The sequence below is a fragment of the Embiotoca jacksoni genome, unplaced genomic scaffold (genome assembly GCF_022577435.1).
Source record: "Embiotoca jacksoni isolate LCO1_2020_lvr unplaced genomic scaffold, fEmbJac1.0.p SCAF_23, whole genome shotgun sequence".
NCBI classification, from domain to species: Eukaryota; Metazoa; Chordata; class Actinopteri; family Embiotocidae; genus Embiotoca; species Embiotoca jacksoni.
In genome coordinates this window covers 5756817-5883798 of record NW_027185374.1, presented here as the reverse complement: position 1 = coordinate 5883798, position 126982 = coordinate 5756817, and the positions used below count along the sequence as shown (strand labels likewise).

General features: G+C 40.9%; 8 protein-coding genes across 12 annotated transcripts; 2 read left to right on the top strand and 6 right to left on the bottom strand.

Moving 5' to 3' along the window:
* Positions 1 to 23241: 23241 nt before the first annotated feature.
* On the top strand, positions 23242 to 26184 carry LOC138203528 (CCN family member 2-like). Its single transcript, XM_069158476.1, is given in 6 exon segments — positions 23242 to 23517; positions 23726 to 23942; positions 24058 to 24309; positions 24425 to 24636; positions 24767 to 25000; positions 25002 to 26184. Coding segments are annotated over 6 exon segments (1041 nt in total). The 5' UTR covers positions 23242 to 23454; the 3' UTR covers positions 25065 to 26184.
* Positions 26185 to 27927: 1743 nt separating this feature from the next.
* chga (chromogranin A) lies at positions 27928 to 35380 on the bottom strand. Its single transcript, XM_069158475.1, has 8 exons — positions 35100 to 35380; positions 34773 to 34822; positions 33625 to 33718; positions 31574 to 31642; positions 31378 to 31458; positions 30543 to 30839; positions 29271 to 29710; positions 27928 to 28714 (listed from the first exon to the last, which is right to left on the bottom strand). The coding sequence occupies exons 1-8, from the start codon at positions 35143 to 35145 to the stop codon at positions 28631 to 28633; spliced, it is 1161 nt and encodes a 386-aa protein (XP_069014576.1). The 5' UTR covers positions 35146 to 35380; the 3' UTR covers positions 27928 to 28630.
* Positions 35381 to 39269: 3889 nt separating this feature from the next.
* LOC138203713 (phospholipase B1, membrane-associated) lies at positions 39270 to 45425 on the bottom strand. The gene is made up of 16 exons (XM_069158727.1): positions 45336 to 45425; positions 44928 to 44992; positions 44303 to 44393; positions 44137 to 44195; positions 43762 to 43829; positions 43526 to 43569; positions 43300 to 43420; positions 43120 to 43171; positions 42963 to 43043; positions 42824 to 42889; positions 42642 to 42733; positions 42016 to 42097; positions 41751 to 41852; positions 41415 to 41510; positions 41084 to 41155; positions 39270 to 39862 (listed from the first exon to the last, which is right to left on the bottom strand). The coding sequence occupies exons 1-16, from the start codon at positions 45391 to 45393 to the stop codon at positions 39725 to 39727; spliced, it is 1287 nt and encodes a 428-aa protein (XP_069014828.1). The 5' UTR covers positions 45394 to 45425; the 3' UTR covers positions 39270 to 39724.
* A 243-nt stretch (positions 45426 to 45668) lies between these two features.
* sel1l (SEL1L adaptor subunit of SYVN1 ubiquitin ligase) lies at positions 45669 to 57060 on the bottom strand. The gene is made up of 21 exons (XM_069158474.1): positions 56542 to 57060; positions 56346 to 56383; positions 55638 to 55833; positions 54278 to 54445; positions 53663 to 53768; positions 53060 to 53222; positions 52699 to 52752; positions 52528 to 52587; positions 52354 to 52435; positions 52052 to 52206; positions 51425 to 51481; positions 51271 to 51339; positions 50837 to 50914; positions 50620 to 50682; positions 50323 to 50410; positions 49983 to 50131; positions 49540 to 49705; positions 49366 to 49440; positions 48302 to 48474; positions 48027 to 48155; positions 45669 to 47865 (listed from the first exon to the last, which is right to left on the bottom strand). The coding sequence occupies exons 1-21, from the start codon at positions 56609 to 56611 to the stop codon at positions 47563 to 47565; spliced, it is 2442 nt and encodes an 813-aa protein (XP_069014575.1). The 5' UTR covers positions 56612 to 57060; the 3' UTR covers positions 45669 to 47562.
* A 2906-nt stretch (positions 57061 to 59966) lies between these two features.
* On the bottom strand, positions 59967 to 77293 carry arhgap18 (Rho GTPase activating protein 18). Of its 4 annotated transcripts, none has more exons than XM_069158469.1 (18): positions 76933 to 77293; positions 69596 to 69842; positions 68984 to 69122; positions 68169 to 68251; positions 67836 to 67988; positions 67171 to 67234; positions 66467 to 66585; positions 65427 to 65498; positions 65193 to 65286; positions 64756 to 64847; positions 64426 to 64503; positions 64114 to 64273; positions 63844 to 63926; positions 63553 to 63759; positions 63194 to 63328; positions 62203 to 62327; positions 62005 to 62060; positions 59967 to 61809 (listed from the first exon to the last, which is right to left on the bottom strand). In XM_069158469.1, exons 1-18 carry the CDS (start codon positions 77067 to 77069, stop codon positions 61718 to 61720), a joined length of 2136 nt encoding a protein of 711 aa, XP_069014570.1. In that variant the 5' UTR covers positions 77070 to 77293; the 3' UTR covers positions 59967 to 61717. The 4 variants fall into 4 exon arrangements, with proteins under 4 accessions (XP_069014570.1, XP_069014572.1, XP_069014571.1 ...); XM_069158471.1 differs by having other exon boundaries at positions 69596 to 69695; XM_069158470.1 differs by having other exon boundaries at positions 62203 to 62324; positions 76933 to 77292.
* A 2468-nt stretch (positions 77294 to 79761) lies between these two features.
* fkbp6 (FKBP prolyl isomerase 6) lies at positions 79762 to 84312 on the bottom strand. Of its 2 annotated transcripts, XM_069158468.1 has the most exons (10): positions 84222 to 84312; positions 83438 to 83681; positions 83221 to 83338; positions 83041 to 83130; positions 82638 to 82840; positions 82254 to 82373; positions 81956 to 82153; positions 81608 to 81717; positions 80479 to 80567; positions 79762 to 80042 (listed from the first exon to the last, which is right to left on the bottom strand). In XM_069158468.1, exons 3-9 carry the CDS (start codon positions 83315 to 83317, stop codon positions 80486 to 80488), a joined length of 900 nt encoding a protein of 299 aa, XP_069014569.1. In that variant the 5' UTR covers positions 83318 to 83338; positions 83438 to 83681; positions 84222 to 84312; the 3' UTR covers positions 79762 to 80042; positions 80479 to 80485. The 2 variants fall into 2 exon arrangements, with proteins under 2 accessions (XP_069014569.1, XP_069014568.1); XM_069158467.1 differs by lacking the exon at positions 84222 to 84312 and having other exon boundaries at positions 83438 to 84215.
* Positions 84313 to 86242: 1930 nt separating this feature from the next.
* tmem244 (transmembrane protein 244) lies at positions 86243 to 91724 on the bottom strand. The gene is made up of 6 exons (XM_069158755.1): positions 91632 to 91724; positions 88633 to 88718; positions 88458 to 88534; positions 86938 to 87063; positions 86601 to 86645; positions 86243 to 86340 (listed from the first exon to the last, which is right to left on the bottom strand). Exons 1-6 carry the CDS (start codon positions 91722 to 91724, stop codon positions 86243 to 86245), a joined length of 525 nt encoding a protein of 174 aa, XP_069014856.1.
* A 4269-nt stretch (positions 91725 to 95993) lies between these two features.
* Positions 95994 to 115528, top strand: tmem200a (transmembrane protein 200A). Its single transcript, XM_069158466.1, has 5 exons — positions 95994 to 96799; positions 108519 to 108656; positions 108883 to 109100; positions 109190 to 109353; positions 109888 to 115528. Exons 2-5 carry the CDS (start codon positions 108526 to 108528, stop codon positions 110974 to 110976), a joined length of 1602 nt encoding a protein of 533 aa, XP_069014567.1. The 5' UTR covers positions 95994 to 96799; positions 108519 to 108525; the 3' UTR covers positions 110977 to 115528.
* The last annotated feature ends 11454 nt before the right edge of the window (positions 115529 to 126982 follow it).

Genomic DNA, 126982 nt, shown 5'->3' with positions numbered 1-126982 from the left:
TAAACTTCCTTTCACCCCAAGACAAACAACTGACATCAAATGAGAGCAGACACGGTTTTTTATTTTTTTTTTTATTTTTTTTTTTTTAACTCTAACAGCCTCTCATATTTAAGACTGCAGCGGGTAACCTTATATGCTGGTGGTAGATGTCTACAGAACTTCAATAACCAGAGGGCATATGCTGGGCAGTCAGTAAACACCGCAGCATGCTCATATTTACTAAAGACCCTGATCTGATCTTCTAAAGGCAGAAGAAAGTCAAAAGAACTTTCCTTTTTAGTGTCTCTTTCCTTTCTCTTAGATCTTCCCCACAGAGCGTTTCAGCATCTTTTAGCCATTTGTTTTGGTTCAGTCTCATGGGTCCCATAAACTTTGTTTCCATCTGCAGCGGGCAGCTGTTGTCGGTAAAAGAGCTCTGATAATCCTACTGTACTTTTCCCACAAAGCACAAAACTGCAGGAAGACAAGGGTGGTGACCAGCTGCTTAGCAAAGTGGAGCATTTGCCAAAAAAGCAAGATACTTGCCTGAAGCTGCTGTGAGTTGGTAGTGAGTGAAACACAACTAAAAGGAGTTAATGTTGAAATGACATTTTACAGTTTGCCAGAAGTGAGACTAATTAACAGTGATGCTAATGTTGCACCTTGTCTGATAGGTATTTAAGCAACTGGCAAACACACTACCCACTTTAAAATGTGCCAATATGTCTGTGTTGCATTCGCAGCTGCAGGAGGTCAAAAACTAACGACACAGGTGGCAAGAGGATGAAACAAAAGGGCAAACTTTACTTATGGGATGTTGGTAGAATACAATTAAAAACTAAAGGTGCCAACAAAAAGGCAAAAACAACCTGGAAAAAAAGCCAGTCATACACGAGGAAGTAAAACCAAGTGCTCGCAGGAAACATCCATACGAACTGGCACAGAGGGGGCCTTCGATGTCTCCCCATAGACGAAGGCCACGACTTAACGGGATGCGTGCTCTGAAGGATGCAGCCACTGAGTTGCGATATAGCTACAGAATACACGAGGAGAGGACAGACAATGAGACACGGGTAGAACAAATCAAAGCGGGGCAGGTAATCCCATCGAAATAACACACACAGGCAGGTTGCAGTACAAAATAGAACGGAAACACGACAAGTGGAAACAAAGGGCCGGAACATATTTGCTGCTGTTGTCATACAGAAATGCTGCTTTATGGCTCTCATTGAGCCTGACATTTCTTGCGCTGCAAAATATCTTCCTGGCCTGCGTCTTCCACATCTGTGCATAACCCAGATTCTTTTTTATTTTCATGACTACGGGTTGGTTCAGGAGTGAAAACCGTTCTCATTTTGCAACTGAACACATTCCTCTCCTTCCTCCAATCTCAGTTCTCCTGTACTTTGTTTCCAATCTTCTAACTTTTCTTACAGTGTACCCCCGTGATTTAACTGGAAACCCTAAAACGGAGTGGTATCTTATTTGAGTGAGATGACATCACCGGGCAATTCATCATCCAGCAGACGTCTCTGATTTACCGACGTTCAAGTCAAGTTGACAGCGCGCTGATTTACTCTTTCGTAACAGCGGGAAAGTAAAGGAGGCGGTCATCAACCTCCCCATTAAACAGTTTCTATACATCTTGTGTGAACAAGTTAAATACCATCCTGGTTTGTTCAGCTCAAATCATCTCCCATATATGTAGGAAGGCTGTTTGTACAGAGGAACGTAACCAGGAGAAAAAACGCTGCGAGACAAACTATGGTGAGTTTGTGTTACACAACAGACGTCATAACCTCCAGCTGCCTCGCCGCTGGTGGGAATGAAGGACGGAGGTGATTGAGAAGTGGATGTGTGTCTCCTAGGTGGCCACGGTGTTGTGCTGGAAGGATGTGGGCACTGGTCAGACCACACACACACATACACACAAACACAGATACACATAAGCACACGAGCAGCAAGGCCTCGGCAAACTCCAGCTCCTGTTATTGTTATGCAGCGGCAAGATTTAACTCCATGGTGGACCATAGGAATTAGAGTCTGGATCAGTACGCTGGTAGCTATTTGATTCCTCGGTTTCTATAATGGTGGGTAATAAATTGTGGGTACATGTCATGGTGAGAGTGGAGGAATTTGGCTCTGGGTTAGATGTTCCTGTTGAACCACAGTTAGACTTTAGAGAATCTGGATGAAGCAGGAAAAACATGCCAGCAGCATAAGCTAAACGGCCTTGTATCCACTGCATAATTTTAGGCCGTATGGGAACCAAATCCACATAATTCTCTGTTTGTTGTCTTTCTGTGTTGTTAGCTACGTGCACTCCAACTCATTTGGCTTTTTGGGCGGAGAGCAAACCATAAAATGTAACTGTAGTGGAAAAGTATTATATGTAGCATTCAACATTCCTGACCAAATAAGCAACAGCCAAAGTTTGGAAGTCTGGAAAGTTTTTGCATTATTCATTACTAGTCTAACTTGAGAGTGCTGCCTATTTAAACAAACAACCCCAATTATTCTAATTGCAGTGTTTTAATGTGACTGGTGCACAAACAGAGATGGCATCACCTTTTTCCTACTCCGAGGCTGGTAAACTTGAAATAGATTTAGTTTTCGTTTGTCTATCTCCTATCTTATTGCCAGACAACTCCAGGAATGCACACACATGATTTACAGATCTTTGCTGAGTGAATAATACCTGTTAATCACCGGCTCTGAACGGTGTTTGACGTCAGAGGTGGACAAAACTAACAGAACAGGAGGTGTGAAGAGTGTGTGCGTGAGGCGTGTTTGAGCAGGCAGTTGGGGGCCGTCGGGGTCAAAGGTTAAGAGGGGTTAACGGACGGGGCGTCGGTGGTGGTCGGGTGAAAGGTGCTCAGCAAACACAGCTTGCTGTCACAAACACAGCCGCAACTCGGTGGGAAGAGACTGAGCGACGATGAGTGTGTGCGAGACGGAGAGGGAGGAAGGCGGGGAAGGATTGACTGAGAGCACACGAGAGTAAACGCGTGAAGGAGGGAAGCCCTCGCTTCACTCACAGTGTTGTGATATGTTCGTCATGTTTTCACACCAGGGGGATTGTCAGACGGTTTGTTTCCACCTCACTGTCTGGTATTTACCGTCAGCTGTCGAGAAGTCGCCGAGTGTCCTGCAGCTGCTTCATGAGACCAGCTGAGACGAGATGAAATGGAATTCAATAAAACGGCTAATTTATGAGGCAATACCGTATCATATCGAACCATACCATACATGATGCGAAACAATGCTTGACGATACAACGTGATACGATACACTTTGCTATGATGTGAAACAACGCAATAAGATATACAGCGATACGATGCAATATAATACAATGCGACGTGATGCTGTATGATCCAATACAACACGATATGATGACGGGTAAGATTATGTGTTCAATAGAAATTGACTTTACTGGCAGGATGAGATGCGCTTTATTGATGAAATGAAATGCAGTCTGATGTGATGGAAACTGTGCAGTTAGTCTGAAACTAGACACATTACATGAGACCAAATCTGACAAGATGAGATTAAATGCTGAACAGGTAATATCGAGATGAAATAAAGTGTGACTATAAGGGACGAGATTAACTAAACTGAGGTGAGGAAACAAACAATGAGATCACAATGAGTTCACAGGAATTTTACTGAGTATGTAAAATGCAGTAGTGAGGACACGTGAGATGAAATGAATTTAGTTTACTGATTAGAGGAAGCAATTAATTAGAGGAAAGAATTTATGATTAAATATGAATAAATATGAGATGATAGGTTCGAAAAATTTAGTTTAGATTACTTTACATTAAATAAACTTTACTGGTGAGATGAGATTAATCTAATTGATGAAATTAGATGTAATTAGACGGGATTAATTAAAGTCATAAAGTGAAATCTATATAAAATGCGGCAAATTGAGATTTACTGAAGAGATGAAAAAAAATCAAAGCAGAAAAGATTAAATGGATTAAGAAGCAACAAAAGGGCTTCACCAATGAGATGTGAAAAAAAATGAGAATTTGTGAGGCAAGATAACAAAATAATAGATGATGAGATGAAAAGATGTGAGACTAGATTCGTTGAAATGAAAATAACTTTACTGATGAATTTAATAATAAGGCATGATAAATGTGACTATGAGATGAGATGTGATAAGATAAGAGAAGATGACCTTTGTTAATGAGGGTAAAAAACAAGAAAACCTGTATATCTATTAGGAACCCTCGCAGCCACTAACGAGAGAGTTAACCAAAGAATAGCTGAATAAGATAATTGATTTTGTGAAGCCTGTATTTATTTTTTCTTTGATTTTCTCTGCGAGTTCAAGCAGCTGTTTAATTTAACCAAAGAGACACAACAAGCTAAACAGGATCAAGTCAGACTTGAGCTAAATCCATCCCCATGTTTCTCTTCTGACCGGTTCAATCCGACCCTCAAAGGCACAAATCTGCCACCACATCAAACGTTTTCTTTTTAGATCTCAGTATAGACTTTTGCTTTTTACCTTAATTTATCCTGGGAATATTTGCCAAGCACACATGCTCTCTTTCATCAACACCCTACTTCACACGTACAGAGTTACACACATTCATTCCTGGGCAGCTGCCCAGTGCAACCACAGTCTTCTACTGTTGGTCCAGTGGGCAGCTCCACCGGAGCAATTTACATGCTCAAGGGCATTTCTATGGTGTTAGCTGACAGAGAGGGGAGTGGGAGCATTCACTTCGCTGAGCTGCATTTTGCTTGGCAAATCTGGGATCCATCTCAATCATCTCATCAGTCCGCTTATCCAAACTTCAGGCCTGCACATATTGTAACTAGACACTTGGTGTAATGACAGACATAAGCTGCATTCAGTGAAAGGACTCTTGGAAAGCTTTGCCAACAAATCAACAAATTAGATACCGGCCTATATGGACTGTTTTATAGTTATTCTGTGAGCCATATTTGGATTCTTGTCCAGCAGCAGATTTAGACCTTATTGTAACAGTTGTCAATGACATTTCTTGTACCAAACCCAAGTGCCCAAGTACCACTTCCCACTGCAGATACCAACAATTAGATCATTATCGCTCAATAAAATTCACAAATTCAACCATACATTTGACTCAGAAAGGCTAAATAACACAAAACTACTACTTCAGAGAATCTATTGCTTGAGAAGGTGCCACTCAGCAGCTCAACTGCCAACTCCTCGTCAGCAGTGAGAGGTTCAACTGATCTGCCACGTCCAGCATTGTCACCTCCCTAATAATAATAATAATAATGATAACAATAGTAATAATAATGACAATAACACAATATAGTGGCAATGAAATTAATGTTTATTTATTTTACGCCATTCAAACTGAAAAGGCTACCAGCTGATTTGACAACAAGGCGATGTCACACACATGCCATCAACAAGCCAATGAAGGGCAAGTGTAGGGACGCGGGGGACGTGCGTACCTACGTAGGGACGTAGGTATATCATGCAAAGTTCTTAAATGTGCTCACAAAATTGCAATGTGAAACCAACAGTAACCGGATCAAATGTATGCGATGTAAAAAAAAAAACTAAAAAAAACCATTCAGGTGTAAGAACACCCGAAAATGACAGAAGTGCCATTATATCATTTCTAAATGAACTGCCGGACAGCACGGACGGTCATCCTCAGTGTTTTGACTGAGGCTCAGTGTTCCAGGCAAACGGCTCAGCGCTCACCTTTTCATAAGAGCTCTCCCTTCATGCGGCAAACGTGTTGCTCTGCTCGGACCAGTCTGAACTGCCCCTCGCTAGGACGCGGCCGCTTCAGCATCAAACGATATTTTTAATCAAGTGGTCAAAAGCTATTGCACAAACATTCTAAAGTAGCTTAGGTCAACAGTGTCCCAGAGCCTGTTCTGTTAGCTGGAATGCTCCTGTATGCTGCGAACAGGCCTCTCTTTGTGTTTCAGTCCAGCGGCCTCACGCCACACCGCACCGCTCTGGAATCCTGTTTGTTTTCTTTCAAATTTCTCAACCTACTTCACTCCGATGTGGAAGCGCAGTGTGCTGCGTGTGTGTATGTGCTTAAAGGTGTGCGCTAAGTGTGCATCTGTGTTTGCACCAGTGCAGCAACAGTGTGGCTCATTGAGCATGTGCTCATTTCAAGCCGCTGCCAAAGTTCACATGCTTTAAAGTAGAACATACCGGGGAGTGAAAATATTATAAAACTTTGAGCCTGTGCAAATCCAGCCAGACCCAGTGTAGGTTGTTAATGTGAAGAGTAACAGATAGATGCCTATTGGACTTAACTCGGCTTTCTGTAGCCAACAGGCCTGGTTATTAATTCGCATCATCGAACTACTTTTTTCCAACAAGGACTCGCCCTGGTAATGTTTTGTGCGTCTGATCGAGATACCGGCGTCCCTGAAGACTTGGTGAAGTACACGATGACGTTCATCAGCAGTAGGTACCGAGACAAGACTAAAAAAACAAACTGAACAAACTGAACAAACTGAACTTTAGCTTGTTGTTCTGCATTTTTGTACTCCCACACGTTCATTTCTAGTCAATCCACTTATCTAACCAGTAATCTGCAATTATCCACAATACAGAGGGCTTGTTAACGCCCTCCATGCTGACTGGACAAGCACCTCAGGCCTCCCCTCTCCCTCTTTAAGTCCTCCTCCCCCTTTATCCTCATTTCTACTGTTGGCTGACCAAACCAGAGGAATTAATTATCCCGGAAACCTTGCAGGACAGTGTGAGCCAAGCAGGGCAAGGCTATTCTTCTTTCCTGGGCTTCCTGATAATGAAACCTTGGCAAAAAACTGGCCTGTCATTACTTCAACTAATGACCACTGTTCTCTTGCCATATGAACTGTAACCTCCTGACCAGCTTGGATCTGCTTGTGAAGAGATTTTGCTGATCAAATGAAAATGTCAGGCACATCACCATCCTGCTTCTACTGCTGAAGACACAATTCAACCTTTGTCAGGGAAACTTTACAAAAGATGTGTGTTAAAAGCATCTTTGTGTCATTATGAACAAGGATATTCTTCTTTTATTACTTTTCTGAAGGAATTTTACAGCAAAGAGACAAAATTAAGTGTAAATGAGACATTTCAACAGTTGCCCGGTCAGCTCAGTTTTAATTAGATAAACATTATTTCTGTAAATAACTGTAGTGCATAAGCAGAATTATATATGCCCACTTTATTCTGTGCAGGGGGAGAGAGCCTACCCCAACTCACACTGGGCAAGAGGTGTGGTACAACCTAGACAGGTCACCAGTCTGGCACATCGTTTATAGGCAGACAAGCGTTCACATTCACACCTACAGGCAATTAAGAGGTGGCAATTTACATAACATGCACAACTGTGTAGAGGGAACCTGTGCAGACGCGGGCACAACTCAGAAACTCATAGAAGTCTCAAGCATAGGCCGCTCATAAAGTGACAAGGACATGTTTATACAGTGTGCATGAAATGAATATAATACTGAACAAGAGTTTAGTCGTGAATGTATCAAATGGATAGCTTTGAAAATTTCTGGAAACTTAAACCAGAAAAAAAACTGTGCTGACTGCGTGGGTTGTGTAGCAAGTGTGTGGTCAAGAAAGAGAACACACGTGTGTGACGGTGAGGCTGATGACCGGACACCGGAGCAGAGTATAAAGTTAGCAGTATAGATGTGCAGCGCAAGTACAATTTAAACCATTTGTCTGTGATTAGTATTTCAACTCCTCAAGACTGCATAGTTTTCAGTCTAATGACTACCCGCCCCTTTTCCCACTCATCAACATTTTTACAGTAATTACTCCTTCCACAAATCTTGGGAAAGGCCCAGGTATGTTCAAGAAACTTATGAGACACACAATTCCTCAGAAAATTATGGTGGATGGTATCATGCACATTCAAAGCTCTTGATAATGCTGTTATCTCAGTGTATTTCTGAGCATCCATCTTTCTCCTGTCATCAAAACATCTCTCTCTAATGTGTTTGACTCCGTTTCAAATCCTGCACTCCTTCATTTCCAGTAACCTGAGGAAATGCCTTCTCTGGGCTGTCCCACTAAATGCCACATATAGGCGGCCCCCTTCTAATACTGCAGGGTAAGCTGCTCTGAAAAGCACCTCCAAAATACTCTGCAGGGCGGTGTGTCCTGAATGTCCCGCACCTGCATAAACACACCGAGCCAGGAGAGCGGCCTGCGGCCATGCCAGGCACGCTAAAAAACACGTCCAAAAGGCAGGAGAATAATATACCTGGGAACAGTTACCGTGAGAAGCAAAGGTAATGCAGAATACAGTAACCCGCAAAAGCTCGCACTCAAAAGGAGGCCGGGTAAGAAAGGTACAACCTTCAGTTTAAACATGTTTAATGAAAGTCAGTAGGCCAAGCAAGGTTTAAGTTCTTCAAGCACAGACAAAACATATCCAGTAACCAAATACAGAACACTATATATAGATATAGATATGTTATATAAAACAAAGAACTAGTAAAATATTATTGTATCAGTCATAATAAAAAAAAAGAGAAACCACATGGCTGGGTTGCGGAGACAAAAAAAAAAAAATTCAAATCCTATTGGGTGAGAGCAAACACTCAGAAACTGCAGGGATAATTAAGTAAAGTGAGTGTATAAAGGTTATATGAAAAATGTGTTGGGGGACCGGTGAAAGTGACAAATGAGCTCCTTAGACAGGCCGCATATTGACACACTGCCACCGAAGACTGACCTGTCAGTCTGGGACAAGGCTTCATATTCACACAGCATCCCACAGCACCTCGTAGTTACGTAACTGTTGCACCCTTCAATCATTCTACTGTAAGTGAGACCTCACTGTACAAGGCCATACTGTACAAGCTGCACTGCTTTATAGCACGAGAGGCTCGGTTTGAGCCAGTGGGCCTCTATGATTAATCCGGGAGCACTCTAAATTGTAGAAATGCCCTTAAGAAGTGATTTAGTCTGAGTATAAGTCCTGCTTCCTGGGTTTAGAAATATTAAACGTGGCTAACAAAAATGTGTTGACCCCTTGGTTTCTGGATAAAGATCACGGGGCTGAAAAGATTACAGTGATCTCAGAAAGAGGAGGTGGATTTTTTTTTTTGGACTCACCACCTAAGTTGTTGATTGAATCTTAATCTTTAATTCTTAATCAATAGGAGTACTGGTTTGTTTAACATTAGAGTACAAAGCGCTGTAACTTAGAACAGCTGGACTGTGTAATAATCATGAGAAAGCATTAGAAAGCAGACAATCTAAGTACGTGTTGCTTACTGAATGTCAGGTGGTCTCAGGACTGTGGACTGTTAAATAAAACCCATTGTTTCACAACACGTGACAGCAGATGGCGAACCCCGAGGATCAACTCCAGACCTCAAACAGTTTAAAAGGAAGTTGTTGGCACTTTAGCTTCAGTTGCTCTCGCGAGAACACTCGTTTTTAGACCCTTGATTTTCAATAAATCTACACTGCATCGACCCCAAAGTCTCTGTGTTTGATTTTGAAATACTGCAAGTGGTGTGAAGGAACCGGGTCATTAGGCCACAGGCAAGAAATCCCCCCCACATGTGACACAATGCACTGTGGTCACAAAATACCTACAAATATCTATAAATGATGTCTGTAGTCATATCTACAAAATGCATTGACATCAGTTGTTCCAGGACTTATTTTTTTTCACAGCAGTAGCTCAGTAGTTGTTACATCACAGCATGAAATTGCAAGTTTCACAAACAAGCAAACAGACTGCAAAACAAGTAGACAGAGGTTGCAATTGACTTAAATGCTGTGGCATTACACCCCCCCCACACACCACCCCCCCCACACACACACACACACGAGAGAAGGAGGGCAGCCTGCTCACCAACATGTCAGAGCAGGAAGACGTCTCTGTTGTTGTGGTTCACGTTGTCCCGCTCACCAAGGGTCAAATATATTTCCGGTCTTCACAAACAGTTTTTGAACGTCCCGCGCGTGGAACTGCTTTTCTGAGCCAGACGATGCCATCTATTGCGTAATAGTGTCCAGCAAGCACTCACGTGTTTGTATCAACCGACTGCCCTCGGGTGCTGCCCTCCTGAGCAAAAATGTCTGCCGGCATGAAAACGCACGGTCCGTGGTCGTTAACGATTATATTGTTCCTACCATTGGCGCGTGAAAAGCATCATTAGCACTACGTACTTCACGGTACAGGACGCCTCGGCCTGCGCCTGGTTCCACCGCAGCTTGGGTGTTCCTGGTCATCCTGCTGCAGGTCAAATGGTGCGTGCGCCTGCTCTTCATCATCCCAAATTAATCCTCGCAGTAGTCATTGAAGCAAACACGCTCGAGGTCCTCACTGTTGTTCTGCTCCACTGTGTTGTCCTATAAATCAACAAGGATTAGCAGGTTTGTTCATCAAGAGCAGGCGAGCTCGCAGCATCAGACAAATACATAACTTACTTTTCCCATTGACAAAACTCTGGCTAGATTTACCGTTTGGATTTTATGCTTTATTTTGTACTTGCAAAAAAAAAAAAAAAAAAAAAAAAATCAACTAAGATTATTCTTTTCCAAAATTATATTAGAAATTTCCAAAACGACTTCAATATATATTCATGTTCATGTTTTTTTATATATAGCCTATATATTTTTATTTTCATAACAAAACCCTTGGGGTTTCTCGGTTGCTACGGCACCTCTGGTTTGCTGCTGATTATCTGTGGATGGATGTGACAAGATACCAGAGTCATCGTTTCTTCCTGCGTCATCTTCTCCTGCTTCTGATATAACATATGAGATATAAGAGAAGAATAAATACAGTTTGAGAAATAGCTGATGATGCAGGAGACATGATAATGATGATAATGTTTTTTTTTTATTGGACCAAGAATGATGAATATGACAAAGTGATAATGCTTTCAGCAGAAATTACAGTACAATGATGCCATCTTGCATTTTGGCTCTTGATTAGGAACACTGTCATTGTATCATTGCTCAAACTGGAGATGCACTAAAAGGGAAAATGGGTTCTATTTGAGCTCAAATTATAATTAATATATTGGCATATTTTACCAAATGTAATTCTTGGCAACAACGCAAATAAATGTGCTTCAGGAAGTTCAAAATGATTTATCTAAAACGATGGAAGTTGTGCCAAGTTGTTCACCATTAAGGTCAATAGCAACTCCCCACCATGTTTTACTTAACACTCATTTGCTACCACACTCTTTTAAAACTTGTGCGTATGTGACCGGATTCGTTCCTGGTGAGAGTGGAAAACATGTTTCTTGCTGCCTGTGTCTAGGTAGGAGAAACATGTGAAACTCGGGTTGTCTGCTGCCGGTTTGACAGCAAGCTGAGTGATAACTGCTTCCTGCGTCATCACTTCCTCCTCACTTTGCTGTGGAATTCATCTTCCACGGTTCCAGCTGGGGAATAGTCCGTGTTGTTGTGAAGAGGATGATGGGAGGATACTTTTTTTCCACTGCCAGTTTGCAGTGGGCAGGTATGCTGCAAGGTAAAGCACATTCAGTCAGTTTTGGACACAGTTGGATTATTTATTTGGGGATGTCAGGCTGTCCTCTGAGTTTGTGCATTAATGCAGTAACTTTTTCTTACCTATTTTTGAACCTGATAATTGCAACAGACTACAAAAAAATAGTCATTGAAATCTCCTTCCTTGACTGAATTGTCAGATTTTGGAGAAATGCTTTGTTCCATGTCTCTTGGTAATCATTTGAGAACCACATTAAAACATAATCGGCGACTGTGGGAGATACTTTGAGGACAGGGGAGAGAAAGTGTCAGTAATAACAGATTACCTTCCAGTTAGTAGTCAGGCAAGAGGGCCTGATTGCCACCAGACGGACAGACAAACAGACAGACACTGGGCGAGGGTGTAGGCTACAGTCTGACCTTGCAGCTCGCAGACAGATGGGGAGAGGCCTTTTCGTTCCAGACTCACAGACAGACAGGGAGGGGTGCCGTTAGCCACTGTGCAGAAAATGCATATCTGGAAACAATTATCGCAGATGGGAACCCTAGCCAGGCTGATTCTGAGGAACAGCACAATTCTATCAGGAGCTTATTGGGAACAGTTTGCTCTGCTTTGTTCACCAGATTTCACCAGTCACTAAATAGCATTTGATTATTCCAACAACATCGTACGAAACAGCTCTTCACTTTTCTCACAGCTCATAGTGTTGTTTTATAATCCTTTATTTCATCGAGAACACGTTTGTGTTTGCATTGACAGCTTAGCAGAAGGGGAAAGACCTCGAAAAGCAATATTTGCACAGCCGTTTATGAATAAGAAGTCCTCCTTGAACTAAACTTTCACCTTTTGTCCATTCACATTAGTCATCTGAAAACGGTGCTGCGTTCTGCAGCACTCAGCACTAACAACACCATCAAAGGACAAATCTATTGTTGACTTTGAATGTTCTTTCACTCCAAACACCTCACAGATGCTGTTTTTTTCCCGCTGATGCCAGAGGGTCCGACCAGGTTTCACTGGTAAAGCCAGAAGCACAGCAGTGATGAGAGGCACTCATCACACACTTCTCTAATAAGAGTGCTTGCGGCTTCAACATAGTTCTCTTAGATTGAAGAGACTTTTTGTGTGTGTGTGTGTGTTGGTCTTTGTGCCAGGATAGGAAGCTGAATCTCTGGGCTGGTGTCTCTGTAAAAAATGCACACAAAACACTTTGTAGTTTGAACTTTAGGACTTTAAGTCATTGGTCATGCAGCTGAGAGTCATACCTTTGACTACCGTTTTGTATTACATAAGGACAGCAGGCAGTGTTTACAGAGGCACAGGACAAAGTAATAATAGACAAGTGTCCTGTACTCTGACAGCCTCTTGTTTCGTTCCTATCTTCAACTATTAGATGTCACCTTAAAGGGGTACGCCGCTGATTTTATACATGAAGGTCAGTTTTCATGGAGAGTACTAACCAGCCTGAGAAAAGTCATTACTCAGTAGTGTTCAGCCTGTGTTTATGCTGTCTTCTGTGGCTCTGGAGGGGTTTTGTTAAGTCTTAGAGAATAATCCTGATCATGCCATCAGGGTTTTCTCAGCTTGGGTTTGGAGTCTACAAATTTATAACAGGAAGGGTACATTACAAACTAAGGCCGTGGAGTCAGAGAGTCATGGCTGCTGACAAGGCAGGGAGGGTCCAAGAACAATAAATAAGTTGCCTTACATAAAATATAGGATCCAACACTTTTAGAGGCTTGAATGATACCTATGAGTCACTTCAGCCTCTGCTGTATCACTTTCTGCCACTTTAAAAAGTCTGGCTCATGTGAGTCCCACAACTTTCTTAAAGTACAGTAGTGAATGAGTTGGGTACCTCTCCTTTATATAGGTCTATGCTGTCGCTGTTCTGGAGCTTTTGTTCAGCAGATTTACCCAGCAGTCTTGGATTTTGAGTTTTGTGCAACATATATAATTATAAGACAAATTACATAACAAATGAGTGAATGAAGATCATGTGATATGATTCAAAGTAGACCTGCAATAATTAGTCAAGTAATTAATCAACACAGAATTGAGTGGCAACCACAGAATTTGGATAAATGATTAATTATTTCAGTCATTTGCAATCAAAATGCCAAACATGTGACATCCTGCTCATATATGAACATTTGGTGGTTTCACTTCTCTTAATAATATAGTTAAATGAAAAGGTTTGGGGCTATTACAACAAAAAAATTAGACAACTGTCTCTCTTTACATTTCTTCTGTATTTTTTGATGCTCTAGAGACTAAACAATGAATCGATTAATTATAAAAGTTACAAAAGACTCATTGTAAAAATGATAGTTGACTCCAACAGAATGAATCTTGTGGTACTTGTATCATATGCCAAGCATAAACGTTTGACCTCAGATTTATCAGCAACCATTGTGACTACAACAGGTCTAAAACTAGCTCGTTAAAGCTGGAAGGGAATTCTTTAATAACACATTACATATTCTCATCTTTTAGTTATTGCAGCAATTTCTGAATCCTCTTTCCACTTCAGTAAATAAGGTTCCATATTAATTTGTAAGTTTATTCACATGTGAGGCAAATAAGCAGTTACAAACTGGTAAACAGCTTTTAAATAATTCATATGTTTGATTGAGGTGCTGTAAATGGAGATTTGTGTTACTGACAGGCATCTGCTAAATTATTAGAAACTTGTCAACAAGCTGTGTAGGAGCTCCAGTCTTTTTCTAACTGTGAACGCACAAACTGTAAAAGCAACCACTAAGCTTTATATGAATATGTATGAGAGCACAGTTCTCCCGCTGACAACCAGTAAATAACCATCCCGTAAAACAAGAGACTAAACACACACTCTCAAAAACCAGTTTGACATCTCAGGCACCCTCAGTGTGAGCAAAAAAAAAAATAAATCCCAAGGATTTCAATGAAAGCCTTTAAAAAGTTTAATGATAGAAAAACATTGGGAGTTTATTTGATGTTGAGGAATGTTAAGGTAACATCTTGACCTGGATCGCTGCACATCACGGAGTGAAACACCTGCCTGGGAAGCAGAAACCCACAAAGCAAAATGTTGTTTTTTTTCTCTGCTTGAAGTAACATTTACCTTGGCAGTGAATGAGACAAAGCAGCAGCGTGTGATTAAAGCCAATGTTTTTATTCAAGGCTTTTACAGGAAGCTAATTAGCTGAGGTATGCAGTCGTGTGCCAAGCTAATAGGGGGAAACTGCCATTCCTGCAGGGAAACAGTGGCCTCAGAAAGCTACAGAATATGTATTTACGTTCATAGCCTCCTCTGTGCGAGCCGCAGGACTTTCAATTCAAACTATTCACAACATGGATTTCTTGTTTTTTTCAAATCGAAAAAAAAAAGTCAGGATGTGGTCAAGCTCACTGGACCGCATGAGGAGTTATTAGTCCTTTTGCAAATGAATGGTAGAAGTCAGTTTTAATTAAAAAAAAAAAAAAAAAAAAAAAAAAAAAAAAAATAGCACCTGCACACAAACAGTAACTGATTCTGGTGCAGCAGAAACACACTATCACAGACAGGTCAGTTTTAAAAAAATGGCAAGGTGAAGCACATTGAGCAGAGCAGCTTGATGGTTGTGAAAAAACAAACACAAAGCATGAACGAGGAACCTGAAACAACCCTGAAATAATGACAGTAAAGAATCCCTAAATGCATTCAAATATGGCGAGCTAATGAAAAAAAAAAGAATGGCTTCTTCCATTGCAATTTACATCGCAACAGAGTGGATGGCCAAACTGCTTCTCAATGCGCCATCTGTTGGTAAACAATATTAAATCTGCTACGTTCACACAGGCAAAAACGCAGGAATGCGACCAAATATAAGCACTTCATTTGATTTTAGTTGCTGCAGTACACAGCTGACTGTTCACAGCTTTGCACAGCATCTTGACCTATAATTGTTGTCATGTGATTGGTTGAGGGCTGCCATCTTTTGATTTCTTTCATAGGGTCATAACAGTTTTCATCCTACTACTTCTCATTTTTGATTTTCCTTTTTTCCTTAAGGCTTCTCACTGTGTCCGTTAGGTATTAAAGCCGATCCTCTTAGCTTAGCTTAGCATCGACTGGAACTCTGGACAAATAGGAAACAGCCTGTGTCTCTATGGGTACTATACAGTAAATAAGATTTAATTTGTTTACTCTGTTGACAAAAAGAAAGGCATGATATTATTGTAGTGGAATGGGCAAGACGACTGTGACATGATGACAGAAATAGTTACATCATGTAACTTCCTCTAATACCAGAAATTGTTGCTTTACATTTATTTATAGGGAATAAACAAATAAGATCTAATAGTGTGTGTAAATTATTTTGAGAATGGAGGCCTGGTAGGTCTTTTATTAGTTTTAACTGAGCAAGAAGCAAATGTGTGTTTTTCAAAATGTTGAACTATTCCTTTAAATGAAGCTCTTCAACACACTGCCACTCTGAATGAGCTCCAGCTAAGGGCTTCTGTTGTAGTTGTAACACTGTGTGTGGCCTGACCTATGCTATATTTAGAGACCATCATCTGCAAAGGGCAGACCATCTGGAGGGTTGTAGAAACTTGACCCAGAGCGTTCGGGTTATTTCAAGTATCTTCAGATTTGAAAAGTTTATTCGAATTCATTGCATGACTTCATGATGTTGAAGAACTGCCTCAATAGAAAGGATTGAAGGTAGGTTGCCAAAAGTCTGCTCGGTTTTATCTAACCATCAAGGTTCAATGTAAGGTCCAGAGGACAAAGCATCCGGTGAAAACCAAGCGGAGAGTCTGGTATGATGTCTAAGAATAGAAACCCTGTCGACCTCCAGCTGAGAGGTCACGGAAACAGAACAGAGGCTTTCCTGGACCCACATGTAGTTGTGTTTAGGCACAGACCATCTGACTTCCACATCCTCGTGTGTGGCAGTAAATCTGCAGCTGAGATGAGTTTCTGTTGTTTGTTGAAAGAGTTACAGCCTGAAATTCTCATCATCGTCTCTAGCCTAAACAATTTCCAGGACATAGGATTTAAAGGCATTTTCCACTGTCTCTCTCTCTCTGCCTTTGACAATTCAGCCACCCATCAGTCCCAATTGTTATATCTGTGTAAATGTTCCCAGGCACTCTGTCTATTGTTAGTTTCCACCTGCAAGCTTCTTTTACAGCCAGTCAAAAATGCTTTGTCTAAAGGAGATGAAAGTGATACGTCTTCCCTTTCCCTTCTATTTAACTAAATGATTTATAGGAGAAAATTTGACCAAAAAATGCAATCCTTCTTTTAACTATGTCCCTCTGGCATCAAACAGTCAATGCATTATACCTCGGCCCATTACCCCAAGTAATCCTAAACCCAACTATTTTGTGCAGGCGCTGCCTGAAAAAGATTGGGTCTCATGCATGTTTCCAAGCTGAACATTTTCCACCACTCTGGGCTTTAAATAGACACCGTTTCCATCTTGACAGTTCATCTGCCCACCAACCCCATTGTTAAATCTCAACAAATCATCAGCAGGCTCCAGATCCATTATTAGTTTCCACTGCTTGTCTCCTCATAGACAGGCTTCAAAAAGTTTCCATCAGTTTCCAACCCTTTGATCTGTCAGTAATTGATCCGTCCTTCCACCATTGTTAAATGTCAACAGATCACTCTCCAATACGTTTAAACATTTTACCGATGAGTGTTTTTGCAGACGGGCTTCGAGCACCACTTTACTTTCCCTGCATGTCTTTATTAGCCTGTTTGCTTTGCTGATGAAACACACATATCGCAGCTGAAACAGGAATGTTGCACTTATTCTACTTTCTTTTGTTGCCTTGTTCTACAAGTGGCTGCATAGTGCTCAAAAAATATGTGCACTGTGCTTTCTGAAATTAAAAGGTTAATAAATATAACCGTTTTTTCACTCCTGTTTTACAACCATGTTGTTTTCAACTTTTCCAGTCTCACTGTCTCTGTACAGGCAGCCAAACAGTTCAAAGGAGCAGAAATATGTAGGCAGGAAAATCATTTTGAGATCTTGGTTTCATGTTCAGTTTACACAGTGGTATATAGATGGTTTGTTTGAAGGCAAAAGCCATGGAACATTCCTCAAATAGTCTGCCAGCTACCACTAATGGAATTCAGTTTAATGGACAGCTGAGTGCAGGTAACACAACTAAAACTTCAAATGTGGACTCGGTTTGGAAAAACACACTGGGTATGTACATATATACATATATATTCAGGAAGTTACCATAACGTTGAATCAGTGGAAATACATTAGCATTTACTGCAGAAGTGTTGTCCTAACAAGATGTACCTAATAAATTGGCAGAATGCACAAATAAAGTCTACTAAGTACTTCTGCAAGGCTTGGATAAATGCATCCACTAAACCTCACACATTTTTTAAACAGGCATGAAATGGAAAGTACACCGAAGCAAATTAAAGACAGATGCTTTTCGAAGCACTGCGTGTACTGAAAATGTTCACCGTGAAATTAAAGTCTGTATCTGACCAGGTGTGGAACAAAAACGCAGCCTCAGAACAAAATGTTTGGTGTGACTTTCAATTTTGATGTTTATCTTCCTGTTTGGCTTTGAGAGTGCCGGGAAGGTATGACTGCAGCGCTCCTGAATACAGGTAGTGTGTGGGAACCATGGAAACGGTGAGAAGATGCAGCACAGGACACAGAGGCCTGCTCTGTGACGTCACCATCAGGTATGACATCATCGACCATGGTGTGATTGAACACACACACACACACACACACACACACACACACACACACACACACACACACACACACGGATGTTAAAGAAAACTAGGAATAATTTCCACTTTCCATGCCTGAAGGAGAGACTAAAATGTCGTTTACTCGAACATGACGTAGTCATATAAAAATGTAGCCTGGTCAGACACAGAGTGTGTCATCCAGATCCTAAAGTTGGAAAACCTCCCAGCTGACTGTGGCCTTGTGATGTCACACTACGAAAGGAGCACTAGCGTAATGAGGCTATAACTGGCAGGCAGCAACTTGCATATATCTGGACCAGGATAGGCGGCAGGCCTTGACCTGGAATTGTTTCGAAAGTCACATGACCTCAGATGTCTGTATGAACTCAGAGTTAAATAAGGAACCTCACTCTATCAGTTTATTCTCTTTGGAAATCTAGGAAGGCTGAGGGTCATTGTGATTTAGAAAAATTCCCAAAACAATGAAAGAGAACATAAGCATGTAAATTCCATTGTTATATATGGTATATGGTGTCAGCTCTATTATTCAGACTGATGCAGAGTCTTCGCTCTGTTGAGATGAAGCCTGCAAGTCTGATCCCAGAAACTATTTAATACTTATACAGTTTCAGAGTTTCCTCATCTATCACCTATTTTCCCTACATTTACACTTTTACATATGTATAAAAAAGTGTGCAAGACTAGTGCAATGACAATTCAAGTGCATATAGGTATTGTTACGGCCACACACAAAAAATAAATACTTAAGACCACCGACGTATAAAGACGACGCAATACCTGTGGAGCAATAAATTAATTTCAATCCCCAAAGACAGATAAGCTAAACTAACAAACAAAAAAATCTTAGAACAGACCAACCAGGCCTTCATCTTCTAAATGAAGAATAAAACACAAATGAAAACAAATTGTTAGAAAGATATTTGTCAATGAGATAAGGCTTCTTCTCCTCCAACCTGCCTTAAATAGTCCAGAGTGGGCATCAGAAACACCTGAGGAGAGAGGTGGGAACATTAAACAAGCATCAAAGTGGGACTTTTTTTTTTTTGATGTGCTTCCTCTAAAAACAGGTAGGACATAATTCAGGGTGAAATGATTAAATAGCAACTCTTTGTATTATCTTTAAAGCCGCTCTATTCAATATTTCTATATCAATAGTCCACATGAACAATTGTGTGTAAACTCATCAGGAATTATAACCCGACTCTGCTGTCCCTCTCAGCTCTGTGGAGCTTTGGTAGCATCTTTCAGCTCTTTGTTTTGGTTGTCTGGCTTGTAACTTTACTGTTTTAGTTCAGTGTTTCTTCATTATTTTCTGCCACTGCAGGTGGTTGTTTTCCTCAAAAAAGTTTTAAACGTGCACTACTAAACATGCCCAGCACAAAGCGGGTCAACATAGAGGAGAATTTAACAGCTAAAGAACCAGATATGTTCCTCAGCAGGTGATGGATAACAATCCACTAAGTCCAAGACGTTGACCGTATCCATTTTATAAGGTGTTGTTCACGTGTCATTTTTTTTTTTCACATAATTGTAGTTTGAACAAAATAAACTCCATTTTCTTTATTGCATTTTATAGAACTGGTGGAGGGGTCTTTCTTTCTGATGGTTTTCTTTGTGTTTGTATTAGTTGGAGATGTTATTCCTGCCAACTGGAACATAAAGACTAAAGATCCACAAGTTTCACATGGAGCAAATGAAGCCCAAGGTTACAAAAGAAATAAAGCTTGACGTAAGCCCATATCATTATATTATATAAAATTATCTAACAAGATGACTAATTCTTTTATTTCATTGTGACTGTTCAAGTCTTTGTAGGACACGAGTACAGTAGATTTTCCAAAGCATAAGAGTGTGTAAGATTTAAAGTCAGATGTTTAGCTCACAGATATGTTTTTTAACGTGGATGCCAACAAGTACAAAGCTGAACAGACTCCCCTGACATTGTATCACCACCACAGTTCCATTACTGATTATAATACACTGAAACTCTCTAAGACAAATATTTCAGTCTATACTTAGCCTTGACATATCTGAGCCTACCACACACAGAGCCATATGTTTCCTTTGGCCACCACAGCCGTCCTGTCCACACATCCAGATCTGCAAAACAGTGAGAGCACGGCCAGCCAGGCTGCTGATATTCAGCTCAGGAAACCCTGAGACTCACAAGACAAGCTGAGTGAGCATTTAATCTGACAAACAGCATCATAACAACTTCCAGAAAAATCGAAGTTTTCTAACTTGTATGTTACAATGTCCAAAACTAAATTTACCTTAAAATGGTCAGATATCAAGATTCACTTTATTATAATGAACAGACTCCTTGTTAGAGTCGGTCATTGATAATGTACTAGAGTGGTTTTATAAAACTGATAATGATAAAATTATAACATTTGATTTATCGCATCCTTTAAAAAATATTGAAATGTGTCAAATTACACAAAGCATTGAAATTACAATGGGATTTGTCTTTATATTCAGATCTCATTCCTTGAAAACATCTCAAAAACTGCCTGTGATGTGAGATAAATGGACTTAATAAACAGCCTGACAGAAACTAGATTGCTCTGCAATGAAGATAACAATGTCAGCAAAGTCGGAGTGTTGTTTTGGAGCGTGGCAGGAGTACGTTCCTCCATCAATCTGTTTCCTTGAGATATCCTGGAACTTTAGTTTGGGTCCTGAGGCTGTAATGACTAACAGCAAACACAACACACACACACACACACACACACACACACACACACACACACACACACACACACACACACACACACACACACACACACACACACACACACACACACACACACACACAGGCACACACACTTCTCTGGTCTGTTTTGAGACATACAGTGCTCCACACACACCACACTTTCACTTGAGACCTTGGTCAGATGGTCTAGCAGGAGTCCCTACTGTACTGAGCCAACATAGGGAAAGAACATATCCTTATTAGGAAAAGAGCAGACGTCCTTATATGGGGAAGCTTCCTCTGTAGTAACAGCCCAGTCTGCTGGCTTCTCACTCACATTCCTTCTGCTCCAGGTTTCTCTGGGACCTTTTCATTTCCGATTCGCTGGCTGGAGAAGGAGCAGGGCCGCCTTTCATAAGAGTCTGGCCTGATGTGTGATCCCCTTTTTCAAAAAAATACACAAACCTCCGTCTAGCCTCTTTCCTGCAATCCTCCAATTTGGGGTTTGATGGAGTAAAATAAGCCCAACCAGGGACAGAGCACACCTGGCCTTTCAAGTTTGTCATAGACTAAACCTCATTAGGCAGGTGAGAAGTCAGAGCCTTTGTTCTCCTTTTAGCTGCCCTGCAAGCCTTCAAGGGCCAGGCTGCACTTTCACTGAAGTCCACACAGGGTTTTTAATCATCATTTATCCTGACTAAGACCCAGTGAAGTCAAAACGGCCCCCGTTGAATGTGAAATAAAATCTGAAGTCTTTGTTTTCAGCAAAATCCTCTGAAAAATGTTGCCTTTTCGGCAAGTAAGAAAATCGGCCTAATGGTCAAATCAACAAACTTCCATTCCAGCAATTAGAAAAGCGGCCTAATACTTAAATCAACAAACATCCATTTCAGGAAGTCCCGTTGGGACTGAGAACATTAGCCTTTGTCCCCTTAATACCTGTCCTGCATACCATGGCTAGGTCCAGGTAACTGAGAAAACTGACCATCAGGTTCATCTGATTGGATTGAACAGCAAATATAAATGACAGAAATAGAACATATTCTTTTTACTGTTCAATATTGACTGAAGTGTCACATAATGAATCATGATATATTTGAAATCTGGATAGTAGATTATTGTAATCACCAAATATTTGCAGTGTTGAAATAAAGTACAACAAAAGTACTTATAGCCTATGTATATTTGCAATTGTTGCTACTTTAAATTTACACCTTGCACATTTCTCCGGATAATATTATATACACAGTAGTTAAAAATAGCTACAACATAACCAGCTGCAATAGCAAAATACTGTTATACATTGATTATCTGTCTAATGCTGCAATATGTCATAAAGGACCATTTTTGCAGAGGACACACTGTTACATAGCTACTTTAAGTGTAATTAGCTGATAATACAGCCTTTTATTTGTGATGGAGTATTTTTATAATGTGTTAACACTGCTGTTACTTAAGTAAAGAATCGATATAGTTCTCCAAACACTGCTAAACGAGTCTCTATCTGCAGAACAAATTCAAAGTCACAAGAGAACACAATTAAGTATTCACCATCAAAATGCTTCATTCATGTTAAACAGATCATAATTTGCCCACTATGTGTTTAAATGAGTATTACTCTGCAGTACAGCCGCTGATGTCAGCGCACAAAAATGCCACTGCAGTGTCCCAGACACAACCACAAAAGTACAGAGGACACAGTTACAAGACAGCAGTTGCCAAGTCTTTGTGCTGGAACGAACACCTTGATGGAGAACCAGCTCGAGTTAATGACTGAATGTATTTCCTTTCTCTAACCGCACGCTGCTAATTTACTAAAGTACAACCTGTCTGTGGGTCTTTGAAGCCAAAGTTGAAGAATGCTGTTTTGAGCTTAAAGTCTTAACCACCCGTTGCACATCAAGCAGTTGATTCACTCACTGTGTCTACGCTTTTTTTATGAGCTCCTACCTGTTGTTTTTTAACTGTTCTTTGTGGCTTTCCTTTTGAACTGTGCTACCCGTTACCCTTTTGGTCCTTTTTTTTTTTTTTTTTTTTTCATTATTAATATTTATAGGTACAGGCTGTCTGTTTGTGAAGTCAGTCTTCAGGAATTCCCAGTGTGGGGTCCCAGGCCTCTAACCAGACTTAACCTCCCATTCCAGATGAAAGCTGCTCTGAGAGAGACAGTGTTGTTTGGCCGAGCAGCAGAGCCTTGCCTTCAGACAGCAGGAATGTGGGATGTCTGGAGTGGGGGTCAGGAAGCGAGGAAAGAATGCCAAGCATGTCCATGTTTGTCCAGGGCTGGCTCTCCATTCAGCCCCCAGTGACGTGCTGCGAGGGCCAGCGAGTATAAAGGGAGCTCCACTCTGCAGTCAGAACTCAGATCAACTCTTCTACCGAAGCTAAACTTTAGCTTTCACCAAGAAAGACTGAAAAAAAAAAAAAAAAGAGTGTGACCGGAGCAGCAATTTGAAACACTACAACGAGACAAGAGATCAACTTGATCAGAAAAGTTTCTCCAGCTCTGAGACTAAAGGAAGATTTTCTCCACGAAAGGTTTTGGAAGAAACTAACTTTATTACTAAAAGGAAGAAATTATGTCTGCTGGACTGAAGAAAATGATTTTGCTGCCTCTGCTGTGCTTCATGCTCTCACACATGGTAAGAAATGATTTAATTGTTGTGTTGCTGCGGGCTTTACTTTTGACCATTTGGACATTACTTTGAGCCCTTAAGGTTTACAATTACCAGAACATGAGCTCTACCCTTACAAGACATTATGTTCTCAGCGTGCTGGATGTATATCTGTCTGTAACGCAGCATTGGGACATGATACTTACCCGAGCATGTTGTCTGTGTGTGTTCCCAGGCTGCAGGTCAGGAGTGCAGCGGCCAGTGTTCGTGCCCCTCCACCCCCCCTCAGTGCCCCCCGGGAGTGAGCCTGGTGCTGGACGGCTGTGGCTGCTGCCGGGTGTGTGCCAAACAGATGGGGGAGCTGTGCACTGAGAAAGATGTCTGTGATCCACACAAAAGCCTCTACTGTGACTTCGGGGCCCCCATCAACAGACGCATCGGAGTGTGCACAGGTGAGCCACTGATAGGAGAAACTGTCTGTGCCGGTTTACTCAACATCAGGACAGACACCTGTCTCAAATGTATGAATCAAATTGTGACCTTTCCTTTGCAATTTGTGCTCCACAGCTCGAGAGGGAGCCACCTGTGTGTTTAGCGGCATGGTGTACAAGAGCGGAGAGACATTCCAGAGCAGCTGCAAGTACCAGTGTACCTGTCTGGATGGAGCTGTAGGCTGCCTTCCCCTCTGCTCAATGGACATCCGGCTGCCCAGCCCAGACTGCCCCATGCCGAGACGGGTCAAGGTGCCAGGGAAGTGCTGCCAGGAGTGGGAGTGTGACTCTCCCTTCAGACACAGCTTCATGGGCTCAGCTTTGGCTGGTAAGACTCTTCTGTAGTTTTGGAGCACATGAGACTATAGTTTCTTTCTTGATCCCTAAAATGAGCTGTAATCAGGATGGTCTTTCTAATCCAGTGCTTCTTGCTGTGTTTACAGCATACAGAGAGGAGGAGACCTATGGCCCAGATCCTTCTATGATGAGGGAGAACTGCCTGGTTCAGACTACTGAATGGAGCGCCTGCTCTAAGACCTGTGGCCTTGGGATATCTACCAGGGTCACCAATGACAACCGCGATTGCCGCCTGGAAAAACAGACCCGGTTGTGTATGGTGCGACCATGCGAGTCTCAGCTGGAGCAAAGCATCAGGGTGAGTTCATATTACAGCACCACTACCACCACCACAGCACCACTCTCATGATCTCAAGTGATACAATAGCAGGACTTTATTACCAAAGAATGCCTGCTGAAGTTTTTTTTTTTTTTTTTTCTTCTTGCAGAAAGGGAAAAAGTGCATCCGTACTCCCCGTCTCTCCAAGCCCATGAAGTTCGAGATCTCCGGCTGCACCACCACCAAGTCCTACAGGCCCAAGTTCTGCGGCGTCTGCCTGGATGGTCGCTGCTGCACCCCCCACAGGACCACCACCCTGCCCATGGAGTTCAAATGTCCCGATGGACAAGTCATGAAGAAACACATGATGTTCATCAAGTCCTGTGCCTGCCACCACAACTGCCCCGGGGGAGAACGACATCTTTGAGTCCATGTATTACAAGAAGATGATGGGAGACATGGCGTGAGCCGCTGAGGGACGACCAGAGCTTATGACTTGAAAACAAACAGAACTCCATCTCATTTTGCAGCTCAGTATATATGTTTCTAATGTTCTATTGTGTCATTTTCTCATTGTTAAAGTAGCCCAGACACTAGTCTTAGTGTCTGTGTGTTTTGTATGGCTGGTGCACGTCACAGCCACATAGACTCAGACAGAGGGTTGCTTTGCAGCTCCAAGAGATTCTGCACTCTTTTTTTTTGTTTGTTTATTTTTTGACAAAGCTACTGCCAGGTTTCTGCCCAAACCCCTTGAAATTCTTCCTACAAACCCGTCCATTTTACTGTATGCATTTTTTTTTTTAGACCTTCTCTAAACTTTGACCTCCTCTCTAAATGAGGTGTCTAATAAGTCCCACCTCACACTTTGAGTCCAAGACCAGACCTGAAAACTCTAAGCAGCTGTAGAGGGAGCATGCAGACCACAGCAAGCCAGTGTTCCCCTGTCCAAACAGGTCTAAATGTGTCCTTGTGTGTGTGTGTGTGTGTGTGTGTGTGTGTGTGTGTGTGTGTGTGTGTGTGTGTGTGTGTGTGTGTGTGTGTGTGTGTGTGTGTGTATGTGTGTGTGTGTGTGTGTGTGTGTGTGTGTGTGTGTTAGCTCAGGCCTGAATGTGAGCCTTGTCTGTGTGTATGCTGTTCACTCCGCTTACCGAGTAGAGGAAAGGTCAGAGTTTCCGCCCAACATGTGGATGAGAAAGCAGGCAGCATGCAGAGTTTAGGGTTGGATATGAAACACAGTGGGCTTCACCACGGCACTGAGAAAAGAAAAAAAAAAAAAAAACATGTTGACTATTACTGATTCAGGTCAGAAGGAAGAAACCAAGTATCTATGATGATCTAACAAAAATAGAAGAGAAGACTGGAAGAATTGTAATTTCATTCCTATTTTTAAAAAAAATTGTTGATGTGTAAATTGTGTATATATTTGTACAGTTTAAGTTAATTTAAAAAGGCAATTTTGTTCTGTGCTTCAAAATGTATCAATAGTGTATTTTTTTGTCAACAGTATTTTTTACTATTTTATTGAGAAGTGTGACAAAAATGTTACATGTTTCACTTTGTAGCTGGAAATAAAATCTTATATTTTTATACAAACTGAGGTCTCTGCTAGTTCTGTCTTCAATTTTCACATATATTAACTGAGTGAGATTTAGATCCACACCCACTTACATCCAAGACTTTGGTGTCCACTTTACATCTTCTAGCTGACAGTTGAAAGTCTATGTAACAGTAACGGGTTCACATTAGATACCTGCATCATTTGTCCATGTTTAACTTTTGACATCTCAAAAGACACAAAGAAATTATGAACTCAAACATCACTGTCCCAGAGGAAATAAGCCTCACATATATCATCTCTGAAGCTGGAGTGAATTAAATAGGAAAAATTAGTCCATCATAAAGGAGATTTCCCTAGGTTTAAGCCAATTGAAATAAACCAATATTTCATGATTTTTTTTTTTCACAATATATGTCTTACATAATGTTAAATATTGCCTGTCAGGGTTTATGTTACATAATTCACTGCAATGCACTGAAAGCATGAGTTCTTATACAACAACTAGAGGAACACACAAAACTAGTGTCTATTCACCAAATGACTGATCTGAAAGAGAGTGTTTTAATTTTGATAGTTTGTGCATTGTTGCGACGCATTCTTGGATCTTTTTGTGAAATTTTTACACAAGACACAAAGAAACACATAAATCTTGGTTTCAAAGAACAAAAAGTCTCCATATCCCCAAATATCCCTCTGTGACAGGACTCACCTTGAGAAAACGAGGACTGAGACAGTTGAATATCGCCATCTGGTGTCCTTTTCCATTTCCACCTCCAGCATCAAAATGTAAAATGGAACTAAAAGCATAAATCTACAAAAACCTCAAAAGCGTCTGTCTGATTATCTGGTTGAGCAGCATAAATTTTTGTTGTACAACAATCCAAATCTAAAATATTCAGTAAACATGGTAACCACAGTTCAAGTAATGACTCATGTAGAAGTATACTGTGGTTTTCTTTAATTTATGGTCAATAACTCTAAAAATATTTTTTATGATTAATGTGCAATTCAAAACCACCCTTAAATAGTTGTGATTTTTAACAATCTTTGGCTTGCAGTTTGAGTTCCTCGAAGTGTTTCTGGCTTTGTCAGACTCACTGTATTTGCATTTGTAGCTGCCTGATTTTACATGTAGATACAGTCTTGAAATTTTCAGCAGCTTCGGTTTTCAGCTGTGCCCACAGTCGCTGTATTTGACTAAGCTGCCAAAGAAAGCAGAACTTCTGCCTTTTGGTTGCTCCTCTGCCCACATTGTGCTCTTCTTCTTTCCTATCAATCTATGCTCTGCTTCAGGGCTCTCAACACGTTACTGAGCACATAGTGGGAAAAAAAAAACAAAAAAACTGTTAATACTGATTCAAATCTACACTGGATCTTTTTTTTTCTTGATAGTAACAAAACAGAGAAAATGTCATGCTGATGCCAAAAACCAAAGATTAAAATGTGTGTTGGAACTGAATATACTGTGTCAACAGCCTGCGTGTCAAGCTGATGATTCATATAGTCAGCCCACAAACACAAACAAGAGCAAACTGCATGAATGCATCTCTGCAGTGAGATGCTCGAATCACTATGAATAAATATAGCAATTGAATTCACCTGCCTTTAACAAGTTGATTTATATTAATCTAGATGTGTTATGATGAAGTGATGCACCAGTTAAATGTTAAGATACCTGGACAGTTTTAGTTTTGTCAGTTTATCACATTAATTCTGCATTTCAAATATTTATTTAATTTTAGAGGCATTAAAAGGATTTACCAAAGTCGAGATTTCAAGATAAACTATTTCATTTATTCATTTTCTTACATAAATTCCATACAGTGTGAGATTACAACCCAGCCGTTTATCTATCTAAAAGAGTTCACTTATTGCCTTGGCTTGATTAGAGTCAACTGCATCTATGATGATAAGTAAGCATCTATGTCTTCTTTAGTTTTGTAAGTAAGTAAGCGTCCCTCCAAAGAGCTTTGTACATGTATACATGCCTTTATTGTGCACCCTCACTTTGTTGCTGTGTGTATACCTGAATCTGCTTCAACCTTTCACATGAATCAATGCGCAGCGTGAAAATAATCTGGAAAAGCAGGCGAGATATATTTGCAGAAATAGAGAGATGATTTTCAGAGAAAATGAAGCAGAACAAGCTCCTTGACTGCCAGAAGTATTTCTTTAAGAGCCTGTCTGTGTGTTCTCAGTGATATATGTGGATGCACAGTACTTTTTGTGTTGTTAGTATGCACGTCTAGCTGCAATGTGCATCTACTCTATGTGAGGGACCAAAAGTCACAAGGGAGGCTGCAGCAGTGTGGCATCCTCAGGGAAAAAAAAACAAAAACAAAAAGCAACCTTGTCACACATTCACACGCTCATTTGTGGAAACCAGGCGGCTGGGAAAGCGAAGGAGGACGAGGAGGCAGAGGAGGTTGTTGCCGTGTCAAATTACGGATGTCTCTCTCTCTGTCTCTCTGTCTCTCAGCCTCGCCGCAGATCGTGGAGTTTCTGGGCAACATTTTCAAGCTCTGACTCGATGGCTGCCAGGCTTTCGATCTCAGGCTCCTGTAGGTATAACGAGAGGACAGCATGTGAGGAAATAAAAGACACCGGCAGTGCACACAATCGTATGCAGGTGCAGCCTCTGGGCCTTGTTGTCCCAGCTATTAGCAAGGACACATTACACCCAGAATAGCCTCTTTTAACCTCACTTTAACAGCAATTGTGTTAGAGGCTATCACGGTGTAAATAGCTTGCTGCCAATGAACAGCTGCACCATTTTGTGTCTTCACAGGAGTCAAGCTGCAGGATTGTACTTCTATTTTTTTCCCTTGCAGTCAGACACAGAAAAATAACTCAGTTTTTTGGCCTTGAGTGAGAAAAGAAGTCAATTACTGAAAAAGTTTTATTCTGTAGAAACAAAGTCATCTCGGTAAATACTCTTTTGTCTGTCTTGCTGTTAGTAAGATGAAAAGATAAATATCACTCCTCGATCTGAGTGGAATCAATCGTCTCGGGTCACTCTTGGTGAAAAAAAAAAAAAAAAAAGGGAAATATTCCTTAAAACATTTTCAGCTGTTTGAAAATTGTTGTTAAAAAAAAAAAAAAAAGAAAAGTTCACCTCTGACTTTCTACTGGCGCTCCCCTCTTCCTCCAACCCTCTCCTCTCCTCTGGTGTCCTTCGAGCGATCATCTGCAGCTCCTTCTCCTCTGGACTCCTCCGAGTGGCTCTTTTCTTCTTGTCGTCCTCTTCCTCGGTGACTTCCTTCGAATGATGAGGCACTTCCTGCTGACTGCTGAGCTGCTGCGCCTCCTTTGCGTCCGCTTTCTCCTTCAGTGGCAAAGCCTTGGTCCTCTTGGACCAGCGCTTCAGGCTCTCCCTGCTCCCGCTCTTCATCTCCTCCTCCTCCTCCTCCTCCTCCTCTTGTTGTTCCTGCACTTTGCCCTTGTGTTTGCGTGACACGAGTTCAGATCTCTCGTCTTTCTCCTCATCTTCTTCATCAAACTTCTTCTCTCTTGATTTGTCTGTGGGTGGATCGCTCCTTTCATCAGACGCATCACCTGGGAATATAAAAAATAAAGGTTGATTTTTTATTCTTTTCTTACTGAAACACCTCCAGCTGACCACTGGCAAGGAATAGTCTCCAGCATCAGCAAGATTCCACTTCTTGTAATGAAATATTTCTTGCCAGCTGGCAGCATCGCACCCAGTAGTGCTAGCTATGCTTTATGGGAATTAACAGCATAGCTTGAGCAATCAGATGACTTGGCTGAAGCTCCCTTTTGTAGAATAGGTATGCATATTTCATTGCACTCAGGAAAAAAAAGAATCTTCCTGTTAGGAGGGCTGGAGATGAAGAAAAGTTACACCTTGATTGTGCTCTTGATCTGAGGATGATTTTCGAGATTACGGAAAATGACTCCAGCTGTAACCGCTTGCACCAGCTCTTTTGAATCTGAGGACATGGAGATATTCAATCATTTCTGTTGGTGTGCTGTCAGTGTACCAGCCATACTGGCCTCATTCTCCTCTGTGTGTGTGTGTGGGGGGGGGGGGGGGGGGGGGGGGGGGGGGAAGCTGCTGAAATTCATCATGTAGATGAAAGTGCTTCCATCAATCAGGCAGTCCTGTGTCGGCAGGCAGTTTCATTTACAAGGCAGTTGTTGTGCACGCTACCTACAGTATCTAAAGATTCAGCTGTCTTCCAGTGGTCGATGCGACGTCTTTTAATTTGCCGAGATGTTCTTTATTTGTTGAGTCAAAGTAAATCTGACTTGACTGGGCCTTTAAAATGTCAACCTCCACATCTGAGTATGAATGTTTCGCTTTCTTTTTGGTAATTTTAGTATCAAACAGATGAATTGCAAACAGAAGACAGAAATATGTGCTTGCCTTTTGTCTCCTTTGTGATGTTTTCCTCGTCTGAATTTGCTCGCTTCTCTGCATACTCTTCTTCCTCCCTTTTATCAGCCTCGCTCTCACTCCACTCATCCACAGACTCAGAGCTATGACTTCCTGGGCTCTCATCGTGTTCCCTCTTCACTTGCACTTGACTGTCATCCTCCTGTGACTCTCTGTCCCCCATGCTCTCCTCCTTGTCTCCTCTTCCATCTGCGTTTCCCGTCCTCTTCCTCTGGGACAGGATGGATCTTTCACCGGGGCCTCCCAAAGCTTCCAACATGGATCGATCTGCAAACAGGGAGGGGTGGGAGTTTAATTTACTTGAAGAAATTGATTTTCCAGTGACATTAAAACATGGCGCGCGCACAAAAGCACTACAGTCTGCTACAGAGTGCAGTCTGTGTTGGAACTGTCAAACGTCTTTGTTTCTTGATGGATGGAGCCGCTCAGCGTGCCAGCCATGCCACGATCCATATTTTTCTGCTTATGCCACTTTAAAATTGATCTACAGTGAGTCTGGCACTGACTTTAAAAAAAAAAAGAAAAAAAGCCAGGTGTACTGTTAGGAGGAGTGGCATCACGTGTGCCCACAGAAAAACATCAGCAGACTTAAAATTCAACTCAGCACTTTTTTTGTTTTTTTTGTTTTGCTGAAAACATAAAAACGGAAATAATAAAAGCAATAGATCATTTTGACAGCTGGTGCATTTCAACATGCTAATCGGATATTCCCTGTTGACCTGTGATAAAAAATAAACAACGCACCAGAGTGTTTGTTCAGGAAAGTTTCCCATGAATCCATGTTAGTGAAAAAAAAACAACTCACCAGCGACATCATCTGTAGTCTCGAGAGTTTTTATCGTTGGTGCATCGGCATCTCTCTGCAGCTGAACTCTTTCTTGACCACCTAAGATTAAAATCTGTTTATTTCTTCTCCAGAGTTCTTGCTTTCATTTAAATGTAAACAAGCAACTTCAGCACACAAACAAACAATGATTAGCTGCGAGTAATCGGTGACTCACCTTGAACAGCGATCTCCTGCAGCTCCTTCAGAAAGTTATGATGACGCAGGATCGTAACAAGCCTGTCATCTGCACACACACACACACACACACACACACACACACACAAACACATTCAAATTCAGGCACATAAATGGTTAAGTAACTCGCTGAAGAAAAGAAAAAAAAAGAAGCCATGAGAGGCACGAAAGCGATCCTGCAGGGGGCAAAGCGCAGGTACGTGTCTTTCCCCCTTTCCGCAAGATTCAGCGATTTGCTTCGTTGGATTCATCAGTTAATTGCCCTGAAATTTACTGCTTTCAAAGCTGCACAATTAATCATTTGGCTGAGCGAGAGAGAGAGACACCCCCCCCCCCCCCCGGTGAGTTACAGCAGCAGTGAGCACTGGACTTTCTGCTGACCCACAAATAGCACTGCATACGGTCTGCAGCAGCAGCAGTACGAAGAGACAGCTGCCGTCCCGAGCTGTGCTATTGTATCATTCTGTGATCTTTCTTTTTCCTCTTCGCTCCCTCTCTCCTCTCTTTGCATCCCTCTGGTGGTGTACAGTTTCCCTCTGTCTCTCAGCGCCCGCTCGGTAACAAACGCTCTGTGAGTAATACCCTGATTGATTTTTTTTTTTTTTTTTTTTTTTTTTTTTTTTTTTACAACAAGGACGGCATCAAGGTAATACACTGGTTTTGTGCTAGTGACCCCACTGTATGTAATACTCTGCAGCAGGTTTTTAGCAGGCAGTCGCTGCATCAATCCATTAACCTCATGAAGAGGGCATCGAGTTCTCGTGATGAAACGGCAGTGTGTGTAGTGGTTCTCTTTTAGAAATGCAGCGTTGTTCCAGCCAGAGCTGACTTGTTTTAGTCCTGGTTTCTAAACAAGTCATGATGACAGTAACAGTGATGCTAATAATGATGAATATGGTCCAAACCCCCCCCCTGCACATACACATCTTTTTTTTAATACCTATAAAGAGGGGATATTTAAACAAAACTATACCAAAGATATTGCAAGTCGGCACATGTTGGAAGTAACTGAAAGATTACTGTGAAGAATCTTGACATTATTTTATTAAAACAAAATACATTTTCAATTTTATTTTATGCAGCACCAAATAATACTATTTTCATCTCAAGGCACTTTACAAAATAAGGTTTCAGTATTATAGAAAGAAATCCAGGAATTTTCCCATGAGCATGCACTTGGCAACAGTGGGGAGGAAAAAATATTCTGGCTGATTATACCTTTAGATTATAGGAACGTATAACTAATACCTGAAACACTGTCTTCATGACATAATATAAAGGACACTCATTGTATGTCTGCAGTGGATTTAAGATATTAGGAAGAAAATCAAAGAGGATGACATCATTTTCGGTCCAAAATTATTTTTTTTAGGATAAAGACCCAAGCTAGTAGTGCTGAGTGAAACATTATTGTTGGTGTTATTATTGGAGACTTATAAATTATCTTTTACAGTAGATATAGCATGAAGACTTTCTTTCTAGGTATCACAGGGATACAGTTTTATCTGAACCATGTGACTGTTTTTAAAAATAGTAATTGAAGAAAACCATGTCAGTTTGCTTCTCTTGCTGAGATTGCCTTTGGCAAAAGTAAACATGTTAAATATAAAGATGAATGGACAATCTATTGAAGAGGTTTCTGTTGTAAAACATCTCAATCCTATTTGCAAGACTCATTGACAATTTTTACCATTTTATGCATATGATCCCATCACTGCCACATTCCTAAGAAACTAAGTATATGATTTTACATAAAAATGTATGTTCTTGTTGAGTTTCATGCATTTATGAAAAGGCCCATGTATTAAAGGGAACTGAAGACTAGCTCAGACTATAAATGCTCGTATATGTAGCATTAATCCATGTTACTGGTCCCTATAAAAACACACATTCGATGAATACAAGTAAACTAAAGACAATTCCAGTCTTACCAATGACTTTTGTTAACATTATTGAAACCGAGTTATCTTGTCAAAAATCTCATGACATGTGAATTTGCCAGTGTCATCCATCAGTCTGTCTTTTGCTTACCTGTCTTCAAAGTGACCAAACACTCCTGACTGACAGGCATGATGTAAGGCCTTGATAGAACATCTGCCAACGCTTCCACAATGCATTTCATCACCTGTGGAAACAGACAATACAGAGCCCAGCTCAAAATGTGTCATCCTGAATTTTGCCACAGGAGAGCAAAAATGCTAAGAAAATGAAAGAATTGTATCACTTTAGTTGGCAGCATCAGTGAGTCAACACTATATGCTGTTACAATCACAATGAATTAGGGATGTGATGGGAATATTTTTACAGTTTTATATATTCAAATTATTTTGCCACTCTTTGAAGACAGCTCTTGTGATAACTTTCCCACTAATTCAAAGATGTGGAACTCTTTAGATGAGAGATCAAAATATTTTTTTTTTTACTCCCGTTGTGCTTTCACTGTTGAGCCAGACCCAAATGCCTGATGATTTTTCACTCATTTTTTTTCAAAGTGTTCTGCTTCTGCTTGCCAGACCTTTGAATTACTCAATTTCTCAGTCCAATTTGACAACTCTTATCTTCATTTCACACATTGTCCACATCTCACCTTTATATTCTTTCCAGAGCCTATTCCAGAAACTACTCTCTCTGTCTCTGTCTGTCTCTCTCTCTCTCTCTCTCTCTCTCTCTCTCTCTCTCTCTCTCTCTCGGTGTCTGTCTGTCTGTCTGTCTCTCTCTATCTGTCTCTCTCTCTCTCTCTCTCTCTCTCTCTGTCTGTCTGTCTGTCTGTCTCTGTCTGTATCTGTCTGTCTGTGCATGTAAGTGTGTGTGTGTGTGTGTGTGTTTGAAATGGATCCTGCTATACCAAACCATAGAGGTCCAGGCTCTCCATTGCTCTCAAATTGGCATCTATTGATTTTTACAAAGACAAACTGAAAGGGAGAAAGTGCTTAAATGTATTAAATTGCTTGTATTTAGTATTTTCTAATCACTGCTTGCCTTTGGAGTGCAGAGGGTAAAAGGACTGGACGCACTGTAATGCATCTGTCCAATTTAGAAATTGTCCCTAAGGAGGGTTAATAGTCGTAGGTTGACTAATGGGCACTGCTTTTTCTACTGCTATAGCAGTAATAATATCAATACTAATAGAAACAACGAACAACAATAAAAAAAAAAATTTTTAAAAAAAAATCCCTTACCTTTACGTCCTCATTCTCCAGCTGACTTGAAGTCACTGGCAATGACAGAACTGCAAGAGAAGCCAGGAAAGATAAAAATGCATCTTCAACTCTTTATCTGATGTTTTTTTTTTGATTTTGTATATATTCACTGTGCTACTAAAAGCCACTAAAGGGACTAAATGTGCCAAAGGTGCAGGTGAACTCCATCTCTCGCTGCAAATGAAGATGTGTTTGCCGCTGTCCTTGGTGCTGAATCCTGGCAGTCACATCTCTTGATGCAGATTTCCCTCAACAAAACCCACATTAGATGCCATTTAACTTTAGCACGGTTTAGCGTTTCCTTACCGCAGCTGGACAGTATTGTCAAAAGGAACAGTCCTCTCCCGACCATGTTTGGAAACGTGGGCGCGTTAAGCTCTCCAGGAATAAGAAGAAAAAAAAAATAGCGAAGCTTGTGTCAGAAGGTTAAATATCCCCCTTTAAAAGAAAGGTCGGTGGATTACGGACGCATTATGAACCAAACTTAGCCACCTTTCGTATTTCTGAAGAGCTAAATTCTCCGCAGCATCGGTGAACCGACTGCCTCGGTCAGCTCTGGTCTCTCCACCAAGACCTCGCCGCAACAGCGCCCGAGTTATAAGACGAGGTGGAGAGGGGAAATGACATCATCCAGGGACAAATAATTACTCGCCTTTTGTACTTGATCGCACCTCAGCGGTTGTCAGGGCGTGTACAGGTTTAGAGTAGCTCAGGTATAGAAGCGGACTGGCTCCTGTTTCTGCGTACTGACGGTTGAGCTTTTAATGTATTTTTACTGTCGTGTTTTGCCCCCGTTAATGTGCACCTGTAACGTGAGTTTTTAAAGCTGCATTCTGCAGGAACTCTCCTTATAAAACTATGAATTAAAGATGCATAAAAGACTAAACTAAACAATGTATCACTGGAAAAGGTTTGAATCTGACAATAGAGGCTGTATTGTACGGGGTTCCATTTGTGCAAAAAAAAAAAACCGTGTTGACATGGGCACTATGTCAACTGAGTATCTGACAAAATGTTGTTGCGTCCCTTGTGCTAGTTTCCAGACGTATCCTTTGACTGTATTGTTGTGCGTGTAGTCCTGAGGTATCATCGTCTCATTCATTTGATTGTTATGAATCTCAATGTACTGTACTCTCATTGACCGGCACTAAGATGAAATCATTAAGTTGGATATTGACAGACATTTCTGACATCAAGAAACAATATGTAATCACATTGCCTACTCTGGGTTTGCTATAAGGAAAGTATAGAGATTCATAACAGTGAAAGAGAGGAAGTCCCTTCAGGATGACACGCACAACAACAGTCAGACAACACATCAAAACAACATGCACAACAACAAGAGGTGCATCGACATGACAGAAGTACAGTTCAAAATTGAAATTTTTTTTTTCACGTGTTCAATTTATATAGATATTGTGCACATGAACACAATTTTGGCCCAAACGGAACCCCACAGAGATTGTGAATAAATAAACAGATTGTGTCTCCATCTCTTCATACCGTGTTCCCACAATGGACAAAGCTGTATCAATATTTTGTATTTACTGATCATGTCTCTTGACTACCTGCATGCGTTGCTAAGTGACAATTTGTTGAAAATTATTTCTGTCATTTTGATCGTGGCAGCAGGTGGTCTGAGTAGAACAAAGATTTTCTTTAAAAGACCTTTTTCACATTTCTTAACAATTCTGCATGAATTATTCTTATCAATAATAAAACTGGGTTAAGATTAAAGCCGTGATATAAATAACTATACAGTATACATTAATAATAAACCCAGATAATATTAGTTAATAAATACCTGATATTAAGCAACAACACATTTGGCAACAGACATAACCCATTTTGTGAGCAGTCATTGGTGGATTCCTCCATGTTAGGACGATTTAAGGTGTAGCTGTAGAGCAAAAGTGCAGGTAAAACTTAGCATGAATTAATGTAGGATGTATGATGAATTATGCCCAACTTTGAGAAATGGTCACATTTAGTTGACACCAAATTGAGCATCAATTAAAGAGTGATAATTCACAATATTTAACGTGTCACCAGATTAGACAGAATCAAGGGTCTCAGAAAGAGACTCTTATACCAGATCACCTTATCTGAAAGTCCAACAGCACCTTTTCTCATCAGTGTATGGAGATCATTGTTTTAGGTTAAGATTGATCAGTCAGTCTTATCCACCATTTTGGCCGAGAGAAGCATTGCCATGAAATGTTCTTTCATTTTCAGTCATGTTTCCCAGAGGATGAACCCTCCGGACTTTGGTGATGATCTGACTTTTCATATCGCACCATCAGCAGGTCAGAGTTCTCATAATATGTGAACATCTACCAGAAGAATTGGCACAAATATTGGTGCAGACACAAATGGTTTTCAGATGACGCAACAGACGTTTAGAAATCTACTTCTGAACTTCTGTCTAAACAGCTGTTGAATGGATTGTTATAAAACTTACTTCACACATTCACCTCCCCCTCAGGAGAAATTGTAATTATAGTCATGATCCCATGATTTTTTTTAAACTTTCAAAGCACTTCCATCATGTAATTGCATCAGTTTTTTCCAATATAACAAAATACCTACAAAACAAATTACTTCCATCAGCCTATCATAGCCTACTTTGTGTTTATTATTATTAGTAAGACAACACTAACATGCAAACTAAACTAAGATTGCAAAAAAGGGTCAAAAATGATATCTGAGCAACATGTTAGCATTAACAGCCTCACAGAGCTCCTGTATGGCTGCTTATGGCACTCTATTGCAAAATCTACATGACCTGCTGGTCTTTAAATATCAAATCTACAAACTAGAGGGTGTGAACAACACAAACTTAAAGTGCATTATTAAATTAGCTGGCTTTACATGTATTTTGTACTCTCATTATAACCTAATGGTTTACTGAAATATCATTAAAAGTCCCTCCATCAAACAAAACCGGTGCAATGGATTAAGTTTACAGTATCATTACATCAGTTTATGTATTCAGAGCAGATGTATACACTATGGAACTGTTTGTTCTCTTGTACATTAGACTCCCGGATGTACTTAGGCCTGTGAGGTCATTTTCTCTTTTGTTACCGACACATTCAAAATGACAAAGAGGTATCTGAGGCGGGGGTCGGGGGTGGTGTGGGGGGTGGGGTCGGGGGTTTGGACTGTTTGCGGTTTTACATTTTGTCCTGCGACATCCATTGAGATCCCACAGATCTCATTGTGCCATCAGAGAGACAATAAAAGGCCAATCTGCGTCAGAGCCTGATCCATATTTGTCCCGCGTAAACTGGCAACGGCTTTGTTTAAACATGAAGAGGGTTTTCTTTGAATACAATACTATGGTTATTATAAAATCCAACAGCTCAGAGTTTAAAATTCAGCTCACTGAAACATCCAAGGGAGATGGACGAAAAACGGGGACAAAGGAACTATGTATATGTATTTTAGATTACAAATTCTCTGGTAAAATTCATAAAGTATCCTGTTTATACTCGAGTTCAGTGTCTTTATCTTTGAAAAAGGGGCCTCTCCCATTCAAAGTCAGTGTCTGAAAGGGTTCATTTGCGTCATGTGACGTGAGACATGTTTACCTTGATGGAAGTTTCAGAAAACCATCCCATTCTGTCGTGTACACTTCAGCCCCACCGTGCTGAGTACATACTGCATGGCTTTCTTTTCCATTCAAGGGGTAGATTACTATTTCTGAGCAAACCCAAGTAATCTGAGATGAGCTTAATAAAGCCTCCACCTGCCTTTTGTATTTATCCTAATTAAACAGAGTCAATACATTCTGTGCTGTGTGCTCTGTTTAAGCAGCATATGAACAGGAAAGACAATCTGTAGTGGATGATTATATACCACAGTTACTTATGTTGAATGGTCACATTGTGCGTGTATAGATTTTAAAAAAATGATCCCACTGGTCACCACCCAGCAGCATGTACAATACTTTTTACTTTTCCTCTTCTAGTGCTCAGTGCATAATGATGCAGATAGCGGAGGACAGACAAATGAAAGTGGGCCAGCAGCAGCCGGGAGATATGAGGAAGAGGCGAGTGACTAAATCATCTCTGGTTTGAAAAGTCAGAGTCGTCTGGGGAAATCTATGCTTGATACTACGAATGACAAATTACCATATTTAAATCTTTATGCTGACCTGATCGATCTCCTCTCACCAGAGACTCTCTGTGTGACTACGCATGCAAACTGCAGTTTTTTGTAGTCAAGCTCACTTTGGTATTATCTAAAAACGTTATCTGAATGCTGGAAGGAGTCCAGGACTCATGAGTTTGCCAGTGAACAGACAGACTGATCAAGTATCCAAGAATACACTCGCTCAGCCTCTGGGAAAAGTCAAATTAATTTAATACCTTATGTATGAATGTATAAATGTCACATGAACTATTCAAAATTGATACTTCATGCTTAGCTAATTACAACATCTGCAATATTGTATAAAGTAATACAGTGTAGTTAAAGCTGCACAAGGCAAGACTTTTATATTAAAAATACATATATGCTATTAACCTGGATCCCCAGTGTGAAAGAAACAGAGAAGATTGCGCCATCAGCACCAGTGTGGTCTAAGTAGTAAATCATCTTAGTGGAGGATTGATTAATTAAATCCCAAAAGCAAAATATAAACGTTTCTACTAAGAAGGAGCACTTTGTACAGAGAGATCTGCTCACCGACAACAACCAAAACTCTCCCCCCAGCTCCGCCTCCAACAGCCTCTTAAAAATTGAATATTCAGGTTACAGTCCACCAACACATTATTTATGGGGTTTCAGATCTTAAAAATGTGATAGTTTCCTCCATGTTCGGGTCACAGACATTCAAAGGTTCAAAACCCGCCGGGCTGTTGTATCACCTGGTCCGGTACTAACCAACACAGCAACAGTGTGCTTGTAAAACAGCAAAGTGAAGGCTACTTGAATCCAAGATGTGCGAAACCAATGAGGAGCAAGAGCAGCAGGAAGATGGCTGCCAGGGACGGAGCGTCAGACTGAAGAGGAGCCTGGCCGGACCGCGCTGCAATCGGGCGGGTGAAGATGTACGGGTGCTCCTGCAGATACGACGAACAGAATAATGATGAATTTTAAGATTTATTTCAAGCTACATGTAATGTGGGCAGTACTGCAGGTCATTTCACACAGCAGGGCGCACAGTTGCTTTTCTAATCTTTCAGACAGCTGTTCATTGCCATTCATTACGGTATTAATTTTTATTTTGGTCCAATTAACATGCGCAGTTGCACGATGAAGCAGCAGCCTGGGACTGTTTTGAGAAGCCGTCATCAAACCCGCTGCATTCATGAGGTCTGTTAAAAATACATTAGTCTCGGAGGTCCGAGTTTCCTTCAGTGCGCCAACAAAGTTTTCGGAAAAGCCATTTCCCTAAAAATGGTACAACCCCATTTCTAAAAGAGTGTGGACGACGTGTAAAATGTAAATAAAAACAGAATATGATGAATCTTATAAACAAGGTATTTGATCAGACTCTGATAAACTTAGTTTGCAAAATGGTCAAGTAGGGAGTTCTCCTGCTCCGCCTAAAACCATATCAGTGATACATGTCATGACTTTATAGGGGCACTGAATCTCCACATGAAGTTCAGTTTACTGGACATGAGGACTGTCTATAAAAGCACTTGTATAACATCTTCTGCGACTTCAGATGCAGATTTTTTTTTTTTTTTAAAGTTTTAAAAATAATAATCCCGGTGATATCTTTAGTATCCTCTAAGTTTGCAAATCATGTAAAGCCATATCTAATGGAATATAGACTAGGGGCATGTCTAGAAGCTGAAATCTTATATCAGGTTGTATCAGGGACAGAATTTCACTTTCAAAACTCCAGAAGCTGCTCTCTTCAGTTCCCAAACGTTTACGGAGTGTTGTTAAAAGAAGAGGTGATGCAACATGCCCGTCCCAACTTTTTTGAGACGCGTTCCTGGCAACAAATTCAAAATGAGCATATCTTTTTCAGAAAACAATCAAATTTCTCAGTTTCAACATGCGATACGTCGTCTTTGAACTATTTTCAAATAAATCTGGGTCTACATGATTTGCAAATTATGGCATTTTGTTTTTATTTACATTTTACACAGCATCCCTACTTTTTTTGTAAACTATGTTGTAATAAAATCTACAGAACACTGGTGTTTTATCTCGTTATGGAAATCAATCACACCGGTTTCTTGTCAGGCACGTGTCTATTTTTACTCCGCATTACATCCCGAATCATTTCAGGTTAAAGAAGCTGGTGACGTACTGACATGTCTTACCAAAGAGGGACACATGAGACTGATGGGGTCAGAGAAGCTGCTCACAATCATCTTTCCCCCCTCCGGCTGAAACTGTGAGGAGGACAAAGAGACGAGGGAACCATTCACTTGTTGCGTCACTGATTGTTTTCACTCTTGCATATCAAAGCAGAGAGGAGTATTGGCTTTGGCAGAGGTCTGCGCTCACCGAGCGGCCTTCTAGTTTGTTACATTTTATTCTTTAGTGAGCACAGATGTCACATGACATTTCTTTCAGCCTTCTGAATGTCTTGGTGACCTTTCACCTGCTGTGCCTTTACATCCAGTACAATCAGTTTAAGTAATTGTTCACCATGTTGTTCCAGAGTCCCTTGGCCAGCTCCTCATGTCCCTTTATAGTGAAGTGGAAGCAGTCGTGAGTGAAGAAGGTCATATCGATCTTCCCGTTCTGCTCGGAGAGACAAAGCATACATTTGTGTGGATTTTACTGTGCTGTTGGTGAAACGGTGACTTTTCAGCCTCTCAGCCTCCAGTTAACAAAGCCGAACGCCCTGCGGCCGCCACTACGAGGGATCCTAATGATTTAATCCTCAATGTGTTGCGAGCTTTCACACTGATTCATCTCCTGACAGCAGACACTTATGATGATGCTGATATTGTTGTTGGCCTTTGGGGTGAGATATATTACCGCGAGGCGGGGAGGATCAGCGTGTTTCAGAAAGGGCTGGAGGACGACAGCAAAGTTGTCCCTGAAGAAGCGGTCGCTGTACAGCAGCTCCTCGAGTCTCTTCTGCAGACGAGAGCAACATGAAACTCAACTGCTATTTGTTATCATTTAAATTAGAGATGCACATGTTTGTTACTATTGTGTTTAACTAAGCGGTATCTTTTTCAAAAGGTGAAGGGAGGGCACATCAACTAACAATGCAGCAAGTGAGAGGAACTAACTGCACCTGGAACTCCAGATTGACCTCCACCAGCTCCTGCAGTTCAGGTGACTTGGCTACTGGCTCTATCAGGCACGAGCAGAAAGACCTAAATTAGAGTTAAAAAAAAAAAAAAAAAGTTAACCAACCAAATTAAAAAAAATTCTGACAGAGAAATCAGGGAAAAATTGAATAAAACTGCTGTAAGAGTTTTTGATTAATTTTTAACACTAAACCTTTCATGAACACAAGCAAAAGCAAAAGGGATCAGGACCACATGTCAAGTACACATAGTGGTGTGTGCATCTGCTGCAGGAGTAGGTTACCTTAGATATCCTCGCCACGTATGTTTTAAGATGTATAAAACACTTCTTAACTTTACACATCCTCCCTCAGAATTTATGAACATATTTCCCTTTTTCAAAAGTCCAACTTCAAATAGTTGTTGTAAGTTTCAAGTTCACATTTCTGTCAGGTTTACATCAGTGATGTCACAAATTCAGGCTTGCAGATACACGTCTTAAACTCAGGAAACAAAACTACCCGATGACTGCGACAACAACTGAGTAACAATCGGCTAAACATTTTTCTGAGCGGAAGTGGAAACTTTGAGGCTCATATACAAATGCTCGCGCTCAGAAAGACTGTCTCACCGCTGGAGCAGGCACCCCGGGGTGGGCTTCTGCACCTCCCGCAGAGTCTGCATGGGCAGGATCTGAACCACGTTGACGATCATACGGGGAACCTGAAGCACAGCGCCGTAGTGAATACCAGCGTCATCCGGAACCCTCGTTGGGAGCAAATAATCGATCCGAACGTGTGTCTTTAGCTTTACCTCGTTCATGAGCATTTCCAGTGAGACGGTCATGTAGTGGATGAAGTTATCCACTGAAAAAAGAGCCTGGAAAGAACATAAGAGATTCATCAGCGGTAGAAAAGAAAACAGTCAGCATAGAGAAGAGAAGAAGACAGACCTTATCTTTGCAGTAATCACAGATGTCATTCATTCCCATGAGAATCGTCAAGAGCTTCCAGTCCTCCTCGAAGTTCAGGCCCTGCAGGAGGAGACCACAGAGGGGTCAGAGCGGGGATGTCATACCTCATTTCAGAGACAACGAGGCATCACTGTACCTCATAACCTCTCAGTGTGTCAATCAAATGTCTCGTCTGGCTGGGCAGATTGCTAGAAAAGAAAGAACAACATCTTTAAATGTCAATTATAAGTCAATCAGAGTCACAGCTCAAACATTCTTATTGGGAGAAGCGTGAATCCAAGGTTTTTCACTGCACGCCATGAAACTGAGGTCTTACAAGGTGTTGTGTCCCGTCACGGCCAGATTGAAACCCGTTTCGCTGATGTGAGCATGCATCCCATGAACCGTCTTTCCAGGAGCAGCACCAAGGAGATTGGGGTTGAATAATTTGATTATGTCTAAAACACACAATGAAAAATTAATACAAGAAAATTTTTCTCTTGACCATAATTTCTATTAGACAATGTTAAGATACAGCGGATAAATGACCAGTGACATCTTACTTGCCAAAGTTATTGCATCTTGAAATGTCCCATAGCCTCCAATGCTGCAAGCAGACAGGAAAACTATATTAACTATAACTACTCAAGTTGATTTACATTTAAAACTAATTTACCACTGTTAAATTCACATAAATTATCTTTAATAGTCTGATGAACAGAGGGAAGTTTTATAGGTTAAATGCAGGACCTTCAAAACAGAGTTATTCATGACCGGTTTCACATGCGATTTCAGTCACCTCCATGACACGTGGCGAAACTCAATGGGAATCCCGAGGACAGTGGTGGCGTTCGCTCCGATGGCTGTCTGAAAAAGAAAGACAAATCTGATCCTTTAAATTCAACTCATTGCATTCAGAGTATTTTCTTTTACATTTAAAGACGTGCTGTACCATTAAACTCCTTCTCTTGATTTTAATTCTGTGTTTTTCTTTCATTCATCCTCGTCTGTACTTTTAGTTTACGTCACAAATGTAACTGCCCTCTGCTCTGTTTGACTAAGACGGTACGACATTTAAATGAATGAAAATTCAAACCGAGGACATTTTCGGTAGATGTTCCATACACTGCATTACCAGCACACCAGAGAGAATAAAACAACACATAACACCTACTGTCAGAGAATCCCCCAGGGCAGCGATGACTTTGATATCAGCCGCCTTCACATATTCAACTAGACCAAAGAGTGAAAGGAGAGAGATGCACAGAGAGAAAGTCAACGGAGTTCCAGCTCCTGCACAGCACACTGATTTAGAGTTTCTGCGTGTGACCTTGGCAGACCTGAAGAGGGCACAGAGGGAGAGGGGCTCATGTCTGGGCACTGAAACACGGGATGTTTGAAGCTCACTGGGCGAGTTTTCTCTGGAAACTCCTGCAAAAGTGACAAGAGGGACGTCTCGCTGTCAGGTCGTCATCAATTACACTCTTTATTTTTCTGTTCAGATGTTCAGATCAAATGTTAGTCCCAACGGACTGACAAGTGGGAGTAATTTTTTCCTTTATTCGTGTGTCTTCCTCGACTTGTTTTCAGTACCTCGTACGACTGTATATCCGTTACCTCAGTGACCCCTGTTCTACTTGTCTTTTAGCCTTTCAGCTGTGCTGATTCTGCACACAGTCAAGAATGCCTGCTGGTCCATGCGGTGTGATCAGTATTCATCTAATCATAACCCGTCTCTTCATCTTAAAAGTAGGTTAAAAATTCCTGTGTATGTAGGTTTTTGTCGATTCATTTTCTCTTCTAAGAAACATGTAAATCAAAGCCTTTTGGTTACAAGTGACAACCTCACCTGTCTATTTAAATGATGAACAAAATATAAAACCAGCTGACAAAACAATGGTTCACAATGAACAGGTGTGTGACAGTAACAACACATTCATGTTCAGTGATGGGTGTAAACAGTACCTTGTTGAGGGCCTCCTTGCTGTAGTGTCGTATCCCCTCTTCATACTCCCACCACCAGTCGTTGCCTTTAAGAGAAGGATTATGGACACGGCGTACAAACTTTTCTAATGTCCTCACACAAGCCCTTTAAAATTCTCAACAATAATCAAGTTAAAAAAAAAAAAAAAAAAAAGAAGAAAAAAAAAAAAAGCACATGTCCTTTCAACGTGGTCTACTGCAAAACAGGCCCTCTATGAGCCTCTATTGTGGTGCTAGGTGCACGTATACTTCTATATAGTTGCCTATTCATAATATTATATGAACCGGAGGCGATCAGTCGAAACAAGGCCGTGTTTCAGAGGCTGTAACAATAAATATAGGCACACTGCCTCACGTGTGATCTGCCCTCCTGCTTGTTCTAGCACTTACCGTTGACAGAGCGGGACGCGAGCACACATGTTGCCACGGCGATCCAAAGCCTCTCCATAGTATGCGTATGGACCACTCAATGGGTCACCCCTACACAGCGCACAATGCGATGCTTAGTTTTTACAGCTCAGTCACTTTGTCTCGCTCCCCCCCCACCGCGAAAACCTGCAGGTCCAATGAGAACCATTCTGCCTGCTGATCACTGTCAGCAACACAATAATACAACATGTAAATTGTTTTTTTTTTTAACATAAACGGGCAACAATCCTTCGGTGTATTGGCAGCCACAACTCCATTACACTTCTTCTACGTCACAAACATTCAAAACAAGTGTTAAATATCCATATATCATTTATTAATTTCTTTATAAACGTGTCTTTGCGATGGTAAAAATGCAATCTTCTCTGCAATCTTGACCAGTGTTTCATTTTAGACCAATTGTGAGTTGTGTGGTTATCAATGTGTGAATGCAGGACACGGTTTGATCTCGTTTCCAATCGTCCCGCAAACACCACGTTCCTGCCCTCTCCGATTTCACACGCTCCATGCAGATATTGGCAGATACATTCTCAGTAATTCTTACAACAAGCACATATTGTGGAACTGAACAAATGGGACTTCAGAGGATAAACTGCATGTGGCAAAAAGTAACTCTAGTTTGAATAAATACTGTGTGGCCTAACCATGGCTTCATTTATTTTCGGTTTCAGGCTTCGGTTTGTGGCCATCTGAGCTGAAAAGTGTAGGCAGATCTCCAACTTAGACTTTTGGTAAGGGGGTGGAAATTCTCAACAGCTGAAGTTGTGTAACCAAAAAAAAAAAAAAAAAAAAAAAAAAAAGGAAAACGAAAGAAGCTTCTTCTAATGTAGAAACAATCCAGAGTTTGAGGCGGTGCTATCTTTAAGGCTGCTCCAGTTTCTGCCTCAGCTAACAGTTGGCGTAGCAAACAAAAAAGAAAAAGAAAAGACAAGCTATTGAGCTCCCTTTCAAAGACCAACAACTAAAATCAAATCAAAGCATGTTCATGGAAAAACGTCCACACCGATGTACAGTACAGCTTAAAAAACCCAACCCTGTTCTCCACTGTCGTTTACTGGACTGTATCTCCTGCACGTCAAGTTTTTCTAGCTACAGCTTCTCTTTAAAATAATTTTTTTTTTAAAGCCTGTGCTCTCTGCTTTTACTATTCTCAGAGTGAAAGATGCCTCTGTGAATTTTGAAAGAGAGGATCTGCATCGGGGAGTTTAGTGACAGCTCAGTTTTGACCGACTCCAGCAGTTTCTTCTGCGTTAAGAACCAAAAATCAACATCAACCAGCTCAGATGAAAATTATTTATACAGTCCTGCTTATCTGCCCAACAGCTTTCTTGTTCTTGTACCGTCAACAGAACATGGCTTTTGTCAATTTTTTTTTTTTTAGCACTGATGATGAATGAACTGCAGGTCTGTAAAGGTACCGACCTGACAAACTAAACGAGTGAATACAAAAACTGCAAAGCAAAAATTTATCCAAAATTTGTTCACTCTAAGTATCTGAAAAAAAAAAAAAAATTGCTAAACTGAAAGTCTGCAAACAGATCTGAGAAAACATGCAAGATCATGACGTCCTTCAGCGACTAGACCTGACCTAGAAAATTAAATTATTTTAGATCACGTTTCCACCCGTCTTCTTTTTTTTTTTTTTTTTTTTGTAAATATTTCACAAAATTAGGATTGAAACTGATCAATTGACTGTAATTTTCCTCAAAAGAAAAAAAAAAAAAAAAAAAAAGAAAATGAGAAGAAACTAATGCACACATCCGATTCCATCTTGCTAATCAGTCAAGTTCAAAATGGCTCTGATGTGGCAACAGCAAGACTAGTTCCTTGGTGAGGACACGGGGAGCTTCTGGCAGTATCCTGAGACATAGACTGACAAGTCCCGAGCCTCTATTGTCCTCTCCACACTCTGCTCTGCAGCGTTGACCATAAACACCCCCATCGTCTCGCTTCCAGCACAGAACCAGCAGATTTCAAATGGAGGAGGGGATGTTGTTGCGAGACTGAACAGTTCAGCAGCCGTTAAGTTTTGTCTTTTTTTGTTTTTCCTTTTTTTTTGTTTTTTTTTTAAAGCGTGTGGAGGGGAGCAGAGTGAGAGAGGCGCTCAGAGTAGCAGGTATTCAGCTAGCGAGCACCAGCGGAGCCTCTCGTTCTGTCTTTTACCGCCCTCACTCCGTCTGGCTTCCTCTCACTGCTGCTGCTGCTGCTGCTCCTCTTCCTCCTGGGCCGGGCCCTGGGCTGGTGTTTCCTCCTGGGCCGGTGGCTCAGCCTGGGCTTGCGGCTGTTCCGGAGGCGGGGTGGGAGGGGTTGCGGGGGCGGGGGCGGGAACGGGGGCGGGGGGTGGTGGGCGAGGTGGCACTATGATTTGGTGTTGGCGCTGTCGGTAGGCGATGACTGTGCCGAGCAGGAGGGCGATGACAGTCATGAGGTAGAGGTCCCACTCCGGGCCCAGAAGCTGGTCCAGATCCACCTGAGAAACCAGCTCATTCAGCTGAAAGAAAAGACAATGAGGGACAGGATGGAGGAGACACATGATGAATATCATCTTTTAGTTATAATGAAGTAACTTTTAAAAAACGCTGAATAACAACTCTGAGGTATCGTTTCAAAGCCAAAGCGCTCCAGCTTGAGAATTTAGGAGGAAGCACTTACATTCAGATCCTGCATGTACTGCAGAGTGTAAATCAGACCCAGCTTGCACAGAGCCAAGAAAACTGGGACCTGGGCATCCGGACTGGCTTCAGCAGCCATGTCGTAGAAACGCTTGGCTAAATGGATGTCCTGCAGAAAACACAAGGAACAAATCGGAATTACAAATCATTCAACAAAAAAACAAAATCACATTTACTGTCCTCACACATTCACAGATCGATTTGCTTAAGTGCAGACAGGTCACAAGTTGAGAGCAAGCTGACGTCCGTGCTCACCTGTTTGATACCCAGTCCTTTCTCATGCATGTAACCCAAGTTAAACATGGCCTGGGCGCTGTGCTGCTGCTCCGACGCCAGTCTGTAGTGAATGACGGCCGTCTCATAGTCCACATCTGTTCCATAGCCGTAGAAGTGATAGTCTCCGAGCTTTATCCTTGCCACAGTGTAACCTTGAAGAACAATCACGTGTGATGTTTCAATTGAAGTTTGTTTTTTTTGTGTACGGAAAGAGTCACGGTAGGAGGTTTTATTCTTGACATTGCTTTTAATACCACACAATATTTTGCGTTCCCTCTGATCCACAGAGAAAGGCTGAGCTGTATTATGACATGCATCACGTAGCACGAGTCAGTGCATCCTCACCCGTGGCTGCTCAGGCATTAAGTCTGTACCACTGCAGCCAGAGGAGCTCGTTCACTCTGCTCTCTCGCTGACTGCCGCTGAGGCTGACTGAGACACTGTAGCTGTGACTATGACTGTTGCCATGGCTTCGGTTGTTGAGGCTGTGACACATTTGTTTATAATGGCCGTAACACCAACTACCTACATTGGTGCGCGTGTACACTCAAGTGACATGGCTATCCCGAAGTCGCTGTATTCTTAATTCCTGGAAACTCATCCATCATGTCTGTGGCATAAAGACTCGTTCTTATTAATATTAATTGAAGCAGTAAAGAATAGGTCAGGTTAGACAGCTTGACAAATCCTCAGCATCACAGTTTGGCCGGTGGCTACATACTGCTGCAGCTCAGCCTGCGGAAAGAAATAATGAGCAATAAAAGCCTCATATTAAGTGTCACATCATCTCTCTTTTAAATGTAGAATCTGCAGAGCATTCCCTGAACTGGCTGTGTATTACAACCGGACTAAACCATCACACAATCATGTGAATCAGGGGAACGGGGGAAAAAAAACAAAAAAAAAAAACAAGTGGTAGTTTTGGGCAGTCAAACCAAAGTAGTTTTCTTTGTGTAAAAATAGATGGCATCCTGACAAAGACTAAAAATACATTTAGTAAACACACTCCGAAAAGATCAGGGACAGAGTGTGTGTGGACTGACCTTGTGCTGCAGCTCTTGTCCAGTGGAGCAAAGCACGCGGGTAGGTCTCATTCTCGCTGAAGATCCTTGCCCCTTCTGGTTGTTACAATCCACACAAACACAAAACCTTTCAGGGTGATTATGTCACTACAAGTGATGAATTCATTCAGGTGAAAGTCATTTCGTTTTTCTTACTCTGGTCCAGGACGAAGGCCACATTGCTCTGAGCCACCTCGTACCCCTGCTCAGCCAGCAGCAGATACTGAACCAGCGCAGCGTCCGAATCGCCCTCCTTGAAGCTGCCGTAGGCCGTCATCAGGCGTTCGGACCAGCGACCGCGCTCACACACGTTCTTGAAAAGCTGAACATAAGGTAAAGACACGCATTGTGACACACCAAACACTGTAAGGACACAAACTGTAACCATTTCTAACCATTTTCACTTGCATTATAACGAAAGAAAAACCACTGAAAGAAGACTAGAATGAATCTTAACTGCTCAAATGTGTAGATATTCAATCAAATTAGCGGCACACGGGATTTAATAGAAGAAGAATTGCTGAAAAACAGCAGAGCAACACTCTCTTCTTATTTCAATACGATACAGAAAACGGAGCAGGGGCTCGAGGGAGTCTCACCTCCACAGCGGTGTGGCAGGAGCGCATCACACCAGTACCAGTGGCATGCATCTGGGCCAAGTTGTAGAAGGCCAGGATGTGGCCAGACTGGGAGGCCAGGTTGAAAAATTTAAGTGCCTGTTTGTAATCCCGCTTCACGCCAATGCCATCTGGAGAACAAGAGGAAGAAGAACAGAAATATAATGATGGTGAAGAAAATAAAGAGAAAGAGAGAGACAGAGGGCGAGTAAACAACAGGCAACAAGAAAAAAAGGCAATGACAGGAGGCCATGAGACATTGAAGGACAGTGTATGACGCTGTTTGATAGGTGTGCATACACAACAAGCCCTCGACACTCACTGTAATACATGGTGCCCAGCTGGAGTTGTCCATCCACCCAACCCTGCTCTGCTGCCTTCTGGAAGTATTTCAGAGCCAGCTCGTAGTTCTGAAGACAAAAAAAAGACAACATTTTCAGATAGCTGCTCTGGTTTCAGCACGAGTGAAGAGCTCGCTAACAAAATAAGCCTCATACATCAAGCTACTTTGTTTATAAACCACTCATTTCAACCGAAGCTGGTGGGGTAGCAACAGAAACTGTTTCTATTTGAATATATCGTTTTAAAAGTTTTGTAACATATGTAATAGGTTCCTTACCACTGGGACACCTCTTCCATACAGGTAGGCCATGCCCAGACCACTCTGTCCCACTGGATTGCCCTGAACAATGCCAGTTAACACAAACAACATTAAAAACAAAATGAGAACATAATTCTGTTCCTGTCAAGAGTGCTGCCTGCTCTTAGGAAACAAATGCAATGATAAGCACTGATGCAAACACTAAGGAGTAAATTAAATTAAATATTCAACTTACCAAGTCAGATGCCTTCTTGAAGTACTGCAAAGCTGTCTCGTTGTTCTGAGGGATAAACTCACTGCCTTCTGAATACATCTGAAGGACAGAAAGAGTCACAGAAATTTAAAAAAAAAAAATTAAAAAAAAATGTTGTGACCCAAATACAAATGCACTGAACCCCTCCGTGAAAACAGCAATAAGAAATCACTGGCTTCATTTAATTTGGATTCAATTTAGACCATCTCTCTGCTCTGCAACTAAACGACTGTGGCCCCATCGAGTTCTCACAACACAGTATGGACGACAACGTTTACAAGCACTAATGTGAACGAGAAAAAGAAAATGCAATCAAAACCCGAGTGAATATTAGTAAGAAGAATCCAGAGAGAAAAGAGAAACACGTATTCAATCAAACAGCGGATGACACGGTACACGAACATCATCTCACCCACCTTGCCGAGGAAAGCCATAGCGTGGGTGTTCCCCGCATTTGCAGCCTGAGTGAAGTAGTCGTACGCCCTCTGTTGGACAGGAAACAGCAGGACCTCGTTTACAAGAGCAAACCACCTCAAAAATACAACTGAAACCAACTGATGAATATGTTACCTGGTGATTCTGTTCTACTCCACGTCCTCCATGCAGGTGAAGCTGACCGAGTCCCACCTATCAATGGAAACAAAAGTACCCAATTAACTTCAACATGACAATTATAAACGAGGGTCTGAAACGAAAACTACAATAACCTTCACATCCAAACAAGGAGCTATTGTGCAGCGATGTAAATGTGACATTGCAAAAAAAAAAAAAAGTATAACGTATGATCAAAAATGTTTGACAAATATTTCAGATCTCGCACAATAAAGCAAACTGTTCATCTGAGCAACTTCCGGTTCCTCATCATAAGGCAGGTGGCGAATTTGGGAAACAGAAAGAACGCTGCACACACATCAAAACTAAAAGCAAAATGCTACTAGGAATCAAGAAATTTGAAAACACCAAGTAGATTTAATTCATTCTCACAAAATTCCCATAATAAGCAACTAATAAGCAAGAGGTAAAATATGAAATTGATGAAAAAGCATTATACACTGCAATTTGTTATATATCAAATATCTTTCCTCTAAAAGTTAATAAAAAGTATCTATGCATGTGACTCGTGTATAATACCACTACTGAAGTAGAGTATAATAAAAAAAAAAAAAAAAGGTATTTTGTTGCCGAGTTGAATTTGACCTGAGCTTGGACGTCTCCTTTCTCAGCTAGAAACTGGTAGTATTGGATGAGATCCTCCTCCAACATGCCGCTGGTGGATCCCGGGTTCTCCACCTCATCCAGCAGCCTGATCCGCTGCACGGCCGAGCCTCCCGTCAGGGACACGTCGCTGGCCACTGGAGGTGATGATGCAGAGAAGAGGGTGCAACAAAACAGATTTAAGAGAGAACATTTTAAATGAGGCCATTTACCCCCAGAAGAAGAAGAAGAAGAATACAACATTGCACCTAAATATGATATTACAAATTGCAGTAAACACTTACCCTGATTTGCAACGAGCCTATAGTGCGTTAGTGCTGACTCACAGCTTTGGGGAACGCCAACACCTCCCCAGTATCTGTATCCCTAATCAAACAACAGAAGGAGGAAATCTCTTTTTTATTGTACTATAGAAATAAAACGACGAGCATTACTTCACTGACAGACAATCAACTAACCAGAATCATATGAGCTATCAAGTTTCCACCCAGTGCACCAAAGGTGTAGTAAACCAGCGCCTGAAAAACACAATGTTAATACAATGTGAGCCACTTACAGAGATTAAATAACATAAGTAATTTACAATAAAAGCATTTACAGTTTGATATAGAGTACAGTGGAAAAAGTACCTTTGCTTGACTCGAGTTAACTCCCAGCCCTGCTGCGTACAGAAAGCCAAGAGCCTGTGGAAAAGTAAACAAAGCAGAGTGAACAGTGAATTCTCTGAACACAAATAGGAGTTTTTCCCCTCGTAGCTTATGTGGGAATTGTTGAATTGTTGGGTTTCTCTCTATAATATTGCAAAGTTCTGCTGTAATGACTTTAATGCGTTAAGTGCCATGAAATAACCTGTGTTGTGATTTGACCCTATATAAATAAATTGAATTGAATTAAATAGAAATATTCCACATATTCAATAAGAAATAAGGAAAATATGGCTTTCAACACTTTTCTCACATGGCATATTAAAAAGGCCGAGTGAGATCTTACCATCTGAGCTTTAGGCGAGCCCTCCATGGCGAGCTTCTCAAACATTTCTTTGGCCTTGGTGACGTTTTGGTTCATGTAGTCTCCAAACAGCATCGCGTACGCCACCTTCTCCATGGCTTTCTGGTGGCCTTTCTCGGCCACTTTCATCAGCTTTTCATATAATCTTAGAGGGTGGTTGGAGAAGCACAGGTGGCACAGGTGGAGTTGGAATAATAAATGCATAATAAAAAAAAATACGTGTGTGCGTAACAAACACATGACATGTAAAGCAAACAAGGATGTGCCGAGCGAAGTCACATGACCACTGGCATTAATGATCATTAATGTGGTTGGATTTATCCCCTTCCCTCATTTTCACTTTGATTCCGTCTTTCTGAGATGAAATGGTCATTTACGTTTCATCTTTTTAGGTTTTAAGATTTGAATCTAATCATCAAAGTCAGGGTAAAAAAAACAGGAGGTTTATCTATGTTTATAAAAGACAAACCATAACATGCATATCTGTGTATATATATTTACAAATCCAAATGCTTTTGACAACAACACCTTCTTAAAGACAGATCATAAAAGCAGGTTGATAGCAGGAACGGAAAAGAAACTCACTCTTTTTTCTGAGTCTTCCTGGAGGTGATGTTAAGCATGTGCAAGACGGTCTGATACTGCTCCTCAGCCTCCTCAGCCTGCAGCCTCTGCTGCGCCTGCTCCTCCGCTGAAGGAAAGAGAGGAGAGGTCAACATGACCATTTAAATGAAATAAAGGCTTTTCATAAGGTCGGCAGTACCTGGGGGGGTCAAACTAACAACGGAAATGAAACCATGATGTTTTCAGGCTAGTTTCCATATTACGTTTCAGTAGCTGGCGAGTTTTACGAAAGGCTTTTATTAAAACGAACAAACAATAAACTGTAAAAAAAAAAAAAAAAAAAAAAAAAAAATCTGCAAGAAATTATTTGTATTGGTTGGCTTTTTCAGTAAAACTGTAAGCCAAATATCTTTTGTATTATTGTTTATTTTTTTATGAAAAAATTTAATTCATGAATTTACTTGAAAGCGCATAAAATATGCACTATAAAACAACATGCTAATTATTCCATACTTTTAATCTTTAGCTGGGAATCCAAAATCCCCTATATTTCCGTTTGGGCTTAAAAAAAAATTAACATTTGCTTTGGAAAAGTGTTTTTTTGATGAAATTCTAGGTAATAAGTTGGAAACTTACTCTCACAGAAACCCCATTTCTTATTCTGGTCATAGTCGTAGGTTGTGGCGCACCACAGGCGTCCGTCTCCCCGTCCGTCAGTGGTACAGTCCAAGTACTCCTTCGATTGGAAGAGGAAGGGGAAGATGCAGGGCTCTCCATGGGCTGTACCTCCATTCACCACAGGAACTGTCCAAAGACAAATTGTAATATACAATCGATCAAACAAAAATTAATAACAGTAAAAATAGCTTTTCTATGGCACACACACACACACAGATGGATGTACAAGCCATGAATAAATTGCTTATTTCAATAAATCTCCGTCTTGATACAAGATCAGCGTTACACTTGTGCACAGAGCCAGCAGGAAAATTACAAACAATCCCCGAGTAAAATGATGTAACCGACTGCAAGAGGAGCCACAGGTGCAGGACGCCGTTAATTTCTCATGGGGTTTAACCGTTTATCCACGACAGAACTGCCCTGAAACCACAAGCGCCTTTGCTCGGAGTCAGCAAAACTGAAAACAGGTTCAGATGTCAAGGCTCAAAAAAAGCTTTTAAAAATAAGACAAGGAGGTCTGTATTGTCAAAGATGAGGTGGAAACCTGAAGGCAGAGGCTGACATGTCAGTGGAGCCACCGGCAGACTGTGACTGCCACAGGGCAGAGTACTGCTGCTACGAGCTGCAGTCGCTTACAAAAGAGCTCACGCATTTTTGTGAGTTCGGACTTGATGTCCTTGAAATATGTCACTGAAATGTCCCACTGCTTAACACACTTGAAGGGCTTCGCTTCATTCCTTAAATGGATTTCCTGAATATCAGAACATTTAAATTGTTTCAGACTAGTCAGCTGCAAAGTCGAAGCTCCACTCTCAACTCTCAACTCTCGCTTCCGTACCAAGTTATAATCAGATGCACAGCAGCTCACAAACCTCTAATTAAAACAGCTATTGTCCGCTATAATAATCATGACATTTCAGGGGTTTCCTGGTTGTTGTCAACATGTAACTGCTTATTTTAAAGCACTCCTGCAAACATTAAATCCTCACTGTGGTGGTGACTGGCGCCACAATTTCGAGTGTAAAGATGACTGTCGGTATTAAACTATTAGATCCATCCCTGACTTTAACTACACAGGAAAACACTGTACTCCTGGTGTCAGGCAGCTACAACCCAGCAGAGAGGATACCGTGGCCATTCTTCTACAACCACGGCCAGAAATAACAGTTTGGCATTTAAAACAGAGAAGCTCTGAGCCCAGTTTCAATCATTTACTACATTAAGATCAAAAATAAGACAAGACACGTTGACAAACTATTCATGAAACTGCGATTCTTTTTCCGAGCTGTGCGAAACAATAAATGTTGCTCCTTACCCTCTTTAGGTTTCTCCTCGACGGGAGGAGGCTGATCAGGTAGGTCCTCCTTCTCCTCTCCCTCCAGTCCGTCCACAGGCGACTGTTTCTCCTCGTCCGACTGGGAGGCCTCCTGACGAGCTGCCACAGAGCTACCAGCCACGATCCCCGACACCATACGGACATCTTCCTCTTCAGAGTCTGGGTCATGGTAGGACTGGAGAAATGAACAAGAGGTGATTGTAGAGGAGCAGCAGCATAAAGAGGGAACTCACGGTGTACATTAAAAGATATGTCGCTATCTTATAGTACTTTTCTGAAAACTTAACCGTGAGTTTTATCTTCCAAAAGACCTGCAACATTTATTATCTGTTCACTTGAACTCCTCTTTTCATTGCATTAAAAAAAAAAAAACACTACAACGGTATAGAAGCTTTTGGATCCCTCTGAACCAAACTAATTGTAGAAGTTAACAGCGTTGGTAGCGGCTGGAGAAGACAGACCACCGATCGTTTAAACTTTACAGTGCCGGGTTGCGATTTCATCGTTTGAGGCTTAAACGAATCCATCTCTGCTGCAGTCAAAGCTGTGGTGTAGACAAAACTCAAAAAGATTCAGATTCAACTCGAGACGCCGGGTTGCAAATGACACAATCAAATGAATGAAGTCCATCTTCTCGGGGTTTGATATTCTCACTTGAAAGAATATCACAAATAGTTCACGGCCCACCTTCAACTCTGGCCCGTCGTTCCGGTGTTGTTGCTCATCTGAAAAGTATTGATGGAGGTATCAGTTAAAGAGTGATGGACAAAAACAACAACAACAACAACAACAAAAAACCGTTCAGTAAACAGCAGCAGTTTACAAACGTGAAACAAGAGTACAATTAGCCAGGTGACAAAACTCTTGGACATGTCCTACTTACCAGCTGCTAGTCCTTGGACGAAGACTATGAGGAGGATGGCCAGAAAGTGAAGCACTCTTGTGAAGCCCATTGTTGTTGTTGTTGTTGTTGACAAGCTACCAGTCTGTTAGCTGTAGCTTCTGCTGTTTGTATCGCCAAACATTCAGTTTCAGGTCACTGTGACATCAATAAACACACAAGCCCGACCAGACGGAGCCTAATTCGCTCTGGATACCCACTTGGTTAATTTTGTTGTTGTTGTTGTTTTAGCTTCTGCAGCTGTCTAACGAGACACATTCAAAGCGAAGCTAGCAGAGTAGTAGCTGCTGAAATGACGTAGAGCTAACAGGCTAGTTTTAGTTAGCCTCACAAAACAGCAGCCAGACGGCGCAGTGTTGGCCCGAGATGCAACTCCTAAAAAAAAACAACAAAATTAGCTGCCGAGTTTAAAACATCCGAGTTTAAAGACCTGCCGGAGAAGCTTTAGCCTTTGATATATATTACCTAGACACTACTTCACGTAGCTGCCCATGTTAAGCCCTTACTACTGAGCGACACTTCCTATTCTCGCGACTCGACCAATCGCAGCGCGCTTATTTTGACAGTAGCCAATGAGAAGGGGCCAGAGATGTGTCAGCGAATCAGGTGCGTACACAATTATATTTCCACTTGATGGGCTTGTCCACGACACCAAAACACGTTATCTGATACTAATCTACAACATAGTGGAGGTTGATCAGAAATATTAGGTCAGTTACATCAGTCAAACTTTGAAGTCTAAAAAACGAATACAAGAATTTTTGCAAATCTGAATATAACCTTTATCAAAAGTATATTATTATTATTGAATTGTACTGTGTCCTGTGATTGTATTGTGATGACAACCCAGTCTTTAGTACATTATTAATGTAAAAGGGATAAGATATATGTAAATCGTTGTTGTGATGATGGTATATGTAGTTTATGTCAATGTAATAGTGATGATATATACAGCGGGTAAAATAAGTATTGAACACGTCACCATTTTTCTCAGTAAATATATTTCCAAAGGTGCTATAGACATGAAATTTTCACCAGATGTTGGTAAGAACCCAAGTCATCCATACATAAAAAAGAAACCAAAACAAATATGTTCAAAAATTAAGTTATATGTAATAATGTGAAATGACACAGGGAAAAAGTATTGAATGCATGAAGAAAGGAAGGCGCAAAAAGGCATGGAAGGCCAAGACAACAGCTGAAATCTATCAGTAATTAGAAAGCAATCAGACCCCTTGTCAGTGCAAATTAATATCAGCTGGTTCAGTCCCAACTGATGGCCTATAAAAAGGTGTTTCATTACCAAGGTGTCACGCAAGAAACATCTCATAATGAGTAAAAGCAAAGAGCTCTTGCAAGACCTTTGCAACCTTATTGTTGCAAAACATACTGATGGCATTGGTTACAGATGCATTTCTGAACTTCTGCATGTCCCAGTGAGCAGTGTTGGGGCCATAATCTGGAAGTGGAAAGAACATAATTTCACCATAAACTGGCCACGACCAGGTGCTCCTCACAAGATTTCTGACAGAGGAGTGAAAAGATTTATCAGAAGAGTTGTCCAATAGCCAAGGACCACTTGTGGAGAGCTTCAGAAAGACCTGGAATTAGCAGGTACAAATGTTTCAAAGAAAACAATAAGTAATGCATTCAACCGCCACGGCCTGTATGCACGCTCACCACACAAGACTCCATTGCTGAAGAAAAAGCATGTTGAAGCTCGTTTAAAGTTTGCTGAACAATATTTGGACAATCCTGTGAAATACTGGGAGAATATAGTCTGGTCAGATGGCAGAAAAATTTAACTCTTTTAATGCCATAATACACACCATGTTTGGAGGACAAATGGGACTGCACATCACCCTAAGAACATCATACCATCAGTGAAGTTTGGAGGTGGGAACATCATGGTGTGGGGCTGCTTTTCAGCATACGGTACTGGAAAACTTGCACATAATTGAAGGAAGGATAATTGGAAAAAAATGTACTGAGACATTCTTGATAAAAATCTGCTGCCATCTACCAGGATGATGAAGATGAAACGAGGGTGGACATTGATCCCAAACGCACAGCCAAGGAAACTCTCAACTGGTTTCAGAGAAAGAAAATAAAGCTGCTACAATGGCCCGGCCAATCACCTGACTTGAATCCAATTGAAAATCTATGGAAAGAACTGAAGATCAGAGTTGATAGAAGAGGCCCACGGAACATTCAAGATCTGAAGACTGTTTGTGTGGAAGAATCGGCCAAAATAACACCTGAGCAATGCATACGACTAGTTTCTCCATACAGGAGGCGTCTTGAAGCTGTCGTTACCAACAAAGGCTTTTGTACAAAGTATTAAATAAATATCAGTAAGCGTGTTCAATACTTTTTCCCTGTGTCATTTAACATTATTACACATAACTTAATTTCTGAACTTATTTGTTTTGGTTTCTTTGTATGTATGGATTATTTGGGTTGCTACCAACATCTGGTGAAAATTTCATGTCAATAGAACCTTTGGAAATATATTTACTGAGAAAAATGGTGATGTGTTCAATACTTATTTTACCTGCTGTATGTCTTTATTATTGCAATGATAAGGTACTGTATTATCCTCTGTGCTACTGTTATTAACTTTGATGCTTTGGCAATAATGTTAACTGGACATTCATGCTAATAAAGCAAATTGAAATGAATTGAACACAAAGTAAATTATGCAATAAATGCTTTACTCTGCATTGCTGACACATCTCTCCATGACAACCATGTGGTCACTCTTCAAAGACGTTAAGAAGCCTTTAAGAACTTAAAAGAAATACAAATCTATAATATAGTCAGTCAGTTGTTATACCCTAAGGTGGAACAGATTGAACTGGAAGACATCCAAGGACACTCATTGTGACTTTTATTTTTTCACCACTTGTTTTATCTCTCTATGTGCTTACATGGTGTCCTTGGGGTTGATTTGTTCATATCATATGTAGCTGTAATATTGCTGCATTTTTTTTTCAGTTTCAAAATATTAGTTTCTCCCCATTGCATTGTTTTTATTTACATTTTACAGAGCGTCCCAACTTTTTTGGAAACGTGGTGGTATTGCTGATTCATTGTTGTTTTGGTACGTGCAAGATTTCTTCTGTCTTTCTTTCTTGTTCATAAAAGGTCCTACCGAATGTGTCCCACAGAATTCAAAGGTACATAAGGTTCCCGAGCACTTGCGAGGCACTGGACGAGACTAATTCACCTGCTCATCACAGAAAGAGCTGGACCTGCTGCTCAGTGTTTGTTAGAAGCATCTCATCCACCGTCCCTCCTGTTTTATTGCAGACAATTTAATATTAATTATTTTCATTTGAATACAGAAATTTGCACCCGACACCAGTAATGCAAATACTCCCAGTAAATCACCCGCAAAACAGTAAGCAATTTAGTACTCTTTATTTGAGATCTTAATAAATCAGGCCCCCAGTGTTTGTCACAGCGATATGTAAAAATGAGCCAAATTAATAGCACAATGATTTTTCCAGTATGCATGCACCGTGTTGGGTCATTTGCATACATAAGCAGATGTCGTAATTAATAACTGCATGTTTATTTACAAGCCGCTTTAGTGGTCGTTACAGAGGCATTTCGACAAATACATCATCATTTGGAAAAAAAAAAACATTCACAGTAAACAACATAATAAAAGACAAGGAGTGTTCCAAAGCTTTTTTCAAACTGTGACAAATCATTTGTTTTTAACGGTCCAAAGCTTTATCAGAAGAGAAGCATGAGTGAGTTTGACTTTGCTGTTCAGATATAATCCTCCACAGACTGTTGAAACTGTGAGAAACCATAGAGATTCAGATTAGGCTTTTGTTGAAAGCTAAAAGAAGCTCAAATACCGTAAGTGCCAAAAAGATCAAATGGAAATTTTCCATTCCTGGCAAAAATAGTGCTAAATATATGATGATGTCCAGATTATGAAATTTACACAGCCAAAAATCAAAACAACAAATCCCAAAAATATTCAAGTCCAGATACTTGTGGAAGCCATTGTGTGCAAATGTATCATTTCATAAGGCCATTTATACAGTCAGCAGTTTATTTGTTTAATATGTGCACTTCAGATTCCAACATATCTTTATAACAATCAAGTCTTCGATACAAAACTATACGTGATGTGAGCTTTGCACACATACTCCAATATGTATACAAATATATAAATGTGTTTGTTCACATTTGCACGCTGGTGTTGAGCAGTTTTAATGTAGACAGTTTAAAAAGTTCTAATGTACAGAACATTAATGTAAATCATGTTTTTTGAAAACAGGGAAGATATTCAGTAACGTCCAAGTCATCATCTCGTGTGCCAGCTGGTCAGTGACAGTAGAGAGATTTTGATCAGTTGTTGTTGCCCTATGGCATGCTCAACATTTTGTTTTACTTCATTACCTGTCCTCATTTAGCTTTGGACCCCCCGGTCCTCCTGGTGAAGCCCTGTGATAAACTGACAGTCAATAATGTGGCCATTATTAGGGCTTATAATAAAAATTTAAATTGATACAAGATTCTCAAAATTAGCCAACAGAAATTGGGCCTTAAACGATCTACATGATGGATTTAAAGATCGTTATACCTCATTGCACCAAACGGTGTTATTAATTTTATTACTGCAGACTCAGTAAAGTGATTAGATGCAATAAATCACAGTACACAAAACTGGGAGAATTTTTCCACCAGTGCACAGACATGACAAGGTCTCCAAACAAGTGGTTTTCTTTCAGCTGGAAAACTGTAGTGTACTTCAGATTCATGGTTCTGTTGGCCACAATTCTATTAGGCAGCACAAGACAGGGTGGAAAAAGTGGAAGAGGTTCGTAATCCCATCTCGTTTTTGCACATTTCCTGTCATTTTCCTATTTTCCCGTCTAGGAATTCTGACAATGAAATAAACTAGAAAAGAAATGTATTCCCACATATTTCACCAACTTCTTAACCTGCTAGTGTACAATTTGCATTTCTCGGTAGATGTAAGGGCCAACTAAAAGTATGTATGCGACACACGAACGGTCCAAATGCATCCAGAACCAGCAGATACCACAGAGAACCGTCTCCTTCTAGTAGGACACAGTGGTGAACAGTGGTGAACATCCGGAGCATTCAGCAGGGCATGATGGTAGAAATGAGTTTATCTCTGCACAGGTTTGATGACCCACTCGGCTGTAGGGTTCAGCTGGAAGAGGTCTTTCATATACGTTTCTCCATCCAGGCATCTTTCCTCTTGGAAAGGACGAGGACAAGAAGGAGTGAAGACAAAGACAGACGTTTAACAGATGAACATCATGGGTGTACTTAATATAACTGTGATTAATTTCTGGTGGATCTTTGATCCTAGTGGAGCACTAGCAGGATTACTAGCAGAGAATAAAATGTAAATAACATAATTTATGATTTTGTAGTGGGAGCAGGACTTACTGATGTTTCCACCAATCTCATAGAGACACAGCTCTTCTTTTTTCACTGCCACTGAGCTAGTAGGACGAAGAGAAAAAGAGAGGGGGGGGAAGACAGCAAGAGGAAGAGATAAAGAGATCAAAGGACAAGTTTTACAGAGCCAAGAGAAGTACAACATGCCTGCATGTCTACTTGAAGTGCTGCTAGTATACACATTACCTGTCTTGGCTGAGGAAGCGAGTTAATACATCAGCGGCTAGCAACGTTTCGGTGAGCTGAACTGCCATGGAGATTTTACTGAACTGCGGCGCTTGGACTCGTATAAATCCCTGCGAATTCTCCTGCTTGTAAACATTCAAAAACAGAGCCAGAGGAGAGAAACACAGTCAATCACACGGCCATAAACACTTCAGAAGACGGAGGCCATCACCCAAAACACTCATCAACACACACTCACATAAGACTCAGGGAAACTAAAGAATGTGGACTTGAATAAATGACTGCTCCTCTGTATAATAAACTCAAGTCACTGTCTGGACTCACAGCACCGGGGTCAAATGTTACTGCAGTTACTCATTCACCAAGAATTTGTCCGCAGGAACAGATCCATTTTAACAGGCTGCTATACTCCTCTGGGTTTTTCCGTATAAAAAATAAATAAAAATAAATAAATATAAATAAATAAATAAATAAATAAATATATATATATATATTAGCTTGTAAACATAACTTCTATGTGATCAACCAGTCAAGCATCAACCAATCCGGAGAGCAGGTTGACCGCTAATCAGATGTCCATTTTGATTGACAAAAGAAGATTATGTGCGCTGGAAAATAATTTAAATTGTGTGAAAACCTTTGTTTTCAATGTTTATAAATACTGCATGCAAATCACTTCAGCACCACTAGATGTCACCATTCCTCTGAAGACGGAATATACAATCTGTATGATGTGGCCATTGTGGACAGATCAGTTGGCATCTAGTGTGACCATCAGGTTTATACTGTAACACTCTATTTATGTACAATCTAATGCTGCCATACATGTTCACTGATTAAAAGATGTGGGGAACTCTTTTCTCTGCTTTACTAGTTGTTTACTGCTCATATGAAAGTGAAAGCATGCAGTCCACTGCTTTGAAACAAATTGTACAGTATGTCAGCTAAAAGATGAAATTCCCGTCAAAAACAAGAAAATTAAAGCTCGTACCTCAGGGACAGCTTTATCAGATAGTTTGTCAGTGGTAATCTTCTTCAGCAGCTTCCGCACAGCTCTCTCTTTATTTTGTTTCCGCTGACTTTCCATGTTGTGTTGTCTGACCTGGGTCACAATGAACTTGGGGATCTGGATACAGAGACAACAGAGAGATGTGATACCCTTAGGGCTGTACACACTGTACCATCCTCCATGCTGCCTGGATAAATCAATGAGTGTTTGGTAGATGTCTAGCCAGGATACGCTGAGAAAAGCGTTCTCTGCCTATTATACTCATACAAGTGTTGACTTTGACTCAAATGCACAGTTCATTTATAAAAGTCTTAAAACTAAAGTGTTTCTTTGCATCTTACTGTCCAGAGAAGATTCTGGTATCTGATCAGCAGCCGGACAATGTTGGCCGTGCTGGTTGCCATGGAGAACTCCTGTTGCTCTGTAACCTTGGACCGAAAGCCTTTGAACATGAAGATATTGGGTGCCATGACAACAGAAACATTGTTCAGTGTCATTTTATTGTTGGCCTGGTGATCGATCACACGCTGGAAAAACTCCATCAGTGCCTGCAAAATGGAAATTTGATTTATCATTTTAGTTTTATTGAAATAAAGGGTCACGCCTTTCAAAAGGACTGCATGTGCATCTACCTTCAAAGTATCCCGATTGGCCTCGGGTAACAAAAGGACCAGCAGGTTCAAAGCCTGAAGCTGTTGCTTCTTCGTGGGGAGCTCTGTCAACACACACACACACACACACACACACACACACACACACACACACACACACACACACACACACACACACACACACACACACACACATGAATGTGTGAGTGTGTCAGTTCATTGTCTGACATATCGTGTCTGTAAAGCTCTTGTGATTAAACACAATGCTTCATGGACAGATTGTATACATACTGTCAACAGCGATAAATGCGTTGAAGTACTCCACAGTCAGCAGTGGATGGGGCAGCTCCCTGATGAACAGCTTCAAAAGGCTAGCAGCATCATGCTGTTTCAAATGTTCCCACGAAAACATCCCATCATAGAAAGAGGACTCGAGCTCCTGGCACAGTGACTGGATTTCGGAACATACACAGATAGACATAGATAAGCCATAACTTTATCAGCTTCAGCAAAATGGTAGGTTGCTAGCTAGCAATCGCGTTTTGATCGACCTCATAATTTGACCATTTTACAGTGTGTCTATGGGGTTGCAGTCAAACCCACCTTGACTCTAGTGGCTGCTCCAGGGATCCGTAGCAGCCCCTCGGTGTCTAATCCCTCCTGCTCAATATGACTAATAAGCTAATGGTAAGAGAGAAAGATTAAGGTTAGGTAAAATACCACAAGAACAATTATGTTGGACTTACTGGTAACAAGTTTCAGTCCCATGTGATACTGTGCAGTGTAAATTATCAATATGAGAAATAGAGCGAGATGCACTGATATACTGCTGCTGTTGGATTGGTTACTATTACAAGACTTCCCCCTCATCATTGCTGTGAGTTTGAATGGCCCAGATCTCAAACTGACAATGTGACTGGCTGGCGTGCTCACCCTCTGCAGTATGAATGGCACCTTGGTCCCAGGGGCCCGCCTCTGGTCCTGATCCAATAAAGTGGGGATGGGAACCCCAAACAGACCACTTTCTGCACACACAAACACAAATACTGAGTAATGCTGAGATTTCTTATCAACTATGCAGACAATGTCATATATACAAAATTAATTTGTACTAATTTCAGGTTTTTTAACTGAGTTCTGTTTGTCTGTGTCAGCATTTGCATAGATTTCTATGTGTGTATGTGTGTAAATACTCATACTTTTATACGTCTTTATTTGTGTAACTGAGTGTGTATTTTTGTGTGTGATGAAACTCAGTTTTGTTTACCCTTTGGGCTTTCCAAATCATGTGTGTGTGTGTGTGTGTGTGTGTGTGTGTGTGTGTGTGTGTGTGTGTGTGTGTGTGTGTGTGTGTGTGTGTGTGTGTGTACCTTTAGTCTTAACTTTGACAGCTTTGTGTGCCTTGGTGTCTATCCCGGCAGTGTCAAACAGAGCAGTCATCTCCACAAGCACCAGTCTACGCACCTGACAGAGAACATTAAAAAATTGAAAATATTATACAACAACCATACAGGAGACATCGAAACTAACAGACCTTTTTGTGGTGGGTCAATCATTAAATAAACTGACAGGTACAGATCATGCAGCCTGTCCCAGCATATTACCTTTTTCATATCCAGAGGAGACAGATCTCCTATTTTGGTCTGACCTGTTTTATCTGGGAGCAGCTTGAAGTTCTAGAGCAGAAAGATAAAGGGAAAGGGGAACAGAGTGGTCAGTCACTGTGGATGAACTCCTACACCCACCTGTGCACAGTGCAACAGTGAATTAATTGCATTGTGCATGGCATAACTCGAGCCCCTATATAGCTCTTATATGAATGCAGGCAGCAGTGGCATTGATCTGTTGTACCAGCTTCAACCACCAGATGTCACTGAAGACCAGCACTTAGGCTGCTCCTACAAAAGAGCTGCATTCTGCTCATTTGCAACACTGAATATTGTTTCATTTCCAATGTTTATTCCTAACATTAAACTGTACGTCATTGTTCATGGGTGCAATTACATTTGAGGACAGATTTAAAAAAAGAAAAAAGTCATGCATCCCAAACAAACCATAACATAAAAACACAACTTGTTGACACAGACTGTACACTTTAAACATTCCTAGTGCATCCTATGGAAATAAAAAAGAAAATCTGACCTCACAATGTCAACAACTTCTGGTTGTAAAACTACAAGACACATGCTATTTCGTTAATAAAACGGTTTCGCAATGCCTGCAATCCAAGAATTAAAGTCAAGTCAATTTTTATGTAACATTTAAAATATAACAAGAGCTGCACTACAGCAAACAAATACTACAAATATCTAAGTCCTCAAAGAGAAAATTAGGACAGAAAACATTTTTTCAAACCTAAAAAACACAATCCTATTCAGGTCTGTCGTTTATCAGTCTTTCTGTTATCTCTGATAATCATGGCAACAATTCATAAAAAAGCAATTCAAAATGGCTTTGACTCTGCTTGCATGAGTATAATAATAATAATAATAATAATAATAATCAGTGCATCCAGTTTATTCACTGGAGCCGCAACACTTGAACATGACACGTTTAATATAGAACAAATAAGTAAACATGATGAGGAAGTGAATGTGCATAAAGCCGTTGAATGTATGTTTCAGTGTAGAAGCATGCGACTCACTGGTAGTTTGTCATCGGGTGAGTTAAGGCTGGCAGTGACCTTTAAGCTTTGATGGTTGTCCCTGTAACTGAGTGCCTGCTCTGAAAATGCCACTTCAACGTTCAACTCAGTCTCCATTTCTGTTGAGAAACAACCCCAAAAGCAATAAAAGATGTGACCGCACAAGCAGTGTACAACAAGTTAATGTGTTTATGCCAGCAAAGTGCAAGTCTTTATACAGAGAGACAGACAATAAACATGTTTTACACTTGTTTAAACCCCACAGTGCATTAGTCACTGTAGCAGAGAGGAAGTAAACTGCAGATTTTTTGTGTCTCTTTAAGTACACTGTTAGGTTTTACCAAAAGATTTTACAACATAGAAAAGTTCATAATAAATCAGTAGTTATTAGTTCAGATTACCTGAATTCATTGTTGTAGCATATATTTCAATTCAATCTTTTTATTTAATTTTATAGTAACGATAAATTGCACTTCCTCTAAATATCTGCAGAAAGGTTATAAAAAGGGCTGCTCTGTTGTATTACTTACTATTTTATGGCATAATATCACATTGTATTGTGTTCATAATCTTCTCTCTTCCATTATTTCCAACTTGTGTGTCTGTGAATTGCCCGGCAGAAGTTTATTTGGGCCTTAGTTCATCTTTCTCTACATTGACTCATGCTGCATGCGTGTGTGTCTGGATGAGTATGTCGCACATACCGGCTGGAGATGCAACTTTTTCTCCATTCTCACTTCCCTGTTTGAGTTTGTGAGGCTCCGCATCCTGCAACACAGCAACACAGAGACATACAGTAACTGCACAGTACACAGTGTTCAGCAAGCTCAGCACAACACAGCAAATTCACAGAACACTGTTACATATTATCTTATCTGTTAATTAGTGGACAAAATGTGTGTCTTAGCAGAAGAAAGGGGAAACTCTTTGTTCAAGTAGTTTGGACTCGCAGTAGTGCAGCAGCAAGTTTAGTAGAAACTGGTTACTGAATATCTCCAGACTGTTGTGGCAGTGAACACAAAGTCGTGACCACGTCCTTTGTGGCGAGTAAAAAAGGAAACTTTGAATTTCTTTATTGTGGTGGGATGTTCAATTCATCAAAAAGTGGAGAGTCAGTGTCCAGATATCCAACATAATGTTCTCAACAATGAGTTGTTACTGAGATTCTGTGACAGACTTCCATGAAAATAATTTTCAAAGGAACTTAATAACCAATAGCTTTAAAGCAACAGTATGACATTTCGGGACATACAATTTTTTTTAATTTTTTTATAAATTCCAGCCGGTGTCATAGATCACAGCATGAAGTGAAGTAAATGGGATTTTTAACTCGACTAGTTTGTGCTGATGAACATGTGCATCTCCTAACCTTCTCAGGAGGTCTGAATATATCGCGGACATCAGGAAGGTGCTGCCGGTTGCGTCGCCGTAGCAAAGTCTGTTGCAGTGTTGTCACGCGACGTTCTACAGCTGCCGCCTGAGTTCTGGTGAGTGTGGACAGGAACACTGCGCTGTCTTCTTCCTGTCAATCAATCGGTCAGGATCAGACATGAGTCAGTAGGTATAACATGTATCTATCCATTTGTCTAGATCATATTGTTTTCCATTAGATGGGCTTTGACCTGAAAATATCAAACTGATAAACTATGACTCAATTTGGACTCAGATGACACTAATGAAATAAGGGATAAATGATTGACACCTGATCCTGGTCAGCTGCCAATGAATCATCAAACAGCCGCGCTAGCCCCGCCTCTGTAAGCCACGCCTCCTCCTGCTCTCCTTCTGAAAGACACAAAGAGAGAGGCTTTATTGAAAAGGGAAGATGATGGATGATATCACACTTGGTTGCTCATATGATACATCAAGGGTGCCAGTTTGTTGCTCCAAATGGGTGAAAGAGGTGGTCAACATATGAAAAGGAAAAGCAAGAGATCTAAAACACTTGAACAGTCCTATACGTGCAGGAAAGGGAAAGGAGTGACCACAAATAGAACTGGACACATATATCATACAGGAAGAGTGTGTTTATTCAAGACAACAATAGCCTTCACAAACAGGCTGAAGACAACAGCTGTCACAGCAGTCACTTCAGATCAACGTGTGGCATTAAACTTCTACAAAGAGAAGCACATCGTCTGCAAAAAGACATAAAATGACAATAAACATTTGTGTTGTTTTTGTGCTTTAAAGAGTCTGAGAGTTGTGGATCTCTCCTGCAAAATGTTACTGAAAGAAATAGAAAATGACACAGGATGCAGCTTTCAGTCTGCATGTCTTTCTTCTATGTGGGAGGAGTGGTGGGTGGGGACTTTCATATTACATTGCTCATAATCCGTCCCTATCTGGAACCACACACATGCATAGACTAGCTAATGATCAAACTCTGACGCTTCATGTTCAACTCTCCAAGTACAGTTCTCTCAATCAAGAATAAAAAGGGCTGACCACATACATGATCAGATCTACGGTGAGTAAAGAGTGAGGTTTATGTCCCGCAGATACGGTGTATCCTACCTTCAGGAATTTTCTGCTGCTCCTCCTCTTGAACTTCTGCTTCTCCGCCACCTTCTCCCCTCCCTGCTCCTCCCCCTGAGCGGGTGATGTTCTCCACCTCCTTCCAGTAGTCATCCATCTCCAGCTCATCCAGAGAGTCCTGCAAGATGCGCAGATGCACAAAGACGAGGCAGTTTCAAGTTTTACTCATTCTTGTTCCAGTCCAAAACAACTGTTAATGTTAAAAAAAAAAGTGTTCTGGATATAATGCAAAGAGATAACAAATAGCTGCACAAGACTCGCAACCAGTCTGAACAAGTCGCAAAGGTGGCTGCAAAGATGCTCTCAGATAACATACAGACACACACATCCACATATTTTTCATAAACCATCTAAACTTTTAAAAGACCTGAGTTTGCTTTACTTTCACTCTGCTTCATCCTTGAGACTCAAAACACATCCTCCCAGAGAGACATTAAATACTTCCAATACATGAGAGACAACAATTGTTACTTTAGATTTTATACAACAGCAGCATGTTGGAATAAATAACTTTTTACGCAGGTTAAATGTGAAGATAATCTGCTCACAAGTGAGGTACGACTGATTTCCATCACATCACTCACAACCTACCTGAGAGTTGCAGCGCTTGCATGCGGGTTGTGGTCTGGACCTGGAATTGGGGCTGTGCCGGGGACTGGAGCCTGTCTTGGGGCTGGAGGAGGGCTGGGACCTGGGGAAAGAGGCGGAGCTTGGATTGGGAAGTGATGGCGGGTCAGTGCTGCTGTTTTTTGTAGTACAGGTGGTAGTGGAAGGTCCATGTCTGTCTCCATGTTGTGTGTTTTGGTTCTGTTGCAGAGTGTAATGGCCTGTTCTGCGGCTACAAAGGAGACATACACAGACAGAAGGAGGAATGTCAGACATGTAAAAAGATTAAAAAAAAATCTGGTGTTCCGCTGGTTGTTAGGCATAATCCATGCTCAGCATTATGATAGATGTCTCATATCAGCACTTGTATCATACATATTTTCCTGGATTATAAATGCTGGATTGGCTCAGAGCTGATTGTTGTTCTCTGTGAGGGGGTGTGTATGCAGCGATGTTTCCTTTGCCTTTAATGGTACGACAAGTGAGAGACATGTTTTGGCACACGTCTGCGAGTGAGTCAGAAGGACAGAAGTCGGCCAAACGCTCTAACTAAAGACGAGCCAGTAGCATGTTGAATTCCCAACCAGTCAACTAATAAGGTTGGGGACATACGGGGGAGTGAGACCAGCAGCTCTCGCACACCTTGAACTTGACTTTGCTAGATAAACACAATTTACGCAGTTCAGCATGTTGTTTATAAGTGTTTATAAGTTTAGCCGAGACAGTTTGAACTGCTAATTATAGCAAGGAATGACTTCATAGAGCCAGCATAACACTCTAAGTAATAATTATCTAACTATATGACCGTATGAGTCAGTAAACAATTTAGGGAAATTATGACGTCATGTGCAGTCATGGTTTATTGCTAAAGCAGAGAGGACACATGCAGACAGATCAGAGTTAAACTGATATCTAAAAGGCATGAGACAACATGGTGTAGAATCAAACCTAAGAACTGAGTGAGTGGAAATCATCACCCACTGACATCAGGTAGTATTTTTATATTACCTGACACCTGACAATGACAGTGACACCAGTCAATGACACTAGTCAGTCAAGCTGAACATTCTTGTCATTCATCCATCTATTTGCAAATCTCACATTTGTGATCTCACATGCAAACACACTGCTAGAAAAAAAAAAAAAAAAATACAGAGCTGCATGCTAGTCAGTGTTAAAAAGGCCTGAGAGAAAGAGTAGCTACTGGCTGATTCAAGTCACCACAAGTCGTCCGGTAAGAGAACCAACATTATGTCCACTTTGTTCAAAAATTTATACTTTTATGTTGGACACCACTGGTCCTGCCCCTATTAAACTTTGAAGACAGCACATTCGACTCCGTCTGGCATTTAGAAACAGCATACATCTGACGGGTGCTCAAGAATTCATTCAAATACAGTCTCGCTTTATGATGATAGCACAAGCAAAAGCCAAAATTTCAACAACAATGATCTAATGATCTAAGAAAGAGGAGATGAAACACTAACAGAAATCGTGTCAATAAAAATAAAAAACAATATATTTTATTTACTTAATACTCAGCTATCAAATCAGCTAACTCTTGAATAATAAACGACAGAAATATTGGAACTAGACAATGAGACAAATGGAGTAAATGAAATAAATTAGCCTGTGAGACTAACAGGGAAGTCAGTCATGTTCTGTGTTAATTAATTTGGAATTATCAGCTGTGTATTACTGAGGCGTCACACCGAGCTAAAGCCACATACCACAGCAGACTTCCTGCCACACGCACACACTGACAACATTAAAACACCAGTAAATCTAGTCACACACACACACACACACACACACACACTTTGATGCATCAGATATTTAACCAGTAGCTGACCTCCTCCTCTTCTTCCTCCTTCATCCTCTTTCATTTCACAGTTCCCTCCTCCTCACCCTCCTCCTGTCTTCACTTCCTCTCTCCCCCTACTCCTCCTTTTTTCCTGCTTTTTTTTTTCTCTTCATGGTAGTATCTCTTTTCCTCTCCTTCTTCCTTCCTCCCGGTGGGAAGTGTGATACACTGACTCCTCTCTGTCTTTATAATTACAAACATATTCCCTGACACGTCTTCCTTTGCCTTGAAATGCTGAATTTATTGAAATTAAACTGAAATGTTTTCACTTGTGAGGAATGGCAAGAATGACTCTGTTTTCTAAATTTACTTGAGGAGATTTGTTTACCTTAGAAGCAGATGTAAACCTGGCAGACACATATACATGAACTCAGTGGGTGAGTTAATCATTTACATTCATACAGAGCTTCAGGAAGAAAAACAGTTTGACCAAACCATAAATCGGAGGTTAGCAAACACACTCAAACATATTAATACTCATATCAGTTTACCAGGGTTGGTAGTTCAGATTACTGAAGAAATAAGCAGCATGTGTTTTTCATTAACACTACACTGGATTTACAAAAAACAGTATATGGATTATGAAGTTGAAGTGTTACAGGGTAAATCCTAGATAAGAGGATCTCAAATTATTTTTTATGAAAAGCCAATAATTTATCTGGATGGAGGGCTGCCAGACAAAAATAAATGTTGATATGTGAAATTACATCTCATTAAATTATAATATATTTCACACAAAATTTACATTCTGAATCCAAAATAAAAACTTCAGAATAATTAAAACACTCTTTAATATGCTTAATAGTTTTTTGTTGTTGTTGTTGTTGTTTTTAAATTATTTTGCAGAAATGACAATAAAAACAAAGCATCCATGTGCTTCTTTTTGGGAGAATAAGCACAAGCTTGTAAAATGCAGTGGCCTGCCAAAACAAAGAAAGAGCTCTCTCCGAGAGGATTTGGTGTTCCCCTGACTTTTCATATAATGACATCATTGGGGAAAAGCTGAAATTTTTTTTATCCATTACTGTGGTTTCAGACAATTTCCTGCAAAACTAACCAACATTAACTCTACTTTGTGTTTAGTACAATTTAGGAAATATTGCTAAGATGGCAAGCATGGTAAGCATTATGCTGCTTAACCTCAGCAGGTTAGCATTGCCACTGTGGGCATGCCACCATGTTTTTATTAAGTCTCACAGAGCAGCTAACATGCCTGCAGATTCCTGCTCAGATTTGTGGATGTATTTACATTCAGAACTGCATTTTAGTGCCAGTTAGTCCAAATCTGTCTGATACCCAATAAAAATCAAGGCTGACGAGAAACAGATGTGATGGGATCCGACACTCCTGCCTTGTTTTCCATTTACCTATAATCCGGTGGTGCAAGAAAATACATTTACAACCTTGTTAAAAAATAATCTTTGTAGCTTCAATAAGTCTTGACAACTGTGAATGAGTCAAACCAAACGTGCAGACGTTCCTCCTGTGTATTTCTGAGTGGGGCTTTCCCAGTTTAAAAAAATATGAAAGTCAAGGCCACAATACACACACACACACACACACACACACAGAGGCTGAGAGCTGACACAGAGAGAGGTCAGGTGCCCTTGTGAGTAAAACAAACACATTCTCTGTATGTACATACATTCAAACAAGAAAAACAGGGCTGCAGCTGTGTGTGTGATTGTTCAACTCTGTACCTTTTAAGTGCAAACAGGAACCCAGCAAAGAGCAAGTTTAGCAGCGATGATCATAATATGAGTCAAGATCTGAGGAAGTGCACTTGGTCAACTATTTGAGCCTGCAAGACCTCTGTGTGTGTGTGTGTGTGTGTGTGTGTGTGTGTGTGTGTGTGTGTGTAAATGTCTTTATAAAAACCGTATTTATGATAACACAGATGTGAGGACATTTAGGCTGGTCCTCACATCTTTTAAGTGCAATTTGAGGGTTAAGACTTGGTTTTAGAGCTGAGATTAGGTTTGGAGTTCGGCACTTAGTTGTGATATTAAGGTTAGGGTAAGGGAATGGGGACTGCATTTTGACTGTTCTCACAAAGATAGAAACACATGTTTAAAAATAAAAAAATTTACAGAACAAAATTTAAGTTGATAGTGTACAACGTAGATTTCCAATTTATGTTATTTTATACTTCTATGTCACCACTGGTGACTTGGAAGATTGAGATTTTACATTCAAAACATAAAATCAATCATAGAATATACTGTATTGACATGTTAACCATCAAACAGTATATTTTACCATGGCCAGCTTCAACATTAAATGCTGCTAATGTTAAAGCATTTATCAAATTCCAGTATTATAATATAGGCCTACAGAACATAATAATTCAACATGTTTTCTTAAAATGTATTGCTCTGATACTCTTTCTACTTCAGATAAATCTTAAATATAGGACTTGTTTTTACATGATGGTGTTTATACTTTTTTGGTAACTATGTTTATTTGGTTTGTTGCTTAGAGTGAGAACAGAAAATTGATAACAGACCATGTCTGAGCATGTCAAAAAGTTTAAAGTGCACACATGTTACGTACAAAAAAAAACTAGTGTGAAAACTACAAGTTGTGGTTTTAGTTTTACAGTGTATACAGTATTTGTATTGTGCTTCATATTTACTGTAAACAGAAATTATATCAATTTATCAATAACTCTCAGCAATAAAATTAATTACTGTATCTCCCAAAATGTACAACAATGATCTTTTAAAGGACCCGAGTAGTTTTTCTAGCACTGACGATGATGTGGTGGACAATAAGATTATTATTTTTTGTTTGGCAATTTCAACAAAAAAGTGAAGAATTGACAGCTGAGGAAATCTGCAGCCAACATAAGAAAAGGGAAGAGGACGAGAAGCGTGTGCATGTATGTGGTATTCCCATTCAATTAACAGATGCCAGCTGCTCTGTGTGAAGACAGAGGCCGCATCTGTTCCCCTTCTCACACAGTTACTGGTCTCAGCACTGGTTGAATAAATCATCTGCCTTTAGCTCTGATAAATATAACACCCATCACTGTCTGTTACAATCGTCCTGTCTTTCTTGGGCGGGGCATCTGCCTCTCTTTCCACTTGTTTCTCTGGTTTATATTTAACTTTTTTTTCCTCAGCTCATTTACAGCATTCTGTTGTGAGTCCTGTTCATTCTTACAGGCTCCAAATCTAATCTAAGACAGTGAGTACTATAGAGGACAGCTAAGTGATTGTACTTCCTGTCTGTTCTGCTGGAGTTCACTTTTTTAACCTTGTAACCTTTTATTTCTTCCACTTCCTGTGCAGCCTTGTATCTCTGCTGTACGAGTTAGTCTTGTCTGTTACATCACACTGTATTTATTTGAACCACGTGTCTACTGGCCACTAAGTCACTCAACATATATACATTGGGAAACACTGCAGGACAGTGAAAAACACACCAAATACAGACATCAAGACTCCCAGCAGACACGTAACCTAAGGCTCCTTAGGTCGGATGTCCTCTGCTGGTGCAGGGCCAGCAGCACTGTGCTGTCTGTTTGTCTGTCCGAGTCTCTCTGCCTCTCATTTCCTGCCTTGGGGAAACAATGACCACAAAACTAAGCCTACAGAAGTCAACCAAGACAGGACACGCTCACTCTGCTGTGGGAGGTGAGACAAAGGCAGGCTGTAATGTGATGCTGTTTTTTATTTTTTCTAGCTGGCTGGACAAGCCATCTGGAACACACACACACTCACATACAGTGGGACAGGTGTGTCCACCTGAATGCCAGCTGGACTGCATTGTTTACTTTTACCACACCACCGGTTGTTGACAGCATTTTTTTGCCGATGTAAACACGAGGCCTCACAGCCAGCTCGGCCCGGCCGGATAAATAAGCGCGCTCTGTTATAAATAAAAGAGTGCAACTGTACAGCTGTTTCCATACGAGACGACTTCCCATTCATCGTTGCCCCTGTGACCGCAGCACCTCTTCAATTATTGCTCAGGTCGTTTCCTCGCTGGAAGAAGCCGACAACAAGGATGCCATGCCATGAAAACAATAAGTCATAAAAATAAAAGCAGTGACGGCAACCCTGCATTCTTTCACTTTGGCTATAAAGACGCAAAAAGAGACAAATTTAAAAGGGAAAAAAAAACTGAAAAATGAATGGCAGGTCTTTACTAATGCAGGTCACAGGGGTTCACTGAGTAGGAAAGTCTGAAGATCTCAAGCTAACTTTGGGATGCTTTGGACCAACATGTCAACACTCAATCATCATCAACAACACAATAATAATTACCCACTGCTAAACGCTGAGCTGATGCATGAAACTGTAACAGCTGATAAGATACCAGACGTTCCTGCTGGTGACACCTCTGAATGGTTTTAAAGTAAAACCAAAAGCTTGAGACTGTAACAACGCCTCCGGCCGTACAGTTAGTTGTACATCTCTGGTCTTTTTTGTGTTTGTTCACACTCTTCTGCTCTTATTTGTCCATGACTTTTTGTTCTGATTATGATGTTTCTAGTTGTCTGTCAAGTGTATTGGGACCATATTACATGTTGATACTACACTCAACATAAAACAGATTGAATTGTCTATGATCCTCTGGCCAATTTACGTGTTTAATATTTCAGTTAATAGAGTTTACTTGATTTAAAAAAATCCTGGCATCTCATTCTCCCATAAATTCAAAGGTGCAACCGGAATCCTTGACTTCATCAATTAATCAGCCAATTATTGTATTACTGTTAAGCATTTTGTCTATGGAATATCAGAAAAGAGTAAAAATAAGATATCATTTCTAACAGCCCAAAGTAATGTCTTCAAGTTGGTTCACCACAGTCCAAAACCACACAGATAATCATTTTACAGACATACAAATCTAAGAAAAAAATGAAAAATATTGCACTGACTACTTTACATATCTGCCAAATCTGAGCAATATTCATTATAATACAAATTATTGGGAAAAGATGAACCTTGGACCTAGGTGGGAATTAGATATCTCCACTGCAAAATCTGGGCTAGAGTAACAAGGCCAAGGTGAACCTGTTGATTAGAAAGGTGGTGAAGGAAAAACATATCCCGAGGCCAAAGGTAAGAGTTAGCACCTATTGAAATAAAAAAAATTTAAAAAAAAAAGAGAAGAGAAGAAAGCTGCCTGTCTGCCTGCCTGGGGTGCAGCTCAGCAGATTACTGCTGGGTTCAACTTCTCCAGCAGGATGCAGAAAACACAAAAGAGGTGGCTTTATTCAGCTATTCTGCAAAGTCAACACATTCTCCACAGCTCCAGTTCAAAAAGGAGGAAAACGGTTTTATCACTGTGACCTTTGCTCTGACACACACACACACACACACACACACACACACACACACATACATACATACACACATATATATATATATATATATATATATATATATATATATATATATACACACACACACACACACACACACACACACACACACACACGTCCCACCTTACTACGGCGGACTCGTGGTCCGGGACTGGCGGACAGCTCGACGCGCACAGTCCCGTTTGCGGCAACAGTTCCGTGTTGCTGTGGTAACCCGTTAAAACCACTCCCCGGGACTGGTGCTGCTGCTGCCAACTCATGCTTCTCCTCCTTTTCTTCTTTCTTCTGTTTTACCCGCAGCTGTCATCCGATCACTGATCGATAGGTAATCTATCGGTCTACCTGCCTGTATATCTATCCGCGCGTGCTCTCCGGCGCTGAGCTCTCGTGCTGCCGACTCATTCTGACATCAGACTCCCCCTGCGTCCTTCTTCCCTCCGTGTCCCTCTTGTTCTCGTCTCTCTGCAACTTGCCTGCGTGTTTTTCTAAGAGGCAGAGCGGGACATGGGCTGGACCTCACGCTACTCAGGGATTGGCCCAAACTGCAGGTCAAAGTTTCACAGGGGACAGCGCCCCCAGCTGCTCGGACAGTGCACTGGCTACTTCCTGCCGAAATGCTCCAGGGATTATGAAAACAAGTAACATAGACAATATTATGTTATATAATATTATGTGGAGTGTATGTTAATATAATGCATTTATTTATAAAGTTCACACCGTGTCCATGAGTTGCTGCGTGCAGAGCAGTTTGGTTTGGCTCTGTACTCCAGCATATTACATTAGAAAGGAAGCAAAGACTCTGATGAGCAGATTTCAAGATGCTTGCATCGATAGCAGGTAAAAATAAATAAATGGAAGAAATCTGGTTATGGATTATGGATAACGTCTCCAGGAACGATGCCAAATGTCTGCTGAGCTCATGTTTGGGTGGTATCAGGACCAGACTTCTACCTGCCACAGTCTCCAAAAGATGAAACATAATAACCTCTTGCCATCAAGTGCTTATTATTCTCATTGCTTTAATTTTGGTCCCCAAAATGCATGACTGTAGCCTAAACATTAGACAACCAGCAGCTCATCTTCTCCTTTAGTGTCCTGTACACACTCTGAGTATATGTTCATGCAGTGAACATTAGATGGTATAGGTGGCAATTAGCTGTCAGCGCTTCCACTTCTTACCATCCACCATATTCAACTGTTTATTATAATTTTACAGCTACTGCAAAGCACCTGGAAACTTGAACAAGTCCGGTACTCACCCAAGAAGCAGCTCTTTGAAGCTTGAATCCTTTCATACGTTTACCTTGTACAGCTGTGAGAAATTTCCATAATATTCTGCTAAATCAAAGCTATGCATAGTGTTCAGCAAGAATGATATCAGCAGGGAAATAATACACACCCTTGAGGCATTAAACTAAAAGCAACAAGTCTTGGCACTAGGTGTGTTAAAAGCTCATTTTCTGTAATCCTCAAAATCTGAGTACCCTCAGGAAACACACAGCACGAGTAAGGTTGAGTGGACATATCTTGTTATAATAAAACAAAAATATATAAAGGGTTGCACACATACTGATTCAACCCCAAAGATGCCCCATTCCTCACCTGAGAAGAAGGTAGTGCGCAATTCTGGAGCCCATTGTGTCCGTCTGTGTTGGTACCAAGCGGAGCATTTCCTACTGGCCATGTGCTGGGAGATGATGGTGGAACACTCACACACTGTGACAAGTGGATTAGCCCGAAAGGTCAATCAGATTTTTCTGCTCCTCCCCACCTCTGATCCCCCGCCATTCCTCCCCCCTCCGTCCTTCCCACCACGCTGGCCCTCTGCTCCCGTCCCAATCCTTCCATCTCGCCCTTTGTTTTTACAAATCCACTGTACCGCCACTTGGCCTCCATCTGCTGACCACCTGGCTATTGTAGCCATAGGCTGTAGATTGCAGCACACAGTAGGAAAGCAGGTTTTGGTTTACGTAAGTAACACAGGACAGCAGAGCAAAGGCCTCGAATGTTGCACAAGGAGGGAGGTTGACAGAAGCTTTAGGAAAAATCTAATTAAAAAAAGAGATAATTCACAATGGATTTTATGAAGTGTCTTGTTTTAATATTTATTTCTAACATGTATTATCTTATGTGCACTTGTAATTTTGCTGCTGTGCCTCACTTTGTGTAAGTGACCAGGTTGCTGTGGCTCATCAGACACTAATGCTCAACTGTGCCCCTGGTGTCTGTTGGTGCACAAAACCACTTGTGGCACTTTAAAAACAAACTTCAGATAATCTCCAAGTGCACCCCCTGCTGTCACTAACCATTCATTGTCAGGTAATTAGGCCAAGGGAAACTTTGCACTTACTGGAGCTCATCTCTCTCTTCCTGCAATCCCCTACAACTCCATCTGCTTTGTTCAGATTAAATGAATGAATGAATGAATGCTGTCTGGACTTGTTTTGAACAAAAACACAAAGTCAACCCCCACTTATAATATCATATCATAAAGATTTTGATCTGCTGTCACGGTCACACCTTGAATATTTACCATTATCATCCGTCCGTATTAATTTTATATCTTTAACCGCAACAAATACCACAAAAATCGAATGGATCATAAAGTATCATTTTCTATCTGCAGCCTTTATAAAATGTAGAATTACTGAAGTCAAAGTCCAACACTGATGCAAACTAAGACCACTTCTTCTAATTGTTTTCTTTGGCACTAACTGAATTTAGCAATTTACTGGTAAACATAATTTGAGGTAAACTAAGGTAATTCATCAACACAAAAAAAAAAAAAAAATCAGTCATACAGGAACAATAAATCACTTATCATGTAAATCAAACATTAGCCAAGTGTCGCTATTAACTTAAAGAACAGGAAGCTCATGAGGCTGAACTCAAATTCAACATCATGAAAACATGCAGTTTCCAATTTATTTACAAAAAAGACAAGATAATATACAACGTTAGGTTTTTTTTTATTGTCATTTTTTATCACCTCACAAGAGGGACTAGACCCCACACAAGTGTTTAATACAAACATGAAAAGTACAAGGAAAATTTAAGGAGAGAAAAAGGGAACGACTGAGCTACATTTTTAAACATCTGTAAAGGAATCATAATAAAAACGTTTTAAAGAAATTAAGAACGCATCATTATGTTACTCCCTTCATAACAGTGGGAAAATCACACTTTCTAAACTGTCGGCAGTGAAAAGAAAACATGCTGTTACATCTTGAAACCTGTAACAAAAACATTTTATTAGTGAATCCAGTCTTTTTTCTATTATTGCTGATCATTTTACTGCACAAAAGATGTCTAATCAACAGTTAATAGTGAGCAGAAGGCAAAGACTTATGGGAGCTGTATGATTCGCTATAATTAGTGTTTGGCCTTATGTAAATGATGAAGTTCTAACATTTTACTATCCAGTAGAGTAGGAGAAAGCTAACCAACAATAAGTGCAGGTCTTTAATTCTCCATTACAACTTGAATAATTTCATGGGGCCTCTTAATTTGAAATTCTAGTGCATTTGTTAAGGGGCATAACATGATTATCTGTGCAGGAAACCGGACAAATATTTGGATACTGTACAGATGATTTAAAAATGTCAACCCTCCCAGACAAACAGAGAGATGAACTGATATTAAACTCAGGCAGAATTATTGACTTCTCACCTTTATCTTACTCCTTCACTGGGTTGCTCAGGTCTCCAAACATCTTTGAGTAAAAGTCTTTCTCTTTGACTAAGCTGTCTTTGTAGCACCTGGAACATGAAAACGACACACATGAATATCCTGCGACAGAGGGCAGCCTTCACGAGCACACACAAGTATTTGGAAGTAATGTAATTTTCAGGAATCTTTGGACATGTCTTGTCGACTCTTGATGTTCATTAAGAAGCTTTTATAGGTTTCAGGGTTTGTGGAGCTTTTAAAAGAGCAAAATTCAAACACTTTTCAAAGCACTTTAACCAAAAATGTCCAGACACTCATCACATCTAAAAAAAAAAAAAAAAGTTTACAAAATTACTTTTGGCCCACATCAATCAATGTACATTGTGACTTTATGTATTTTAGCAGCTGTTCATATAAACTTGGACTTTACATTTTGATCATAACTATTTAATACCAATTTCCATAGTAAGGGATCAACAGAGGAATTATGTAGCTTTGAATGATGTGTGAACAGAAGAGAGAACTTTTTTTTTTTTTTTTTTAATGTCTAAGAACAGAGAGCCTTTGAATCATTTCTGCAGGTCGTGCAGGATACCTTCCTCTCTGTGGCTCCTGTATGAAGGCTATTTCTATATTGTTCACTGGTGTGCCAATTTGTAATGAAAATGACAGTCTGGCATGCTGCTGCTAAAACGGTAACCTGTTCCTTAGTAGCTGATGAGTACATACAATAACTAGAAAAACTATCTTCAATGTGCATACACGCACAACAACGTCAAAGATGGTCAGAAAACACCCTCTCTTCAATACTGTGCCAAGAAACAACAAGCAAATATGAAGACCGAATTGTTCAATTTCAAATATTAAAAGATAAATAAATCAATACTAAAGGAATTTGGTTTACATGACTGATTGGGTAGATGAAACACCAGAAATAATAATTAAAAAAAAATTGCAAGGAGGGTATTCAAATTAAAGCATATTTCTTAACTTGAAAACATATCAATTAAAGTGAAGACTTTGTATGAACCATAGGACATATTTTCCAGCAACCACCGGCATAAAAGAAGCCAATGAACCAGACTGTCTTCACTCCAGTATTGAATCTAAACTTATTAAATCATCTTACATTGCCACTTTCTTCAGAAGGTTGTTGATGTCACAGTCAAAGGGCTTCTTTGCTTGAGCAGTTATGAGGCAAGCCTGAGCACTCTCATACTCGCAGAGCTCCAGGTAAGCCTGAGAGAGGCAGTGTCAGTATGATTAACAGACTAGTTTATCAAAATACATCTTGAATGGCTCTAGACTTTAAAAATGAAGCTAAAATGAAGAAAATATACTGTGTGAAACTTAAAAAATGATCGAGGAAGTGGACATGTTTCATTCCAGTTTTCAACCTCCTTCAATTCAAAACATTGTGAGGGAGGATTTTTATCTGGCTGCTTGGAAAACAAACAAAACAAAAGCCCCGTCTGACCTGTCCACAGCGGAACAGAGCCTTTGTGTTGGCAGAGTCTATCTCCAATGCTTTGTTGCCATATTTCAGGGCTTTGTGTGGCCTGTCCAGGCGGAGCTCGGTGAGAGAGAGGTTCAAATATAGAAGAAGCAGAGCTGCTCTGATTCTCTCCTTCTCTAAATCACTCTGTTTCTCCATGTTTCCCAGCAGCATCGTTGCCTGTCGGCGAAGCAGAGAATCCAGTACGAAATGCACTTTCACCAGAAATGGTGCAACACATGAGCAAATAAGATGAAAAGCAATGAAAGCAAAAGTTTACCTGTTTATAGCGATCTTTGGCATTGACATATCGACTCTGGTTGAAGCAACGGTTGCCAAAGTTGCGCAGTGTGCTGGCAACTTCAAGGACTGTGGACAGAGGAGCAGTGTTCTGTTCCTCCTGAAGACAGAAAAAAGAAAACAGCAAGAAAAACAAAAAAAACAAAGAAAATCCTCCAGTGGCAGCAACATAAAGAAAAGGTTCAGCTGCGTTCATATGTAATGAGCTGTGGCGTGTTTCTGTAACCGCACATGAAAACATGTAAAAACTATGCTTGGGTCAGCAGAATAACATTAACATCCATTTTCTACTGAAGTGGGAGTCTTATGTAACTTCAGGCTCCCCAGTGCTCCAAGACTGCGACAACAACAATGGAGCACGTACTGGACTCAGAGAAACGAAGTCATCCACTTTCCCCGAGTCGAGGTAGTCGATGATCTGGACCTCGTACAGAACCACGGCAGCGGCGGGGATGAACGGAGGGCAGCCCAGGTCTCCGTACGCGTACTGGGGCTGCAGGAGGAAACGAGAGAACTCTCCTTTCTGCATGGTCAACAGGGCCAGCTCCAGCCCAACCAGCGTCACATCTGTTTGAACAAAGCAGGTCCCCCACTCAGTCAAAAGGTCAAAGCCCCTGACTTTCCATGTCTTGAAGAAACTTTTTATAATTCCCTGATATTCCAGAAACTCCATGACCTGCTGGAGCCCCGACAAAGGTCGTAAAAACTCAACTTTCAGTCGAGGAGAAGAGAGAGTTACTGTTTAACCTGCATGAAGAGACTCTCACCTCTCCCCAGCTTCATCATTCGGGGGTGCTTCAAGTCAGCGTTGGTTTCAAAAGGCTGGTTAGAATACTCCAGGTAAGCAGAGTAATGAACTGTGGAAGAAAGCCGAGCTCAGCACAGCTATCCGTTTTGTTGTGACCGTAATAAGAGGTTTTTGAAAAGACACCTGAACTGATAGATACTTAATACTGAAGCATTTTGGGGTACAGGTGGGCCCTCTCCATGTTGGACCACCTCCTTCAGGATCCCTCCATCTCCCAAGATGTCATCCATCTGCATGCGTAGCTGGTTGAAGGGACTCTACCATCAGAGAAAAGGAAATTACTCTTTATGCGATCGAGTCAATCTGGTCATAAAAACTGAACAGTACATGAGATAATAGTGTTCATCCAGTTTTACCCTCAATCATTCTGAAAGCATAGGTAAAGTCCAAATGGACATTTAGATTCACATAACCAGAAACCATTATTCCAATGAAAGACGAAGAGAATTTTGCTTATTAAACTAGACTTTCTGGCTGCAAATTGAAAACATTTGCTCTCAAGTCAAAAGTCTACGAGTTGAGTTGGATGAGTTGGATACGATGGAGTTTCTTTTGGTGGATTGACTCAGACCCACACAGCATGGACACACCCCGCTGCCTCTGTAAACAACCGACAGGAGAGGACTGGGTTTAACTACATGGAGGTCTGTTTGTGTGACATTCGTATTTTTCTATTGAAACGCTTATAACTGTGGCAGCACAGCTTTCACTTTGGTTATATTTCATGCTGCCAATGACATCAGCATGTTGATCCCTTCAGCGGGACACGTAGCGGTACGCTGCGCGTATTTCCACCGGTACATTTCGTTTCCTATCCCGCTGGATAAAGATGCAGCCTGTCGGTATAATTAACCGCTGTTAGGAAACGTTTGTGCCGGTGGAAAACGAGCGGTACATGTCACTGAAAGGATCTGCACCACTTGTGGAAAACTATAGTCGTAATCTTGTTACTGTGTGCGCTTTTGCTTGTTAACTACGCCGGAGACGGTACGTGCCGCTGGAAATACGGGCAGCGTACCACCATATACTGCGTAACGGCATCGGCATTGACAACGTGAAATATAACCAAAGTGAAACGTGCTGTCACGTTTTAAAGCATTTCACTAAAAAAAAAAAAAGAGTGATATAACGTCACTAGACCTGTAATGTAGCCCGACACACAGTCCTATGCTGTCGGAGGCAGCGAGTCTGCAGCCATGCTGCGTGAGTCTGAGTCAATCCACCAATAGAAACTCCGCCTCCAGCGTATGCCCCGCCCACTACATCCAAAGTCTCGTTTCATAATCCTGTGACCAAAACAAAAGCAAATTTAATTCTCAGTTTATATATTTTTTTTACTTTCAAACTTTCTTTTTAATTGCATTGCGAGAAATTTGTTTTCAAAACAAGATTTTCTTTTGCTTGCATTATAAAGACACAGAAATACCTTCATACAGCTGAGCCGCTCCTGCATGTGGACCTACCGGAGAGCTCCTCGGCTGCTGTTCTTCAGCGTTTAACATCCTCCGGATTCTCGATATAAACCCGTTTAGTGACATCTAGTCAGTGGTCTAGGTAACTGCTACGGTCCGCAGGTTGGTTTGAGCGCTGTTAAACAGCTAAATCACAGTGAAAGTAATTCCCAACTTTGTTTTGGCGCTCAGGTTTGGGTCAATTGAGTCAGGTGACGTTAATAACGAGACGGCAGCCCAGAGGCCCAAAAAGGTCGAGTCGAGTTCACTGATTAACAATCAACTAAGAAGTCCCCTCAATTTAGAGTGATGTGATTGAAAATAATGAAGTACATTTGCTCAAGTATTTTGAGGTACTGATACTTTACTTGAGTATTTCCCTTCAATTTTACTTTATATTTCTATTCTACTGCCTGTCAGATTTAATTGAGAGTTAAATTAGCCTAATTTAAGAGGAAGATTTGAATAATGCAACAAATTGTTCAAGATTAAATTAGTGCTTTCAAATCTATTTGTCCTCTGACATCTTACAAAATGCACCGTGTTGTTGGGGTCACATTTTCAGATGCCTGTGAGTTGCAAACAGCTCCACCATAGGCCTACAGAGACATGTCCTTCTCAACTTCTCATGGTTTTATTTCAGTAAATGTTCAAATGATTCAATATCTACTGAAAACAGATTTGTGGATCAGAACTTTTTTTTTCTTTCCTCTCCCAGGAATCATCCGATGACCCCTCACATTTATCAACTGACTTGCAGCAGCTACAGCATGATGCTTTAGTATTATTCATCTAATGATGTCATATATAATCATACTTTTAGTCTCAGGGACCAAACCAGTACTTTTACTTTTTGCTTACTGTGTTTTGTGGGTGATGTCTTCATATAAAATGAAGGTTCCTCTGTACAGTGTAGTTTCAACTAACAATGGAGACACTATGGGTCTGTCAGTTCATACACACATGTTCTTACAGATTCAATTGTGGACTCAACACACTGACACACACGTATGCAAGAATAAACAGACATATATACACACAAAAAAAAAAATCTGTGAGCATTAAATATTTAATGCATATTCATAGTAGATTGTAAATAAAATAAATGGCCAATATTGAAATGATTGTTTGTGGTATAGAAGGAAACTTCTCAGAGCACCTACAACCTGAGCTATTCATATTTTTTGTATAAAGACATCTGGCTACAAAAGATTTGGATTTGTTGCTGAAACACCAAATCTTTGACCACATATAACATGGATTCAATTTTGTTTTCTTACTTCCTGAATACGTATGTTTTTTTCTAATCATACAGCTACATCATAAACAAATCTGTCATGTGACTCATTCTAAATATTACACTCATCACTGCAGAAATATCAGTCAGTAAATGTAGCCTATTTTCCAGCTGTTAAATAATTTATATTGCTTCCAGATTAAGTTTACAGTATGAAGTGTGTATAGAAACAATACAAAACAATATTTAAACTGTACAGAATATATATATATATAAAAAAACAGTTTTATTCAATAGTCAAAGTTTTGTACAAGGTGGGATCTGACTATTAGCCAATGAACCAAGTAATCTGGCAAAGAAACAACATGTGTCTTCTTGTTGCTTTATAGAAAATATACATACGTGCTGTAGTTGCTCATACCAATAATATGATTTCTGCACCTGAAATTAACCAGTAAGCTTTCCTGTCTTCATCAGAAGTTCTGTAGTTCAGCTGGATAGACAAAGTTGCTCCTGAAGAGTTTGTGGGCCAGAAGCTGTCCTCCAAATATCATCATCACCAGGCCTGAACCTACGGACAGAGGAGTTACAGAATTGAGAAAAAGGTCTCCATCAAAGGAAGGTTTTGTAGGACAATCTGGAGGCATGCAAGAAGTGAGTTCTCATAAGTCTGGGGAAGAGGAACAAGTAATATCTTGGTCAGACAGGGAGAGAGAGAAAATGGGATTGAAGAGAGAATCTGTCTCCAATCCTATTTGTGACCTTATCTGCCTGACAGATAAGGATACACATGGAGGTGCAGACTGAGAGATGAACAAGAAGAAATCTTACCCAGAGCGATCCACCAGTGCTCACCTGAAGGGAAGTCTGACATCACTGAAAAAATGCATCAGGATTGGGGGTTTAAAATGTGAAAAACACTCATACTTTCCATGAAAATCACAAAACTGACCCACAGTCTCCTTAATCACAAGGAGAAACATGTACTCTATGTTTCCATACATTTAATTCAGTTTAACAGTGGACGTACAAATGGATGGAGCCTGCATGTTTGCTCATACATCTTTGAACTACAGCCACTATATCCAGTTACATAACCAAGCCTCCAATCCAATCAACTGTTCCTCTCTATTGATCCACTTGTTTGTGATCGCGTATGTGTGTTTACCTGCCATAGTCATTGCGACATGCAGCAGTGTGACAGTTATGGCGTAATCCCAAACCCACTCCTCGACAATCCAGGCAAACACCAGCCCTCCCAAAACATAAGTCACTTCTGTGGAAATGACTACAACTGAAGGGAGGAAGAGAGAAAAACCACACATCAGAGCTGCACTTCTGTCTGTACTTTTACTTTTACATCTCCACACTGTTATTAACACCTGATATACAGAGCCATATTTTCTGTTTATGTGCAAACATCTGGTCCTGATAGTGATAATCTTGTATTCCTTTTTTCCTTTTACCAAACATGGCTCACTAGTTATATCACTGTGCCACCTGTAATACAGCTGATTAAAGTTTACTGTATTTCTTTTGTTCTAGTAGTTGCAGCTCAGATATTTTTTCCACGGTACATATTTTAGACTTGTAATAGCAAGGCAAGGATAGGTCTAACATTAACATCCACTCCATGTAAAGCATTATGTGAGGGCTGTGGGAACTGAAACACATACATGAAATATACTCATCATTACTTTGTTAAACAATGTCTGCTTTGATACAGATTGGGGGTACAATCGTCTTCGTCTGTGTTTCCTAAACTGTAGTCCACGTACCTCTTGTGGTACATGGTCTAAAGAGTTTGGGAACTGCTGGTGATGTGTTGGAAAGTTTGTATTAAGGCTTAAACCCACTAAAAGATCCTGAGAATCCAACTATATCCAACTATAAAGGAGACTGTTTCACATTATAGTCATTTACCAGGTAAAAGTACTGGATCATATTGTGACTTGTCCAGATTCTCATCATGAAAGCCACATAAGGCTAAATATATCATTTGAAAAAGAGTCAAATTCATTCTGTAAACCCCCTCACACTACAAAGTAAACATATCCTAAATGTCTACGGTGTCTTTGCCTTTATAAAACCGCAGATCACAGAAGACAGACATCCAATGACAAGACCCTTCTCATCAGTGATGGAAGAGCAGTTCAGATCTTTTTCCCACTAGTAGTAGAGGTACTACAACGTACAAAACTCTTGTTAAAAGTCAAAACATTGCATTCAAAATACCAACTTAGGTAAAAGTCCACATTAACACCAGCATGTGTTTTAAGTATAAGACTAACACTACTTGTTACGCAGCAGAAATGTCCCTCTTAGTGTTTTATCAAAATACCATTATGATACAGTTGGATTATAATTATTGGTGGATTAAAGTGTAAGCAGCCTTTTACTGCTGGTGGATGTGAACCTAATTCCTTTACATACTGTTGTGTTGTTTAATCCTTAACAATGTTTTTTTTTTATTTTATAAACTGATCATGTTTTGCATTCAATATCTGCAAAGTAGCCAGTAACTACAGTGTCAAATTAATGAAGTAAAATATAATATTTGCCTTTGAAATATAGTAGAGTAGAAGTATTAAGGAGCATCATGGTTATATACTTTTTGATATACTGTCAAATTGCAGATCAGTGTAGCTCTTGAGTAAATGTTGGTTTCGCTCCAGTACTGAGACTCACCGAGGTATTTGGGGTTCTGCCATGACGGTTGTGTTGTGTAGTCGAATGGAGCCAACAAGCTATTGATCTCGTGAACCCTAAAGACACAAGAAAAGGTTATAAAGTGTGTACAAAAAATAACATAACTGTGTCAGTTTTCCCAGCGTGAAGCATTACTGTGTGTGTCTGAGTATACCTGAGCAGTCCGATGCAGAGACTAACCACGATGTAGTAGAGAGAGTAGAAGCACACCATGCACATCAACAGATTCTGCAGAACAACCTGAGGGGAGGAGAGGAGAGGAGAGGAGAGGAGAGGAGAGGAGAGGAGAGGAGAGGAGAGGAGAGACCTACACAGTTAAACTGATGAATCCTTGGTAGATGGTGATAAAACCTGCTGTGTTTTTATAAACGTTAAGTTTCCTGTAGTTAAAAAGGTGTCTCTCTGACGGAGCATGAAGAAAAAAAACATGACCTCTGTGTGGTTTTACTTGCTAACATTTACTTACAGTATTTTACCGCCATTGATTTTTTATTTTTTTTCCTATTTTGACTGTAAGAGGCTGAAATTCCCATCCTTAGTGGGCTAAAACACCACCATCAACAACATATATATGAGCCATTCATCAATGACTGGATGAAAGTCTGTGATTTTGTTTTTAAAATATCCTTGCCCCTTTGCAATATAAACCTTTACAGCATTTGATTTTATCAGAGAAAACTTGGGTTGGAGATATTAATCATCATTATTTGATGTCTTGTGTGTGTCCCGATGCTAACAGAAAATCCTTGCTTCCTTTCTCAGTTTGATCTTTTCCTCCATGATCCATGAAACTAGTCAGCGCCTGCTTCCTCAAGTCCCCTTTCATAAATGACTCATTGCAGCCTTTATAGGAAATGAGTCACATGACCCTCAGAGGACAGATAAAAATATCTTTTGCTGATATTTCATGCTGCACTTTTTTCAAAATGTTGTTTTCCTTAGATTTGTCAAAATCCAGACTACATTCAAATTCAATCACGAGGAGCAGAATTTCTGGCAAATACTTGTTCTGAAGCAGAGAAGGGTGTGTATAGATAACACTACCATCAGCATAGAGGTGTTTTTTTGCTTGAATTTCTCTATGTTAGTCATTTATACAAATGGAAACCACTTCCCTGGGTGACACTGTGGTAGCAGGGTGTGGTTAGCTCAGCTGCAGGGGGTAGAGAGTGGGAGGAGTGGTTCAGGGAACGGTGCCGGGAAGGTGTAATGAGCACAGCTGAGCCAAATATGAACGGATGAGCACAGCTGAGCTGGATGGGAACTGATGAGCTCTCCCCTATAAAGGGGAGCAGGAAGAAGGAGGCGGGAGGAAGCGCTTGCACAGAGACATTGTTGTGTGGGCCGAGCAAATAAAGGCATTTTACACCCGGACGTCTGACTGAGCGCGTCATCTGTCTCCAAGGAACCCCCACGGTAGCTCAGACGTGCTACAGACACCTTCAGCTATCTAAAGAAAATCTGATTTGTGGCCCGTTGATCAAACACACATCTACAAAACTTAATTTGTGAACCGTTTAACAATCTTTGGACTAAAACAGATTAATTATCTGCTGTATCATACGTCTAAGACAGATCCACAAATTAAGCAGCACAATGCTGTTTTTCTGTCCAAAGCCCAGATGAGATGATTTGTCACAAACATAGAAGCTGTATTTGTGTTGTAGTCTGTTTTAAAACTAAGTTAAAAATCACTTGAAGTTTGATTATCAAGTAAAAACTGTTTAACTGCAAGTTTACACGGGATTCTAAAGTCTTTAAAGTTTAGAAATTGAATGCTAGTTGTCTAAGCAGCTTTCTAAACTTTGATATGAAATTGCACAAAATTGTCAAATTAAAAATATGAATAACCGACCTAGCACACATATATGCTGCCATCTTTAAAAGATAGGGTGCTTACTGGCCAGCCATAATGGACTGTCGTGAAACGTATTAGTTACACCTGCGGGCGCAAATGTCAAATGTGATACAGACGGCAGATAAACTGAACGACAACTTTTACTGCAATTTGGCTAGCATGTGACTACTCAGACTGCACAACTGATAAATGCTTTAGTATGTCAGAAAATAGTAATAATCATAATTTCCCAGGGCCCAAAATTAGTTCAATTATATTGTAAAACTTGCAGTCTAAAAATGATAATCAACTTACAGTGCTTTAATGAGACAAATGCAGCAGCGTGAACTGTGTTGCTCTGTGTTACTTAACATTTAAGCACCGACAAGGACATTCAATTTAATTCAGGACATCAGGACAAGGTGTTGCAGTTTCATCTTCCTATACTTCCTGCTTGCTTGCATTTTTGAAATGTATAGAAAATAAAATGAATTGCAAGTATTGTAAATTCAAAACTGTACCCCTGAGGCTGATATGGATGTTGAGATGTGACCCACATTTAGGTTGTTGTGGCTACTTCACCAGGGATCCATGTGGGATCTATTATCTCCCTTCTCGGACTGCCGTCAGAATGTAGGTGTGTCTGAAACCAGGAAAGTATTTGAGCCCATGCTAATACCTCCAGAGACAGCTAAACACCTTACAGCTAACTCTCTGATTTAATTGTCATCTTCAGAGCAGACAGTCAGTGCTTTGAAAGACTGTTCTACAAACCAGCTTTGATTAACTGGTCATTATGGATCAATTATTCAAAAGAGAAAAAAAAACCAGACATTAACTCACAACATCGTAAACTACTCAACTAAATGTTGTTTATAAGAGAAATGAAGATCCGTAATTCAAATGACAGTCAATAAACTCTAATTATTTTCTGCTGTACTCTCTAAACTGCATGAAGCAGATAAACTAAATGCTAAAGAGATAACAATTAATTGGTTGATATTATATTCTTCTACTAATGCAAAAGGACTATATTACTAATTTCACCTTTGTGCAAGAAATATCATCTCTATCCAACCATGGTGCCATAACCTGTTGACACTGTCAGTTGCTTGCAGTCCCCTCACTTTCTGTACCAACAAACAAAGCTGAAATTATGATCTAACTCATGATGACAGACAGTGCATGAATATCACCTCGATCTATTAGACATGTTAACACATTTCTGTGCACAGATTCTACATCAGAGACGTTTCAGATCCTCCTCTGAGGTTTCACTCTTTATTCTATTCTAGCATCATCCAGAGTCTCCTTACCCAGGTATCATTGGGTGTGGTCTTGAGGGGGAAGGGTCCATGGCGTTTTATGAGTGTGAATCCACAGCAACGACAGCAGTAGTCCAACAACATGAATGGTTGCTGGTCTAAATGAGAGACTGCAGGCTACATGTGTACGTTTGAGTGTGCAAGAGCATGTTGGAGGGAAGCAAGGAGGTCTGGATTAGAAGAAATGAGATTACTACTAAGAACTCTGGGTAAATCCCAAAAGGGATAAAGGACAGCCTACTGTAGTATTGATGTGCACAAATACCCATAACGCAGAAGAAGAAAGTTTGGCTTTGAAACTGAATACGTCAGTAAGCGCTACGTATATTAAATACCTTATTGCCTTTCTCTCGTCCTTTTCTCTTTGTTTTTGTCTCTTTTCATTCCCACCTAATTTTAAAAACAACTCGCTGATAGTTAAAAAAAAATTCATTGCCTGTTTGTTAATAAAAATAATTGTTAAATTCAACCCTTGTTATAGAATTTTTTTTTTTTTTTTTTTTTTTTTTTTACAATGAATTCAACTGAATACTGACAACACACAGCAGCTAAACTTCCTTTACATGTATTGTAAAGATTGGGGGAGTCTTTCTTGCATCACCTCCATTTTAATCTGGGAATCCTCCACAAAAACCGAAGAAAAAAAATAAAATAAAGTCTTGCAGTTTGTAACATAACCACTAGGGGGTAGCATAACCTCAAATGTACAGAGAGACCTAATCCACCAGTGAAGGACCAATACAAGAACATGCACAGGACTGGCAGCAACAGATAAGACAGTGACCATTCATATGTATATGTTTCTGAAATGTGAGTCACAAATCATTATCCCGCGTGTTTATTTTTAACTTAGAGATAGTGCAAGAAAATAGAAGAGAAGGAGGAGAATCTGGAGTGGAGGAAAAAAAAAAAAGAGAGCTGCCAGCTGCTGATTATTCATCATCTGTTCATGAAAACGAGAGTGATAGGCAGAGATGAACGCAGGAATGACAATAGCTCCCCATCCCCGTGTTCCTCCGGAAATAGCACAAGAAATATTCAACTCGTCAACGTCACAGCCTGCGTATGTCGGTGTGAGCGGTGAAGCACGTGCACGTGCGCCTCTGTGGCCAGTGTGTGGTTGACTTGGCTGCCACGGTAACCTGCATCATTGTAACCATGGTGATGGAGAGCAGGGGAGTAGGAGGGGGGGGGGGGGGTGGTGATGGTGGTGGTTGAGGGTGGGGGTGGTGGTTGGGGATGGGGGTTCCATCATGAAGACTAAGATAGGCGTCAGAACTAGCTTTTCCTCTGTGTGTGCCTGGGAAGATTTTATTACTCCGAATGCTCACAGGAAACAAATCAAACTGAGCTCTCTTTTCAGAGCTTTAGATTTGATAACAGGAAAGACAAAAACTGCATGTATGATTTCATTTTACTTGACACTACTTGTTTTGATTATCCTTTTTGATTTATCCTTTATCCAAAAATAAAGTTTGTACATTCAACAGGTTGACATTTTCTTCGCTTGCAGGGACTTAAAATGAATGAGTAGATTGATGGCATGTGTGTACGCTGAGCATGAAGCCACAGACACCAGCTGGTTAACTTTGTTTCATACAAAGACTGGAGGTAGGGGGAAACAGCAGGCCTAGCTCTGTCCAAAGGTAACAAAATCCACCTACACCAGAAGAACTGGCTCCCTAATTAACACATTATATCCTGTTTATTTGACACATCATATCATTGACAATCTGTACAGAAACTGAAATGTATGAACACAATTTGTCTTTTTCTCCTCATGTTTTTATTCATAAGCAACAGAGGGGCTGGTAGGTTGATTTTATTACCCTGAAAAAGAATCAGGCAACCTGTCAACCATCTCAGTGAACGCATGGCAAGAAATACGAATATTTATCAAAATGTTGAACTGATCTTTTTAACAGCAGGTATTTGCCCTTATAGCTGCAGGTATTATTGACAAAATAATCAACAAAATCCTTTAGTCTTTCATAAATCTTTTCATAAATCCTCAGTATCAGGTCAGTGAACTAAATTTGACAATTTACAAAACATATTATCACCAAAGTGACCATAAATCTTTATTTCAGCCCGGCGCAGCTTAAGTTTAGCAGATGTGAAATAATTACAACAGGAGAGCCTTTGGAGCTTGAAGGCATTTTAGATGCATTTCAATGCACATATGAATTATTAAGCCCACACTAAAACTCAAACTAACCCTCAAAAGGCAAACAAGGAGCACAATAAAAGAGCCTTCTTTTCTTAATCCTGTCATAACAAATGAAACAGCTGCAGCACATTTCAGATATCAGTCTGAAGCACGGTGCCGGTTCCAAAAACCTGATGTGATGGGAGTATGACAAATAGGGCTGATAAGAGCCAATTGAACGGCATGCTCCTGTATCCAGAGGGAGTGTTTCCAGCACATCAGTGCGTTTAAACAGACTGCGCTTCATCCACCGAGGCAGAGCGAGATGAACCCTCCGCATCTCCGCTCTTGACCTGATCTGATTTTAAGTTCTTTGAAAATCATTTCAAAACACAGTGAGGGGGAGAGATGCACTCATGAGAGCACTGAGACTCATTGACCTACATGTTAGCATGGCATGTGGTGGGAGCTGAGAGGCTGTAATTACCATTGTGTGTGTGTGTGTGTAGTACAGATTTTCATGTCACACAAACACAGGGTGATAACATCATAATTCGTTCAAGGTAATCAGGCAACAGAGGCTGCAACTAGGAGAAAAGAGAAGAGGGGGTGCTGCATGACAATGACAAGAAAGATCAAATGATTCGTCAATAATGACAGGAATTATTAGCTGCAGCCCTAAAAACACTTGTTCCTTCCTCCTCCAGCCAATTCTCCAGTAACTGAGCTTGTAATGACCCACGAAAATCTCCCTTTGACTTCCACCACTCCCACTGCGTGTCAATCATATTTTCCATGTACTGAGATATTCACATTTTACATCACAAAACACAACAAATTCTCTCCTCCCCTCCATCTCCCACATTTTCTCTCCACCCTCTCCTTCCAAATCTCTGCTCAATTAGAGTACACTTTCCCATTAATTATTACCCTGCAGACTCCTGTCCACAGCTGCTTACAATAAGTATAACACAAAAAGTCAACACAATTTGTAAGTTCCATAATCCCGAGCAGGCTTGTAAACAAGAAATGCCAACAGTCAACAATGTAAGGCTTTGTTTTATTCCTCTCCTTTTTCTTCCACAACCTCTCCACGTCTTCTTCCTGTTTTTTTTTTACTTCTGTATGTTTGTTATTTTGACCCTTTATGGAATGTAAATACCGCGACCGACTAACCACCGGAGATATGACTTGGATCTCAACTCACCGCTGACACTAAGTTTTAGAGCATGCCTTAGTTTGAGGGTTTTTAGTGTCTCCAGATGTTTCCGTAAGAGCAGCAAAGTGTTAACTTTGAGGACTCCAACTGTTTATTTTTATAATTAAAAGTATGTATTTGTGTGTGTGTGAGTGTGTGTGTGTGTGTGTGTGTGTGTGTGTGTGTGTGTGGTGTTATAATTAGAGTAAAGGTTGAGGTCAAGGTTAGGCATGTCTTGGTCACATTCAAGGTAAAGAATAAACTAACAGAATCCCAATGACTGTGTCTAAATGTGCATTCGTTGTGTGTCTGTGTGTTCAGCTGCCTTCTGGCTGTTTCACTTCTCACCAGTTTAATCTCAGCCATCTGAACAAATAATAGGCGTTCTCTCTCTCTCATACACACACACACACACACACACACACACACACACACACACACACACACACACACACACACACACACACACATTTAGAGCTTAATGTTCAAAATATCTGCCCAAATGTCTCTTACATTCGCTTCACCTCGCTCCAGCTGGTCTATTTTCATTGAATCACTCCCAGCATGTAAACACAGGAAATGACACGCATGCCAACATCTGCAACGTTTTTGCTGCCGTCTCTTTGTGTGTGTGTGTGTGTGTGTGTGTGGTTAAAAAAGCTGAATAGTTAAACACAAACACTGCTAACCTCTGGACATCTGATGTCTGTACATGACAAGGAATCACATGAGCCAAAATGAGTTGGACATGATGCTGCAGAAATGTTGCATTTCATCGGCTTCACAGTCTTCACAAACATTAACTTTACAAGCGAAACTTCTCCTTCTCTCAAAGCCAGTCTTTCCCTCGTCATCTGCGCCCTCCACATGCAAGAAAAGCATGGCAGAGTGCCTTGTTTCCCCCGCAAACACGTACACACTGGAAACACGCATGCATACACAGTAAGCTCGCATACAAATCAGTCACCCCCATCTCTCCCTCTATCTCTCTCTCTGCCTCTCTCTCCCTCTCTAACACACACAGACACACATCTCTGTAAAAGCCTCGCACATTCCCACATCGTAGAAGTGCTTTAGAGGAATTGGATGAAGCTGCCGCCTCTTTACGACTCAGAGGAATAAAAAAAACACACTTTACTCGCCGGTTTTCACCGCTCACCGATTTTCTTAAAAGACAACAGCTTGCAGCTTCTATTTCTGAAACAGGGCTTTTGGATTCTTTTCTCTGTTTTTGGTGTGAAATCAAGTTTTTGGACGCGAACATAAGGATATCGAGAGTTTTACGCATCACAGTGAGCCGACCAGGAGGGACATCACATCAGTTGTCTTTTTTTTTTGCAAGAAAACAAGGAATATTTCTGCGCTGGGGAATTACGACCTGAACGTTTACGACTTTAAACAGGCAGACTGTGGTGAAAGGATTTTCCTTCAGTCGTAATTAGCGTGTTTCACCGCCCTCATTGTCTTGAGCGCGCACTCTCTCCATATGGAGTAAAACGTGTTCCGTGCTGAACAAAGTCAACAAAATAGACACTTTGAAACCTTTAAGTTTCACTTTGGTCCAGACAAACTGTCAAAATGACAATTCCTGGTCTCCATTAAAGGGCTCGGATGTTAGTAAAGACTGCAGCTGTTTCCAAACCCTGCATGGATGGTGAACTGCCTCCTGTCATCTTCATTTTCTCCAGCATGGCATTTCCCTGGAAGTAGCCTTCAAAGTGGAAGATGGCTTTTTACTTCCCCCCAGGTTACAGCCTAATCCCTCTGCATGCCTAATGGAACACTAGCAGTGAAAACTCGGCTTTTGTAAAGGTAAGGACAGAGCTGTGTTTGACCTCTCCAACCAGCGATTAAACAATTCAAGCTGACATCTCCACAGTCTTTTATCTTTTTATTTACATCCATATTTAATTACATTTTGTTAAATATTTAAAGAAGGAGAAGTTTAACATCAGCCACAAGCCCTTGACTGATTACTGTGTTTGTCATCATCATCTCCTGTAATTTTAATGGACAGCTTCACTGTGTTTTATTTATTTATTGGTTTAACTTGGAAGGTATCTTATGATCTGTTCATAGTGCAAAGGCTGAGATGCCTGCCAATTCTTGCCAACCCCAAAGAGGGGGTGAAAGGTCACTTTTAAAGGGTCATTTTTCATGCGCCTTTAGTGGTAACCCTTCAAACTAAATGTAGAGCTCCCACCCAAAATTCCTCTGTCTCGTATTTGATGTTTCTTTTCCTGCAAAAAAGTTAAGTTAATACAACTCAGAAAATGTATGAAATTAGTCTCTCACAATCAAAAACCGCTGATTTATGATCATGCGAATGCTGAGCACAATATCTCTATTGGTTTCTTGAAGTCCATTAGCAGCGTATGTGTTGATAATGTTTTCACATCACACCTGAGTAACCATGATTGGCCTCAAGTTGTGACATCACAAAATCATCTCATTTGTACAAATCAGTTTTAGGTGGGCACAGAGAAACATGATGAAGATAAAAACAACCTTCCACAGTAAAAAGATAAATAAACACACACTTGTCTGTCTTTACACAGTGAAGGTCAAACATCCAAATGAAGGAACAATAAACATGAAGGGTTTAAGTAGAGGTTCACGACAGATGCTCCGCCACTGGTTTTATTGTGTTGTGTGAATGAAATGATGTTGAATTAAGAGTAACTCTCAGCTTGAGGGCTGTTTGAAGAACAAGGGTGATTCACTGAGCCAAATGGCTCATAATAAGATATCTTTAGCTGCCAAACACTTCATGGAGAACTTGATCCTTGTTTACTTGGAGAATCATTAGGAAGTTAGGTGGCATGTCGGCTAATCCTCCTTCACAGATATCATACTGTCTGGATAATCCTGTTTTAATATCCCTCTGGTAGGTCAGCAGTTCCTTCACTTTGTCACTCCAAAGACACACAAAGAGATGATCATAAGAGTCTCTCGAAGAGCAAAAAAAATCTATCATGTCAAATAGGAACTGTTAAGTTGAGGAAAACAAAACACTAATTATGGCTTTAATTATGGGGAGAGGGTCTCTACAATCTCTACATGGTTCCCACTAAAATCCTAGGGGTCCAGTTTGGACACCACTCAGATGGGGACACTTCGTGCCTCAGGATGAGTGTGGGTGCTGACTGACAATCAGGCGGAAGACAGAATGAGTCATTATACTGGAATCAACAGGGGGCTCAATCCAGTACACACACACACGCCTGCTCTGAGCATCCGATGATTCAATTCAAAACTTAATTGAATTGAGTACAGATTAATTTATTACAGGAGGCAATGACACGGATTCAGTGTGAAGAATGTGAGACACTTTAAAAACAACAACAGTATGTATCATCAAAATAACGAGGGAAATAAAACAAGCAAGGTGGTCAAGAGAGTGCAGGATTTGACACTCGAGTGCATGGATCAGAAAATGTGCTGCTGAAAGGTCAGCAAGAAAACACAGTGACATATTCTCCAGACAGATGACTCACCCCTGACGAGTATGTAGGAGTAAAGCATACAAACACATGCTCACTATCTTTGCTTGCTCTTTTTTCTTATACTTTATCTGCTCTCTGCTGAACTTTAAATAACATCATATAAAATGGACATAAAACACTTATTTAAACCAAAAACAAAATGGAAATGCTCAGCATTGTGAACTAAGTGTAAGGTTAAACCATTTTTTTCCAAAAGCTTCTGCACACAGTCCCTTCTGGCTGAATGGACCTCTGTGTACAGACTAATGTGACTCCAGCGTGCTCCATCAGGCTTGTTAGAGTAGGAAACTTACACATTTATAATTTCTTGGTGACCTGCCTCCCTGACCTGATACCCAACTTGTTATTACAACTGGGAAAAATGTATTTTTCTTAAATCTACATTATATCCAACTTATCACTTATGAAAAAACAGAGTATGTCTGCCCCATATCAGCAAAAGTCAGCTGTCACAATCTTTTATTTGAAAATAAGAAGGGAGTCACTCCTTCCCTTCACTCAATATTTCTACACTGCTCAAAAAAACACTTAAACAACACATCCTAGATCTCAATGAATGAAATATTGCAGTTGAAAATCTTTATTCATGACATAGTGGAATGTGTTGAGAACAAAATAACATAAGAATGATCAATGGACATCAAAATCATTATCCCATGGAGGTCTGGATTCAGAATCATACTCAAAATAAAAGTGGAAAAATCAGATCACAGGCTGATCCAACTTCTGTGGAAATTCCTCAAGACAAGTCCAAATGAGGCTCAGTAGTGTGTGTGGCCTCCACGTGCCTGTATGCACTCCCTACAACGCCTGGGCATGCTCCTGATGAGACCATGGATGTTCTCCTGAGGAATCTCCTCCCACACCTGGATCAAAGCATCAGTCAACTCCTGGACAGTCTGTGGTGCGACGTGGCGTCAGTGGACGGAACGAGACATGATGTCCCAGATGTGCTGGATTGGATTCAGGTCTGGGGAACGGGCAGGCCGGTCCACAGCATCAATGCTTTCATCATGCAGGAACTGCTGACACACTCCAGCCACATGAGGCCTAGCATTGTCATGCATCAGAAGGAACCCAGGGCCCACTGCACCAGCATATGGTCTTACAACGGGTCTGAGGATCTCATCCCGGTACCTAATGGCAGTCAGGGTACCTCTGGCTAGCACACGGAGGGCTGTGCGGCCCTCCAAAGAAATGCCTCCCCAGACCATCGCTGACCCACCGCCAAACCGGTCACGCTGGAAGATGTTGCAGGCAGCAGAACGTTCTCCACGGCGTCTCCAGACTCCGTCACGTCTGTCACATGTGCTCAGTGTGAACCTGCTCTCATCCGTGAAGAGCACAGGGCGCCGACGGCGAAGCTGCCAATCTTGGTGTTCTCTGGCAAATGCCAATTACCCTGCACGGTGTTGGGCTGTAAGCACAGGCCCCACTTGTGGACGTCGGGCCCTCATACCACCCTCATGGAGTCTGTTTCTGACAGTTTGAGCAGAAACATGCACATTAGTGGCCTGCTGGAGGTCATTTTGTAGGGCTCTGGCAGTGCTCCTCCTGTTCCTCCTTGCACAAAGGAGCAGATAGAGGTCCTGCTGCTGGGTTGTTGTCCTCCTACGGCCCCCTCCACGTCTCCTGGTGGACCGGCCTGTCTCCTGGTATCTCCTCTGTGCTCTTGACACTGTGCTGACAGACACAGCAAACCTTCTTGCCACAGTGTGCATTGATGTGCCATCCTGGATGAGCTGCACTACCTGAGCAACTTCTGTGGGTTGGAGACACCGCCTCATGCTACCTCTAGTGGTGAGGGCACTGGCAAAATGCAAAAGTGACCAAAAATCAGCCAGAAAGGACGAGGACAGAGAAATGGTCTGTGGCCACCACCTGCAGAATCATTCCTTTATAGGGGTTGTCTTGATAATTGCCTCATTTCCACCTGTTGTCTGTTCCATTTGCACAACAGCAGGTGAAATTGATTCACAATCAGTGTTGCTTCCTAACTGGACAGGTTGATTTCCCAGAAGTGTGATTGACTTGGAGTTACATTGTGTTGTTTAAGTGTTCCCTTTATTTTTTTGAGCAGTGTAGATTTAGCCAAAGAAAATGAAATAATGAAAATAATCTAAGCATCTACCACTGGTTAGACAGCTGTTAAAAAATATCCTAATTGGAAACCAACACACTGCTGGTTCCCACTAACACTGATTGTGTCCACAGATGTGGATCTGGTCAGGGTTCACGTCTTAGGTTAGTGGTTGGTGCCTGCATGCAGGCGTCTCTGGGTGGGACAGCATAAACTTCTCAGTGTGTTAGAGACTTAATGGCAGGTGAAAAGAAGCAGCTATAGTGACACCATGTGTATTGACAACTTACCTGTACTTTGAACTGGAGAGACACAGATATTATGCAGAACATAGGCGAGCTCTAGCAGATGTGGGCTTCTTCTCTGCAGCTGACTTCTGACCTTTCTGGAAAAGGAACAAGATAATTCCACCTCAGGAGTGATTGAAGTGAATTAGTGAAACAAGTGGCTGTAAGAAAAGGATCTGCTCCTGCTGCGGGCAACATTACGAGTAATCCACGTCATAGCTTTGTGTCATATGTCATCTCATCGGTTGTTTCCACCTTCTCTGTCACAAGCTGCTGAGTGAGGCAGAAAAATCCCCTGAAAGGATCACGCTAATACTGGTGTGCATGTTGAACTATATTAAAATTCTATAATACACTGCACTGCACTGGACTATACTGTACTGTACAATGCAATAATATATGACTGTAGCTATATATTACCATAGACTATACTGTACTATGATAAACAATATCATCCTATTCTATACTATACTGTAAAGCACTAAGCTATATATTATGTTATTCTGTACTACTACACTAAACTGAGCTGGAAAGTACTATATTGTACAATTCTATACAATATAATATGGTATGCTCTACTATACTTCAATATACTACATTATAATATATTATAATATATTATACTGTATTGCGCTGTACTGTACCAAACTTAATCTATACGCTACACTATGAGCCAAAACATTATGACCACTCAGACGTTGATAATGTTTATTATCTCGTACCAACAGTGTGTGTCCAAGTCTGAGATACATTAGATGAAAAGTGAAGAGTTAGTTGTCATTGTCAGTGTGTTGGGATCATGAAAATAGTGCAGGTGTAAATTCCCGAGCGACTTAGACAAGAACCACATTTTTATGTCCAGCCATCTCCCAAAAAGGCAGAACTTGTGGGGTACTTCTGGTGAGCATTTGTAAGAGCCTACTGACAGTGGTCTGAGGAGGGCTACAAGCTATAAGACCTAAAGGATCTGCTGCTCATGTCTTGGTCCCTGATACCACAGAGCACCTGCAGACGTCTTGTAGAGCTTGTGCCTCAGTGGATCAGAACTGTTCTATGGCATGTGAAGGACTAACAGCATATTAAGCTGGGATGAGCGTAATTATTCAGTTTAATAGTGTTTAATATTCTACTATGTAATGTACTGTTCTACACTGTATTACAGTATACTGGACTATATTGTACTACACTATATTACAGTATATTGTACAGAATATCAAACTAGAGTATACTGTACAGTATGGTACGGTACAGTACTGTATTAACCTTTATACACCCTACTATACAATTGTACTGTACGATACTGTTGTATATTAACTTACTATTCTATACTATACTATGAGGGGAGATCAAAAAGTTTCAGAAACTGTTCCTGTTGCATTGAGCTAATTGAGCTCAGCACTGTGACGTGCACAGAGCAGAGGGAAGCTGTAACATTCATAAGTACGTATTCCAAGTGTGATCACTTGATCAACATCAGCACCTGAGTTACACACATTTTTGTGGCCACTGGCATGTGTGTATTTGAGATTTGAACATGGACCTAAATCTTGACCAAAGGGCTCACATAAAAGTTTAAGTCAGTCTCGGGAACTCGGCAACAGAGACCTTTGAAATGCTTCAGAAGGCTTCAGCAATGAACCAATTAATCATATTTCAAGAGAGGCAGGACATCACTGTTTAAGACTGAAAAAGGGGCATCAGGTCAGGAGCACAACTGGGTGAGAGTTTCTTTTTTTTTTTTTTTTTTTTTACCCCCGCAGGGTTGTGCACCGTGAATTCATCCCACATGATCAATCTGTAAACCCTGAGTTCTACTGTGACGTTTTGAGGCGTCGGAGGGAAAAGATTCGGTGCAAACAACCTGAACTGTGACTGAATTGCACTTAGGTTCTTCAAGTGACACCCTCCCACCACCCCTACGCATCAGATTTGGCCCCATTTCTGCCCTCCAAAATTTGATGTGTGCCCTTTCCTTCAAGTCTATGGTGAAACCGCAAATGTGCATGTAAACAGTGGTCATAAAATATGTGCTGATGAGACAAGACAAGAGACAAAACATGAAATACTCACTCACAAAGGTTAAATCGTCCCCCTGGTCTGTGCATGTCATGGTGTTGTGATCCATTTGTGTGCAACAGGAACAGTCTCTAGCAGAACATTTGAATTGCCCTTGTGTGGTGTACTATACTGAAATACACCCTATGATACTCTACTGTAATGAATTAGATCTAACGTCAGATGTTAGATAAGCAGAGTTGTGTCAGCTGCCCTGACTTAAATATCAAATATTACACTAAATTAATTCTTATCAAATTAAATTACGGCGATGAACATGCTCTTTTCTACCAGCACGAATTGTAATATGGACCCAACCTGCACTTTGAAATGAAGTGCTTAGGTTTAACCTGTTTAATAAACTTCACAGCATCTTCATTTCATTATTTAGTGTTAAAATCAGTGTGTCAAAAACAGCTTGTACAAATATCAGATATTGTTCCCTGCATTTTAGCTCCTGACTCATCCAAGGTAATTTCCATCCTGCCACGAAAGACAGCAGAAAATAAACCGTCTTTTAATATTCTGAACACTGGCCAAAAATTCGAATTTAGACATATTACTCACAGAAGAAAAACAAAACCGGAGGGACAGAAATAGTATTTGTTGTTTTGAGTGTATTCTTGTTTGCATGTTTCCATGTTGGAGTGCCTGCTCCATGACCTTTAACTTCAGCAGCAGGAGGAGGAGGGAGGGGCGGGAGGAGGGGGTGTCTGTCTCTCCCATTTAAATCCAGTTCAGGTAAAAAGGTGACATTGATAACGTGTTTTTGTCGGCCTCGGTTAACCTCATCAGAGTAGTTTGTGACGGAAACAAAAACAAATGGTCCACAGTAACTACAGTATAACAGGAGCCAATTTTTCTCTCCTTAGCAAGCTCCATTTTTATCTTCCTGCTCATTGTACTCTCATTACATCTCCCCTTGCTTATTTCCTCCTTACTACATCTGCGTTCATATTAGATGCCTTTCTCCGTGATGTGTTAGCATACAGTTCACTGAGGTGAGTCATTTGAGGCAGTTTTCTGAGCAGGCTTTTACACTTAAAAAAACACTGTAGTATTCTTTACCCTCTGATTATCTGCTCCTGATCTCACACCTTTACTCTCACTTCTACCTTTTTATTCTCTCTAGCTATCCCACCTTCCCTGTTCTCTTTTTTCTTCCACACTATCCATCATTTTCTCTTTAATGTGTGGAGTTGGAAACTGCAGAGCTGTAAAGCTTTGGCACAAGTCCCATAAACAAGATGTAATTAACCCTCTGAACGAAGGTGCAAAAACAAGAAAAACAACAAAGAACAAAAGCAGACCTACATCACTGGTGTCTCATTTTTTACCATCTCCTCCTCTCGTGTCACCCCACTTGCCAATTCCCCGCTTTTTCTCCCCCACCCCCACACTCCCCTAATTTTACTCCAGCATCCTTTGCAGTCTCTTTCTTTCCTCCCCCTCTCAATCACACCTCTTTGAAACTGATTGGGAGAAGGAAATCCTTCCAAACCACATGCTGTGTGAATTTAGACGACGTAAACTGTTACACGGGGAATGTCCTTTTGTTGATAGGACACAGTGTAGATGATATACCTGTCGTTCCTGTGCACACAGCTGGTGGTTGCTATAGAAACGTGTCACCTAGCAGCAGCACATGAAGTTGCTATAGGGACAATACATCTCGTGATGCCTCCTATATATTAGGTAACATGCTGCTATCGTGCTACACGGGGCATCTCCTTGTTTAAAAACACAGCACACTGATTTAGTGGAAACATTTAAGATGTCAAGTGTTTAAATAACTCCACTAACAGTCTGCTCCTTGAAATGGTATATTCAATTTGCTGTAATGGTTTTCTTGGCTTGCTGCGAGGATGCACGGGAAAACAGCACGAATGAATTTAGTCACTCCTAAGGTGATCACACAAGAGCTAATTCATTATTCATTCAACAGTAATTTAAAAAGTGCTCATTAAGGAAGAAAAATGGAAAACAGAGCTTTGGCTTTCGCATTATTTATACGTTTTATCTGATAGGAGGTGGAACATGACTTAATTTCATCCACAAAAAATTTAAGCAGGAAACAAATGTCTTGTTTCAAAGGCAATTTCCATGTTTATCAGACAAAAAAAGAGGCTTATATACAGCATGGCCAACAGGAATAGATGATCTGACTGTTACGCGTTGAGCTGATGATTAACTTGTCATTTCCTGTGGTCACCGCACGCTCTTCGCAGCACAAAGCCTTGTTGTGTCAGAGCCTGAGTGGTTTCACATTAGGCTGCTGCTGCGTCTGTTACGTTTCCGTTTCCCCGCTTCACGTCTTTCTCACTCCAGCCTTGTTAAAAAACTACAGATGCACTTGGCTTGTTTTCTTTCTCTGTCTTTTTTCATAACTAGCGGGAAAAGCATTTCACTCTCCTCTTGTTCTATTGTCAGGCCTTTCCATCCTCCTTCCGTCACTCATCAACCCCACTTTGTCTCTAAACAGCTTTTCCTGGTGTTTTTTTTTTTTTTCAGTGTTCAGCTTTTTGTACATGCTTTCCGCATTCAGTCATGACTCAGTGTTGCACCTTTGGTAGATGCACTGGTGTAAATAAGTGCTTCTATATTCACTCACTGCCATGTTCTCACCCCCTTCATCTTCCCTTCCTGCATTCCTGTTGTCGTCTATCCTCTCTGTATTTGCTTTTTATCCCTGCATCTGTTCCTCTATCCTTCTCCTAAACCTCCATCCATCTCTTTCTCCTGTTTCAATAGACGGAGGAAATCTCTCCCATCACTCTTGAAACACTGTGTGGGTTCCTGTTTGATGCACACTTAGGAGCGAAGGGAGAAAATCAAGTAGAAGGAGAAACAGAGTGAGAGAGAGCACAGAAAACCTGAGAAAAGTGGCTGGTTGTGTTCGTCCTTGTGTGATTCACCATCTGTGGTGAAGCACTTTCCTACAGCAGTATTACCGATAAGATGATTGACATGAAAAATACATTAAAATGTGAGAAGGAGGAAAAAGGGTGGGAGGAGAGAACGTCTGGTCTAGTGTGTGATTCACAGTTACTTCGCATGCTAAAAGCTTTGTCTGATTATGAATCCTAAATCGGACTTTGTTGCGTCGAGATAAAGAGAAGAAAAGAAGGGAAAAAAGAGAGAAACAGGAAATTGACCAAATAAGATGAAATTAAAATTAGAGACAGATTAAAAATAGATCCAAGAGGAGGGACGGTGGGAGGGAGAAGGATGAGACAAACAAAGAGAAATAAGATGAGAAAGTGAGCTGGGGTGGAGAAAAAGGAAGTAAGGGAAAAAAAAGATTATACAGGGTCACAACCAGAATGCATTAGCACACAGATGGAGGGTGAGAGTGGGAGAGAGAGGGAGAGATTTACAGATAGCACAGTCTTGGAGGAAGAAAGAACGGTAAGAGGGAGAAGCAGAAGCAAAAAGGAAGAGATAAATTTGGACAGACGAAGGTCATGGAAGTATTTTATTCCCAAATAACGTACTACCTCTTTTCTACTTATTGCTCTACCTTTGATCAAGAAGTTTAGTCTGGAATCCTTTCCAGATGACCTTCCTCGTGTACCGGAAAATCATGTTCATTGTTAATAACATTTTCAAATGTTCTATTGCAGCTCTTTATGGTCATTAAGGGAGGCAAAGCATGCTTAGGGACAGACAACCAGTTCTCATCCCAGGGCGTCAAATACTGCTATTTTGCAATGGCCAGCTAGCATCTCAAAGAGACACAAGGTGCCTCAGGTTAATGTACCAAAAACCACGTGGTTTAAAGAAAGATCATGGTTTGGGTGAAAGACTACACGTTCACAATTTGGTTTGGTAGGTTAGGCAGCAAAACTACTTGGTCAGGTTTAGGAAAAGATTTTGCATGATTTTACAAAAGTAACATAAAGTGCATCTTGTAAGTTACTTTACATATGTTTCGAAAGTTATATGCATCACGTTACTTAAGTAACTTATAATAATGAAAGAACTCGACGTTGATTTTGCTTTCACATGGACTCAAACACCAACCTCCCAGGAAAAACTCCTGTTTGTTCCATCCAACCATCTCCAACCTCAACCAAGGACTTTGTCATTTTTTTCTACTCCATCTCATGACCTCCTTCTTCATCATGAGTGGTCACGGTCCTGATGCCAAAGGGCACCTCATGTGTATCACACAGATGCCAACGGCTTTGACAAAATTGCAGTATTTGATTCCCTGGAAATGAAAACAGGCCGGGACAACCTCAGTGTGTTTGCCTTAATGCGAGAGAGAACAAGGGAATAATGTAAAACAACAACCAATAAAATTCCTGGTGAACCCAAACTTCCTCAAAGTTGTCTTTCAATAATACTACAACTTTGCACTGCTGTTCAATGGTTCGTGTTTCTACAGCAGCTGACCCTCAACAGTGGGGATCACTCGGGTTTTAGTTTTGTGAGACGTTTTATATTTTCATTCAAAACGATGTGAAATATGGAATACTTCAAATTTCCATTCAAATTACGCACATAGGTTATACAGCATCAAATGTAGTCCATTTAATCCTCTTAGTGCTAAACAGTACAATGCTAATGTTAATGTGAGCCCAGATTAACAAGCATTTAAACGCAAATGAAGGTCCTCGAAAATAAGCCCGTGTTTGTTTTAAGCCCTCTTCCTTTAATAACTATTAATAGACATCTGAGCAGCTGGTGAGCGGAGAGACTATGATTCATTGGAATATTACGACAGAATTACAGCTCTGTATTTCCAATTTTATAAGAGCGCAAACAACGTAAATAGTGACAGAAGTAGCCATGATAAAAATGCAAATGTTATAAAAACAGGATGCGAGTCAAAATAAATTAACTACCCACGACTAGAATTCACCAGCTGTTTCTGTCTCTATCTCTGTGATCATCCCGTTTCCTTGATATCCTTTAAAGCGTGTCATACACGCAGGAACGACGGAGTAAATAAACACCCCACAGAAGTGACTGTACACACAATATGTACACACAGACACACACACTCCTACTGATGTTGTCCTAGAGGCTGACAGCAAAACATAAACACAGGAGATGATTGTACTGGGTGTGTACCATTTTGTCTACATCTGTATCACTGCTAGACTGTAAACGGCATTTCTAAAATTTGTACAAATGCTCACACACTTTCAGCATGACACACTTTCACTGTAAAAAAAACAACAACAACTGTCACCTGCAGCTTTGCTAAAGTCCCAGCTGTACTTGAGGAGACACGTCAGCTTTAAATTAGACAAACCGAGCTGTGATCCCTGGAATTGGTTCAATCTGCATCATTATGGGACATGCTGTACCCTGAATATTTAATGTCTTACACCTCATACATTTAGAGTATCTAGGAGACTGTGTTGCTTCTGAAATACATATGTGCATTGCTAAGCATCTGTTTTAATATAGTTGTTATAATATTTTTTTTCTAATGTGAATATGTGAATCAGTGTGAAATGTGTGTATTTTATTTAGTAGCATGTTTCTCTGAGTACAAAGGACCAACAAAATCTGATAGGAGTCAGCTCTACGTCAGTGCTCAGATGCTGGATAAACAGTAAAACCCATTAACTCCTAATGTGTGTGTGCAGGTAAAGCATGACTGCAGCAGCAGGTGTGTTAACAGGCTTGGCCAAGCTAAAGCGTCAAGACTCCAGCCGCTCTCAGCATCGGCCCGGACCACCTACATCGCCAGGCCTGGGAAACCTCGCCCCTGAGGCTGCCCCCAGGTCAGTATCATCTGAGCCATTAAATCAACTACGTAGGCAACAGGGAACTATGATTGATCATTATGTTTTTTCACGAGCAGGGCTGCTTTTAATGTTGTAAAAGCCATTATGAATTTGGAAATGTTTTTGTCATCTCTGAATATTTTTGTATGGTACAAGCTGGTCAAGCGTCATAGTGCGTCATTTAAAGCCTCCAATGTGTTTTCTTTCGGTGTTTTTCATTCAGAAAGCGGAAGCGGCGCACCGATGTTGTTGTGGTGCGTGGCAGGCTCCGCCTCTACTCGGCCTCTGGGTTTTTCCTCCTCCTGGGACTGGTCATTTTGGCGATGGGGATCGGCATGGCGACACTGGGTTATTGGCCTCACAGTAAAACCATGCATACCGGAGGAGGAAATGAAGTGAAGACAGAGGAGGACACGATCAACACAAGCCGTAAAGTGCAGGGTAAGGACGAAACAGAGTGATTACAAATGCACTGTTAAAAGCTGCTCTTTACTCCTCTGACCCATCCTCTCCTTGTTTTGTGACTGTAGGTACGCCGTCCAAGCAGACTGAGAGTGCTCTGATGCGATTCCTGGAACAGCATCTTCACTCTGAGAGGATGAAGATGTTCGGGCCCTTCACCATGGGCATTGGGATTTTTATCTTCATCTGTGCTAATGCCATACTTCATGAAAACAGAGACAGAGAAACCAAGGTAAGGTTTAAACCATCAGATCCACAAACAGACACACAAATACAACCTGGAGCCAGATGTTTGGCTAGACAAGCCAATATATTGTATGGGTCTTTTAACAATAGCTTCTGTATGATCTGGTTCTAGATAAGGTAAAAGTCGGTACAATATGTAAATTATATTCCTTCCCTGTCCTGTATTCTCATTTCTGTTCCTCCTCCACTCACTACAAAATAAGTGCCATGTACACTGTAGCGATCCATATTTATCGTCTCCACATAACTAACATGCAGATCAGATCTCTCTCAACCTCCATCCACCTTTATCTCTGCAGTTTTCCGCTGATCACATTTCCTCTACTCTTATGCCCTCCTGCTCCCTTCATGATTCGATTAAACTCCACCTCCCCCCTTTCCCCCTTTCTGGTAATCTATGTGGGAACCATGTACTCCAATGTTGTAATTAAATGCTAAAAATAGGCAAATATTTATATAAATATACTTCAGGTAATTCAAAGATGAACGCTACTACTAAAACAATTCTCTTCCGCACCAGATAATCCACATGAGAGACATGTACTCCACCGTCATCGACATCCATCGTCTCAGGCAGAAAGAACAAAAACAACGCCATCACCGCAACAGCACCTGTGCAAGAGAGGCCGGAGATCTTCGAGGCTTCGGAGCGAGCAACTCCCTGCTAGCATTCTCCTCTCGGGCTGGAGGAGTAGCTGGGTCTGCAGAAGAGGAGGAGGTCCTGTTAGGGGATGACGAGTTTCAAAGACACAGAGAGCAGGCTAAATTGGATTGTAGCTTTGCAGGGCTGCTGGCGCCGCTCTATAAGGATCGTCCATTTTGTGGCCCCGGGCTCGGGTTGGCTCACTCAGATTCGATGCACCACCAGTGGTCAGTGGAGGGAGATGGGGAGAACGGGGGACACCATGCACGCTCGATCGTCTCCTCCTCCATATCTGCGTTCACTCTCCCCGTTATAAAACTCAACAACTGTGTAATTGACGAACCGGAGATGGAGGCGATCACTGAAGAGGACCGAGGAGGAGAGAGAAGAGATGGAGAGCGGTCACAGCCTCTGAGCTCCATAGAGTCGCTAGTGGTTCCTGTAGCATCTGTTGCCAAGGCCACCAAACCGCCAGTCTTACACCGGAGTAACTCGGCCTACTCTTCCTCCCGCTGCTCCTCCTTCTCCTCCTCCTCCCTCTCTCCAGCTCCCTCCTCTACCTCAGGCTGCTGGCTTTCCCCAGGAGCAGCAAAGAGTGACTTTGGCTCCAACTCCTCCCTGCACATGCTGAACAGTCACTCGAAATCTCTGGACCTGGAGCGCGGGCCGAGCATGCTCAGCGTGCACCCCGAGCAGAGGAAGCACCCCAGCTGGCCCCGACTCGACCGTAGCAACAGCAGCCGCAGTAGCAGCGGCAATCGGGGCAGCACCAAAGGCTACATGCGGCTGGAGGACAGGGAGGAGCAAGGGGAGCGGCTCCTGGACGTGTCTGCAATGGTGAGGCGCGACTACAGTAAGCGCGAGAAGCTGGTAATGATATCCAGGTCGCACAATAATCTGAGCTTTGAGCATGACGAGTTTAACAGCAGCACACTGAAGAGAGGCAGCTCTGAGACTCGATTCTGAAGGCACCTAACTCAGTGTTGATGACGGTTCTGTCCTGCTCTGTAAATCGCTCTCCACACTGTAGGCGTGTACAGTTTGTCCCGGAGGAAACTGACGAGTTTAACAGCTACTGTGGGTTGTGGGAAACTCACGTGGTTTCAAAGACTCTTATTTAGCAGCAGCTTGGAGAGTAGTGAGTAATGAACCAGCGTGCACAGTAAAGTGTCAGCCAGACACTAGCACGCATACTGTTCCAGGTCAAAGGTGCTGACCTATGACGTCTTCGGAGGAGCGCAAGTGAAAGGAGAAGTTCCCTCCAGGGATCAATCAGATTACATAATCAGTCTACTGTATACAAAAGTAGTTTTAATTAACAGGATGTGAACATCTGAGATGTGGTTTTAGGATCAATAACTGCAACAACAGGTTTTGAAACGTGCTTTTCTTAAAGTGTTCCTTGGTTTCATTCCAGTAGCTGCAGGTGAAATCAAAGACATGCTGGAAGCTCTTTGAGCAAATTTCTTTTGACAGAATAGACAATAATAAAAGTAATGATAATAATATATTTACTTGTATAGCACCTTTGAAACATAGTTACAAAGTGCTTAAAATGGTTGTAAAGAAGACACACTGATAATGAGCAACCGGCAGAAAAGAATATGAAAACTAAACTGATTCAGAATAAGCTTGTAGCATAAAGCCTGGTGTGAACTTAATATGTAAAAATACATCATGGCATACTGCTGCGATGAGGCAACGGATATCGATATTTGGGGCAAACAATTTATTTTAACGGTGGGTACTGTATGTGTGTGACTGTCTGATCAGACAGTCTCAGCTGATGAGATAGATAAACACACAAAGCAGTCAGACAAAGCTGGTAAATGTCAGTCCAGAACAGTAGAGACATAAGAGTCAAATCAAGATGATGGTCTGCCAAATACAATAAAGAAGCCCACGTTGCCCAACAGTCACAGTGCTATGACTCATTCCTGAGAACCATAAAGAACTTTAAGCTGCAAATAACCAATGGGTGAACGACTTCCAGTGTCTGCCTACTAACACAAGGCCCCAACTGTAAACTAGAAACAACTCTGGTGCTGCTGCTTGCGCTTTTTTCCTTAATAGATTAAACCATAATTAGACTTCACTCAGGATGTGCAATCTGTCATTCATACGGTTATCATTAATGTGTCATTAACCTCTATTTTTGACCAATCGATTATTTTTTCTTCAATTGATTAATTAAGTATTGACTCTATGAAATGCCACATTAACCAGAATCATACATTATATCTGACCGACAATAAAAATTGATGACCAAAAAAGTCACACAATTTACAAAACAAAAACCCCTCTAACCAGAAAATTCAACAATAAGTTTATGTTCTGCAGACTTCAGTATAAAACAGGGAGTGATACTACACTTGAGCCCACAATAAATCAGTTACATGGTTTGTGAGCTATATTAAAATCCCTTCATTCTTAACACTTTTATATATGTTGTTAGCAACATCTCGGTTACTTTTGATGCGACACGTGAAGAGTAACACACTTTATTATTTTGAGATCGACGATGATGTGTATGTGTCTCCACTCAACACCATGAGTGTGTTGAGCAAGAACCCCTTTTAAGGGTGCAGGAATCTTGCCAGAGAGCTGAACTGGTTCCCAGCAGTCTGTGGGTCACTGTCCAATTTTATCCTCTTTCAAAATAAACTGTATTTTCACTGAAACATGTTTTGTCCTAATGACTGCATTTAAACTAGCGCCACATTCACAATTCAAGAGCTCTTCTGGTGCCTTTCTCATGGGGTTGTAGGAGGCGCGCACACCCGCGCTAACACACACACACCCGCACATACTCACACACACACACACACACACACACACACACGCACACACGCACATACTCTCTCTCACACACACACACACACACACACACACACACACACACACACACACACACACACACACACACACACACACACACACACACACACACACACAATCACACACCATCTGACCCCCTCAACTTCAAAATACATTACTTATTCCCTCTCTCCTCCTCTCTCCATCTACTGCATATAAAATAATAAACAAAGGTCTGCATGAGTCATCACCAATTATCATATGCTCAGCAGCTCTGTGAAACGACACGCGCGCGCGCGCACACACACACACACACACACACACACACACACACACACACACACTTACAATGCAACTGAAAAGCAGAAGGCTGATGATACTCTATGTCTGTGTTGGGAACAGATGATAATCCTAACCCTTTCTGAAGGCAGGAAACATATTCAGGCAGCAGAGATGGATGAAGTCGCATCCTGTTAACATTAAGCAAGTAAACTAAAATTACATCATTCTGTTGAGACCTTCCCTCACCTCCCTCTGCTGATCCAGTGGCGGTTTTAGTCTGAATATGAAATCAAAGGGTCCTTTCTTTTAAAACAATAGTTTTGCCTTCATCAGTGGACTCAGTGTGGTAATGTTAATCACATAATGTTGGAGCATCTTGTTGCCGGGAAACACGAAGATCCAACACTGACCTTCTGGTCCACTCACTGTCATAACAACTGGACAAACATCACTCCAGTGGCTTCACAGTTCCAATTAAAAACAAGCGTTTTTATGTCTGTAAGGTGAATCAAAGTCAAACGAGGTGAAATGCACATGGGAAACACAGTTTGGATGTTAAGAGCATCACCTTGCTTGCCCTGTGAAGACAGATGGCAGACTGATATGAGCAACTGAATAAAATATTTCGCTATGGCCACAGAATGAAATCCAGACAATCTAAGTGCCTTTTCTTGGTTAATCCGTAGTGCTTTGACAGGCGGTGTGGCCAAGTCCCAATTTCCTCTCTCTGTGGGTCACTGTGATCAACCAGAGCAGGACACATGCATATACTCCATCTGTCTACAGCATCTGGGCGTTTTGTTCTGTCCCGAGCCGACGTGTTACGAAGCGACAGCTCGTGCCTCCTCACCTCCTCAGCTGTGACACATATATCGGCTTAGGAGCTGTGAGTCAGGTTTGAATGGAGCCAGTCGTTTTGAATACTTCAAATGAATTTACGGTATGTGGATGACATTACTACAACATCTTCATCAGTTGATGGAATGTAACATTCACGTACTGAAGTTTATGACTGATGATATTAACTTCTTATTGTCATTGATGAATAATACAAATAACAAAGCCTTGGAAAAATTGTCCTTTTGACCAGATGATGGGGCTACATGAAAAGTCGGGGAAAAGCCACTTTTTACACAAGTTATTACAATTTAGGGGGATGTAAAAATGTGTCACAAATTTCATGACAATCAATATGATTGTTGTTGAGACATTTCACTCAAAACTGCAAATGTGACTCTCAAGGTATCAGTAAGGGGACAGTTCTGAGTAAAGTCATTGGGTACATCTGGAGACCATGAATGTATGTATCAACTGTGTGCCGATCTGTTAAGCTGATGTTGAACTATTCCAGTCTAGACAAAAATGATGGACTGAAAGACCAATCGACTGACTGACGATCATCTACGCCGCTCGTGTGGCTTTAGATTAAACTTTATATTTGTGTGCACAGCTCCATGCTGTTCAAAAAGTATGTCTTCGGTAGGAATAAATGAGCTTGTATATGGTATGGAAGTGATAAAGTATAACACATTGTTAGTATTTCATAGGATTTGTTGGCAATATGAAAAATATAGCACAGCCTAATTTGCAAACCAAGTCAAATTCAACCGCTACTTGTGTCATGAAAGCTTTTACATTTCTGTTCTGTTCCATGAAGAAAGTTACAGAGTGAGACTTTGTTTCCCAGAGCAACATGAGTGTTCGGAATAAACAATAAAAACAGAGTAGTGAAAACCACTGAGGCTCCACAGACAAATAAAAGAGCTACAGCTACAGAAACTCAGTCTTTACAAATGTCTCTGTAAAAATCTGTCAGTCTGGACTCTGAGCAGAGAGGACACAGTTAAAAAAGGACAGACCAGAAAGCAGAATAATCTAAAAGCATTGTTTTGTGTTGAAGTTATTTCAACATTGGAATTGAATGCCAGCATACAACTGAAATGAGCACATTATTGTCACTTGTATGTGCAAATGCATGCAGGTCCATCACCAGCTTCATCACTTCAACATCACTTCATTTCATTTCTCTCCCACTGAAACGGGGGTTTCATTTTATTTTTCTTTATTTTGTGCATGTGTGTTTGTAGTTGATGAAAAACAGGAAAAAAAAAAAAGTGTGTTCTGTGTATCCCGCCCTTGTGTTTTTGCCAGTAACAACAGCAGTGATGTGGGCAGTTTACTGACATAATCAGCTAATAAACAGACTAATTACAAGACACATCTGGAGGGTAAATTGAATGGTTTGTAGATTAGCTGAGTAGACTGTAGAATGGCTGCCAGAAGGGCGAACTGCATTAGCACAGCTGTCACAGTTAACAGCGAAGCATCGTGGTTTGGGATGAGCTATGCTGAATTAGTAATGGAAGTGAGTCATCCAGCCAGAAACCTACTGGTTTCCAGAGTTGTAGATTTGCAACTGTTTATATGGTTTTTTTGATACAGGATTTCTTTTTTTCTTTTTTTATTTTTTCTTTATCAAACCGTCTTACTTATTATATTCCAAAATGTTCAGACAGAATTTCAATTTGTAAATTTGTCTTCATCACTTTCAGACTCAGCTGATGCCAACAGATTTTCTGTATTTTGATAATTACTACAACTAAATGTATTGGCAATCCCTGGCACCAAATATGGCCACCAGTTAAATGCCTGTCATGGTGGTTCGAAGAACCTCCTTGCAATCTTTATGTCATTATGTCATGTTGCTGACCCTTCTCCCAGTTGCTCCTTGTACCTTTGTGCCAAATCCTGCGTAATTAAGCAGGAAACTGATCTCCCCTGTGGTGTGTGTCACTGAAAGAGCCCCGTGACCGTAGTTCCAGTGTGCAAGTGTGTGTTCATGCGTCAATGTGTGCATTTGTACACTTGCCATGAGGCAGCAGTGGGGGTGCCAGCCTCGTTGCCATAGCAGCCCATGATGTGCTGTGGACCCCTGCCTGAGGAGTAAACTCACTCACACACACAAACTGAGCTTTTAAAAATGATAACAGGCCCTAACAGCCAGCCATTAAATGAAGCCCAAAAAAAAATATCAAAAATCAAAACAATTAAAGCGAGCTGTAATCACGGGGTTAATCTAATCACCTCCTGCACCGTTGCACAGTGATACCAGACAGATCAGTAAGGTTTATCTGATGCACTTGACCTGGATGTGTCCAGGCACTGCTGACAGAGAGTACAGCCATGTGGTATAAATATATTAAAGAAATGCATTCTGGTCTAAATATAACCAGAGAGATGCCCCCCTTCTTCCCATACCTGCTCCACTGCCGCTCTGGTATGCCAAAAATCTCCAGAGGAGTTTGCTCTGGGAAGCTGTACAAGAAATGCCGGATACAGTGCAGGCGACAGTAATAATGTAAGATGTACTGTAGGCTTGGAGACTTCCTCCACTGCACGTCAGCGGTGTGACCGCGGGAGCAGAAGTGATCAACATGTACTTAGTGATACCGACATTATGCAAATGAGCCTGTCCAACAAATCCTAGCTTTCAAGTACGAAAACGAGCTTTGACATTCTCGACTTCATCTTCAAAGCTTTTAGTGTCTAATCTTAGAAAGAATTCATTCCATCAAGTTTGTTTTATGTGCCGTTCTGAAGCAACTTTTTGGACAGATTTGCATGCTTTGTGGTGGAGGCTGTTAATATACAGACAGCCCATAAACACACGGCCACTTTATGCAACCTCAGCCAATCAGATAGTAAGCCAAAAGCCAGCTATAAAAAAAAGCATAAACATAAATAAAAGGAAATAAAATTCGAAAAGTATTGAAATCTGATTCAGAGATGCATCAAATCCAGATGTTGAAAAGGTGCAAAAGAATCCATTTCCCAATGACACAAATTATCTTTTCTCTTAAGCGCAACTAAGTAAATGAGCAGTCGGCGGAAGTAGCCTCTGGCACAGTAAGTGTGCTGTGATAACTTAAGTGACACTGAAGGCAAACTAAAATAAAACATCGTTCTGTCTAAGGTAAAATGACAGGAATAAAATGGCTCCAGAAATCTTGAATTGAAAAGTAATTTGCTGTCGTAGTATCAATAAGATCCATGTTAAAATGAGTTAGATGGGTCAGTGATGAGAGGACGAGTAAAATGTTTGTCGCGTAGGCTTTGTTCAGACTGCAGGCAAACCTGATTAATCAAATCTTTAAGACAGACTCTCAACACTATTATTTGCAAGTGAGCGAATCAGATTTGGTGCATGACCTGCTGTGGTAACGATGTACTCGGAAGCTTAAAAAGTGCAGGTCCAAGGACGTTTGCCTCCTCAGTGTCAGTTCGCAGACAACACTGCCAAAATACTGCAAAATACGACCAGATGCAACAGGACATCCTGCTATTTTTTGGCAAAGTACGTATAAACTACATTACGTATTGGGACAATACTAAATCTTTTTCTGGCAAACTATGGTAATATGGATATTGGAACGCACAGTATGTGTCCGGACTGAGACATTGTCAGAAATCCCATTGGAATCACATTACAAACCACCTCTAAATGTGGTTGGGATAAGATTAGCAAAGATCCGTCTGAACAAGGTCCTTGATGTAAGTCATCATTGGCCTCAGATCATCAGATAGCTACATTGTTGATGTTGTAACTAAACTGTGATACTGTGCAAGTTATTCGTTAAAACAGGAAATGATGCAGATATATTTAGTAAACATCTTTTCTCCCTTGTCCCAAGGTTGTCCCCACCCTCCTCCTCCTCCTCCTCTCCTCTGGTTTTTCGATGCATAGACGTGTCAGCACTGTGGCCAAAGCCTGTTAGTCTTGCTGCATTTTTTTTAAAGTGTCAAAGCGAGACAGATGACGTGACGCTGATGGAATACCTCTCGTCTCGCAACGCTTTTTTCTCTTTACTTTGTAGTGCGATGATTTACCAGGCAGTCTCTGCACACGCCTCAAAATGACACAAATTGCGAACCAGGACTTTATTAGCGCCACACTAATCCACAGTGACGTGCAGTAGAATTAAGTGATTGTTGCTGTCACACAGTCTGAAGGCACCTCAACAGAAAGCCGGGGTCACAGAGTTTAAAAAACATGAAGTGTTTATCAGGGAGGGTGGGAGTAAGAAAATATGCTACTGATTTTATTTTGGGAAGTTTAGAATCTATCATGATTAAAGAGTGTAGGCCTTTAAAACATAGATTCTGACCGTGTCTTTTTGGAAATGTCCTCTCACACCTGCACACTACTTTATAACAGTACAATTCTAAATAGGAGTGTCTAAGTACTAAGTGCATCGGTAAATGTCAGTCAATTTTGTGCATAAACTGTATTCTGATCATTTTAACTGTTGTCAATTACATATTGAGAAGTACTCTTTTTATTGGCTTAAGATGCTTGATGTAGTGAAGAACTGATAAAATAGAAAAGCACTTCGGAGGTGTATCTATTGTGTATTTATTTATAGCTGCTCCAATGCTGTGTGTGGAAAGGAGGATTACTCTGTCAGTGACGTTCTGTTCAGTCATCTGACAGGAGAGCAGCGAAGGAACATTACCATTTCCTGCAAGTAAAACCATGAAAAAGTCCACTTCAGGTAATGCATATCATATAGATAATTATAATATAAAAATTTTCTTGATTCCAAAAGCATCAGTTTTCGTCTTTCAATGTTTAAGTATTTTTTTTTTCTGGTGTTTCTAACAAGATTAGATGATTGAAATTTCAGAGAAATGTTGTGACATGCGTCTGTGTAGCAGTATAGATGCCCCGACATTATATGTTGCTCACTGCATATCATTATAAATGTACTGGGGAGCTGTGTGGCACCAAGCTGGAACAAGGACGCTGTTATTCCTGTGCAAAGGATGACATGTCTTCACAGATGGCAGATGCTGGGTTGAGTGAAATGGAAAGACAATAAAAAACATGTTTGCCCTTTTCATTAAAAACCTTTGAAAATTGAGATTCCCGTTGCATCAGGACTAAAATATGTGAACAGTTTAATAATCCCATGCGTCAAATAAATTTGACAGTGATATAAGGATGTTTAAATACGCCTTAATGGAGCTTTAGTAGGAGAACCCAGTACCCCCGCGGCAATGCTCATTAGACAGAACACACACACACACACACACACACACACACACACACACACACACACACACACACACTGCCAGCACCAGGTGAGTCACCAGTGGGCTTTGCATCTGCTTCATATTACTTTCTAAATACAGTCTCTGCCTTTCTATTTCTCCACCCATCTGTTTCTTTTCCCTCCTGAGGTCTCCTATTTATTTCCTGCTCATTTCCCCCAGACTCAGTTGCCACCTTCATCATCTCGTCTCCTCTGTTCCCATCTGCCTTTCATTTATATCCTCCCGCCTGATCCTGCCCGCCTCTTCCCTGTTCATGTCTTCTCCCATACTTTTTTCACAGTCTTCTGCCTCTACTGTACATCTTTGTCCTCTTCCTCTCCCACCGGCACCCTCCTCTTCCTTCGGTACTCTCTGCTTTGTATGGGCATATCAGCAGGAACCAGCAGAGCTCCAACGTAAACTTTCAACTGAGGGGCCAACTGTGTTAATATTTCGCATACTCTTCAGTGAGTGCTACGCAGACGTGAAGGTGGAGAAAGCTGCCAATGAGGGAACCTTTGAGTCTATAATGGTACAAATAAGAAGCAGTTAAATCTGTCAGAGCAGCAATGTCTCACTTATTTGTTGTTCATGTTAGTTTGTTCTGCTCAATACAATCTAATAAAAATTCAGCTACTCAAAGGCATGGTTCTTTTACATACATATTTCACAATTTGTTGGTTTATTTTTAGGGCCCGAGCATCAATGGCGTGAAAGCCCTATTGTTCTTCAAGGAATTATTATTCCGCGTTGTCATTATTCTCCGTAAACAACCGCACTTAAAAGTTATCAAAATGTGTTTTTTTTTCGCCGATCGGTGTGCCCGTGGCGTGGCGGCCAAAAAGTGACCCAAAAATGACTTTTCATTTTTAATGTTTCAAGGGGAAGCAACCCGCATCTCTTAACGAGGCAATTAAATTAGTGCTGCTGATAGAAACGTTCTCAGGACACTAACACGCCCCACCTCCTCATGCTGTTCTTGTTTTCTGCCTCCTCTCCCTCTTTAATTGTTATTCCCTCTCTCTCTCTTGTGTCTTCCCATCTGTGGCTCCCTTGTTGTTTGCCTCTCTTTCACCTTCCTTCATCCTTTTGGCTCTCCATCTTCTGTTAAGCACCAGTTTGTCTCTTTCTTATCAGATGTTCCTCTCCTTTCCACCTACAGTTATTTTTTTTGTCCCGCCTCCAGTCTTACTTTGACTGAATCAATTGTGCTCATCAGTCAAGTATTTCGTTATGGAGCTGTTGGATTGACAATAGGAGTTACAAACACTGTGGTGTGTCGAAACAGGATGTGTTCAGGCACAGTACTGACGAGACGATAGTCACCTATTCAGGTGAATTATGATTTAATGGCTATTCCGAAATACAAGAATGTTGTTCCATGTTGGACTGATGAGCAAACACACAGCCCATCCGTTCATCAGGATTTTGTGAGTGCAGTTTGATTAAATTTGACTGATAGCAACTTACAAGTTTAATTTAATTATTCTAGCTCCAATATTGCGAAATCCAGATCGTTTTTTTTTCTAAATGAGCAGTCACAGTTCATTTTTTTAAAATCTTATTTCTATTTTATAAGATGCCACAATAGATAGAAACATAAAAGACAGCAGATGAGACACTTTTTGTAACCACATATTCCATTTGATTTCAACATGTGTGTACACTGTACACACAACCCATTAGTTTGTTACAACAAGATACTGCTGGATCCCTCCTGCTGTTGGTCAAGATGTTATTTTCAGCTTCACTTCCAGCTCAGTAAAAAGAAAACAGAAGATGAATTAATCAACTTTAAATGTGTTTTTTTTGTATATGCGATGCTGTTCATCCACAGATGGGTGACACATGAAAGGAAAAAATTGGTTTAAGAACAGTTTCAAAGCCGCTTGGTACAGTTTATAGAGGGCACTGAAACTCTATCGGAGGGATGACATACCATTCTTCAAAAAGACACTTCGTCTTCATGGAGAATGGTCAAAGGACAGCATGTATTTAGTGGTTTTTTTTTTACATTAGTGGTTTACACAACACTTTCCCTCTCGCACGCACGCACCAATGAAAGATGTTCGCCTGCTATCGGGTGCTACTTGGGATTCAGTGTCTTGCCGAAGGACACATTTGTTTGTTTAAGGTTTCAGATGAGGATCTGGTCATGTTAAATGAATATAGAAATATCTATAAACAGTAAACGTAACTTCATCTGTAAATTCACTGATATGCCAGATTCATGTTGATGTTTTACGTTGAGCCTGACCACATCTGGAGGTGGCCTACAGTAACTAGTGTAATCAAATCTCAGCCAGATGTGAATAAACATTCACTGGACAATACCAGCCTCCCTCTCCACAACTTGCTGGCAGGTCAGAGGAGCAGTTTCAGCAGTCAGCTGCGCTGCAGGACTGAAAGGTTTAGACAGCCACAGCCATCAGGTTTTACAACACCTCAGCCGGGGGCAGTGGACCATGACCTCTCTCCCTCTCTCCCTCTCACTTTTTCGCTCTCTCTGATTGGATTGTGCATTATTATTATGAGCTCTGTGACATCAGTTTTAGATGGCAGATGTTTATCACGGCATTGCGTTGTCGCTTAATCCTGGTTTAAGATTAGTAGCATTTCAATCAGTTTAATTAAATACCTAATATGATTTTGGTGCTAAATAGAAATGTTCAAGTATAACGTATTTCTTTGCTTGAATTAGTTTGTGTGTACGCGTTTCAGTTTTATCAAGCATGAGTACAAATATTACAGGAGTAAGGATGGATACAGAGAAATGGATTTGAATGGATTTGATTTTTAAATGCGTGCCGTCGATAAAAAGGTGCAGGACAGAAAGAGCAGAGAGATACAGAGAAAGAGACTCGTGGGAAATTAAGGCATCGTAGAGGTTTGTGGACAGACCCATCCATGAGTGTAGAAGGAACAAGCGTGGGTAGATTGACAGAGATCACGCAACGAGCTCTTTCTGTGTGTATGTACAGTACGTGCATGTGTTTTATGCTTTATGTGCGTGTTTGTGGTCTCCGAGTGGGCCTTGTCGGACACTTAGGAGTCAGCACACTAAAAGCTTTTTCACTGCACCGCTGTACACTGCATGCAGCACCAACACACACACACACACACACACACACACACACACACACACACACACACACACACACACACACACACACACACACACACACACACACACACACACACACACACACACACACACACGCACGCACACACACACACGCACACACACAGTCACAGCCGTTGCAGGAAGATGTTTGGTCTGTGTTCTCATTAATAAACTACAGTGCATGCATGCATGAACTAATCTGTGTGTGTCTGTGAATGAGAGCATTAAATATAGTGTGCACTTGTGTCTGTATGAATTTATTGTTGTGGATATGTGTTACTGTCTTTGTGTCTTTATGCATATATGGACTAAGTATAGTACAAACACACACACATTGAAATGAATTTGTGTGTGCACGCCAGAGAGTGTGTGTGTGTGTGTGTGTGTGTGTGTGTGTGTTAAAAAGTTGAAACGACCCCTGCTTCCTTTCTCTGCAGGCATCATCTGCCTAATCAACCAATCAAGGGGAAGCAACCCGCATCTCTCTTAACGAGGCAATTAAATTAGTGCTGCTGATAGGAACGTTCTCAGGACACTAACACGCCCCACCTCCTCACGCTGTTCTTGTTTTCTGCCTCCTCTCCCTCTTTAATTGTTATTCCCTCTCTCTCTCTTGTGTCTTCCCATCTGTGGCTCCCTTGTTGTTTGCTTCTCTTTCACCTTCCTTCATCCTTTTGGCTCTCCATCTTGTGTTTTGCACCACTTTGTCTCTTTCTTATCAGATGTTCCTCTCCTTTCCGCCCACAGTTATTTTGCCCTTGTGTCCCATCTCCAGTCTTACTTTGACTGAATCAATTGTGCTCATCAGTCAAGTATTTTGTTATGGAGCTGTTGGATTGACAATAGGAGTTACAAACACTGCGGTGTGTCGAAACAGGATGTGTTCAGGCACAGTACTGACGAGACGATAGTCACCTATTCAGGTGAATTATGATTTAATGACTATTCCGAAATACAAGAATGTTGTTCCATGTTGGACTGATGAGCAAACACACAGCCCATCCGTTCATCAGGATTTTGTGAGTGCAGTTTGATTAAATTTGACTGATAGCAACTTACAAGTTTAATTTAATTATTCTAGCTCCGATATTGCGAAATCCAGATCAACAGTTTTTTCTAAATGAGCAGTCACAGTTAATTTTTTTTAAATCTTATTTCTATTTTATAAGATGTCACAATAGATAGACACATAAAAGACAGCAGATGAGACACTTTTTGTAACCACATATTCCATTTGATTTCAACATGTGTGTACACTGTACACACAACCCATTAGTTTGTTACAACAAGATACTGCTGGATCCCTCCTGCTGTTGGTCAAGATGTTATTTTCAGCTTCACTTCCAGCTCAGTAAAAAGAAAACAGAAGATGAATTAATCAACTTTAAATGTGTTTTTTTTGTATATGCGATGCTGTTCATCCACAGATGGGTGACACATGAAAGGAGACAGTTGGTTCAAGAACAGCTTCAAAGCCGCTTGGTACAGTTTATAGAGAACACTGAAACTCTATTGGAGGGATGACATACCATTCTTCAAAAAGACACTTCGTCTTCATGGAGAATGGTCAAAGGACAGTATGTATTTAGTGGGTTTTTTTACATTAGTGGTTTACACAACACTTTCCCTCTCGCACACACACGCACACACACACACACATCAATGGAAGGTGTTCGCCTGCTATCGGGTGCTACTTGAGATTCAGTGTCTCCCCCAAGGACACATGAACAGGAGGAGCTGGGGATTGAACCGATTCGTGGAAAACCCGCCAAACCATCTGAGCTACAGCCAGCGGTGGTGGCGTCTCTGTCATGGGTCGTTTGGTGAGTATGATGATCATAACATATGACTCAAAGAATTATGATGCTCATTAAACCATTCAGTGACCCCTCCTGCTCTGTATGAAAGCACCTACCTCTGGGACAGAGTTACTTGACGTTCACAGAATAAAAACCACGCAAGCTGAGGCAGCTTTTACTTTCTCTGCTCTCCACCTGTGGAAGAAGCTTCCAGAACACCAGAGGTCTGATAAAACAGTGTGTTAATTAAATCAGGGCTTACAAAAAAAAAAAGGTTTTTGCTGTGGGTTTCCAATAAATGAACTATAGCACCACTTGCTTCTTAGTTTTAGTCTATTAACTGCAATTTTAATGTCTTTTTTAATAAATATTAAAAAATAAAATAATGTTTTATTTTTTATGTATTTCTATGGACTTGTAGAGCACTTTAAATTGCTTTGTGTCAAATACATGAATTAAAGTATCTGAGAGATATCTAATCTGATTTATTACTGAATACAATAGCTGGTGTTCATCAACAACACTGCACAGAGCCACAAAACATGAGAACAAAAACATCCAGTAATGAAGGAGATCAGAGGAAAACAGCACGAATCCTTCCACCTAACAAGTGGGTGAACACATGTCTGTAAATAACATCTCAGTAGAATCATCAACGCGGAAAGCAGCATCCCTGAACAAACAACTCGTCACATGTTGAAGCAGATGGGACAGCAGGAGAAGACCGAGCCAAGAATAGGACACAGTAATGAAACAACAACCAAGAAGTGACCATCAACATCAGATAACTGAAGGTCCACACTGACTGACAAATGCTGCTTTCTGCTCTCACATGCTGATGGTGGGTTGAGAAATTTGGCATCAATAACATGAATCCATGGCTCCACCATGATTCGTGTAAAGGGTGCAAACTGTTGGAGATAATGTAATGGTGCACGCTTTTACTGATATAATCTAGACCTCAGTGCACTTAAACATTGTTTTGAAAGAAGTCAAGAAATGTGGCAACTTCAGCGGAGTCCAGTACCTTTTAGAAGATGTCACCCAAATTATAGAAACTGAACAATGCTTTCAGGTTTTCCATGACTGGATAAATAAAACTATGTTTGTAAAGTGGCCAACCAATTTGCCAAGAAATTAGTTTACTACTATCGAGCAAGAAAACATGTGTAGTGTGTTTTGGGCTGAATTTAAGTGGGTAGAAACCACACAACATCTTATTTTGTCACTAGGTATCCAGATGAAGTGCTGTGCTCTACATCCGAGAAGGGCTATTAAAACGATTTAAACCGGACGAGTCTTAAAGCCTTAATGGGGTCTACTAGAGGCTGTGTTACTGCTTTAACCTAAACGTGATATTTTAAACAGCTTTTTTTTAATGCTCGGACTAAATCACAGCTACAAAATGTTACATTTAGATAGTAGAAAAATGCACTGCAATCAGCTTTTTCTTATGAAAAACAGTTTGTCCAAAGTTAGAATTTGAGAGGTGACTGAGCTCTGTCCCAAATACATGCAATATCTTTTCTTTTTTTTTTAAAGATCAGAGGGAGACTCAACATAACCTGATTAGAGTGTGACGATAATGACTGCTCTGCATGGAAATATAAATAATGAATATGTAATGTAATTTTGCATGGCTGTCAAGCCAAAGCCAAGTTTGTCTTTGCAATAGTCTCTTGTGGCCAGACCTATCTCCAACGTGCTGTGCCAGCACTAAAGAATGGTCTGGCTGCTCCCATGTCAGGCTTGTTTGTATTCCTTTAAACTCATCACATCATCACAAGGACGCACATCGTTAAGCCCAGGCAGGATGCAGCGACAATGACCTTGCAAACTCGTGTCTGGGGGCATGTGGAGAGGCAAGCCTTGGCATTAAAATGGCTAAATCCCCCCCCAAAAGACAGAAAAGAAAAAAGAAAAAAGCGGGCTTGTCCTACTGCATGATCCAAAGCTTCATCAAAACTTATCATTTTGGGACGTGCAAGCTGCTCACTCTGAGGCTGTTTGTGTTCACTGAATCGACAGAGATTTTGAAAGCAGGAACAGTCTGATAGCGGATGTTGACTGAAATAGTCTGCCAGGTTTATACTAACTTTTTACATCCAGTGAGAGAAGATTACTTTGACAAAAATATGCAGCGAGAATTCAAAGACAAGGTTGGGTTGAATTTATCTCAATTAGTCAAACAGAGAGAGAGAAATATCAGTAATGTTTCCAGCTGCCTGGCATAATTGCTTCACTTGGGACAATGACTCTGCACGCGCGCGCGCACACACACACACACACACACACACACACACACACACACACACACACACACACAGCATATATCAGTGTTTGCCTGGTAGTCATTTAGCAGCTGCAGTTGCCACAGTTACGGCATTATCTACAAGGAAAAATCACACAAAGGCATTTCAAGTGTTTACAATAAGAGCTAGAATACATGATGACTAAACAAACAACAACGACAAACATAAACAAACCAGACGCAGATGTGGAACAAAACAAAAAACACATGGGGGACAAAAACAGATCCAGTGAGTCAAAACCTTTATGGGAAATTCACGCCTGAAGCCACACAAGAAAGATTTCTTTTAGACAGAAAACATTTGAGGAAATAAAGTCAGCAATGGATCCATGAATTTGTTGACATAAAGTTACACTATGGATCAGCTTGAGTTCTCAAAATAAAAGCTCTCATTTCAAATTAAAAGCCCTCTTGCATTTCATACAGTCCAGCCATATACTAGGTTTTGATCTAGTGTTCCTTGGTTAATAAATTATTAATATACTGTATCTGAGCGGTGGAGTGCATGTACCACATTTTCAATCCCCCATACTATATTGAGAAATG

Excerpts from the sequence above, each read along its gene's own strand:
- chga (XM_069158475.1), bottom strand. The coding sequence starts at position 35,145 with ATGGTCGGGAGAGGACTGTTCCTTTTGACAATACTGTCCAGCTGCG. Across the intron at positions 29,711-30,542 it reads CATCACAAAGGAGACAAAAG|GTGATGCGTCTGATGAAAGG; the intron begins GCAAGCACATAT and ends TTATATTCCCAG. Across the intron at positions 28,715-29,270 it reads GCGCCAGTAGAAAGTCAGAG|GAGCCTGAGATCGAAAGCCT; the intron begins GTGAACTTTTCT and ends TTATACCTACAG.
- LOC138203713 (XM_069158727.1), bottom strand. The coding sequence starts at position 45,393 with ATGGAGAGGCTTTGGATCGCCGTGGCAACATGTGTGCTCGCGTCCCGC. Across the intron at positions 43,830-44,136 it reads CCCTGGGGGATTCTCTGACA|ACAGCCATCGGAGCGAACGC; the intron begins GTAGGTGTTATG and ends TTTCTTTTTCAG. Across the intron at positions 43,044-43,119 it reads ACACACTGAGAGGTTATGAG|GGCCTGAACTTCGAGGAGGA; the intron begins GTACAGTGATGC and ends CTCCTCCTGCAG.
- sel1l (XM_069158474.1), bottom strand. The coding sequence starts at position 56,611 with ATGGGCTTCACAAGAGTGCTTCACTTTCTGGCCATCCTCCTCATAGTC. Across the intron at positions 54,446-55,637 it reads CGAGGAGAAACCTAAAGAGG|TTCCTGTGGTGAATGGAGGT; the intron begins GTAAGGAGCAAC and ends GTCTTTGGACAG. Across the intron at positions 52,753-53,059 it reads GCTCGCCTAAAGCTCAGATG|GCTCTTGGCTTTCTGTACGC; the intron begins GTAAGATCTCAC and ends ACTTTTCCACAG.
- arhgap18 (XM_069158469.1), bottom strand. The coding sequence starts at position 77,069 with ATGAGTTGGCAGCAGCAGCACCAGTCCCGGGGAGTGGTTTTAACGGGT. Across the intron at positions 69,843-76,932 it reads CACGAGTCCGCCGTAGTAAG|CCGCAGAACAGGCCATTACA; the intron begins GTGGGACGTGTG and ends TCTCCTTTGTAG. Across the intron at positions 63,760-63,843 it reads CCAATCGGGATACTTTGAAG|GCACTGATGGAGTTTTTCCA; the intron begins GTAGATGCACAT and ends TCCATTTTGCAG.
- fkbp6 (XM_069158468.1), bottom strand. The coding sequence starts at position 83,317 with ATGCAGATGGATGACATCTTGGGAGATGGAGGGATCCTGAAGGAGGTG. Across the intron at positions 82,374-82,637 it reads ACTTCGTTTCTCTGAGTCCA|GAGGAACAGAACACTGCTCC; the intron begins GTACGTGCTCCA and ends TTCTGTCTTCAG. Across the intron at positions 82,154-82,253 it reads CCAAAGATCGCTATAAACAG|GCAACGATGCTGCTGGGAAA; the intron begins GTAAACTTTTGC and ends CTTCGCCGACAG.
- tmem244 (XM_069158755.1), bottom strand. The coding sequence starts at position 91,724 with ATGTTGTTGGACTACTGCTGTCGTTGCTGTGGATTCACACTCATAAAA. Across the intron at positions 88,719-91,631 it reads CCACACCCAATGATACCTGG|GTTGTTCTGCAGAATCTGTT; the intron begins GTAAGGAGACTC and ends TCCTCCCCTCAG. Across the intron at positions 88,535-88,632 it reads CTCTGCATCGGACTGCTCAG|GGTTCACGAGATCAATAGCT; the intron begins GTATACTCAGAC and ends TTGTGTCTTTAG.
- tmem200a (XM_069158466.1), top strand. The coding sequence starts at position 108,526 with ATGACTGCAGCAGCAGGTGTGTTAACAGGCTTGGCCAAGCTAAAGCGT. Across the intron at positions 108,657-108,882 it reads GCCCCTGAGGCTGCCCCCAG|AAAGCGGAAGCGGCGCACCG; the intron begins GTCAGTATCATC and ends TTTTTCATTCAG. Across the intron at positions 109,354-109,887 it reads ACAGAGACAGAGAAACCAAG|ATAATCCACATGAGAGACAT; the intron begins GTAAGGTTTAAA and ends CTTCCGCACCAG.